The sequence below is a fragment of the Poecilia mexicana genome, unplaced genomic scaffold (assembly GCF_051168715.1).
Source record: "Poecilia mexicana isolate PSO_F unplaced genomic scaffold, ASM5116871v1 scaffold_19, whole genome shotgun sequence".
Lineage (NCBI taxonomy): Eukaryota > Metazoa > Chordata > Actinopteri > Cyprinodontiformes > Poeciliidae > Poecilia > Poecilia mexicana.
Genome location: NW_028263388.1, coordinates 24878462 through 25014069, shown reverse-complemented (window position 1 = coordinate 25014069; position 135608 = coordinate 24878462). Strand labels below are relative to the sequence as shown.

Sequence of the window (135608 nt, the reverse complement as noted above, 5' to 3'; positions counted from 1 at the left end):
GCGGCCATCTTGGAGCGGTACACCCCTCCACTCACCGTTACGTGTTTAGCAGCACAATGACGTATCAGCGGATTTAATTGATCATAACACGCTTTTTTTGTTACTGGAAACCATATTCAAACATCTATCAAAGCAACATTTATAAACAATTGTATTATTTAAGTATGTTTTTAATACGTAGTTCATCATATTTGAATATGCTTAGTGGCTATAACGATAGAATAGGAATGGAATATTCTGATACTGATGTATGATGAGCATATTACAAAGCACACAGTCGTTCATAATTTATTTAATAAATTATTTAGTAATATCAATACATATTATAACTACACAAACACAAATAAATAAATAATGATTAATACTGAATAATATATATTGGATACATGTTTATATATATATATATATATATATATATATATATATATATATATATATATGTTTTTCACCGACGAGTTCTACCTTCAGAGTGATTCATCCGCTGAGATACGAAGCTGAAGTTGGTTTCCATTTCTAGCTTCCAATAGCTAAAGGGCGATTCCACTTAATTTTTCACTACCTTCCGTATCTTTAATCGACTCTAGTTTAAAAACTACTACACCTAGAGACTTGAAACTTGGACTGGATTATTCTCCGCTTCAAGCTGAATGAATACCATGTTTGGGATTTGTGAAACTTCAATAAAGTTTGATTATCACCATTTTTTGCATCTCTTTCATACTAGAACTGCTCTAATTAAAAAACAACACCTAGACACTTGTACTAAAATATTCTGCTCTAACAGCAGAATATTTATAACCATGTTTGGGATTTGTGAAACTTTTATCTGATTTGTGAAAACTCAGTAAAGTTTGATTTTCACCATTTTTTGACATCTGGATCACACTATAACTGCTCTAATTAAAAATAGACGACTCATAGACTCTTCAGACTTGGACAAGATTATTCTGCTCTAACAGCAGAATATTTAGAACCATGATTGTGATTTGTGAAACTTTTATGTGATTTGTGAAACTTCACTAAAGATCAGATTACTATTCATACATGTTCCATGCGGTTTTTTTCAAATTCAATTATAATTCAAAACCACTTTAATGAACCACTTTAACCACTTTAACCAATGGGAAATTAAATGTTGTTGTAACTAATTAATTCTTCAACGAGTTATTGTCGATCATGCTGGCTGTTGGAAGGAAAGAACCTTTGCAGGGGTCTGTTAAGTGAAGTGAAGTTTCACAAATCAGAAAAGAGCTTCACAAATCCCAAACATGGTTGTAAATATTCTGTTCTTAGCTGAGAATAATCCAGTTGAGGTTTGGCGAGTCTAGCTGTCGTAGTTTTGGAAATAGAGCAGTTCTCGTGTGACCAAGATAAAAAAAGTGGTGAAATCACCCTTTTTTAAAGTTTCACAAATCAGAAAAAAGTTTCACAAATACTAAACATGGTTTTAAATATCCAGCTTGAAGAGGAGAATAATTTGGTACAGGTTTGAAGAGAGTTTTTTTAATTAGAGCAGTTCTAGTGTGATCCAGATGCCAAAAAATGGTGAAAATTGAACTTTATTGAGTTTTCAAAAATCAGAAAAAGGTTTCACAAATCCCAAACACGGTTTTAAATATTCTGCTATTAGAGCAGAATAATCTAGTCCAGGTTTGAAGTGTCTAGGTATAGTAGATTTTAAACTACAGTCGATTAATGATGCGGAAGGTAGTGAAAAATTAAGTGGAATCGCCCTTTAGCTATTGGAAGCTAGAAATGGAAACCAACTTCAGCGAGCGACGTAAACGTCATACGCTGTGACGTCAGCTCCAAAGCTCTATTGAGATCCTAGCAGTGTCTGAACTGGTAACTTATTTACATATTGTAAATAAATCATATGTGGGGATTTATTGACCACAGCTTCATTTTTATAATACTATCATGAAAAATAACAGTACCGTCTTTGTGCTGACAAGAAAACAACCTGCTGAATAATATTAATCAATCACTAATCATTTTTGTCTAGATTAATGTCAAGTTGGCAAAACAAAGACATTTTCAAAAATGTCAACTTTGTATTAAAAGTGTCATGATTTACCGAATGATGCTTTATGACAACATTCATAAATATTCATGAAGGCTTATTCATGTTTATGACGGTGTCATGTCAGTCTTATTCACCCGCCTTCAAATAAAGTGTTATCGGCTGGGTTTATGTAGCATTTGATTTTTAACAAAATATTTATAGCTGTATTTCATAAAAATAATCATTGACTTTCGGCTTTTATTTTGAATTATGTTGGTCCTGTTTACAACTATGATTTTCATGTTCAAAAGCATTTTTTATGTCCCATCTTATAGTATAATAACTGAACAAAATTGTTTATTTGACTTCAAAGATTAGAGTGAAGACTGCTTTACATTTAATTTATATGTTGAAAATTTGTATAGTAAAATGCAATAAATTAGTTGTGATGTACAGAAGATAAACATTAGCAAACTCAAGAATATGTTGAGTTCTTAATATATAATAGTAAAGGTTAGTTATAAAAACTAGATGACATGTCAATTTATGGTCTTATACTTTCAAACCAAGTGTTTTGTGTTCTACAACTACATTTCCTGTGGACTTAGAATTAAATTTTGTTGAAAAATTATGTTGAGAATATATTAAATACATTAACTTTAATAAATTTATATAATTAACATATGGTATAGAATACAGACTTCAATGGTTTGGAGGACAAAAGTATTTGGAAAAGTCCAAGGTTTTTTTTAAAAAAAAGTTTGTGAATAAATCACAAAAGACAGAGTAAATAGAGAGAGAATTTCAGTTTTGGGTTAACAAAATATTGGTAAATTTGACATAAAAACTGTTAAATTATGGAAAATATTTTGATGGAAATTCTGAAAAAAAGTATATAAAAATACAGTAAATGTCCTGGTAATTCTCTGCCAGGATATTTTCAGTATTTTTTACAGAATTTCCGTCAGAAGTTTCCCGTAATTTAACAATATTTTATTTCAATTTTTTCCATTAAAAAACAAGGAAATGTCCTGGTAATTTTCTGCCAATACATTTTCTCGTTTTTTACGGAATTTCAACAGAATTATTCCATAATTTAACAGTTTTTTCCCCCTTATTTTAAAATATACAAACTGTTAAATTATGGCCCACCACCACCACCACCACCACTTCAGGCGACATTTCCCATATTCTCAAACCCAAAGCTTGACATGTATGGGGCAACGTGACAGTTCATCTGACTGACTACATAAACTAAAAGCTGGATCATAGACATTTTTAATAAGCATATTTGTGAGCCTGCCTCTTTGTATTAAATTGAAATTAATTTTAGATTTTTGTATAACTTTTTTCAGGTTAACTTAGAAAGTGAGTTGTTAGTATTACAGGTTAGTTTTTAAACTACAAAAAAGTAGCTGTTAGGGAAGCTCAAAAATGAAAAATTGGACTGATATTGATATCCGATAGTAACACTGCTGTTATGCCAGATTTACCAGTACTTTATTTTGTCAATTTTTTATATGATTAACCGATTAAGTGTAAGAATAATCGATAGATTACGCTATTACTAAAATATTTGTTTACAATAGCCCTAATTATATAAATAAAATAGCATTTATAGGGGGATCGGGATCGGCCCCACCCTCTTTGACCCCTCACATCTACCTCTACATTGAGGGGGGCCTAGTGTACCATGAGAGGTACACTAGCCCCCCCTCAATGTCTCTCCTTTGCCCCCCTCCTTCTACAGCCAGACCTCCTCCCCCTTCTTGCAATACGCCGTCCGCCCCCCCCCACCACTCAACTCAACGGTACGCTAGATCGCCCCCCACCTCTTCGCCCCCCCCTCTACATTGAGGGGGGGCCTAGTGTACCTCTCATGGTACACTAGGCCCCCCTCAATGTCTCTCCTTCGTTCCCTCCTTCTTCGCTTCCCTCTAAGGATACGTCAGTCCCGCTCCTTCTCTCCTTCTTCTTCGAACCTCTTCTAGCCTTCCAGTCCGCCACCATTCCCTCGGCCTCCCATTCCGACTCTTCGGTACATCCTACCCACCTTGCTCTGACTGTAGCAATGGATGACTAAAGGTTTCCGGTATTCTCAGATTGAAAACTTGTACGCACTCTTAAGGCCATAATCATCCGCTCTGGTAGGTTGCGAAGTTCTGCTGAGGAAACGTATCCAGTTTTGACACTTCTGACACGGTGTCACTCTGTTGGTGAGAAAAATCCTGAAAACACCATTAGGCATTAAGACTCAGAGGTCTGTCGTGAGTCGGAGACAGGTCCTGCTCAGACATCTGTCCAGACTCGAGGCAGGTCCTGACTCTGAGACAGGTCCTAACTCTGAGACAGGTCCTGACTCTGAGACAGGTCCTGACTCTCAGACAGGTCCTGACTCTCAGACAGGTCCTGACTCTCAGACGGGTCCTGACTCTCAGACGGGTCCTGACTCTCAGACGGGTCCTGACTCTCAGACGGGTCCTGACTCTGAGACGGGTCCTGACTCTCAGACGGGTCCTGACTCTGAGACGGGTCCTGACTCTGAGACGGGTCCTGACTCTGAGGCGGGTCCTGACTCGGAGGCGGGTCCTGACTCGGAGGCGGGTCCTGACTCTGAGGCGGGTCCTGACTCGGAGGCGGGTCCTGACTCGGAGGCGGGTCCTGACTCGGAGACGGGTCCTGACTCTGAGACGGGTCCTGACTCGGAGACTGGTCCTGACTCGGAGACTGGTCCTGACTCGGAGGCGGGTCCTGACTCGGAGGCGGGTCCTGACTCGGAGGCGGGTCCTGACTCTGAGGCGGGTCCTGACTCGGAGGCGGGTCCTGACTCGGAGACGGGTCCTGACTCTGAGACGGGTCCTGACTCGGAGACTGGTCCTGACTCGGAGACTGGTCCTGACTCGGAGGCGGGTCCTGACTCTCAGACAGGTCCTGACTCTCAGACAGGTCCTGACTCTGAGACAGGTCCTGACTCTGAGACAGGTCCTGACTCTCAGACGGGTCCTGACTCTGAGACGGGTCCTGACTCTCAGACGGGTCCTGACTCTCAGACGGGTCCTGACTCTGAGACGGGTCCTGACTCTGAGGCGGGTCCTGACTCTGAGGCGGGTCCTGACTCAAAGGCGGGTCCTGACTCAAAGGCGGGTCCTGACTCGGAGGCGGGTCCTGACTCGGAGGCGGGTCCTGACTCGGAGGCGGGTCCTGACTCTGAGACGGGTCCTGACTCTGAGACGGGTCCTGACTCGGAGGCGGGTCCTGACTCGGAGACGGGTCCTGACTCTGAGACGGGTCCTGACTCGGAGACTGGTCCTGACTCGGAGACTGGTCCTGACTCGGAGGCGGGTCCTGACTCGGAGGCGGGTCCTGACTCGGAGACTGGTCCTGACTCTGAGACAGTTCCTGACTCGGACGCAGGTCCTGAGGCGGGTCCTGACTCGGAGACGGGTCCCGACTCTAAGACGGGCCCCGACTCTGAGACTGGTCCCGACTCGGAGGCGGGTCCCGACTCGGAGACTGGTCCCGACTCGGAGGCGGGTCCCGACTCGGAGACTGGTCCTGACTCGGAGACTGGTCCTGACTCTGAGGCGGGTCCTGACTCGGAGACGGGTCCTGACTCGATGACAGGTCCTGACTCTGAGGCGGGTCCTGACTCTGAGGCGGGTCCTGACTCGGACGTGGGTCCTGAGGCGGGTCCTGACTTGGAGACGGGTCCTGACTCGGAGACAAGTCCTGACTCGGAGATGGGTCCTGACTCGGAGACGTGTCCTGACTCGGAGACAGGTCCTGACTCGGTAACAAGTCCTGACACGGAGACGAGTCCTGTCTCAGAGGTCTGTCCTATCTCTGAAGCAGGTCCTGACTCTGAGATGGGTCCCGACTCTGAGATGGGACCTGACTCTGAAACGGGACCTGACTCTGAAACGGGACCTGACTCTGAAACGGGACCTGACTCTGAAACGGGACCTGACTCTGAGACGGCACCTGACTCGGAGACGGGACCTGACTCTGACTCTGAATCGGGACCTGACTCGGAGACGGGTCCTGTCTCAGAGGTCTGTCCTAACTCTGAAGCAGGTCCTGACTCTGAGATGGGTCCCGACTCTGAAACGGGATCTGACTCTGAGACGGGTCCTGACTCTGAGACGGGTCCTGACTCTGAGACGGGTCCTGACACTGAGGCAGGTCCTGACTTGGAGGCAGGTCCTGTCTCCGAGGTGTGTCCTGAATCGGAGACTGGTCCTGACTCGGAGACTGGTCCTGACTCGGAGGCGGGTCCTGACTCTCAGACAGGTCCTGACTCTCAGACAGGTCCTGACTCTCAGACAGGTCCTGACTCTGAGACAGGTCCTGACTCTCAGACGGGTCCTGACTCTGAGACGGGTCCTGACTCTCAGACGGGTCCTGACTCTCAGACGGGTCCTGACTCTGAGACGGGTCCTGACTCTGAGGCGGGTCCTGACTCTGAGGCGGGTCCTGACTCAAAGGCGGGTCCTGACTCAAAGGCGGGTCCTGACTCGGAGGCGGGTCCTGACTCGGAGGCGGGTCCTGACTCGGAGGCGGGTCCTGACTCTGAGACGGGTCCTGACTCTGAGACGGGTCCTGACTCGGAGGCGGGTCCTGACTCGGAGACGGGTCCTGACTCTGAGACGGGTCCTGACTCGGAGACTGGTCCTGACTCGGAGACTGGTCCTGACTCGGAGGCGGGTCCTGACTCGGAGGCGGGTCCTGACTCGGAGACTGGTCCTGACTCTGAGACAGTTCCTGACTCGGACGCAGGTCCTGAGGCGGGTCCTGACTCGGAGACGGGTCCCGACTCTAAGACGGGCCCCGACTCTGAGACTGGTCCCGACTCGGAGGCGGGTCCCGACTCGGAGACTGGTCCCGACTCGGAGGCGGGTCCCGACTCGGAGACTGGTCCTGACTCGGAGACTGGTCCTGACTCTGAGGCGGGTCCTGACTCGGAGACGGGTCCTGACTCGATGACAGGTCCTGACTCTGAGGCGGGTCCTGACTCTGAGGCGGGTCCTGACTCGGACGTGGGTCCTGAGGCGGGTCCTGACTTGGAGACGGGTCCTGACTCGGAGACAAGTCCTGACTCGGAGATGGGTCCTGACTCGGAGACGTGTCCTGACTCGGAGACAGGTCCTGACTCGGTAACAAGTCCTGACACGGAGACGAGTCCTGTCTCAGAGGTCTGTCCTATCTCTGAAGCAGGTCCTGACTCTGAGATGGGTCCCGACTCTGAGATGGGACCTGACTCTGAAACGGGACCTGACTCTGAAACGGGACCTGACTCTGAAACGGGACCTGACTCTGAAACGGGACCTGACTCTGAGACGGCACCTGACTCGGAGACGGGACCTGACTCTGACTCTGAATCGGGACCTGACTCGGAGACGGGTCCTGTCTCAGAGGTCTGTCCTAACTCTGAAGCAGGTCCTGACTCTGAGATGGGTCCCGACTCTGAAACGGGATCTGACTCTGAGACGGGTCCTGACTCTGAGACGGGTCCTGACTCTGAGACGGGTCCTGACACTGAGGCAGGTCCTGACTTGGAGGCAGGTCCTGTCTCCGAGGTGTGTCCTGAATCGGAGACCGGTCCTGACTCCTCCGAGTCAGTACCGATCTCTGGGTTGACCAATTTTACAGGCCCAGCCAAGCGTGGACCAAACTCAACGTTTGGTTCACTCTTGGCGGGTTCTTGCCTCTCCTCTTCGTCAGAATCGTCTCCACCACACGCAACCTTTTTGATGAGCCCCCATGCCTTTTGTAGAAAGGTGTCTCGGAGATTGATAATCCGCGGTCGTGCCAGGGTTCTTTTGAAGCACTCTACAACCTTGTGAATCACAATTGGGTTGTCGCTTTTGATCATTTTGAAAAGCAGTTCCCGAACCACATCTTCATTGCCACAGAGAAGTTGCAAGATATCTCTGCAAACTTTTTTTTCCATTTTCTCGAAAAACACAAAATCGATGTCTTTGACTTCTTTCCAGAGTTCTGGAGCAAGCTTTCTCTGGACCGGTTCGGTGTCCTTCTGTTTGTAAGCCCCATAGCTAGATCTGTTACTGGACTTGTAAATCAATCTCCATAGGATCTTTTGCACCATGACTCTCCTTTCGTCTTCTGTTCCTCTCCTGAAGCCCATCCTGTTTGCGTCCCTCAAAAATTGTTCTGGGTCCATGGTTGCCTGAGTATAGTCTTCACTCAGGCAGTTTTCATCTGCGTGCAAGTCCTCTGTAGGAAAAAACGTCTTTCGGATCTTTGTTTTTGTGGACGTTAACATCTTCTTTGGACGAATAGGATTCTCCAGGTGCTTTTTGCATTTCTCCACAATGACCTCGTGTCCTTCTGGGTAGTCTAGCAGTGCGATTAAATGCAGTCCACTGGCAAAGTGGAATGCATCTCTCGCGACACTTTGGAAAATCCTTTCAGCGAGCTCTCCTGATAACTCAGAGAGTACGTCCACATTTATTTCTCCAGTTTTTCTCAATAGCAAAATCAAAATTTTGCTGTGTTGCTCCTCAAACGTGGGTCGGACAAGATGCAGAGTTGGTTCATCTGCAACCTTCTCAATGACCTCCCACAGAAGTTCGCTGAGAAACTTCCTCTTCTTATAATCTGGGCTTCTTTGGCCAGGATGGACTTTGTTGGAGAATGTCTTTTTGACTTTTGTCCAAAAAGAGTCCTTAGGCCTCACATCCATTTGCCTCTGTGGATTTTCGTCAGTCATCTTTATTACGCTGAGCTAAAACGTCCAAATGAATCTTGTGTTGGCTGATTTGTGGGAACTGTTCAGAGAATTAACTGATCAGTTGGTGATGTCATGGACTCTATGACATCATAAAGTCATCCTCAGAAGGGCCTCATGACACAGACATCATTTGAAGTCATGCTGATGACATCATTGTCAGAAGCATGGCAACTGTTGCTAAGGGTAAAAATAGCAGGCAGTGAGCATGGGCTATGAAAAAAAAATTAATCTGTGTGCACTAAATGCATTATTCCCACAAGTCTGAACTGGCAGTGATGTGCGCAGCTTAACAGGAGGAGTCAGGGAACCATTGGACCCTCCACTTTACCGCCCTACCCATTTTTATTTGTTATTTGGGTTCCATCTCCTAACAGGCATAGAGCAAAGTGTCAATGGAACCACAACACGACCTGGTGGGCCGGTCTATCAGTCTTGTGATGCCCACTGGTGTGTGCCCACAAAAGTGAAAAAAAGAGCATACATTTCTTTAAATGTTTATGGGGTTATGATAAGAAGATATTTTATTTGTTAACAGGGGTTAAAGATGATGGGTGCAGTAACGGTGTTTCACCAGTAGGTGGTGTATTGGGACTCTGACCTGCCTGCTCTGCCGTTTCTCATAAGCTGAGAGAAATTGGAATAACACAAACTGCGTCTCCCGTGTGCTCATTTACTTGAGGTGAGAATAACCCTAAAGTTTATTTTAACTAAGCACTTTTATTATTTGGTACTGTTCGAGGATTGTTTAAGGAAATGTAAAGTGTTAAAACATATTATACGAGTTTTGTTGTGTTTCGGAGCCAGCAGCGGCTAGAGGAAGTAGCCAACAGGCCATGATGCTAGTTGGTTAGCACACACTGTAGCGGTGGGAAAGAGCGGGCTACTAGGTGCAACCATAGACATTAATACAGGGGTCCCCAAACTTTTTCCTGTGAGGGCCACATAACTTTTCCTTTCTCTGCTGGGGGCCGGAGTCAGTTTGTAACAGAAAAAGTGTGACGTTTGCAGGAGTGCCTAAAATGTAAAAATGTATTGTTTTCCAGAAAGCACAATCAAATAACCCTCTCTGGGTTCTTCACAGAAAAAATCCAGGAAATAAATAATAACACTATTAATGAAATAAATACCGTATTTTCCGGGCTATAAGCCTCAGACATCTCTGCTGCTCCAGGTTTTCCACAGCGATGCAGCAGCAGCAGAGGGGGGCGGACACCCAAAGTTTGAGTCATAACAGGTCAATTGAATATCACATTTATTAGGGTTGAAAATAAAAAGTTGCCAAGTTTAGATTTAACTGAACTGATTACGGTAGTAACAGTAAAAGTGCTGATCCTTCGTGTTGCTACTAGCATGGGCTAAATGAAAATGGGGCTTTGTTCTTCATCTTTAGATCTCAACGGCAGCTTGCATCCATTATTGTTGCACTACTGCCATCTATTGGATCCTAATATCTATGCCTCAAATTCTCATAATGATCCCAGTATTATAAAAAAAACCCTGAAAAATCTTCTTTTTCCCCTCAATGCGATTTAACTGATCAACATTCTCAAATTTCAATTCCCAATTAAAACCTAATTCCGTTTTAATGGGCGCTTTCTTCTTTTATTTCCAATTTTGACTTCCTATGATTCACTTCTTGCTAAAGAGCCCCCTGGTGGTTGAAGAAACCACCAACGTAGTTTGGGGACCACTGCCTTAAACTCACAGAGCAACCTCACTGATATGCAGCACTGTTCAAAATGTTTTTATAAAATATATATTGGTATGTAGAGATCACAGAGGACTGAAAAGTGATTTTTGGGGATAATGTGCTGAGCTGGAGCAAATAAATCCGGTGGAAATCATCAAAATGTTTTTGTTCTTGTCATGTTTAAATGCACATTTTAAATTCAGGTAAAGATGATACGAGTAAAAATCTAAATGCAGTGTTTGAAAAAATTAAATAATAATAAAGGTAATTTATTAGGAAAATGTAACCAGAAATAACTGGCTTATGGAATATTTTTGCTCATTATTTTTCTTCTTTAAAGATTTATTTTTAATTCAGTCCCACCTTGCACAGCCTGCTTAAGGAAAAGCCAAATCATCCATCCATTTTCTTACACCCGTGTCCCTTAGGGGGGTCAAGAGGGTTGCTAGTGCCAATCTCCAGCTAACGTTCAGGGTGAGAGGCGGACAGGTCGCCAGTCTGCCGCAGGGCAGCACAGAGACACACAACCATGCACACACACACCTAGGGACAATTTAGACAGGCCAATAACTTGACAGTCATGTTTTTGGTCTGTGGGAGGAAACCAGAGTACCCAGAGAAAACCCACACATGCACAGGGAGAACATGCAAAGTCCACGCAGAAAGACCCGGGCTGGGAATTGAACCCAGAACCTTCTTGCTGCAAGGCAGCAGCTCTACCAACTGTGCCACTGTGCAGCCTGGAAAAGCCAAACCAATCAAATTTAAATCTGGGCTTCAACTAGGCCACTTCAAATACTTTTTTTTTCTGCCAATCAATATCAGACCATCTAATGTGCTTTTGATCAAGTGAGTGTTTGAATTTCTACATTATGTTAGATTTATGCCAGATGTAACGAGATGCACACCTTTTATTCAGAACTCAGACGAACGGATTTAAGTTTTAAAGTCGTTTTATTTGAGATTATTAAGCATCACATATCAGAACTTTTCTTTGTCACCACATGATTCCCCAGAACAAACGTCCTCTTCACAAAGCCCAAGTTTGGTCATTCTTGGAGAAAGAATAAAGAATAATGAGAGGGAGGCAGAGGAGGTGGAGGAGGACACTCGTATGTTTTCCAAAAAAAGTAAAAATAATAAACAGAATAAAAACTATTCTCTACTCCTAATCTCCCACAAACACACTCACATCCAAACATGTGAGTACAGAACACTGTGAACCTGAAAACTGAAAATTTGTGAGTAAGAGACATAAAGAAAACCAGGTACAAATGTTTCCATGTGGCTCTAAGAGCATCAAGCCAACACTGTTGGGCCCTTCCCAAAAAGCTTTGGGAACGGCCTAGCCAAAGTACAGTTTCTTTTTACATCCCCTAAACATGGCTATGTAAACTTTTTAGATTATCAAGTGAAGATTCTTTTGTTAACTTATAAAGTTTTAAGTGGGTTAGCCCCTCCCCTTATCTTCGGGACCTTTTAAGTTTCCGGTCTGTGTCCAGAACTTTATGATCACATAATCAGTTATTACTGACAGTTCCTCGGACTCGACTTAAGAGGAAAGGAGATCGAGCTTTTTCTGTTGCTGCTCCTGTTTTATGGAATAACTTACCTTTCCAGATTAGATCTGCCCACAGCCTGGATCATTTTAAATCACTTCTTAAAACTCATTTTTACAAAATGGTGATTATCGAACTTTTTTGAGTTTTCACAAATCAGGAAAATGTTTCACAAATCGCAAACATGGTTATAAATATTCTGCTGTTAGAGCAGAATAATCTAGTACAAGTTTCAAGTGTCTAGGTGTTGTAGTTTTTTAATTAGAGCAGTTCTAGTATGAAAGAGATGCCAAAAATGGTGAAAATCTAACTTTATTGAGTTTTCACAAATCAGGAAAAGGTTTCACAAATCCCAAACAAGGTTTTAAATATTCAGCTTGAAGAAGAGAATAATCCAGTCCAAGTTTCAAGTGTCTAGGTGTAGTAGTTTTTAAACTAGAGTTGATTAAAGATGCGGAACGTAGTGAAAAATTAAGTGGAATCGCCCTTTAGCTATTGGAAGCTAGAATCGGAAACCAACTTCAGCTTCGTAGCTGAGATTGAGTCCAAAATCCGATGTGAGATCCATCCGTGCTGCAGTGAATCCGTCTCTCTTTATAGATATCTCCCTCTTCTTCCTCACACCGTGTCTTTAGGAAACTTTCAAAACAAAAACGGAAGATTTGGGATGTATCTTACTAGTGAAAGAATTACATATAAATAATAGTCTTTACCACCTGTGTAAACTTTGCTGGTGAATGTTATAGCACATAATATAAGTTTTATAATATGTGTTATATTGTTTCATTTCTAATATAGGCCCTTGTGTCAGATAATCTAAGTCAATGTTAGAGAATAACTAGAAAATTCCGCAGAAATTTTAAGGGGCCTGCCAAGTATGCCCTCCGCTTTTACCCCAGCGTTTCAAATTCACCGTGAAAAATAGATATATGCATGTCTGACATACTTATCCCTCCACTAGAACACAGTAACTGTAAATATTGTCAGGTATATTAAGACAATATAAGTCACCATTGAAAAGCAGGGTATAAACCCAAAGTCAGTGAAATTCAATCCGAGACCGACGACTATAAGATTCGCACATGGTGATCTCACTCATGGTCCAAAATAAAAAACATGAAGAAAGTTGTTAATAGTTAATTTCTAAAAACAATTTCAATTTTCATAGTAAAGATTTTAATTTACACTCAAAAATTCAGACAAGTAATAATTTTATGTAAGCAAAACATGAATAGTCACAGGAAATTTGTATTCTTCCCACAATGCATTGTGAGATCTGATTCAGCGCTGTGGGAATACTCACTGCCTCTGTCTAGGGCCCGTTGCTATGGTAATTAATGATCTGCACCTGGGCTGGCACTCTCTTTCAGACAGGCTGGTTTCTATACTTGTGAGACACTTAACGTCGGTCTACAGGACCCTGACAAAAAACCATAAGCCCTAGGAAAATTTTGAAAACATTTTACAGGAGCAGGCATGTGTATCTATGTCATGACCAAGTTTGACATCAATAGGCCTCTATTTGTGCCTGTGAGGGGGAGTTAAAAAGAGTTTAGGAGTCTGACCTCCACTGTCCTGTGTGTGTGTTTCAGAGAGAAATCTTAGTGATGCTGCGAGTTCCTCAGATTAAAGTTTTTTCGTTTTTTTTTATTTATGTCCTCATTTTTACACAGAATCCCACTAAAAGTAATAGCTCCCTACTCGGCATCGAGCCGCACGATTTGATACCACTTTTGTGGGGGTACACGCAGCGGTACGAGCCGCATTAACGGTAATGGAAGAAAAATAAAGATATAAATAAATAAAGAGACATTCTATTGGGTGTAGAACAATAGGTGCCTGCCATGCAATGCATGGAGGCAGTGACTGACCTGCTTCGCAGGTCAGTCACTGCCTCCATGCATTGCTTATGGCAGGCCCCAATTAATTTTTTTAGATTTACGGAATCTCAGTTAGCCTTCATAGCGGGGCTGAACCCGTATTACACCAAGCACTGTAGCTAATATTAGCTGGTATCTCATCGGTGGACATAAATACAGTAAAGTAATATTCTAATCACAATACACAATAATATGTCCATCTTACTTGTGAAATGTTGTCTGTGGAGCCCTCACATCAATAATCCTATATCCGAACAACAATAACCCTCAGTGCTGAGGCATCTTCTGCTGTTTTGATTGAGCAAAGTAGGAGGGTATACCGCTCCAAGATGGCCGCCGTATTTCCTGCGCCGGAGCGGCCAATGCGGGGTCTACTCTTATATTATGTCCTTATATTATGTCTATGGCTGCTAGCATTTAGCATTCGTCGGCTACTCTTAGGCGGAAGTGAGATCTTTGTGCGACATTAATCATCACCCGGCTGGAACGCGGTGCGCTAAATAGTGAAACATAATTTAACGAAGATTAATTGTTATAGTCCTAATTCTGACCCAGCGAGTCACAAAACTTAACTGAAAGATTTAAAGTCCAAGCACCCAGGGCTCTTTATTTTCCTGAGATGTGTGGAACTCTACTAATGGTTTATTGCAGCCATGCTTAGCATCAACATCTAACGAAATTACACGTTGCGTAGTGATTTGCTCCAAACAAGAAGATGGAAACTTGCCTAATGTACGTTTTCTTTTCTTTGTTTTATTATTTTGGCAACATTTTTAAGTTTGCTCAAAATGTACAGGACCATGGATGAAAATAGCTAACGTTAACTGGAACGTTGTTGCGTCGGGCGTGACGTCAAGCCCAGCTGGATTCTTATGGTGCCCAAAGTCGCACCATAAGAATCCAAACTGGTTTTGGTATGTGGATATTTTTTTTTTATCAAAGATGACTTGATTTTTGCTTAAAAATTGAAGATAATACATTTAAATTCATACAATCCTTTTTTGTGGACAAAAATTAACTTTTTAAAATAACGAATAATCAATCATATTAAGTGACTGGCAAAGAGTATGAGAAAATGAACCCTTTTTGCATGCTTTAATATTTAATTGTTGTTATCAGAAATCAGAAATAACAAAAGAAAAAAATTGATAGAACAAGAACTTATAATAAATTGAAAATTTAAATGCAAATGTATTTATTTATTTTTAATTCTCTGAAGTCATGCTGAGAAATACCTATTTTATTCTGTCCAGAGTTTTATTTGGTCTAGTTTGATTTTCTTTTGCTATTGAAATTAATAGAAACAAAATCTCCAATATAGAGAAATAAAAATATGTAATAAAGACCTCGAGGAAGACGTAATTTTGAAACCTTCTTATACCGTGACTGTAGGAGACGCTGTATTTTCTGTACATCTCAAAGTTGTCACTATTTTTTCACCTCAAAGCAAACATAGATGGACAAGATGTTTAAGGAGTTAGAATAAAGGTAAATACTTTAAAAAGAGAAAATACTGAAAATACTCACTTCTACCACATCAGAACAGTTAGTGAACATATTTCAGTGTAATAATTTGATCTTTAATATAAAAAAAACACATAGGGAAATTCTTAGTTCCCTTATCTCATGCATCTTTATTTTTATTGCTTTTTCCTTCTTTATTTACATTTTTCTAAATCAGATTTGTCCTTCAGAGTTGTTCAGCGGTTTTATATGGTTGCAGCTTGGACTTCAGGAAAATTTGCCAACAATAAAACACATGGAAGCATTTTGTAAAGCAGACCTTCACAGGGAGTACTTTTTAAAAATGTTAATCCTGTGGTTGAAATCAATACCTCCTTGTGTGCTTATTGTCATTTGCTAGGAGAAAAACAAATCTAACTGGATGGCACCTTTAATCACAAAGCTCCCTCACTCTAACCCTTTGTTTTATTGTGTCCAGTACCGGCAGTATGTCATGCAGGACCTGTAACCCGCAGCAATTAAAGTTTAATGGGTGTTAGACTTCGTTTCATTATCCAAGCAGCTGAAATCTTCCTAATCCTTTGAACCCCCCTGGTTCAAACAACCTGGGTGACACCGGCATTAGCAGAGGTAATCCAGACTGTCTACAGTTTCACATGATACATTTTATCTTGAGAGAACTTATTTTGCATTGATGTGTAAAGAATCAGTAGAAAACCCAAACGAGTCTCCATGCAGTCTCCATTACAGATGGGAAAAGCAGAGTGTCACTTTGAAAAGGTTTGTGTTTATTCAGATTATCATGTCCTGAATGACACCACTTCTAATCTGCCTCACTTGCTTTTGCTTCTCCTTTTTAAATCTCTGTCTGGTCGTTGGAAAGCAGACAGATGTTGGAGCCCTGGATAAGGGAAGGTCATTTTATTTATATAGCACATTTTTAGCAACAAGGCAATTCAATGTGCTTCACATGAATTAGAGAAAACAACAAAAGAAAAAAAAGCAAAAGAAAAACAAAAAGTACTCCATAATTTATAAACTAACAGGAGTTTCTCTGCATAAACTAATAGAAAAGAAAAGTAAAAAGTATAAAACAACATATTAGTTCCCCATGTTTAATAAGAATAAGTAGTTAGTAATTTATAGTATTTTTCTCTATTTGGATTCTTGTTCTGATAAAACTAGATGTTGGTTCTTCATGTTTGATTCTATACTTTCTAAGTTTGTTCCAGTTTTGTAAACTAACAGGAGTTTTTCTCTGATGTTAAAAGTTTAGTGTTAAATGTTGATGTAAGGTCATGAGTAGTTTCTCTAGATAAACTAATAGGAGTTTCTCTAGATTCTAAGTTTGTTCTAATTATATATAGTTATTTTACAGCTGGAAACCATTGTCCAGGCCACATAAAGATGGCTACAAAGTCGGCCTTCTGTCACTTGAAGAACATTTCCAGGATTAAAGGACTAAATGTCCCAACATTCATAGTTGAGTTATTCTTTTTAGGAAGTCTTCACAGATATTCCTAAAAAGTCAAACCTCCAGCTGCAGCTGATCCAGAATGCTGCTGCTGGCCTTCTGACTAAAACTAGGAAAATAGAGCACATCACATAGTTTTGCATAGGACTAAATGTCCCAAAATGCTTTTGATTAATAATAATTGGAACCTCAATAATTCAATCTTTATTCCAACTTTTCTTTTGTCCATTATATCATTCAAATTAACTATTTTTCTCTGATTTTTTGTTTTCTTTATGTAAAGCACTTTGATTTGCAGTGTTGCTGAAATTAACTATACATATAAATTTGCCTTAATATTGCATGTGTAGTAGATCCAGCCTCACACGATGCAAACAAATGTATTACCAGTAGATGGCGCTACATATCCATCGTCTGAAATGTGGGTGGCCCAAATACACTTACAAGCAATAAAAAGCTTTAAAAAAGAAAACCAAACAAAACTTTTACAATATGAGATTGCAATTAAATCCACATGTTTTAATAAAATATTTTTTCACAGAGTCTGAATTAATATAATATTTGTCAATAAGAGGGACGGAGGTCATACCCGGATATCCTTGTTAAAACATCAACATGGGAAATGGAGTTTCGCCATTTTCCCATTCTTCAATCCACGTTACGTCGAGGAACGTGACGTAGTTCAACACATCTAAAATGCGTTCCTTGATTGTTTATCGACGCTTGCGTCACGTAACCGCAAAGTTACGTAATTTACGTACGTCCGAGTCCGTATTTGCTCCGTAGAGATTCCCCCTTCCTTCCTGGGCTGATTGAGGTAAACCTACGCGGTCGCATCATTATCGCTAATACCTGACGGAGTGGAAATAAACGCAAACATTTTACGTGCCTGACCGAAACCTGTGAGGTATGAGGCGGCCGCGGGGCGCGCGCAGCTGAAACCCGGAAGGGTTAAAGTGACCGAATTACCAGCAGGAGAGGAACTTAAGGTCTCCATGGCTGTGAAAAGTTAACGAAGAAACGACTGAGAAAACAGGAATTGTTCGTCCCTGTCCGACTCCAGGTAAGAATAAACGATACTTGAGAGGAGTTCAGGAAGTAAACGGCTGTGGAGGAGTATCGGTAATGTCGGCTAAATGACTGAAAAGAGTCTTTGTTTACAGTGTCCCCCCGGTGTCTTCGTCTCAGTAGGATTGGACACTTTATAGCAGCTCTCTGTAGCTGAGGTTGGTGGTTGTCTTACAGCTCTACAGTTTGTTCACTAATAAAATCAGTTTACAGCCCTGTACCAGAGGGACGAATCGGTCCACAAGTTCCTCCGAGCAAAATTGGATAACATTGTTATTATATGAAAAAATGTATTAAATGATTAATGGGGCTTTGAAGCTTTAGTGCCGTTGAGCTTCAGTATGTTTCTGTTTTGGGGTCAATGTCATAGAAGTGCATTTATTTACCTCTACATTTACTCGTCTTTACCTCACTTTCACTCTCACTGTAGTCATATTGAACAAATTAGAATGTTATTGAAAAGTTCATGTAATACAGTGAAACACATTTTTATAAATTTATTACAGATTGTTTAGAGGTTATTTTCAAGATTTAATTAATTCAAGTCCTGCGTGTTTATGGCTTTCAAAACTGATTAATGGTTTTTAACTTCAGCATTTCTTGATGTTTTGTGTAACATAAGGTTGATATTTCAATTTTAGCAGTTCATTTATTCACCTGGACAGTTACTTTCTCTTTAAATGTCTATCCATGAGCTCGCTGCTTTGGTAATGGAGTCCACTTTTATTTATTTTTGTTAATGTATATAGCAGTATGATAAATGAAAACAAATTCAATAATTTTCACTTACATAATTTATCGTTTTTCTCTTTTTCTACCAAAAAATGGGTGATAAAAGTCTTCAGTCTGGTGATTTGGTCTCAACTAGCTCTTATTTTGAAGGACAGTTTTGTTTACAGAAATTTCATAATTCATTTTATTTGTTGTTTCTGGTTTGTTTATTTATTTTGCATATTTAAAAAGTCTTCCAGTTCCAGTGTTAAATGTTCATCAGAATTTAAAGTTTATTGATCTGTAAGAATGTATTATTACTTGAAAATAGTCTCAAAACAACAATATTATTGTTTCTGGGACAATTTGTCATCCAGCAAAATTTGGCCTATGTATTACAGTATGTATTTTACTACTAAACGTGTGTTGGTATGTGTGGAAGCTCATGCATGTTGTGTTTTGTGTAACTCGGTTTGGTAGATAAGATCTGAATGACTTGGTGAAACTAAACGAAGTATCTTGATTTTTAAGAAAAATCTGAATTACTCATATTAATGCTTCAATAACAATTATTCAACATGCTGGATTTTGAAAAACTGTATTTCTATCAAATTTATAACTGTTTCTGTGAACAGTTGATATATGAATTTAATTGTATAGATGTAAACTGAAAGTAGATAATCCCGTTGTTGTAAAATAAATAATAAATTAGGCTTGATTAGTTTTGCAGCGGATGTGAGGCGGGCGTTTTAATGTCTTTGTACTGCTTGAATGGAGGCCTGCTGGGAAGATAAGGGGAAAAAGAGTCCTGGGTCACTCAGGATATTTGGGTGAAAAAATCTGCAATGTACCATGAAATCAGCTCACATCCTCGCTTCCCGTCCCTCTGAGAACCGACATGAAACCCGACCGCTCCCTCTGGCACCGGCGGTGTCAGCTGCTGCATCTCCGGCTCTTCCAGGGGGACAGGTGCTTCTCAGACAGGTGCATCCCTGTAACAAAGGGCTGCTTCACTTTGCTTCATTTTTTAAATTTTTTCCTTCCTGCCACGTTTAACGGCACAAACTGTGCAAGCAGCTGATTTAGTAATGGAAGTATTTTTGAATTCTGCTGATTGTGAGTGTGCTTGAGAATTTTCTTTCAACCAAATACTGTTGCATAAGTTGTGTCGTTTGTTAGAGGAATCGAAAGGATTTGCCTGCAGCGATACTCATCGCGTTACAACCTGTTCTTAATTTCTTAGTTTTATTTATTTACTCTTCAGTCATTTTTTAACCATTACTTACACTAGTCAATAAAGGCAAAAAACACAAAAAAAACTCAAGATCAAACTTGTACAGAAATACTAGTTTGGTTAATCATAGACTGAAAAATGTGTATCTTCAGTTTGTTATCCATAAAGTATCATCAAAATCAAAGCAGAATAATGTTTTCTGTATATTTTTCTAAAATGTATCTCCAAGGAATCCCAACTGATTACATTAAAGAAAACATTGTATTCTTTCAGCAAATGATTCCCTCTAATTTAAGTAAAATAGTTTTTAACATTCATAATGACCTTTAGTTTTTTTTTAATCTTTCTCTATTAACTTGTAGCTACTTTAATTTTGAACCACTTTTGTATAAAACTTAAAATGAGTTAATTATGTGCTCTGATCACAGTCAACACTGTTCTCAACTCTTTAGATTATTCATTGTATTTCTCCATAAGTAAGCTTGTTCTCTAGGATTCCCAGCAGAAGTTTTAGGCCAGACAAACCAGTTTGAGTCGATGATTCAGCAGTTTGTACAGGCGATTCTCCTGCAGCACCTATTTATGCAAATGAGCAGCACTGGTTACTCATTTGTAGGCTACAAAGATTCATAGGAAAGCGTGTGGTTTGGTGAGTTCTTGTGATATGAATGTGGCCGTGCATTATGTGCTCGATTTGCTGTTGAGCGCCGCGTTTGTCGAACAAATGAGGCCAAGGAAGACACTTGAAGTGGGAGAGAGCGGACAGGAGGAAAAGTTTGACGGCTTCTCTCAGTAATGTGCAGCGACAGTTGAGCAGTGATGAGTGTCTGCACGGTCCTGCGTTTAACCCTTCGCTGCACCTCCCACCGCTGAGGCACAGCCGGCCCAAAGCAGAAGCAAACTAAGCCGCTGCTCGTTTAATGAGCTGCAAAGTTGAAATAATGACATTAGGAATGTAAGTTATCGATTATATTATTGATCATGCAGTAATTTTCTTAAAAACCAGAATTTTCTCTTGTTTTAAGACGGTTGACCATCTCTCCATATGATCTTTTATAATATGTTGAATTTAAACAAAAAAAAAAAAACAATAAAAATGTAACATTAGTTTGTGTCAGCTGTTTTCAATAGTGACTGGATAAACAGAAAATTGTGCTTTTCTCATGTTATTGAACTTTGACCTATTTATAAAATATAACAAATCAGGAACCGCCTAAAATACTAAGTAGAAAAATAAAAGATGAAAAGAATAAAACGAACATGTTCTTATAAAAAGTCTGTCCGCCCAGAAGAGATCTACTCTATAAAAAAAAAAGTAAAAATCTACATTTGTTTAAAAAAATGCAGATTTTTTCAAATCTATTTTTAAAAAGTAGATGTACATTTAAAAAAAAATGTACTGTTTTAAAAATATATATATTATAAAAATATAAATGTTATATAGAAATATTTTAATATTTTTTTAAATTATATGTATTTTAATTTTATTTTATCTCTATTTATTTGTTTATTTTTTGGTCTTATATTGACCCAGGCATAAAGTCAAAGGGAAAAAAAACTTGTCTGGACTTTATTATTATTATTATTTATATATATTTTAATCTACTTCATCAGAATATCTTCTTTGCTGTCAGATAAGTGGGATTATCAAAGTAAGCTGTTTTTACTCGGGCAGTGATGAAGGAAGTCTTGGTTTTTTGCGAAGCCCTGCAGCAGAACCAGCAGCTGAAGCTCCATGCATGATGAGCAGCTGAAGAGACAACAACCCTGATGAGCTGCAGACAAACCGCATTACGCTTTTCTTCCTTATTATTAGCTGGAAGCACTTTATGAAGTTGGACTTTTACTTCTTGTCTGTCACATTTTTAATAAGTCTTTACCTAAAGTGCAGACCTCTGACAGGCGATAAAATCACTTTCCCTTCATCCAGTTTTATCTGCATTTATCTGTGGATGCACTGAAATGAAAAATTGGGTCAATATTGTTCTTGTGGCCAAGAACCAATATTTATTGATATTTTTCACAAAATTTTTGACAGCATGAAAAAAACAATAAACAGACAACCACACTCACAAGTCTGAACCACAAACAACAGGACTGAAATAAAATATCAGGTTTTAATATCGACTAAGTTTTACAAATCAATCTGATATATAAAAAGAAGGTTGTTATCGAACAATATTGATATATAATCAATCCCTATTTAACTGATTTCAATATAAATTAAATTATTAAATTCAAATAATTTGTAAGTTGTATACAATTATTACAGCTCCCACTAGAAAACAACATTTTTGTTTAAATTTCCTTTTTGTAGTTACATAGATTTTTATGGGAAATTTATTTTAAAAAAATCTTAAATTCACATATCTAAACTTAAAGCCTTAAAATGTCTTAATGAAATTACTAAACCTTTAAATGCGCTATTCACAGGTCTTAAATTTTTTGTGGCAGGAATATTTAGTCTCGTATGTAACACTAAAGTATCTTGCGAGACTTTAGTGTTATGTGAAAGAATCACATAACAACCAGCGGTTACATCTAAGCTAACTTCAGTTATCAAACCATACTCTCCATTTATTTTTTATGCATGTTTCTGTTATGCAAGTCTTAAATTTAATTCATAATGGTCTTTAAAGTATTAAATTTGAGTGTTTAAAAGTGCATTAATGCTACTGTCTTATACTGTCACAAATATAAAAAAATAACTTTAAAAAAAATAAAAAGTACACACTGCAGTTTCAAGGGTCAAACAAAAACATTTATAAATAAACCATGAAGTTTAACACAATTTAACAGAGGTTGTTGTTGCAGCGATGAGTGAAACTGGAATTGGTTCCCCTGATCAGATTCTGCCCAAGGCCCCGTTCAGGTCCGGACCGGCTCTGAGGTGCAGCCTGTTTTTCCTGGGAAGTGGGAATCTTTGTTGCGGACAACTTGTGTCTGGAAGCCACCACTCTGGGACCCCATTCACATCAGGCTCTGGCTCGGCGTTCAGCTTTTATTTAAATCTCTTGAACGCAGCCCCGCAGCTTTTCTCTGCTGGCAAAGGCTAGTGCGCATGCGCTCTGCTGACACTCCAGTAATCCGCTGGAGGAGATTGCATCCTAGTCCACTGCGCTCAGGCTGCTACCAGTGAGGGAGAATTAAAAATGATGGAGGAAATGTGGAATTGGAGAAAGGCAGGCTAAGATGTTCGGATGTTATTATGGGACGGAGCGGAGTTTCGCGATGAGTAACCGGGACGGGAACGAGGATGAATCCGAATCTAAGACAGCAAGGCTCGGCTTGCGAATATGAGAAACCCGCAGACAGGAATGAAGCCGGCAGAAGATAAGAGGTTTTCTCTGGGATCTGTATATCTATGGTACGTGGACGCAGGCGCAGAGCGGAAAGCCAGCAACACTGCTGTTAATTATCAGGCTAAAGTGGACCGGCGCGCTGCTTTCCTGATCACCTAATTACTGGTCGATACGTTGTCTTCTGCCCCATCATCCCTACATCCAACTGCACACGGTGAAGTTTGTCCTCCGTGACAGTTTCTCCGTAAAGACTCGCGGCTCCGTCAGCCGCTGCGCCTCGTAGAGATGACGGGCAGACGGGTCCAGATCAATCCGAGCCAGCCTGCAGGAACTGGACCGGCCGGCTGCGGGATCAGACAGAAATTAAGCTGCGTCTCTCAGACAGAAACACCAGGATCAAATCCCCGCTGTTGAGCTGGCAGAGGACCGCAGCGTGACACCCAGCACCCACTCCAGCCCAACCTCTCGGGCAATTTGTTGGATAACTCTTGAGGTGTAAAGAACTTTTTGACTCCCTGATTTATTTTAACCCCAGAAGGAATCCCCACTTTAAATATTTGTGACATTACATGTTCTCCTTCAGAGAAATGCAGCTGATATGTTCCTTTTAAATCTCCATAACAGCTGTTCCTCTGCCGGGATGACTGAAAGGGGAGACTGGGATATTTGCATACTTGTTGTTTTGCCAAAACCCCTCCCTTGAAATCCAGTGCATTAATTTCCTCCAGCTTCCCTTGTAAATAATTCTTCAGGCTACTTTCACTTCTAACTTTCAGTCGCTTGAAATGCATGTCGTGTTAAAACTCAACAAACAGATTTATGTACCTAAATATTTCAGGTGTTTAACGCTGATTTTCTGAGCATGTCTCATAGAGAAGACAGGAAGCGCTTCCAAGGACTTATCATACTCTTTGTACAAGATTTGCTGCAGAATGTTGCAAGCCTAAAAGATGCGAGGAGAGAATTGCAAGGCTTTGCATCAGAAAAACTAAATTTCAACCGCTGGAATCAGTAAAAATGCTCCCACTATTCAGAACTTTTCGCATGAACTCCGGGAAGTGCAGCCGGCTTTGGATCGTCTACCTGCAGATCACCAACATTTGTGAGCAGCCTGTTTGTACCTGAGCCGAGGGGGATATCTGTGCTGTGTTTGAGGACATCGGTGTGCTCCACCTGCTTCAGATCTGGATCCCTCGTCAACTTCTGTGTTGCAGGGAAAACAGAAGCGAACAGGTATCAGGAAGAAAGGGGGGTCTATTTTACCTAAATCTGTGGAGATGGGGAGCTCGGCCTCGTCTCTCGCTGCAGAGACCGAGTCGGACCATGGCTTTGGCAGCACCTCATACCCGTCGACACCCCCTGTGGGCTGGCTCAGGAACAGCCACAGCAGTCCGGTCTGGGGAACCACCTTCATCACACGGCAGCACCAACAGCCTGTTCCGCACCGAGAGCGCAGGTAAGAACTAGAAAAAAACCCAGAAAATTGCATAATTTGAGTTTGCGAAAATACATTTCCATAATTTATCTCAGGATTTGGAATTTTTTTGCGCAAAGATGAGGTGGTTTTTGAGCCACATTGACCCTTTGCAGCTACGTCACTCAGTCGTTCGAGGCGCCATGATGGACGTCAGAAGTGAGGGACGGGAGAATTGAACAGAGCGACTGAGATTGTTTTTCCAAGTTGTTTTTGCCAGTTTATTCATGGCTTCTACTTGTTCGAGTCAAGATAATTTGTCTGTGAACGTGACTCACCTGGTTGGGGCTCCAACAGAAGTTGGAAACAGCTAGCTTAGAAACCGACCCATGACTGTTGATCTAATTACCGACTTTGCCTGAATTCACACCACATTGTTTATATCACTACGTCATAAACAGAGTTTCCCTTTACACATGAAAACGTACAAAAGACGAGATGCTAACCAGATTTTTCCATACATGCTAGGCTACATGACGGTGCGTCATTGTCTCCATGGTTACCAATGGTTAGACACGTACCTTCTCTAAAATGCAATATTTGATGTTTTTCTAATCATGCTTACTTATAAAGTGTATGAACATTAATCTAATTACCTTGTAAAAAGTTTTCGCTGCAAATCCGGGATTACACCGAGGGCTGACAGTCATTATGACTGACCGCTGTTATCCATGCCGCAGTATCTTTCCTCAATAAAATTTATAAAAGAAAATGACAAGTTTGGTTTTTATTCTTGTCTGTCTGTGCATCCTATGACCATTTTAAAGTGAAATCAACTACATAGAAGCGATATTAGGTTACAGATGTCTGTTTTTAGACTGGTTAGAAGCATATTGGTTGTTTTGTGGGCGGATATCTGGAGGGCATTGACGAATCACGTGATCAACAGTCGAAAATGACGAGGAAGACAACAGGAAGTAGTAGTAGGATGACTGTTTTATTTGTTGTTTATTTATTCATTTATCTTTTTCCCTTTTCAGACAAAGTGCAGCAGAGCGCTCACAGCATCACACAGTTCATAAAAAGTTGTTATTCTAACATGTTGAATCCAGCTCTTCTGTAAAATCCCAAGTCTTGTCACTCCAATGCCTAAACAAGACGCAGACATGTCCTCTGATAGCTGGTAGATGATAAACGCTAGCACCATGATTGAGTTGTGAATATATCTTATTGAACTGTGTACATCTGTCGCTGCCAGGATTTCTAATGACACGAACAACCTTATTCTCATGATTTTAAGTTCTTAATTAATGCAAAGACTGCAGTCAGTTTTCTCAACATTATATAGACAAAGATTTGCACACATTTCTACTAGAAAGGCATCTATTGAGTGCACTCTGGCCCAACTGGGTCTGCTAGAGATGCAAAGAATATGAACTTCTTGGACACATTATGGTGCAAAGTGGAATATTTTGACTCCTCCATTCATTTGAAAAATACTTTCTGACCAAAGCCTCTGAGTGAAGGATTCAGTAACTCCCCTTGCCATGGATCCCTCCCACTGGTTCACCAGAGCTTATCTAATCAAAGCCTTCATTTTGATGTTTGGCCATGATGCACCCAAAATCTGGCTAAGCCGGATTAATGAAAGCAAAATCCCACCTCCTTCTACAGCTCAGCTAGATGATGTTCGCAACGATTTAGGAGGTTTTTAGAAGATTGCCTGTGCAGATAGACCTAACCTCTTAGAGCTCAATAAAAACAATGTACAACAAACCAGGACTAATTTGAAATGATTTTGATGATAGTCTTTTTGCCTGACTTTTTGGGCTGCTTTAATGCAGTTTTTCTACTGTTGGTAGTTAAAGTATGAATGGCCATTGGCGACACGTCCATCTGTAAATAATCCTGTCCACGTTTGACCACTGGCTTTAATCTACGTTTGTCCTGATGCTGAGAAACGGTAGCAGTGTTTCCAGAAACTTTTTAAATCTCATTAGAAAAGATTGGTGGTACTAGTTTTCTAGAAAATTTCTCAGACTAATGGCAAAATTTCAGTTTTTAGCGAAAATTTACTATTTTTTTCTATCTACAATGGCCCTGATACACGTAGCAGAAATCCCTCACGTTTTGGATCTACAGTAAATATTATTTGATTGATATTAGGTCGTTGTTTTTCAGTCTACAATTTTGACCCACATGGCAAAAAGTTGGGACACCCCTGATATACAGGAACCCTTAACACAATGCCGCCCTGGGTGGTAGCCATTCTTTAAGGACCACCACTATAAGTACATTATGGAAAAGACGTAATATTCATGTATATTCACAATCAAATGAACCTGCTGTGTCATCTGTGCTGTGGTTAAAAGTTTCAAACTTTTTCTACGAACAAACTCAGCAGCTGATTGACTGGCCGATGCGTCTTTAAGGAGCCACACTATTTGTTGGAGAGACGTTGCGTTCCGATTGACTGGATTTCTGAGTTTTACTGCATTAAAAGATTTGCTGTTTCAACAAGAAGCAGCGTATGGCAGTAATCCGCCGTTCCAGTCGCTGCTTCCTGAATCCCAGTCAACATACTGAAAGAAAGCTTTGACTGTGCAGCTCGCAGCTCAAACGGCACTTTGGACTCATTTTCCTCCAAGAGGTGCTGGAGGAAAATGAGATCTTCTCGACCACCCTCACAGAGATTTGTTTAGAAGCGTTTCCTGTTTTTTATTTATTATTTCGTTTGCTTTTTTTGGTCCCGTCTCCCAGAACGAGAGCAGGCAGTTTATATCGACCGCCTGAAGTGTATTGAAGTTGTTGCTGAGTCACTCAGGGCATCATGGTCTGGTTGTTAGTTATTGATTTTCAGAGAGCCCGATCACATTTCCCCACAATGGATGTCATTATTTATTCAGCATCCGTCTCCAGTTGGGCTTTCATCTTTCCTGATTCCTGCTGTCAATGCTTGCCTTGTGGGTTGCTCTACATTTAACAGTAAAGGCCGTCCTGTCGTGGTCGAGAAGATTTTTTGAAAAAATCCATCCAGACAGGTCTTGTTGTATTTGCTCGGAGTTTAAGCTCAGATCCATCAACCACAGCTTGATTTATGAATGAAACGGATGCTCCTGTCGTCAGACTGGCTTTGCATCACTCAATCAAGGTCTTTTTTCTGTTTGCCAGACTCCACTTCCTGTCAGCAGTCAGACTGCACTCTGAATCCGCTCAGCACATCAATGTGTACATGTACATTAAGCATGTTTGGAAAATCAAGCATTTGTGACCCTTGGAGTCATTTTCTGTGGCCCCCAATACAAATTTGGCCCACCCATCACAGGTTTTTATTTTTAAAGTTTTTAAAAAGGATAAAATTATTACCGACATAATACACATAGCAGTGGCGCAGTTGGTAGAGCTGTTGCCTTGCAGCAAGAAGGTCCTGGGTTCGATTCTGCACGGAGTTTGCATGTTCTCCCTGTGTATGGTGGGTTTTCTCCGGGTACTCCGGCTTCCTCCCACAGTCCAAAAACATGACTGTCAGGTTAATTTGTTTCTCCCTGAGTGTGAGTGTGTGTGTGCATGGTTGTGTGTCTCTGTTGCCCTGCGACAGACTGACGACCTGTCCAGGTGACCCCGCCCTTCGCCCAGAACGTTAGCTGGAGAGGAACCAGCAACCCTCCCAAAAATGGATGGATGGATAATTTTCTTACAAAAGAAAATGTTAAGTATAACACAAAGTATTTGTCTTTTCATAACCATTTTTTTATAAGTAGAATCACATCTTTGTAGAAACCTTTACTGAAAAGTAAATTCTTTATTAAACTCGATGAAATGTAGCATTTTGAATGGAAGTGACTCAAAACTTTTTCTTATTATAACAGGATAACTTTGAAAACTAGATTAAATTTCTTTTAATTTTAAGCTACTTTTCTACAAAAAAATTTGATTTTATTGTAATCTTTCCAAAGTTTTGCAGAAAGTTTGTACACCCGTGTCTTACAGGGACACCCAGCCATGCATCATGTACAGTGTTGGATGCAGTAGCGCTGTGTTTTCTGCTGTCGCCCCACTTTGCCTCGCTCGCGTTCACACACCGCTGTGTGATCCTAACCACGTTAGGCAAGCTTTGCTGAGCTGTGACAGAGCATGAAATATAGAAACAACAGAACACTACGAGCCGGCTTATTTTCAGCTGCTCTCTTCCAGTTTCTTCTCTAATAAATTGTTCCATAAAACATTTTCTCTCTCAACTTTTTTTCCTCTTATGCTTTTCCAACCCTAGATTGCATTGGCTGTCTAGTCCTTGGGGTGTTTTTCATATTGTGATTTTTTTTTGGGGTGGAGGGAGTGTTTACTCCTGAGGAAAGCCAACTTATTACACAGAGCTGCAGTGTTTCTTAGCTTTGACTCGTGTTTTAATTGAAGCGCCACAGTGTAGTTCTGCACATTGTTCCAGGAACAATGCTGCTTTGATTCACTTTACTTCAGCAACTACCAGCTAGCGTCTTTCACTGCCGATGTCCTTGAAGCTCTGGAGTCTTTCCGGAGCCGATCCTCGATGGCTGCTCTGTCCCGGTGTGATGAATGTCGCCGTTTATCGCTGCTCCATCCGCCGGCTCTCCTCCGTTTAATTGGATTGAAACCGGTCCACTTGGGCTCAACAAGCGTGGTCACTGGCGAAATTATTTCAGCACATCCTCCTTTGCAATTGCCTGGCTGATGAAGACGGGTTCTGGTCGGGACGGCCCGGTCGTCTCCAGAATAGATTTGGCAAGCAGCAGTTGTCTTACAGTGTGGTTGTATTTGGAAAACAGAGCAGCTATGCAGCGTGAAACAGAAAAAACTAGCCTGTTGGCGCTGCCTCTGACATGATTCCAGATTTCCCCATCCTTGTTGCCATGGAAATCTGTAGCATATGCTCAGTAACCTAATTCCATCAGGCCCCAGACAAGACCGCACTTGGCAAACCTGGCAGTCTGAGGCAAAAAGCGGAAACTGCTGGCAACCCGCACATCTGCAGACGCTGGTTTGTCAAAGTTACTGCAAACTTTTACTTAGGCGGTCCGGTTGAGTCCGGATAGCTTGTTTCAAACCCTGTTTACTGCTCTGTGTTTAGGGGTCATCTGCTCATCAGCAGTAAATAAATCTTTACTTTGTGTCGATGTGAGAGGCATCTGTCTGGCTGATGGTAGTTTTCTGTCAGACTCCTCAGATTCAAAAGCCTCCAGGAACTTTATATTATTAGAGCCGCAGTGGACGACAACGCTGTCATCCTCTTCCTCGTCTCTGGCTGCGTTGCTGCTTCTTGCTGCTAACGCCAGCTGAAGCCCGGTCAGACAGCTTCCTCTGTTTAAAGATTCAAACGTCTAAAGCTGTCTCCACCGCTGACAGATTCACATATCAAAAATGAGCTCTGCTCCTGAAATATTCACTGAGGGCAAAGCCAGGGGTCAGACGCTTCACACTCTCTCTTAACAGGACGCCATTTATTTCCTTTTCCAGGCTCCTAGTTAAAGTAAAGCAACTTATTTATTGCTCTTAGTTGTTAATGCCTAATATCACAAAGCCTGATATTAGCTGGTGTAATATGGAGTGGAAGCAACAGTGCGGATGGCCGGCATCAAGATATTTTAAGGCCTGCCCGGCCCCCACTTATTGCTGTACACAACCAGTGTAATTCTAGAAAATCCCATAAAGATGACCTCAAATGGAGCCGCGACTCCTCTGCATCCAGAGGCGTTTGCTGAACAGCGAGGAAATAGGTCAGCTGCGCTAGCGTGACTTTGACAACCTTAACATGTTCATGTGCTGTGTAATTCGGTGTGTTTACGTCCATTTAACACTAAAATAAGGCGACACACACACCTGCTGTCTGACACGTAACCATTTATCACCTAACATGTAATCGCAAAATAAACATAAAGCTTGAAAACGCCGTAGCTAACCGAATGTTTACGTTGCGTTGTTCTTTGTGAGGGAAACGTCTGCATGTTTTTTTTTTTTGTGCTGACGTTCCTGATAGATAATAATAATAATCTGTACCGTTTCGTTCGGTTAGCGCAGCGCTGTCGTAAGTCGGTTGCCATGGCAACCATTGTGTGCGTGTGCGCGCGCACACATTGAGAAAACAGAAAAATACGAGTCAGTTTCGAGTTGTCGATCGCCTGTTTTTCACCCTTATTTTTCCTCTTTGTTGTGGTCCAATGCAGCTGGTGTAATTTAAAAAAATAAAAATAGAAAAACAAAAGCTGGATTTATTTCCTTATTTGATGACATCAGTCATCAAATAAGATAGAATATTTCACAAAGTATTCATAACGGAGTGCCTCATCTTCAGGATTACAGGTTCTGAGCTGTGATCCAAATTTTTATCCATTTTTATTTAGAACAGAAAATATAAATTGCATCCTGCATACTAAATATTTGGAAAGCTGCTGAATTTACTGGGTGTTTGTTTTATTTTGGGCTAAATTCTGTACATCAATAACAATAAACGTTAATATAAAACCAGTTATGTTATTTGTGAATAATGAGAATCTCATGCTAGCCTTTACATTTTCCTGTTAAATAATCTGATATCATCCTAGCAAAATAAAATGAGCATTCTCTGGGAGTAAGTGGCTCCTGCAGCATCCTGTTCCTCTTTTAATGTTCTATTTTGGTAACAGAGAAATGCTTGTTCAGTTTTCTGCAGCCGTCTTGGTGCGTAGCGTCAACCGTGGTTATGGAGGACTTTGCCTAAAGCTACTCCTCCTTCAAAAGAGCTCTTGTAACGTTGGACTTTTCATCCCGCTGTCCCTGCACCATTAAATTCTTTCTCCGAGGTTTGTCTGCTCATCACGTTATTAAAGCTTCCCCAGTTATCTTTGGGCGTCCCTTGTGACTAAGGCGTCACTGTCATCAATCCTTTTGTATCACATCACCAAGTTTCAGTGTGTCATTATAGGAGCTCTTTGTCTGCTGCTTAAGTCTTGGCTCTAGACTCTTCCTGCAGATAAGCAGCAGTTAGTGGCTCCTTTCCCAACTTTTTTATTATTTTTGCATATCATTCTGGACCTTTAGCGGCTGATTAATGACTCATATCAGCCCGTAACTTATTACCTGCAGGATTGGAAAGATGCCTTGGAAGGTAAAGCTCATTTCTGTGACCCATACAGTCCGGATCCTCTTAAAGAGACGGATCGATGTTTGGTAGGAGTAAATTATTAAAGGAAAAGGTTGCCCCCAGACAGGCTTCATGCATTAAAAGGCGCTACAATAAATCTTTACACAGCAAAAGTATTCATACCCTTTGTTTTATCGTACTGCAGCCACAAACTCTAATGTGTTTAATTAGCTCTGCATTGCAAAGTAGAAGGAAAATAATATGTTTTTACATCTTTTTTTTACTTTTTACAAGTAATAAAAGCTGTGATCTCTTTTATCATGATCTCTTTTATCATGCTGTAGGTTTAGCGTAAGCTCCAACCATCTTCCCACCAACTGTGACCCACTTCCTCGTCCCTGTTGAAGAAAAGCTTCCCCCCAGCATGGCGCTGCTGCCCCGTTTTTTCTCTGGTTATGGTGTGAGTTGGGTAACATGCAGTGCTTTTTCACATTCTGCATGTAGGGCAAAATGATCAGCTACAGTCTTCCTTCTGTTTGTTCCCTACTGCGTTGCCACAAAAGTCAGAGAACAGTCAACAGATGTTCCCGCCTGGCCTACGGATCAGTGCAACTCTTCCAGAGTTACTGTGGACCTTTTGGCTTCTCTTCTGATTGTTTCTTCAACCTGTCGGCTGGGATGGACGACCATGTGTGGTGCTATAAGATTTTCATGTGTTGAACCTTTTGTGACATGTTCAAAGCTCGGCATGTTGTTTCAGGACTTTTAGGTTGATACTTGGTTTTGTTCGGGGCTAATGCTGCGTTCACACCAAACGCGTTTCGCACATCAAAAACGTGTCCGATGCTTCAAGTTGGACTTGTGCGCACTTTGAAGTCAGACGCATTTTGCTCTAGATCTGCGTCAAAATCAATGTAGACTCGTGTTGGGACAAGCTGTTGTTTCCTGTTGTCGGTCTATTTGTACAATGATGCATAAAATTGAGAGGGTGACACCAAAATAAATACATAAATACATAGTATTTATGTATTTACTACATAAATACTATGTATTTATGTAGTAAATACATAGTATTATGTATTTACTACATAATACAAAATATTATGTAGTAAAAGCTTCTGAAATTATAACGGAGCCTCAGATGTCTTTGCTGAGACAAAAAATGTTCAGAAATGTTTCTGTTGAACAAACAACGGTGGCAGCTGATAACGGCCTGACGTACGTTGGAGCTGTTTCTCCCTCTCCTGGTTTCTTTGAACAAGGTGGATGAAATATTGAGAGAATTTAGGTTTTATTTACTGAAATCAACAGAATGTTACATTTTCAGCTTCTGCGATTCACTTCACACTGCACCCTGGCAAACTAACCAAACCTTTTGAAAAACCTTTTCCCCTCCTCGCCTGTGGGGGCGCTGCACCAAGAACACCTGAAGGAAGCGACATGAAAATCTCTGAAGAAGACACTTCCTTCTTCACAAAATGCTAACAAAAATGGCATCAGATTTTAGCAGTTGTAGGATTTCTTTTTTGGTAAAAGACCACGAGCCATTTCTCTCGCTCCTGCTGGACCAGCAGGCTTGGTTTGAGCTGTATTTACCCAGAATGCCTTGCACCATAGTCATAAAGTCATAAATGCTTCAGAAAGGAGCTTTGTGTTCATTTACAAGAAGTGGATTTTATATTCACCGTCTGTCCTAAAGAAACATTAACCTCTGAGTTTCGCTTCATTTCCCCAATAACAAAACAAAAAAACTTAACAAAGAGCTGCCTATGGAAAGTAATTTTGCAGATTAGTATATTCATCAATTATTATTCCAGTCCTCATTCTTCATTTAAAGTCACTTTTACCCATTTTCTGCTCAGTTGTGCTCCTTGTAGCCTCAGTATGTGTACCAATTAAGTTTCGTTTTTAATTTAAAGTTCTTTACTTTTCAACTGAAATGAACCTTTAGTGGAACAACAAGCTGAAATAACGAGGCCGTCTGAAAACGATGGCTAAAACACCTGCAGCTGATTAAAAATCCCCACTCTGCATTCCGATCACTTGCAGCTGTAAAACAGGTGATTAGGTCACATCTGGAGACATTTCCTCTAAATGAACTCAGCAGTTTTGAACTCATCCGGTCTGAGCTCCATGTAAGGGCTGAGTAATCCCTCTTAAGCTGTTTTTTAAAAACTGGTAGCAAATCAGGACAATTACAGGTAACAAGACTGTAACATAGCCTCCTCCTTTTATTTAGGCTTAAAACGATTTATTTAAATAATACCACAAATCTGTTATAACTATGACGTATTTTCCAGACTACAAGTCGATTTTTTTCAGAGTTTTACTGGCTATAATCAGGTGTGACTGATATATATTAATATATAATATATTAATTAATACATACTGTTTGACTTGAGTAAACCAGGGGTGTCCAAAGTGTGGCCTGGGGGCCATTTGTGGCCCTTGGAGTAGTTTTGTGTGGCCTTGGGTGCAGTTTACAAATGGTTTAAATGGAGTTGATGTAGATGCAGACAAAACATTTTTGGATGAGATTTTTAATGAGTAATTTATATCACAAATAGAACATTTTAGATACAAAAGTGTTTTCTTTTTTCCATTTTAATGCCATATTAGTGACTTTTTACTCAAAAACAGACCCAGTCACACCCAGTACTTAAAGGTTGTGAAACCCAGTTCGCATTTTTGTTGTAGGGAATAAACTTCAATTTGATGCTGAAGTTTTTGTATTTATTTCTTATTTTGTGTAAAACTCTTCTGTTTGATTTGTTTGCTGCCTTGTTCCACACTGGGTCAAATGTTCGTTCTTTCCCTCGGATCCTGATTGCAGACTTCCTGAGGTCCAGTAGGGTCCAGTCCTGCACGGGTCAGCGCTGTTCTACAAGCGCTGACAGGCCCTCCTCATTATTAGGCCATAGCTTTTTATGATGATGCACTCACCAGTCTGCTTTTATTCACCTTTTACTTTGCGGTTTGTCTTGTAATTTATCGCGCTCTGCAGAATGCGGCTTTTAGCTCGAGGGAAACGTTCCAAGTTCTATTCGTACAAACATGAAGTCACAGTTTGTTGGTGATTGCTGCCAAGTTAGTTTCTTTTTTTTTTTCCAAAGACAAAAAAAATGTCTCAGTCTCAGCAGCATCTGTGTGCAGATTGAAGAAATTCAAATTATATTTGCATGAATATTCGCCTGCTGTTTAACAGACGAAGAGAATATAACGAGGTGGATTTTTAGACTGGATGAATCCCAGAGTTTTGGTTGCTTTGCTCCTTCATTTTAGTATTTTGTACCCGACTTGTTTGGAGCCATCTTCCATGGAAGGCTACCAGCCATTCATCAGTTTGTACCTCCTCTAAAATCTGACTTTAAAGTGATTTTATGTAACTATTACTAGTTTTTTGTGAGAAAATGTAAATCCAGAACTCCAATAATAATAATTATCTGCCTGTAGGATGCTGATGGTTATTTAACTCTCACTTTTCACAGGAGTTAAAAAGCCTTGATAAATATCAGAAACAGTTTATGGAAATGCAGTGAAATATGAACACAGAGCAGCTTTGGCAGTCACAGAGGTTAAGAACCGCACAGTTGCTTGTGAATAGCTAAAATCTGTGAATTCAAATGTTTATTGAAAAGCTTTCATTCAGACAAGCATTTATGTCGGCATTTATAAACTCTTATTAAAGAAAAATTACAAGCAATTAATTACAGATCTTAAGACAGAGATGAGACAAAAAAGCTGCCCCACGCTAATAAAAATGCTAATGGCTGCATATTTTTATAGAAGCTCCTGGGTGTTCAGCCAATCAGCACCAACAAAAATACATGATTTTCCTGGATTGGCTGCTTTGCAAACTCCAGCCAATAGCATGTCGAGTAGCATTGCACTTTTATTTTTTTTAAAATACTTTACATATGTTGTACTTTTGAAAATAATACACAGTTAAATAAATACATAGTGAAGAGTTTAAATCATGTTTTTATAGTAATTAATCTCCATATTATATTACAGTCCTGAACTACCAAACAAAATAAACATAATCACATTGGTTTGTTAAAAGGGCAGTAATTACTTTATAAATAAATTGGTAACACTTTATTTGATGAGACTGACATGACGCTGTCATAAAAATGACATAATAACCTGACATAAACATGAAGGAGTCTTTATGATTCCTTCACAGCTGTCATGAAATATTCGATGAATAATGACACTTTTAATGCAAAGTTGCACTAAAACTTGCATTAAAAATGTCATTATTTACCGAATGACAGTTCATGACGACAGTCAAACATTCATGAAGACTCTGATGTTCATGACAGGTCGTCAGTCTTATACACACCTCTTCAAATAAAGTGTTAACAAAAAATTATTTAGAGCCAGGTGAACCTCATCTATCATCACACAGCTGAAGATACTTTCTTTTACCCCTTCCTGTGTCAAGATTCACCTCTCAACAACTAAAAAAGTTATATTTAGTTATATTTGTTTTGTTCATTAGGTACAGGTCACAGCATTTAATAAAAACAGATTAGCCTTGTCTCCATGAACTACAAAAAAATAAAAAATTTTTGTGTATGGAGGAGAGGAACTCTGCCCCCTCTGTCCAGGAACGGTACTGCACTTTTCCCACAGTCCCGAGGCTCGGAGCCAGCCTTGGAATGGCTCTTCTAATGACTGTCGCACAAAGGCCAAATGTCTCGCAGTGAAGCTGGACAAAGCTGGCAGGAGTCGGCTGACTCGGTCTCTCGGCAGAGTTCAAAAAGTAGAACCAGTCAGCGATTACCATCAGCAGTTTTTGAGTTCGCTCTCCTCTGGCATCAGCAGCTTCCTCAGAGACATTTCACCCACTTTTCTCCCAAACTTTCATAAGTTTTCTCATTTCCACGAACAGCTTAAGCTCATGCCCTTTAAAATGATCTGCTGGATCTCAGAGCGTCTGGCGCTGTGTGAAGCTTTGAAATGAACTCTCCAGGCATGACACCGCTCCTTAAGTGAATTTAGAGCAGGAGCAGAAGCTGTGGCGAACTGTTCGGTGCAGAAATATTAGGTTTGTCAGGGCGAGGTTGGCCTTTTCCGCCTCCCTCTCTGGGCTGAGACATCTGGCCACCTGCCCGGGTTGCAACACCGAGGAACCGATGAGCTGAAGTGAGCACTTTTAGTTCGAGCCTCTCCACTTAGCACACAGCCAAGGACAAAAGGTGTATGCGTGTGTGTGTGCGCGTGTGTGTGTACACACTGCTGTAAGGACGTTAGTGGAGCATGAACAATGAAAACATTCCTTTACAGTAAGTGTGGTCCAGGGATCACAGGCTGAGGTGGCCCATCCTTTACAACAGCCACATACATCCGAATAGATTACAAAGTCAATTCAAAAGGTGAAACTAATTGATTAATTACCCAAAGACTGATATATTCCATTCATTCCTGATTATTTCTTACAGGTTATTACTGTTCCTCAGAAAAATACACTTACAAAGAACCATTTTTAGTTTTAATTCAGGAATATACAGGAATATGATTATAGGGAAGGCAGATTTCCATTTAAGTCTTCTGGAGAGAAATGTTGAGAGCACAAATGTAGGTCCTCCGGAAGTTTTGTTCACTTCCGACCCGCTTCGCTCTTTTTTTCTTATCGTGTGGGAAGGGATCCAGATTCACTTCACTGTTTCTTTTTATCTTTTAAATTACAGGCAACAGTGGCACAGTGTGGCATTATCTAAAACGTTAGTTTGCTTCTTACTAGACATACGCATGTTTGACGTGTCAAATCAAGCGTTAACCGCAGCAGATTGTTGCTAAAGAAGCTGGGTGTTCACACAAGCTGCATTTCCATTGACCAATAGAAATGACCAAAACTGTAATTCCAATTGCGCAAATTGGAATTACAAAAATAAAAAATAAATTTGTTTAATGAAAACACAACCGTTTCAAAAGAAAAACTCAAATTTTTCCATAAAACGTTTTTGCATATTGATATGGTTTTTCAGCCGTATCAAAATTAGTGTACTTTGTAAAACTATTTTTTCCTTTCTTTTTTTTTTTGCAAAACACTTTTTTTGCATCGCAGAGGTCATGTGATCAACAACTAGATGTTACTACTGGCGGAAATGACGAAGAAGACGACAGGAAGTGATAGGAGGATGATGGTGTGCCATGTTCCTGAATGACTTATTGGGTGGACAAACTTATTCACGTGATTTTTAATTACATTTTTTTAAAATAATGCAATTGCGAAATAGTTCTCGACAAAGTTTTGCTCACATTTGTAATGAAAAGACAGCAACCATGCTGCTGTGAAAGTAAAGTACCTTATGTACACATCACATCTAATATTTCTTTATTAATTTTTTTTATTTAATATATTTTAGTATCCTGGGAAGCATAATTTTCAGTTTTATGTAATAATAAGCAACAATAATAACAAAAATAAGCATTTATAGCTGACAGATCTGGGTTTGTGTAATTTCCCTTTGGGATCAGTAAAAAAATGTTTTAATTGAATTTGATGTATCTATGGAGGGATTATCAGTCAAAGTCACACAGAAAGCAAACAAGAATAATTTTGTTCTTATTTATCCACTCACTGCATGTGACACTTTTGGGTCATTAAGACGTTTCTCATTCACAAATGTCAATTTGGTACTATAGCTTATTTCACTACAACTGTGATAAACAGTTGTAGGACGCTGACAACATTCTGGCTAACGTTTAATGAGGGTAACTATGGCAACCAGTGACAGTTTAAGCTCAAGTTGCGTGTGCATCCGCTTTGTTTACAAACTGCTCTCATTTCTAAGTGTAAACCTTTTCCAGGAGGTTTCAGAGTGCGTCCTTGTGGGTCACGCAATAATTTGGAGGTGCCTTTGATTGACCCAGTTATTAAAAAGCGTGTGAGCCAGATTGGTGTGATTAAAAGCCGTGAGATCAGCTGCAGGCAGAAGCAGCGGCGTTGCTCCATGAAGAAGAAGCGGATCGTTTGCCTTGAGTCGGTCTCTGCGTGGAGACGCTGTGACTTTGCTCTCTCTCTTGCTGGAGATGAAAGCGGCCTGACAGTTGTGGAAACGGCCACAGGGTAGAAGCTGTCATCATCAGACATGAGGTGGCGACGCTTTGTGCTGCTGCTGCTGCTGTCGTCATGGCTGTTTGGCCCGTCAGACAGCCAAACACGGTGTGAACGTGTGTCTTCATAGTTAGCATGGAGGTGCTGCTTTAGTCAACCATGTGTTGGTGAACCGCTGAGGATCCATACAGTGGATCTGGAGGAAAGAGTCACAAAACATGTTGACTTTATTTATTATTTTGATTTTTGATACTTTGACCAAAGCAACAATGTAAAATAAACACCTCATAACTATTTATTGTAGTCGATTTCAAGAACATGTTTTTGTTGTGTTGCAAATATGTAACTAAATCATTCGAGGCGCCATGATGGACCCCGGAAGTGAGGAAAGGGAGTACTGAACAGAGCGACTGAAATTGTTTTCTAAAGTTGTTTTTACCAGTTTCTTCATGACTTCTACTTGTTCGAGTTCAGATAATTTGTCTGTGAACGTAACACACCTGATTGGGGCTCATAGACAACGGGATTTACAAAAGTTGGAAACAGCTAGCTTAGAAACCGACTCGTTCCTCCTCCCTCCTGACGTGTTGATCAGATTACTGACTTTACCTGAATTCACACCACATGATTTATATCACTGTCATAAACAGCGTTTGCCTTTACACCGGAGCAGCATTAGAAACGTACAAAAGACGAGATGCTAACCAGTTTTTTTTCCCATACATGCTAGGCTACATGACGGTGCGGCACTGTCTCCATGGTTACCAATAGCTAGACGCACCTTCTCCATAACGCGATAGTTGATATATTTCTATGGTAACACTTTATTTGAAGGGGGGTGAATAAGACTGTCATGACACTGTCATAAACATGTCATAACACCTGTCATGAACATGAATAAGCCTTCATGAATATTTATGACTGTTGTCATAAAGCGTCATTCGGTAAATTATGACACTTTTAATACAAAGTTGACATTATTCAAAATGTCTTTATTATGACAACTTGACATTAACCAAGAAATCATTACTGATGTAAATTTGTTATAAAAGTATTACTGATTGGACTTTAAAAATTAGGTAACTTTATGTTATTAAAGGTAAAGTTTAAACAGTAATGATTTATTGGTTAATGTCAAGTTGTCATAACAGACATTTTGAATAATGTCAACTTTGTATTAAAAGTGTCATAATTTACTGAATGACACTTTATGACCACAGTCATAAATATTCATGAAGGTTTATTCATGTTCATGACGGGTGTTATGACATGTTTATGACAGTGTCATGACAGTCTTATTCACCCCCCTTCAAATAAAGTGTTACCATTTCTATTCATAGTTACTTATAAAGTACATGAACGTTAATCTTCTTGCCTTGTAAAAAGTGTTTTCTACAAATCCGCGATTTGATAGTCATTGTGATTAACAGCTGCTGTCCTGACTAAAAGTTATCAAATGAAATGACGAGCTTGGTTTCTATCCTTCTCTGTTTGTGCAGCCGGCCACGCAGCATCCTTTTTTTTTAAAAGTGAAATCAACTAAATAGAAGCGATATTAGGTTACCGATGTCTTTTTAATGGAAATTGGCTGATTACACCACTAATAATAATAAATTTCTTTGGTAAAGTATTTCAGATCATTACTATTCTAAACCAGTCTATTGTGGACCTTTGTAAAGGTTCAATCCCACTTACTGCTACAGTATTTATGTAAAACAAATGATTATTAGACAATTTACTAACTTAATTTTAAAATTACTCTTGGATTATTGGGTTATTTTTAATATGTGTATAAACTTTACATAATGATACAAAAGCCTTTTTGGATACGAGGCAAAATGTTGATTTTTATTTTGTTTCAGTAATAAAGGATAGAGTGGAGCAAAGATGAATATTGTGGAAATAAATGAATGTGTTTCTTGAATAGTATGTATATGTTGGTTTCCCCTGATGTCTTGATCTTGGATTGATTTTCTTCCTAAAACATAACAAAGAGCTGCTACATTTGAGCCCATCCTCCAGCTCCTGTCAGTTTGGGATGCAACATTGCTCCCCTGGGACCGACGTGAAAAGCAGTGCAGCATCCTCACTTTTAGCACCTCATGCTCTACTTTGGGTAAATTCCCATATTACCGTCTCTGAGTTGCTGTTCACACATGAGCGGCCTGAGTGACAGTGGCATTTATGAGCTTTTTTCCGACTGCAGACCCGTCCGTTCCCTGGAGGCTGGGATGTTTTTTTGAACTGCACTCCCGCTGAGTTGAAAGTATCCAGCTGTGCGGCTCGGCCTCCAAAAGGCCCGGCTCCACCCGCCGTCGATGAGCCAGATTGACTGGACTGCAGAGTGAACCGCGCACTGCAAAAACACAAAGTCTTACCGAGTACCTGTGGTCTAATTTCTGGTGAAAATATCTTAGTGCACTTGAAATAAGACAAAACTAACTCATAAGGAACCTTTCAGCAAAATACAGGAGCTTGTTTTAGTCAATAACTCTAATATTGATGAAAAGATACTTCAATAATAACCAGATGCGGGTCGAGTACCCAAAAATTATACTCTAGTAAGAGTAGAGATACTTCACAATAAAATTACTCAAGTAAAAGTAAAAGGTATTGAGTACTGATCAAAATATCAATCATTTAATTAAAAATTACATCATCAGAGGGACCAAAATATAAAGTTATGTGGAAATTCTGGTATTTTAAGAACCAAAATGACAATAATTCATAGACTAACAAAAAATAACAAAATCAGCTAAAATAAAATGTTTCCATTTCAGTTTCTCTCAATAAAAAAAGTTAAGAAACTTTAACAATAACTGCTGTGTGTGTCTGGTGAATGTTTGGTTACTCGAGTAAATGTGAATAAATGTGACTAGTTGTTACCTAATTCTGTGTATAACATGGAAAATCAGGTGATATTTTGTGTTTTTAGCAGTGTACATACCAGTCGGTCCAGCATCATTGTTATCCGAATTAACAGTTTCTGGCTTTAACAACGTATTCCTCCCCAGTTGGATGTTTAGATGTTTATAGTGGTTTTCTCATCAGTTGAAAACCACTGAGGGCCTGAAAGTGACATGACCTGAAGCGGATCTTTCTGTTAGCTTTCGCTGAGCAGAGAGAGAGTGTTAATATTAAGTGGAAGAGATCCTGTGTGTTTTTCCTATTCTAATAAGTGCCAGTCAGTGAGACTCGGGCATTTCTGCTCTAACATTCAGAGGCAGGCAGCGTTTCTCTGCTCTCCTCCCCTCTGGTCCTCCTCTCCGTGTGCTGTCTCTCTGCCTCTAATCAGGTGGCCATTGTATATGGATTTACTGCCCTCTGCGCCCCCAGGAGGGAGATTTGATTTTTTTTTCCCCCCTCTGCACTGGCTAATCTTTGCCTCTCCTATCCTGTTTTGCGTTTCTAATTTCATCTCCACTCCTCCTGCAGTTTCCCTTTTCCTGAAGATGATCAACCTCAGTTCCTGGAAGGATGAATTTATTCCCTGGTTTTCAGATATATTCCTACAAACATTTTCTCTCTTTACTCTTCATCTCCTTTCGTTAGACTGATATCAGATAATATCAGTTAGATAACTTAGATAAATGATAATTGTATCATTTATAATTTGTGTTTAAAATCCCACAAAGCTGTCTGTATTGTTGGTACAGTAATTCACCCGTTTCACCCCCTAGTGGTCCGCGAGGTACTGCATGTAAACAACTGTTTACTGGTCGTGACGTTAGCTCAAACTGTGACGCTACAGTTAGCTTACCAAAGGATTGTGTTTAAAAACATCAGTGGAAAATGGCTTATGACCGGGTCACTAAAAGGAAAGCCTACCGGTGGAAAGTTTCTGAGGATGATTTGCAGAGCTTTTGCTTTTGAGCACTACGATACATAGCATGTTCACATGCTGCGCCCCACGCTGACTAACTGCATCTTAACAGCTAAAATAAAATGATTTATGTTGGGCTATCTACTGGCTGAAATAAAATGCCCTAAAATGTCAGTAGTGAAACACAACACTTTTAGTAAAACACTTGTTTGATTTCCATGTGTTTTCTATGATTGGAAAGCTTAGAATCCATACTGTAAATAACCCAAAGTGCCCTGTTGTTGTTGAAGTGTTCTTGGTTTTATTGTGGCCAGTCACATTTACAAAACATCGCCACTCTTCACATTCAGACATTGAATTCAGACCAAAGACATTGACTTAAGAAACTAATATTTTTAATATATTAAGATGTTGTGCTACTGTGGGGGCCGTTTCAAGTTAGGTGGTTTATGAGTTTTCCTCAGCCTGAAAACGTTTGACGAACACTGCCCTAAAGGATACGCTAAAGTGGGTATACGATAAAAATATTACTTGAATACTTTAACAAGGTGCTTCATCTGGTTAAACTGTACTTCACCATATTTAGTTTTGTCAAATACTTTTTTATTTTCATGAAAAAGGTTCTAACAGAGTGTTTTTCTTTGTTTTGCAGCCATTCCCACTCTCCTGGTTCCATGGCTGCAGCAGTGCGAAGCAGCGAGTGGTCATGTGGACGCTGCACCTTCCTGAACGCAGGCGCTGCGCCCCGCTGCTCCATCTGCGAGGCGCCGCGCCAGAAACCCGATCTGAACCAGATCCTGCGGCTAAGCAGTACCGAGGAGCAACGCTGGGCCTGCCCACGCTGTACGCTCAACAACCCACAGGGATCCGGAGCCTGCTCGGTCTGTGGCTTTGGCCCATCGTCCGCCACCAACACCCCACCTACCACAACCATAGCCGTCACTGCCAATGGCCTCCCATCTGCTCCAACTGAGCCCCCGACACCCGCAGTCACCCCCACGGTGCTACTTGAGCCCAATGGACAGCAACCGGTCAAAGAGGACGTGTTGCGCCGCTCGGAGAGCAATGGAGAAGTGAGTGGCCATGAAGGGCAGAACCCCGGTTGGGCTTGTGCCCGGTGCACGCTCCACAACACCCCAGTGGCTTTATCATGCTCAGCCTGTGGTGGACCCAGAAAGCTGTCTCTGCCTAAAATCCCCCCAGAGGCGCTGGTAGTACCTGAAGTACGTACGCCTGTCGTCGGGTTCCCCGTTCACCCAGCACCGTCGGCACCTTTAGTCATCGACCTCACAGACGAGTCCAACACCCCCACTCCGTCTGATCCTCAAGAATCTCCCCAAGTTTCGTCACAGGGTCTCTCTTCGCCTTATCCAACATTCCCCTCCCTCCAGAACAATCCCGTGCCCCGCAGCCGGAGAGAAGTTCCCCCACCAGGCCGCCCGCAAAACCAAGGGACCAACAGTCCCAGCCCCACCTCCCCGTCCACGGCAGTCGTGCCCCCGCAGCCCGGCCCGCAGCGGCCAGCCAAACCCAAACACGCACAACCCCAAGAACCTTTGTACCCCAGCAAGCGCCTCAGCATCTTGGAAGAAGAAGACCCTCAGCACCACCCTCTGACTCCGGCTAACCCCACCTGGAAGTGCCCTAGCTGCTCTTTGCCCAACGCTGTTAGCTCAGCCAAGTGTGAGGGCTGCCGATCGTCAAGGGCCGGCGCTGACCTCATCGACCTTGTAGGCTGTGAAACGGTACGATTTACCCCAGCTAGCCCATCCAGTCCGGACTTTAGCACCTGGGCATGCTCCAAGTGCACCCTGCGGAATCCCACCGGCACACCCAAGTGCTCAGCTTGTGGTTCTTCCAAACTGCACGGCTTTCAGGAGCAGCAGACCCCTCTGACCCGCTGCTGTCCACATTGCGGCTCTGCTTCTTGCTCTTGTCCGCCCTCCTCCACCCCGTCGGGTCATAAAGCACGTAAACAGGCCCGGGTCTTCCCTTCCGCTGCCGGCGCTTCCTCCGGTTCGTCGGCCTCCACCTCGTCTGGCCTCCAGGAGAAAGCAGGACAGTGGAGCTGCCCTGCATGCACGCTTCTCAATGACGTCAAGGCCAAGAACTGTGCAGCGTGCCACACAGCGCAGCAGTACCTCACCCTGCGCAAGGTGGTGAAGCCCCTGAAGAGGAGGGAGAGCATGCATGTGGAGGCTCGTCGACGGAACGACGAGGGAGAAGCCAAGGAGCTCTGGGAGAACATCGTCAGCTTCTGCAGAGAGGTAAGAGGGGCTTTAAACGTGACCTATTCTGCTTCCTTAAACAGGTTAGGATCAGTCTGCAGGCTGTATAAAACATGATCATTATGCTTCTTGCACAAAGTAATTTATAGATAATGAGATTTTAGTCTGTCAGTTCTGCCTCTTTTGAGCTCCTTTCAGAGAGAGGCGTCACTTTAAATCCAAATAAGCTGCTGGCCACGCCCCCCCAACTCAACGTTTTACAGATGCGCAATTATTCAAACGTACATCTTTGAAAAACAAAAGTGGAGTCTTCTGCACAACCAGTAAGAATGTAGCAAGTGGTTTCTGGGTGGTAAGTCAACAACAAAGTACTCGTCTTTTCCAGCAGCCATTGTACCAGTGCATAACCAGCTAACCATACATGCTGGAGTTGCTAGGCAATGCGCAGGACTTTGTTGGGGTTGCTAGGTAACAGAAGAGAAGAAGGTTTTTGATATGGCTTGTTTTCCAGACACCAGTAACTTATTGCCAAAATTCAGCTTGGTGGGTTTTTTAAGCACTGAGGCTGGATTTAGAAGCAGTAGAAACCCAAATAGATTAAATAAAACATGCAAAATAAAGTGAAGGACATTAACCGATATTAGACCAACGTGGTTTGTTGTTCCTCAGCCAGAGAATCAGAACGGGTCATTTTCACGTTAATAAAATGTCACTTAAAAATGATAAAACTGATTTACATAAATCACGCTATTGATCTCATCATCTCTGCAGTCATATGTCTTAATACTGCCGGCCTAATTTAGAAACACTGTCTGTAAACAACAGCTGGTGTTTGCAGACACTCTTTACGTTGCCGACTAGCACTGCTTCAAGCCTGATCTATAAAAACCAGCGAGTGGCATTAAAATAGTCGACAGTGTCAGTAAACCTGAACATTGCTGTTAAAATGCTGCAGCTCTTTTCGTGGAGTTAATTAAAACTGAGCGTTCCTGTTATTCTGATGCTAACTTGATTTTTCTCAGGGTTTTGGTGGCTCTGCCTCGGATCAGGTGAATTCTGAGTTTAAAGCGACGCTCATGATTGAAATGTTGGCTCGTCTTCTCAGAACCTCGTCTGGGTCGGGGTGAAAGTCGTTCTTTATCTCCTGTGTGAAGAATTCTGGAAAACTATGGGGATGTGGAGGAATACGGAAAAGACAGTTTAATGTTCCAGCTTTCCTGTCCTCCTGTCCGTCCGTTCATTCAAGGATTCAGGGAATTTTATCCGTCCATCAGTTTAGTATCTTTTCAGCCAAGCGTTATCCATCAGTCTCCCCCAAAAGTTAAAGAGCAACTTTCTCTTTTGCAGTAAAATTGGATCTTTTTACTTTAAATCTGTCAGTTTTCCCATGAAAAACGTTTGAGGCCTTTTCCTGAAAGCTCAGGTCTGCCATGATGAATTTTAAATCCTGTGTCTGTAAGCGCTCCGTTTTACCGAACCTCTCCCTGAAACTGAACAAGCCCGGGCCTTGGATCTGTTGCATTTTCACTTTGGTCTCAGATACGGGCCAGATAAGACGGATTCAAAGCTCGTCTCTTCTCACTTACGCTGGTGTGTGTTGGCGTCAGAGCTGCTGCGCGGGATCAAGTAACGGCTCAGAGGAACTAAAGTCATCAAGTTCAACTCGACTGCATTAACCCAGAACTGCTCCTGCCAACAACCTTCTTCTCTTCTGGTTGATCTAAACGGATCATTTTCCTACAAAAATCTAAATCAGTTTTATTGGGTTTTTTGTTGTTTATTAATTGCATGTCACATAAAATATATGTTAAAAACGCGTTATTACCAACATGATAGTGGAAAAGATAAAACTTAATTCTTAAAAAGTAAATTCTGGTTGTTCAGCTTAGGGACTAAAACATTCTTTAAAAGTATTTTCTTAAACTTTGAGACCCTTTATGTCTTAAAAATGTGTAGATAAAAACTTCTATGCTTTTTGAAAGGTTTGTGAAATCAAAAGCAATAATTTTACCAAAATTGTTGAAATATCAAATACGTTAACTTGCCACGTCTCTAATTTACGGTAAAATTCTGACAAACACAGAAGAAACTTTTATGTTTGAAAGTTTTGAGCAATCAAAAGCAATAACGTTGCCAAAATTGTTGATTTAAAAAAATATATATGTATTTTTTTTTTCAGGAAATATCTGCAGTCGCACTATAAAAAAAGTCCCTAATTTATGATAAAAAATTTTCAACCTCAGAATTTTAACAAATTTTACCGTAAATTAGAGACATTTACTGAACGGATATTACCATAAAAATTTTACCGAGTGTAAAATCCATACTGTAAATTTATTCGTATAAATACGGATTTTACCATACGATAAAATACGTTAAATTCTGGTAACTACAGATATCATCTGGGTTTTGCCTTAAATTTGAGACTTTTTTTCTTTTTTTACAGTGTATGGCAGGTCTTCCCAAAAATGCTTTAGTGGTGGTTTGAGTGTTTTCACTTGTTTCAGAATGTAATTGAAGTAGAATAATCAGACGTCTGTTTTACGGTGGAACTGCTTTCGCTCTTGTATCTCTTCATTCTTTCTTTTAGTGGAGCTCAAGTTCGTTTTTTTTTAAATAACAGAATGAAACAAATGGTACATAATACATATTCATAAATCTTTGTGAAACCAAAACAATGATTGATTCTGTGCTTTTTACTCCTCTTTAATGGTGAAAAAGTAAAGATATCTCTAAGCGGTGCAGAAATCATATTTATAAGCAGCGCATACTTCATGTGCTCTTGGAGTCTCTGAGCACATTTCCCTTAAATTAGCTCTCCATGTCGCTGTGGTTCTGCTTCTGATCCCTCTCAATCTCTCAATCCTAATAGCTTCTGTGATTCTCTGTTTCCCTTTGATTTATTCGCCACATTTATAGTATCAGCAGCTGAAAGCTAAATGAGCTGCGCATTCGGAGAGCTTTTATATCCACAGGTTCTTCATTCTGATGCATTTGTCTCTAATACGTACCAGCAGACCCATCATTAAGGAGGGAAAATAAGTCTTTGTTATCTAAATGTACAGAGCCAGTCAGAAGTTTACATACCCTCATAATTAGCTTTAATGTCTCGTTAAATTCAGGCTTTTGAAGTGAGGATGAAATGTCTCTAAATCCACACAGACTCCAAATTATACCTGCAGGCTTGGGTATATTCATAAACAACAATTAATATTAGATCAATCCAAAGAAAGAAATCTCATTGTTGTAATTATGATGCATGTCAATGTGGAACTCGGTAGAGCTCTTTTAAACTGGTCGGTATTCACACCAGCCCCGCTCAGTCCGCTTTACTCCAACTCAAGTTTGTTTGTCTGCTGTTGGTCTCAACTAAAACATTTTGTTTACATTTTATTTGTTCTTGTTTATTTTTATTTTGGATATTTAAAATCTTTTTTGGCTCCAGTGTTAAATGTTCATTATCATTTTAAGGTTCCTGATCTTAGCATATGTTGTCATTATTATTATATTATTGAAAATAGTCTGAAAACAACAATATTATCGTTTATCGCGATAACGTCTTGGATAATTTGTTGTTTTCTGTAATGTTCATAGATCAAACCACGTTGAGCTCCTTTGTTCAGTTTCCAGCGCCTGATTGGTCCGATTCCCTGCAACAGCTGTTTGGAGACACAAAGCCGCCTTCCCTAGCAACTCTGGGCTCGGATGTGGCAACCTTTATGTTCCCGCTTTGTGCGACCCGGCTTCAAGCTCAGGTCTGCCGAGCAGAACCTTTGATGAGCCTTTATTAGGTTGTCATGGATATGTGGCGGAGCCTGTCGGAGGGGTCCGTTTAAAACCCGATCGTCAGGACCGCTCACTCTGGAGCTAATGAGACAAATCTGATTAAACGTGAGGAAATGCCGACGCCGCAGAGCTCCGATTCAGGTGGCAGGGTTTGACTGAGGGTGTGTGGCCCGTTAACACGCCAGCATTGCACCAATCGTCCCGTGTTTACAGTGAAGCATGAAGTGAGCTTCTGGATGCATTATTAATGGCTTCTTTGAAAGTCACAGGGCACGGCTGTGTAAGCGTGGGAGGCAGCTTGACTCAGTAGGGAGGAAGGAGATTGCATATTCTCCTCTCGCTGCCTAATTTGAGTCTTTTCTCTCCTGGACTCATATTTTAACTCTCTTTAGCTTCTCTGGGCTCCTCAGTGATTTCTCATCTCCTTCCCTTCATGTCCCATCATATCTGTCCCCACATATGTTTTATTCTCCTTTTTGCTGCTAATATCTCAAAATATTATACTCCATCCACTCAGCTGTGTTTCCCACAATGTGTGTGCTAACGCTAAGGTGAACACGGGGCAGAAACCTACATTTAGCAGCAGAACAAGATGGGAGAGGAAGTGAATTTAATCACTATCAGCATAATTTCCTGCAGGTTTTTTTTATATATACAAGGGCGTAAACAGGACAAGATTATTTACACTCCTTAAACTTTTTCATACTAAAGCTCAATGTATTTTTTACTGAAATTTTATGTGCTAAAACAAAAACAAAAGGATTTTAGAGAACAGGAAACGTCTTGAAGACCAAGAAGACAAGAAATGGTAGTCTGATCACTTCAATTGGAGAAATGTTGCCAGATTTAAAAACTTGAAGTGGTGCTTGTAGTCCCAGTTACCAGCAGAGTGCAGATTTACCCTGCGGATCATCATCATTTGACATTTGATTAAACATAGATGAGTTCAGTTCCTGTCCATGTGAGGAAGTTGGGATTCACCTGGTGTGCTTGACGCCACAGCAGGTGAATCGTTCAGAATTTGATTTTATTGTTTATATGCAGTTATTCTCTCAGTGGGGTTTGTCTCTGCAGAACAGGTTACATGTATTCATTCTTGTTTTAAAAATTGATGGGATTGACAGGATTTTTTTGACATCAACAGTCAAAATGTGCAGAATGAAGCATCTCCGTGTGTAAAAAATGTCCTATTCAAAGTCCAGAACTAAATAAAAAAGCAATATACTTTCACTGCACTGAGAAGTATTGCTGGTGTAAACATTCGTCTTCCTAATCCGTCTGATTGAAGGTACTAAAACTAAAACCAGAAGAAAACCTCAGCAGAGGAAGTTTAATCCAGATAAAAGCTTTCTGTTTCCCTTTTTTACACGTTGGCGCTGCTGCATGTACGGATCTACAGCGGATGTTTCAGCCTGCGTGATTGTTTTTCTTGCCTTTTATTGGATCAAGCAGATGGTGTTGTTGTTGAAATGTAAGTACAGGCTATTGCGGGCTTTGGCCATATTACACCGAGCAGCAAAGCCCAACAGCAGAGTCATGTCATAAAAAATATTCTCTTCTCACCTGAGGCCCATTAGTCTCTGCTGGTCGTTGGATTTCAACTTTCTGTGATTGATTTAGTTTTATTTTTTTCTTCTGAGAGCGCTCGATGCCAGCGCTCCAGAGGGTGTCGGCTCAGAAGTAAACACCGCTTGTAAACTGTGAAATATTTCAAGGCTTTTTCTTAGCGATCAACAGAAATATGCTCCAGATTTTCTGCTTCTTTTTTTTTTTTTGCCGCCCTTTTCTCCAGCTGGTTGTTGAAGTTCTGACTAACCGCAGTGACACATTCCCCCCGTTCTGCTCGTGCCAGCCTGTTCCCGGACAGTTCTGTCTGAATAAGGACTCCGCTGTGAAATCCCGTCCTATAGCCTCGTCTTTGTCTGCAGATTTAAGATATCATTGAGTCTCATGCAGATATTTGGTAGCGAGCTTTCCTCCCTACAGAGTCGCTGGTCCGCCTGCCAGCTCTGTGTCGTCTGGGAGACGACGGGAACGCAGCAGGTTTTCCCTGCGCAGCGTTGAATTCGCTGATTCCAGTCGGAGGTCTTAACATGCTGGCACCGGTTCAGGGATTGAGTCAGAGACGGTGCGGCCATGTTTACTTGGCAAAGACTCATCCATGCTAATAGATGTCTCATCCTGACAACATGTGCAAATAAAAGAAAATAAATTGCTCTTTTTTGTGGTTTATTTTTATTTTTGTCCCTTATTGCTGGAATTAAAGCGGCAGTACCATGTTCTAAAGTTATTCACTCATCTAAAACATACTTGGAGTGTTCCTTTGATTTATTCACACGTTTGAGAAATCCTTTAATCTCACATAGCAACCAGTCAGCTGTGCAAAATGCACTGTTGGACCTAGCCCCGCCTTCGAGGCGTAGCTTCTCCCCCTCTCAGCTCCTTCAGACTAGCCAGGAGCAATTAGCAAACGCCTGGTGGAACTGAGCATCATTATAGGAGCTGCTTCTCAATGAGACCCGATTTCAAGGCGTTAAAGTAGGAAGTAATTTTATTTTAAGTCATATAAAATTAAAATTTTAAGAAGACATATCTTCATGAGGTTGTCTTGGTAAGGCAGAGTATCTTCAGTCAGAGGCTTCTTCAGATTCGCTGTAATACAGACTGCTACAGGAGATCTTTCCTGCCAACAGCGGCTACAATAACTCTGTGAAGAATCTGAAATAATGAACTACAACAGCATTTAATTTCCCTTTGGGATTAACAAAGTGTTTTTGAATTGAATATTTGATAAATACAGCACTTTTTTAACAACTGAAGGTATAATAGTTACTTGATTATGGTATAAAATTCCTGGAAAATCCATAATACTGCCCCTTTAAAATTGCAGACAGGTCAGTGGTGTTTGCCCTGCAGAGGGTTCAGATTTAAGCCTGCGACCTCCTCATCCTGTAAGCCATATGGGACGGTCGAGGTGGAGCGGATGCATCGGTGTGACTCCGTCTGGGAACCGATGCTGCATCAAGGCTGCAGAATAGGATTGTGGGGGATGGTTAGCAATCAATTCGCTTCACTGTGAGCCACCAGTTGTGCCTTGCAACACAACAGGCTCACTCCTTCCACAGCGATAGGAAACAGAAAACGTTTTGCTGTGTGCTCTCTGCGGCGCGCTCAGATCAGCAGATACTGCCGATTTGGATGTCTTTATATGCCAACTCATCCATGTATGCAAAACAGAGGCAGCATGAATTAAGTGGAAGTATTAAATGTTTTAAAGAGGAAGCAGTTTGAACGTTTCTTCTTTATTCATCGGACACAGATAAGATGACACCTGGAAGAGACTTTTATGGATTTTCTACTAACATAATACGCTTAAATTGAGATAACAGCATAAATAAATGAAAATGGATGAAATGATGCTTACATGACTTTAAATTTATTTCTGTTTTTACATCCCAGCTACTGTGGAGTTTAATTTACAGGAGGAAATATTAGTTATCCCGCGACGTTAGGGCTGGACGATATGGACTTAAAGTTTTATAGCCATCTTTTGTGGTGCTGTTGTGATGAATTAAAGAGATTATAATAGCTATTCATTACTATTTTTAGCTAACTGTTTGGTTGTGACTGCATGGACAGAAATTATGGCCCCACAATCACAGATGTATCACTCTTGAAAAACATTTCTTTTTATAATATGTTTTTAGGACACCACTCCGATAAAGAAGTGGGATTTGTATCACTAAAATGCTCATATTTTAAAAATGACTGATAATTATTGATATATTTTTATTGAACAAACAGTGAAAAATTTAAAAAAAATAACAAACCCAACACTTCAAGGAATTTTATACTTCATTAGTTAGATTTTATCATGAAAACAATAAATCAGAATTTATTACAATAAATGATAACAATAAACGATACGATAAATGCCCACCCTGATTGTTAAATAGTTTTTGCTGTTTGTCTCTCTTTGCATCATGATGAATCTGAAAATCATCTTTCGACCCTCGACTTGACGTCCCGTGACCCCCTGGGGCATGCCGCCCCCTACTTTGGGAACCCTTGTTCTAATAAGTCTAAAGCTGATATTGTTAAAATAGTTCCTGCAATGTTAGCTACTAATATGATTCTAAAACAAATCCTGAAAGAAAAGAAATGAGATGCAGATGCAGAGTACCGTTTTCATGCTTTTTAGATGTTTGCCAAGCTTTGAGCGAATCCTCTCCAACGTCTGCCGTCTCTTTCTCTCCCTTGTGTTTTTCCAGAACTCTGTGAACTTTGTGGATGACAGTTTCCCCCCAGGACCTCGCTCTGTGGGCTTCCCCGAGGGCGACAGCGTCCAGCAGCGGATCAAAAAGTGGCTGCGTCCCCACGAGATCAACTGCAGCAACTTTAAAGACAGAGGTGTGAAATGGTCCGTCTTTCGCACCCCGCGGCCCTCCGACATCCTCCAAGGGCTCCTCGGGAACTGCTGGTGAGAATCCGGAAATGCATCCAAAACGCACACATTCCCAACAAATCTGCATCTGAAAACTGTCTGAAATTAGAAATAAAAGGTTTAGGAGAAGACAAAAGAGGCACCCAAACTAAGTGAAGGAAGTAAAATAGTAAAACTGAAGAAAATAAAACAAAATGAAGAGTAGAACTGTGGCTGGACAGATTCACCGGACGCACTGCAAAAACACTAAATCTTACCAAGTGTTTCAGACTAGTTTCTAGTGCAAATATCTTAGTACACTTGAATTAAGACAAAACTAATGTACATGCAACTTTTTAGCAAGATTTAGTGGCTTGTCTTAAGTAAGTAACTCCTTAATAGTGGTCAAAAAGTTCTAGTTCCACTGGCGCCGTTACCTAGCAACGCCAGCCCAGCCGTTACCTAGCAACCGAGTTCTAATTCCACTGGCAGATTATTTCATTCATAATAAGACATTTTCCCACATTGTAAGTTAACTTAGCTGCCAACTTTTTAATCAACATTAAGGATTTGTTTACTTAAAACAAACTCTTATATCTTGCTGAAGACTTTCCGGTACTTGTAAGTAATTTTCTTATTCCAAGCGTACTAAGATATTTGGACTAGAAATTAGACCAAAATTACTTTGGTTAACTTACAAGTAACTTTTCGTCAATATATAGGAGCTTTTTTTAAGTCAATAATTCTTGAATATTGAGGAAAAAGTACTACTTCCAATTATAAGAAGACATTTAAATTGTAAGTAATCTGTCCATTAAAAGTGTCAAATTTGGATTATTTGTTATATAATGACACTTTTAATGCAAAGTTGACACTTTGAGTGGATTTTTAATTCAACTTTCAATGCAACATTGCATTAAAAGTGTCATTATTTACCAAATAACACTTGATGAGAACAGTCATAAACATTTATGAAGACTCCTTCATGTTCGTCACAGGGGTTATGTCATGTTTATGATAATAAACTAATACAAATAAAGTGTTATTTTTGTGAGTTAGTTTCATCTTATTTCAAGTGTACTAAGATATTTCCACAGATTTTGTGTTTTTGCAGTGCAGAGAGATTATTGGGGCACATCCTTTATCTGCGTGCCCTTCAGAGGGCCTGCTGAGTGTTGCCATCTTCCATCTTCCTCCACACACATAAAGGAACAGTTAAATGTCCAAATCCAACTTTCCACTTCATCACCAGGACACAGGTTATCAAACATCGCCCTCTCCAGAGGCAAATCGGTTCTGTCGCGACAGGATGTAACCCCGATTCTCACGGTCGAGGGAACTACTGAGCGCTCCTCACCTTCGTCCTTGGAAATGGTCGCAGCTGAACTTCACAATAACATCATCCACAGGCTGCAGACGTTTTTACTCTGACCAGCTAAAGACAAACTCGTTTAGAGCCGGAAATGTTGCATAACCCTCTCTGAAAAGACAACTTGATAAATATCTACCAGATGGAAAAGTGAACACTTTGATTTATTTTTTTAATGTTTTAAAACATTTACAAAAAATGTTTTAAAACATTACAAAATTGATAAATATTTTTTAAATGAGATGTTTCCAACGTATTACGAACATAAAATATCACTGATGCTTGTATCATTTTGTTGTGGAAATTTAATGCAGTTTATTCCATAAAAAAAGCTAAAATCTGCATTTATCTGTTGGTTCTGCACTTTTTTAGCCAAATTAAGAGCCATTGTGGAAGGCGGCACACAGAAACCCTTTTTGCTGCTAAACTGAATAAATCAACAATAGATTTATTTGGAATAGGCCTTTTCCCTAAAATAAGCATTTTGGCCATTTTGTTATTTATTAGCTATGTTTATCATAGCTAATAAATAAATAAATAAATTGGCCAGTGTAAGCCAGTGCCTTATACTGGCTAACTATGTTTATCATACTGACTGCGCATGCTACCGACTGCATTTAGGCTAACGCTAACATTTTGATTCATTTTAGCTTTACTCTGATGTTTGCAGACTTAATGATGTAAGTCCATGTTAGTCAGCATGCTTGTGATTCTCCACATGCTATCGATTACATTTTAGCTTACTTTAGCATTGATGCTAATTTTTAGCATAAGAACACTGGGTTCCCACCGACGGGCAGGCCCCGTTTAAATTTCGTCAGAAATGTTCTAGTTGTTTTTAATCTGTTATTCAGGCTCTTCTTCCATCAGATTGGTGCAAACTGCTCTTCTACTGGGAACCTCCGGTTATTCATGGAACGTCTTTAGAAATCTGAATGTGGATGCTAACATTAGCATTTTGGACATGTTTAGCATTGAGATTATATTTAGGCTTGAATAGCTGTGCTAACAGGCTAACTCCTTTTAGCACTTTTGAACACAACAGTAGTTGTTTCCAGCATCCAATTATATCATTTTTGGGGGTTTTTGGAGCAGAAAAATGGCTTTGTCGTCCATAGATGTTGTTGCGGATGTCACATGTGCGTCAGATTTATGGGTGTAAAAGAAACACAAGAATTCAAAGGTTCCAACTCTGGACTTTTGTTTAAAAAAAGAAAAAAAAAAAACTATTTATTGCTTTAAAATTTTTAGTGTTATTGATTAATCGTAATTGTAGCGTTAAAGTCCTGGTCGTAGTTTACTTGCTCCTGCTTTGCTTCATTCACAGGCTGCTTCAGTAGACCAAACCGCACTACTCTGGCTTTGTCATTTGTAAACTCGGTTTGGAAAATCAAAATACTGTTTGCATAGAAGTTGGCAGTGAATCAGATGCATACAAGACTAATTAGATTTGCTCATTGACTCAAAGCTTCCTCTCTGTTTTTTGTTTCTTCTGCATTTTTCTCTTTGAAATAAATTCCTCGGAAGTCATGTTGTCCCCTCTCACCCCCCCAAACTTAGAAGAATTACCATTTTCAGATGGATCTGGGTTTTTGATGAACTCATTTCTCGTGCATGCTAATGAGGAGTTGAGTCTCTGCTGCATGGCAAATTAGCAGTAAAGGGGAGTTAACCAGAAGGCGTGCAGGCCTGACTCTCAGAATGCAATTGATTTCTGAATGAGGAGAAATTATGCAGAAAGATTCATAACTGCTCAAGGTACAACTGTGGAAAATATTTTAATGCAATGATTATGGTTTAATGGCTGCTTCTTCCTGTTGTTTCCACATCCATCCGTCAGTCACAATCTGCTCTTCCCCTCCGTCCTCCATGTTGCCGTTTCATTTTATTTTATGCTCCAGGTGACTGACGGCTCTTTGTGTTTCCAGGTTCCTGAGCGCGTTGGCAGTGCTGGCGGAGCGGCCGGAGCTGGTGGAGAGAGTCATGATCACCAGAACCATCTGCCCGGAGGGCGCCTACCAGGTCCGGCTCTGCAAAGACGGGACATGGACCACGGTGCTGGTGGACGACATGCTGCCCTGCGACGATTACGGATACCTCCTCTTTTCACAGGTCAGGACCTCAACGGAGGGATGGATCCATTTTCAATTATTAGAACAAAGCAAAGAGTACAGTTCCTAGCAAAAGTGGGATTTTTTCTTCACATTTTACCACTAAAAACATTTATGCAATAGATTATCATAAAGTACTTCATAATTGTTTATAATGTGTATATTTTTAAAACTTTTTTTCAACATTTTAGTTCAAAAGTAAATTGTGAAACATGGTAGTGGCAGCATGATGCTGTTTTGATGCGTTTTTTCAGCAGGGACTTTAAATCTCATCCGAGTTGATTGAAAAATGTAACCTGTTAAAAGCTGCATCAAGTAAGATGTGTTAAAATGGCCTACTTAAAGTCCCGATCTAAAACCAGTTACAAATCTGTGACAGAAATAAAATAAAAAAAAAGTGGTTTAAATATGATCTCCATCCAATCAGACTGAGCTTAAGAAAAAAAAACTATATATATACTGGATATACTATATAAATATTTAGAGCATTTAATTTTTTAAAATGATTTTATAAAGATAAAGCCTCCTAAGAAGTGGAGCATTAATGTTTATAGTGACTCAGATCCATTTTATATAAAATTATTCTTTGAATATCAGCATACTAAATTAGAAGTCCGCTGGATTCCTTAAACAGTTAGCATACCTTCCAGCTAAATCAAAGTTTGTTTTTAATGATTGCATCATAAAAAACGTTTAAGAAATTCTTTGCAAAAGCCCCTGCATCACCTGGGGGAGCCCTGCAGAAACCAGAGTATTTATCTGTGGTGCTGAGATCAAACCAGCTCATTATTTCACTTTTATCACAAGCGAAGCTCCAAGGACCCCTCAGCAGCAACGGCTAATTAATCAGCAATGACTCTGCAAATAAAAAGTTATGGAGTATGGAAGTAGTTAATAACATACAACATACCTGCTGGAGGAAACTGTTCATCTCCACAGCAGGTGAACAACATTCCTTATCGAGATGTTATCTTGTAGAAACTGTGTTTGCACAATCAGGCACAACAAGGAAATTCCTTCGCCATGGCGACAGAGTATGTAGGGAGTGGTACCTTTTATCTGCATATCGTTTTCATAAACCTTTGTACATGTCATTCATTGACAGATTGCCTGACTGGAATTAAAAAATTCCACGAAAACAGAGATAACAGTCACTCTGTTTCCTCCTGATTTCCCTCCAGGCTCAGAGGAAGCAGCTCTGGGTGGCTCTGATCGAGAAGGCCCTGGCCAAACTCCACGGGTCCTACTTCGCCCTGCAGGCGGGGCGCGCCATCGAGGGCCTGGCCACTCTGACCGGGGCGCCCTGCGACTCCCTCATGCTCCAGGTCAGCTCCACTAATCCCCGAGAGGAACCCATCGACACCGACCTGATCTGGGCCAAGATGCTGAGCTCCAAGGAGGCTGGGTGAGAGCTGGGCGGGGCTACTGACCGCACAGGAAGTAGTTCATGACGCTAATTAAGATCCAGGGTTCCTGCAGGTGCTGGAAAACCTCAGAAATGCTTTTCAATTGGGCGACAGAAGACATTACTTCAAAGTATCGACCCTTAACACATGACGTCACGTTCTCCAGAACTCCGCCCACTGGATGGAGTCAAAACAACCAATGAGCTCCTTTAAAGTCTAAAACCAGAGATCTGTAACATAATATCGCTTCTATTTAGTTGATTTCACTGTAAAATGGTCATAGGATGCTGTGACAGACTAGGATGTAAACCAAACTTTTCATTTTATTTCATAACTATTAATGAAGAAAAATTTATAGCAGCTGTTAATAATGACTGTTGGCATACTATGTCTTTAACAGTTAAAATTTTACTTGTAATGTCTCCTTTCCTCCTCATAAAAATATTTAAAAAAATAACAATAATAATGACTGTTAAATCGCGTATTTGCAGCAAACACTTTTTACAAGGTAAGAAGATTAATGTTCATGTACTTTATAAGTTTGATTAGAAAGATATCATTGCATTATGGAGAAGGTGCGTTAACTATTAGTAACCATGGAGACAGTGTCGCACCTTCATGTAGCCTAGCATGTATGGGAAAAAGTGGTTAGCATCTCGTCTTTTGGACGTCTTTAAGTTTTCTCCGGTGTAAAGGGAAACGCTGCTTATGACATAGTGATATAAATCATGTGGTGTGAATTCAGGCAGAGTAATTTGATAAACGCGTCAGGAGGAGGAGGTACGGGTCGGTTTCTAAGCTAGCTGTTTCCAGCCTTTGTAAATCCCGCCGTCTATGAGCCCCGACCAGGTGAGTTACGTTCAGAGACAAATTATCTGAACTCGAACAAGAAAAAGCCAAGAATAAACTGGCAAAAACAACTTTGGAAAACAGTTTCAGTCGCTCTGTTCAGTACTGTCGTCCTTCACTTCCGGCGTCCATCATGGCGCCTCCAATGATTTAGTGACGTTGCTGCAAAGGGTCAGTAGAGGGATTATTAGTCAAAGTCACGTTGCGTCATCCGCCGTTCTACTGCGCATGTTTCCTTCAGAAGGCAGGCAAGAATATTTTATTCCATCTAATTAAATTATTTACAATCAGGCTAATAATTCAGAGATTTTTTTGTAACTTTCTTGTTCAATAAATTCAAACAAAAGCCGCTCGTCCAGTTGGACGTTCCATGAAAAGGACAATCTGAGTCCACTGAATTATTGGCAGCAGTATTTTATTCCACCTAGGAAGAAAAAATAGTTGAATAGAGAATCGCTGGGATGGAAAACGGAGACAGTACACAGTTAGCTGCATCAGTAACTCTATCAAGGGCTCTGTCCATGAAAGAGACAAGGTTAAATACATAATTATTGGGGCATCTGGGTCCTCTGTGGCTGAAGAACAGAGAGAACATGGAGTTACTGGCAGCAATAACTCATCTGATGGCTCCTTCCAGGAAGGTGACACGTCCAGGCGCAGAAACATCACAGCAGGCGAGAAAACAACTCGCTACTGTCAACAATACCAGCAAATAATAGATAAATGTACAGATAGAGAGGAGTAGGAGCAACTCTAACTACAACCTAGTCTGTCTGCTGGGAACTTGTTCACCTGATAACTGAAAGATCTGCCTCCTGTTTTATTTTAACTCTTAAGAACTGGGAAGCCTAAAAAAATATATTTTACATAATATCCCCCATTTTAATAGCTATAGCTGAAAGTCATCTGCATTAACAATAAAGATTTGTTCAGTGTTGACTAGTAAGTTTACATAATTTTCACAAAAAGAGTGATCCCGACAACCGAGCCCTGAGGAACGCCAGATGAACAGACTGGTATTAGTGAATAAACCAGCCGATCCCTGCAGAATTATCGAACTGGACCAGTTTTGCATTTTTCAAAACGAGATAAAACTTTTTAGCTTAACAGTTTGGATGCTCTAATAGAAACACACTGGGGCGATAAATCATGGTTGTATAAAATCAATATTCTGTTGTTTTCCGGTTTAAGCCTGTAATAATTAGCATTCAGCTAAGATCGGATCAAAGGATGTGACTGCATGTGTTTTTATTTGTTAGGTTTCTAATGGGAGCTTCGTGTGGAGGCGGGAACATGAAGGTGGACGACGCCGTTTATGAGTCCTTGGGTCTGAGGCCCAGACACGCCTACTCCATTCTGGATGTTCGAGACGTTCAGGGTTACAGGTAAAACCCCTCTGACTGCGCGGCGCGTCTTCATCCTTTGTTCTCCTTCTGTTGTTTTTCCACCACTTATTCACTGAATGGTGTGAAATGTGTTGCTTTCTCTTTGAAAATCCTTCTTCTGTTACTCGTGGACAAATGAGCTAAAGACTTGATCAGCCTTGAAAACAGATGCACATCACTTCACATTAATCATTGCGATCATTGGTGAATAGTTCATCACAAAATGAAAGCCTCTTCTGTCTCGAAAGAAGCTTAAAGTGCCAAAAATTATCACATTTAATCTGCTCAAGTGCCACATGTGGTCACTTCAATTTACTCTGAAAATAAAAGACTGAACAGCAAATCGTTTTGGTTTCAGGTCATTGAGGAAATTACAAAGACGTTTCAGAATTGATTGAATCTCCATTTGCTGATTCTCCATTTTGGGTTTTTATGATGTTTCTTAGTGAGGCGGTGGAACTAAAGGTGCATTCACACCAATTTTGTTTAGTCCGCTTTAATCCAAAGCTGGTCTGTTTGCCTAGAAAGTCCAGTTCGTTTTGGGAGGTGTGAATAATCGAACACTGATGTGGACCAAAAAACCCACAAACCGAGGTATTGGTTCGGTTGAAATGAACTGTGGTGCGGTTCAAATTCGTATGTGAACACAAAGTGAACTGGAGAGTGCTCTGATCTAAAGCACAATGCATTCTGGGTAAATGCAACCAAAACAAACATGCAAGTCTAACGCTAGCGGGAGAAATGGCTCCTGGATTTTTACCAAACACAAAAGAGAAATCCTACGACTGCTAAAATCCATTTGTCTTCGTTTGGTGAAGAAGGAAGTTGTCGGATTTCATGTTGTTTCCTTCAGTGGTTTTTAGCGCCCCCACAGGCGAGGAGGGGAACAGGTTTTCCAATTGGTTTAGTTGGTTTGTCTCATTTCGGAGTGAAAGCAAACCTCAGCAGATGAAAATGTAACAACTGTCAGTTACAGTCCATAATCGAACCGAGTCTATCAGGTGTGAAAAGAAGCTAATGAAGCTGTTTTGCAGGTTGCTGCGGCTGCGTAACCCCTGGGGTCGCTTCTCCTGGAACGGCAGCTGGTCGGACGAGTGGCCGGACTGGCCGCAGCACCTCCGGCACGAACTGATGGCTCACGGCAGCAGCGAGGGCGTCTTCTGGATGGAGTACACCGACTTCATAAAGTAAGAATGATTCTACATAAAGACACCCTGCTGTAATTTTGTTATTGTTGTTTTCCAGGATTAAACTTACACTAACTGGGTGGTGAAGTATAAGCTTCCACTAAAGTTTTATGTAGTTAATGTGTTTAAAGCTTCACTCTGCTTTCTCTGTTTTGGTTGAAGACATCAAAAGTGGCACAAAAAAAGCATCAAAGTCTTTAAAAATGCTTCAGTTTTCAATTGGGTATCTTCAAGGTTTTGAAAGTGCTTGATTTTTGTATAAAGTCCTTGAAAGTGTTGGGTTTTAAAACTGCACAGTTTTGTAATAAAATGAAATATAACATTTGGAAATTACTTCCAAATTTAGACATTTGGAAGTAATTTCTAAATTTAGAAGCCTAAATTTGGAAATTATCTATTGTTGAAAAGATATTTTCATAAACCAAATTTAAAAATTACCCATTTTTTTCTCAGACTGAAGTTAAATCAGACAATTTTTTCCCTGTTTTAGGTTAATTAGAATTAACAAAATTATTTTATGACATACAATTTTGTTGGCCAAATACTATCATAAGACATTATTATTAACAGTAATAAATTATATCATATAATAGTGAATAGAAACTGTCTTCTTGAGTTCATTTGTATTGTTTTTATTTGGAAAAGTTTGAAAACTGACCTTTAAATGTTTGAAAATGCCTGAATTTTACCGTGGGAACAGCGTAAAAACTTTGAGTGCAGGTAATAAACATCGAAATAAAATCACAGATTTATTCAAATTGACCTCTTGTGATGTCACAAGAGGCTTAAGGAAGCTTGTTCTTGGGAACATAGATTTTATTTTTACTGGTTTTGTTTTACAACTGTATTATGACACAAATGGAAAACCTGACCTTGACATGTTTACAGCTGGCTTTAAACGCTCATCTGTCTGGAACGGTTTGAAGAGCAGTGTCAACTTTAACCTTGACTTAATGTTCCTGGTGTCTTAATGAGCCATTTCTGCCAAACAAAACTCATTTAAAACTCAGCTGTCACATGACTCAGTGCAAAAATAGACAACTTATATAGACAATAGACAACTACGCTGCAGATACCTTTCCTTAGGACAGATGCAAAGATAAATCTATCTGTCACAGAATATCCACATTGTCTCCTACGAGTTAACCTGTTCAGAAACTCTGACCGCTGCCCCCTAGTGGCTCCCAGGAGTCACTGCATCCTGTTGAACCGATACTACATCAGGATTCAGGTTTGTGCAGTGAGCCATCATTTCTGTGGTATTTAAGTCACTCTGAGAACTGTGTTTTCTCTCTTCATAAAAGCTGAGTCAGTGTGTGTGTGTGTGTGTGTGTGTGTGTGCGTGTGTGCGAGACTGCTAATGCATCCCTAACCCACTTCTTCTTCTTGTGTTTACACAAACACTGTGCGGTCATAAAGGCAGTAATTCCCAGCAGCAGCAGCCGTCCCTTAGCGCTGAGGCCCGTAACAGCTGATGTCAAACAGATTCTTATTAGAAAAACATCTGCGTTGCTTTATGATGACGTGATGGCAGACATTTAAAAATCTCTGCAGAATTAATTTCCCAGCTGGTTTTCACACCAAGCAACATTGTTTTGGTGGATTTTTAGAACATTGTGTTCACTGAAAGTCATTACACTCACACACACACACACACACACACACACACACACACACACACTGGGATGTTATTGTATGATTTCGATGGTTGCCTTGGTTGCAGCCAGAGGCTTAGATTTGTCATGCCTCTCAGTGATTGTGAAATCTTTTCCGTATTGAAGTTAATCCGGTCTTTTAGTCGGATGAAACATTAAGTATCAGATTGCGTTTTTGTTTTTTTTGTCTGGTTGATCATGTGAGTCTGAATCTCTTCTTCCCATAAAGTTGACCATCTTGTTCCTGTTTGTCATAAAGCACCAGATGTAAAAAGCATTTATTCCCCTTCAGACTCTCGTTTTTCACGTTTCCACCTTAAAATTTGTTACATTTTATTGGGATTTTGTCAGAAACTAAAACACACTCATGCATATTTCTGAATTTGAATTTGCCCTTCTTTCTTTCTTTCTTTCTTTCTTTCTTTCTTTCTTTCTTTCTTTCTTTGTTTCTTTCTTTGTTTCTTCCTTCCTTCCTTCCTTCCTTCCTTCCTTCCTTCCTTCCTTCCTTCCTTCCTTCCTTCCTTCCTTCCTTCCTTCCTTCCTTCCTTCCTTCCTTCCTTCCTTCCTTCCTTCCTTCCTTCCTTCCTTCCTTCCTTCCTTCCTTTTTTTGTTTCTTTGTTTCTTTGTTTCTTTCTTTCTTTTTTTCTTTCTTTCTTTGTTTCTTTGTTTCTTCCTTCCTTTCTTTCTTTCTTTCTTTCTTTCTTTCTTTCTTTCTTTTTTCTTTGTTTCTTTGTTTCTTTCTTTATTTCGTTCTTTCTTTCTTTCTTTCTTTCTTTCTCCCTTTCTCCCTTTCTCCCTAACTCACTCCAGCTGAGTAGTTTAAGGCAAAGGGGTCCAAAGTGCGGTCCGGGGGCCACCTGTGGCCCTTGGGCTGATTTTGTGCGGCCCCAAACTGGAATTTAAAAAATGACACAAATTTGTCGAAAAATTAAAATTTTCAAAAAATTTATTTTGAAAATTTTAAAAAGTTTTCTACAAAATTTCTGAGTTTTTGGCAGAAATTTACTCCTTTTTCTATCTACACTTTTAAAAATCCCTTTTAAGTTTTTAGTCTACAATAAATACCAGGTGACTTTATTTGCTTGATTTTAGGTTATTTTTTGGTCCACGGCGACTTTAGAGTCTAAAATTTTGGCCCAAATGACAGAAAGTTTGGACACCCCTGGTTGAAGGGAGAAAGAAGAAACAATCATGAGTCTGTTTCTTTTTCACACGTTGAGTCCACCGCGGCTGTTTCGAAACGTTTCGGTCCAGACGAGAATGGCGTCGCCCCCGTTTGGTTCTGCTCCACATCCCTCCCGACAGACAGACCTGCTGCCTGCATCTGTTTTGACACTTTTGTCTCGGAAACTGTAAGAGCTTGTCATCTTGATGAGCAATTTGGCTCCACTGATGAGCATCAGGTGGACAGATACAGTTGATGTTGATCAGCGCTGGGATCCTGAAACCCAAAGGAGGCGATAAAACTGAAATGGAAAGAGAAACCCAGAAATGTTTGTCTGCAGATCAAGATTTAAAAGGAGATTGGAAAAACACAAGAATGTTAGAAAGGCAACTCATGATTATTTTAGTTCGATTCTGATTATTCTGACGATTAATCAATTAAAGATGAAAAATTGGTCAATTACTAATTTTCCAAACACGACTTTGTTTTTCTTGTCTTCTCCAGATACTTTGACTCAGTCGACATCTGTAAGATCCACTCCGACTGGCAGGAAGTGCGTCTCCAGGGCTGCTTCCCCAGCAAAGCCAGCGGCCCGGTCACCGTCACCGCCCTCACCGTGTTGGAGCGCACCGCCCTGGAGTTCGCTCTCTTCCAGGAGGGAAGCAGGTAACCTCACCCCCATCATCAACCCGTCCACCTCACCTGAGCTCCGTCTGACTCCGCCCCCTGCTGCTTCGTCTCCAGGCGCTCGGACACGGCCGACAGCCACCTGCTGGACCTCTGCATCATGGTGTTCCGCGCTTCGTTCGGCAGCGGCAACAAGCTGACCCTGGGCCGCCTGTTGGCCCACAGCAAGCGGGCCGTCAAGAAGTTCGTGGGCTGCGACGTGATGCTGGAGCCGGGGGAGTACGCCGTCGTCTGCTGCGCCTTCAACCATTGGCAGATGAACGTGAGCGGGACGGGAGCTCCGCCCACGCCCAGTAAGACTTCCTGCCACGATATTAAATTCTGATAAATTGTCCTGGAAGTTATCGTGATAAATGACAATATTGTTCAACCAAGAACACGTTCTTTCAATAAACTTTAAATTCTGATGAACATTTAACACTGGAAGACATTTTAAATATCCAAACTAAATAAACGAAACAGAATCATGATCACTGCAAAAACACAAAATCTTAATTTTTATCCAGTTTCAAGTGTAGATATCTTATTACACTTAAGAAATCGCAGTATTGCAACCCTGCTTTCCTTCCTTCCTTCCTTCCTTTCCTTTTTCCTTCCTTCCTCCTGACCTCATATTGTACTCCAATATTTCCTAATGAACCTAGAGAGCAGCTCTCTCTCTCTGGTTTGGTTTCTGTTGTCTGTCCGTCCTGATGAAGCCGTAACCGCGGCGCGTTGTTCTGTCCGTGTCCACAGTCTCCAGTCCCACCAGTGGGGCGGCCCGCCGGCCCAACCACGACTTCCCCGGCTACATCCTGGCCATCTACAGCTCCCGCCAGGTGATGGTGGAGCAGGTGGAGGCCACGCCCACCACGCTGGCCGACGCCATCATCCTGCTCACAGAGAACAAAGGAGAACGACACGAGGTGAGACTCACCTCACCGACCCAAATAAAGAGAACATTTCTGTCTTTATCTGGTTGGAGAAGCTTTGACCTTCACCCTTCTCCATTTTGGTTTTAATTTGACCTTCACTGAACATAAGTTAGCAGTATGTCTCCTCTGGTTTGTTGCTTCAGTAAATTCAAACCATGGGTTTTTAAAACATGCTGGCTCTTTAATTTAAATGAGTTGATGTAGATGTAAAAATGTAAACATTGTGTTAGCAAGGCGTTATCAGTTTCTGCTCCTACGTGTTTTGCTAGCTTGACTGAATTCCTGTTAGGCACATTTCTCTCTCAAGAGTGTCGCTAAACTTGTTGGATCAGTTTCAACATGAAGACAAGTTCTCCTGATTCATGCAAATAGTTATTTTGGAATGTTAATCCATAGAAGACTGGATACATTTGTAAAAAAATGTTCCTCACTTTGTTTCCTTCCCTCCTTCTTATGTATCAGGTTATTTTTTGTCATTTTAAAGGCCACTCTAACACAGAAACTTCTTTCTCTCGTGAACAAATCTGTTTCGAGTGGCGTGTTTTGTTTTTTTAAGATGTTTTAAGCTTCTCAACTCTTCTGAACTGTTTTTCTTTTAAAAAATAACCCTGGGTTCAGCTCCCAGCAGCACTCTGTAGCTACTACCCGAGCAGCAGCTTTTTAACATCGTATAAAGATATGAGTTCTTAGCCTGCTGTAAATAATTCAGGATGCTTTTTGTGAAGAACTAAGTTCTTTTGTTACAGAGATGATTTCTTGGAAGAGAAATGTTGTTAATGAGTAATCTGATTAGAGATGGCAGCTGCACAGTTGAACACTATTTAATCAGTTTTTTAAGATGTATAATTCACTTAAAAAGTGTAACTCCAAGGTCTTTTTTTAAACACATTAATATGAAGAATTTGATGTTTGCTTAAAAATCCTCTTTGAAACACAAAGTTTTGAAGCCTATCTTGCATCAGTGACAAATTCTTTGTTCAGCCTCCACCTAACCTAGCGTGCGATGCATTCTCAGGGTCGTGAGGGCATGACCTGCTACTACCTGACCCATGGATGGGCGGGGCTTATCGTGGTGGTGGAGAACCGCCACCCCAAGTACTACCTCCACGTTTCCTGTGACTGCACCGACAGCTTCAATGTGGTTTCCACGCGCGGCAGCCTCAAGACCATCGACAGCGTTCCACCTTTACACAGGTACACACACACACACATACACATTTTTATGAAATATGAGGACTAAAGGCAAACATAGGACAAATGGGTACATGCCTCTCCAAAGGGTCTAAGGCCTGAGAATCAAATGGTTTTCATGCCATCCTTCCAGGAAAACATTAATGTGTTACACACACAAGTTTTTATTTCTGCCCATATAATGAGCTTTAGTAACTACATTTATACCCAGTGGTGTCCAAACTTTTTGCCATGACAAAATTGTTCAGTTGAAAGCACCTGAGGTTCTAATAAAAAGTAATTGAAAATTTACTTTTTGTGATTTTTGTTTTATTTTATTAATAATAAACTAAAGTAGAATTTTAAATTGCTGTAGAATCAAAACGTAAAGGTTTTGCCTGTTCACTTTTGTGTTGTCATAAGACTGGCTCACAGTTTCTGATTTTTTTTTTGGGACGGATTACTTTGTGTTTGAGTAAAAGTAGGTTCATGTTTGTAGTCTTGGTTACGCCATATCAAAGACAAATGCAGAAATGATGTTTGTTGATTTGGAATAATTTTCTTTTTGACATTTTGATCCATAAAATACCAAAATTTCCACTTAACTTTACATTTAGGTCCATCTGACTATGTAATTTTTAAATATGAAATAATTGACAATTTGATAAGTTACTCAGTACTTGAGTAGACTAATTAGTGCGACTCTTGCTGGAGTATAATTTCTGCGTCTTCTGCCCAACTCTGCTTACAAGTAACCGTTCAGTAAGATATGAGTTTGTTTAAAGCAGTGTTTCTCAACCCTGGTCCTCACCTCGTCCCTGTCCTGCATGTTTTAGGTTTTTCCCTTCTGCCACACACCTGAATTGTATCTCTGGGTGATTAACAGGCTCCTGCAGTACTTGATGGTCATGCAATCATTTGAATCAGCTGTTCTGGAATAGAGGCACATCTAAAACATGCAGAGCAGGGGGGCGGTGAGGACCAGGGTTTAGAAACACTGGTTTAAAGGCAATACCTTAAAATTGATAAAAGCAGATTATTTCACTTGTAACATGTTTCACATTATGTTATTATGCCGTCATGTCGGTCATTTTAATTACACAGCATACATTTCACAATAAAGTTGGAAAAGTTTACAATTATTAATCAAACTTCAATTTTTATTACACAAACGTTGCTACATATTCATTTCCTCTATAAGTTATAGAGTAAATAACATTATAAATATGCAGATAAATCATTCAATATGAAGAAATAATTACTTAAATTTCAGAGAGTCACCAACTACATTTGTAACTCCTTTGTAAGCTGTAGCTTAAGCTGAAGGATGTTGAAGATACTTGGACGATATGAGTTATGACAGCTAAAATTCAATATTGTTTGGTTTTTATATTTGTTTTATATTTTATATTTGTCTTATTATTTTTACAAAACTTAATTTTATTTTCTATTTTATCATTGATCCACCTGTAATGTTGTGTTTGTTGTGAGACACTTTGGTCAGTTGAAGCTGTTGTAATTGTGCTATAGAAATAAACTTTGACTTTGACTTGATTTATTTTCCCCCTGGGACAAATAAAGGCTTTTTGAATCTGAACTGACTTCAGATTCACTGACTTCATGTTAAACTGGCAGTTTAACATGAATATGTATGGTGTTTATACCCATTATGTAAGGAGTAAGTAGAACAAATGTTGCAGCAGTGCTTGTATAAACATGTTGGCCCCGTGGGGTTACAGCTCTGCTCTTCATAATCTTCCTCTGGCTGGATTCAGCTGTTAATGCGTTCAGGTTTCACATTATTAGGTTCTCCAGCATTTAATGTCTCATGCAGCCGTACAGACACGCTCCAGTCCACATTAATGCAAATTAAACACTGGATATATTTAAAAACTGTTCACTTTTGTAAGGACTGGATCATTTTATTTCCAGTTGTTTTGTCTTGAAATAATTTTAATTTGGTCTTTTCAAGGTTTGGAAAATCTTTGATTTCTGTTTGATTTTCTTGAAAGTCCTTGATGTTCAAACTCCGCATTTTTCTCATGAAGTCTAAATCTATCATTTGATTAAATGCCTAAATTTGGAAAACCTTTACAGATGAAACCAGATATTTTCATAACCCTACATAATTTTTCTCACTCTCTGAAGTTAAATCAAACTAAAGAACTCCATTATATTTCATCTAGAAACCTGTATGAAGCTCATATTTAAAGCGCTGCTCTCTTTCTCCCCCTGCAGGCAGGTGCTGGTGGTACTCTCCCAGTTGGAGGGAAACGCAGGGTTCTCCATCACCCATCGCCTCGCCCACCGGAAGGCGGTGCAGGCCTCCCTGGGCGACTGGACTCCCACCAAGGCCACCCACAGCCCCCACCTCACCCCTGACATTGACGGGCTGCACAGGCCCAGGCCTCTATGACCCCTGCCCTCTCCACCCCCCACCCATAGACTTTAACCCAACAACCTGTCGGACCACTGAAAAAAAATCAAGCAATGGTAGAAAAGAGCTGTGGGGAGCCATGAGTTGCAGAGGAAGGCGAGTTTTCTGGTTTTGGAAGTGCATATGAATGTGAAGTCTACAGAGCGTTTACTGGATCTCCAGATTTTGTTTTTTTTAGCCATGTGGAAGTGCCATGTTGGGATGAGAAGATGGGAGATGGGCCTCGTCAGGATCTAGACCAAGACACCATGGGAAGCTAGCTTCAAGCTAAACTACTGAGCCATGGGCCCGCCCACACGTCGTCCTCAACAGGATGCTCACCAGTCCTCAGTGTGGTACATTATGAGCCAAACCCGCTGAGTTTACAGCATAATTAATGTTTCTTTTATATTTAGTCTTACTTCTTTTGTAGCCTGACCTTCACCGCCTTTTCCATTAAGGTTGCAGATGAAGCCATTACTCACCCAGTGCAGTCTGTCCCCACTCAGAGTAGCTCAGGACCAAACTTTGTTTCTGTCATCATGTAAATGTTTAGTAGCAGGCTGTCAGAAAGCTGGATTTAGTGTCCGTCTTTTTTCTCTGCTGTGATTCTGGGACCTTCCGTCTTTTAAAAATGCTGAATAAGGAAGGAAATCTCTTCTTGGATTAGACAACACACACATCCTTTCTGATAGAATTTCCTCCTGAAAGGAATAGTTCAGAGTTTTTAAAGTGGGTTTTAAATATCTCTTGGTGTTTTCCTGGATCTGCATGGTAAATCTGATGGCTAAAAACCAAAATGGACGTCTGCCATTATAAACCTCTCCGGGTCTTCAAAAACGCATCATAAACGTTGTTTTTTTACACCTTTAAATCCTCATTACTGCACAGAATCCTATAATTATTCGCACAGGAAATCGATGTTGGAGGTGGTGCGTCACCAATAGTCTTCCTGTGTGAAACTCATTCTGAGAACAAAAAGTGAAGCAAATGAATTAAACAGCTTTAACATCTATAAAAGCTCAGATCAAAATGTATTGTTGAATCTTTGCACTGCAAAAACACAATCTCACCGTTTTTTGTTTTTTTTCTAGTTTCTAGTGCAAATATCTTAGTACACTTGCAATACGACAAAACTAACTTACAAGGACATTTTCAACAAGATAAAGCAGCTTGGTTTAAGTCAGTAATGCATTATGATTGATTAAAAAAGTACTAGGTCCAGTTGCATCACCATCTGGTTGTAAACAATCTATTTTCATTCCCACTAGAGGTGCAGAAAAAAGCGATTCTCTAGAGATATGAGAATTGTAATTCCTAGTCCTGAAAATTCTGAATTGATTCAAAATGCTATTTTAATCTGCTTAAATTTGTGTAAAATTATATTGTGAATATTTGATATTTTTTATTTAAGAAAAAGCCAAGCAGCTAAGCTAAAAGCTGGTAATTACTGATGAAATTTGATGCAGTATGAAACCTTTTAAAGTTTTACATAAATGTGTTTACACTGTCTTTTCCTCATCAGTCACAAAACTTAAACAGAACCTCTTGAATAGAAACATTGGTTTCTGAATTAAAAATTGTTTCTGAATCAAATTGTGACCCAAAAATTGAAATCACACCAAATTGTTAGCACTGAAAGATTTGCATCTCTAATTGCCACCCTGTTTCACTCAGGAACAGTGTTGGTGACGCACCGCCTCCAGCTTCCATTTCCTGTGTAAATCATTGCAGATGTGATGGCAACTAAAGGTTAATCATAGCATCATAAAATGCTATGACGTTCTGGATTTGGGTGTGTGATATAGAAGTCTGCTTTGGTCTTTGTTAGCCTCAGATGTTTATGCTAAATAAAGAAGCCATGAATTATGTCTGCAGGTGGAAAATCCTGGACTATCCCTTTAAGAGATCCATTTGTATCTTTGCTTATAAACTTCTTGTGTACGAGGTAACGTCTCGTTTTAAAATCATGTTGCACTCGAGGTGAAGGTCAGCTTTTATCCATTGTTTGTCAAAATGTCACTTTAAGTTTTAGTGTAGCTGGAGAGCACTGAGGAGCTCCACCTCCCACTAGGGGGCGCTCTAACGGAACTGCAGGGACTTCTCAGGCATCTTCTGGGCCGTTCTCCGACAGGAAGTCAGCAACACGACGTTTGGAGACGCCAAACAAAAAAAACCCAGAGCTGTTTTCATTCCTGCTGTATTCTCACATCTGCAGTCAAAGCCATCACTCCTCCTGATTGCGTCCCCATCGCTGTGGCAACACAGCAGCTTCATCAGAGAAACGGGACAGATGAATGCGGTACTAAAGTCACAGAGAAGAACGGCAGACTTTTAATTAAGTTTTTGTCTTACATTTACTTTGTGTAATGGAGGAAACACTTGAAAGCTGATGAGCAAATTTCCTGATGCGTTCATAATGAGTGATTAGTTGTTGTACGATTGGGCGCTCAAACTTTAAATCCTTAACATATTTACTGAGATGAAGAAGAATTTGTTGTCGTCTTTATGGTTTCGGGGTTTTTTCCTCGTCTTTCATCTTTCTGTCTGTCGGGTTTGGGACTGTTTGAGTTGTGCAGCTGTGAGCTTACTGTCTAATTTATTCACACAAGTGATTTGCAGGCATGTTTTCCAATGAATGCTGTTGATTAGCTGAGCTCATGATGGGATGAAGTTTGGTTTAGATTGAAAAGACATGAACGAACACTGCAAAGACAAGGCACCTCAAACTTTTAATGTCATCAGATTCACTCTTCTTTTATGTCCTCTTCTTTTTCCGTCATCTTCTGTTGAGTTGTCTTGGAGGCGCCCCCTGCTGGTGAAAAGAAGTGGTTGGTCCAGCCAACTTAATGCCTTTTCTCTCCTCATTTCTTCCTCCTTGTAAATTGTACAGACTGCAAAATTACAAAACTTGACATATTTGGAAAATAATAAGAGAAAAAAATGAGCTGATCCTTTTAAACTTGTAAAAACTTTACAGTATAATAATAGAGCTGAACAGAAAAATAACCTGATGAAAAAAAAACAAATGCTGACGAATGATATATATTTTAGTGATTTATTCTTTTTTTCAGGGGGAGTGGGTTGAATTATGAACAGCTGTATAAATCTGTATGTTTAATTTTCAATCTCAGGTTCCGATGGACCAAATAAAAAAATTTTTGTAATTAAAAACGAGTGTTGGCAGTGATGTTTTACAGATATATAAACTGAACGTCTGTTCAACGACACAGGATGTGTCTTTAATAAATGAGAATCTACTTGTTGCTCCAAAGTGAAATATGGTGGTGGCATAATCATACTATGGGCCTACTTCATCTGGATCTACACTTTCTGTCAACACTGCAAAAAATACAAATCTTACTAAGTATCTTTGTCCAGTTTAGTGAAAATGTCTTAATACACTGGAAATAAGACAAAACTGACTTGTAAGTAACTTTTCAGCAAAATATGGGAGCTTGTTTGTTGTAAGTAAATGATTCCTTAATGTTGAATTTATGCTAGTTTCACTGGCAGATTATTTCACTTATAGTGAGACATTTCCCCATGTTATGTGTAAACATTAAGAAATGATTTACAGTTTAATAATATAACTTCTTATCATATTAATAAAAAACATTGCACTAGAAACTAGACAAAATTCTTGCTAAAATGTGTTTTTTGCAGTGAAGAAGAGTTGCATGAACTTTTGTAATTACCAGTTAGTTTTAACCCCAAATCTTCAGGTATCTGCTAGAAAGGAGAGATTTTATTCTATTTTATTTACTAGAATCACACATTAAAAACATCAAAAATCAACAAATATGATGTAACTAGTAGAAAATTAAAGTTTATATAATTCAATCTTGAGTCAGAACGTCTTCTATGCAACACAAATCTGGAACAAAAATGCTCCAACAAAACAATCTGCCTGTTTGTGTTACAAAAGACGAGATGCTAACCAGTTTTCTTCAAACATGCTAGGCTACATGACGAGGCGGGATTGTCTCCATGGTTACCAATAAAACAATATTTGGTAATTATACACACTGAAAAAGTTTATGAACGCCAATCTTCTTACCTTGCAAAAAGTGTTCGCTGCAAATCCGCGATGACATCAAGGCTGACAGTCATCATGATTAATGACTGTCCATCGCTGCCGTACCTTTCCTCATTAAAAGTTATAAAATAAAATGACAAGTTTGGTTTACATCCTTGTCTGTTTATGCAGTCGACTGCATAGCATCATGTGGCCATTTTTAAAGTGAAATCAACTAAATAGAAGCGATATTAGGCTACCGGCTGCCGGATTTTAGACTAGCTTTGGTTGTCTTGGTCCGTCATTGCCGAGTTATGACGTCACGTGCTGCGTTCACACTGCAGCCCGAAGTGACCCAATTCCATTTTTATTTATTTATTTGGCTTAGTGCGACCTTTATCTGATCTTTCTATGACAGTCTAAATGACATAAGTCGATTTTTTTTTCAAATGCGATCCAGGCCACTTGGATATGATCTGTGTGACATGAATCCTAACGGCCTGGTCCTGAACGTCATTGATACGACAAACGTCACTATTTTGCGTCTTGACTCACACAGACGGGAATAAAAACAACCATGGGGGACAATAATGAGGATGATTGTTAATGTTCTGGCTCCGATCGGACAACAACTTCTAAACCACAAGTTAAGCTCCACCGCTAGCATCCATGTTTACTTCCGCAAACACTGAGCTCCACTTCTTTTTTACAGCGGTTGGGAAAACATTGAGAGCGCTCTCTATGTGTGACGTTATTGCGCACTCTACTGCGCATGTGGGACATTTTTAGGTCGTTTGCAGTTCACACTGGAGATCACATACAAATCGCATTTGGAATTGTGAATGACCACGGCAAAAAAAATAAAAAAAATAAAAAAATCGTATTTCACCAAAAATTGGAATTGGGTCACTTCCGGCTGCAGTGTGAACGTAGCCTACATCATCTGTTTTCTCTTTGGACTTCCAGGAATGTTTTCCAGATAGGTCTGAGTACTTCTTTCTATCTTTGTCTCTCTCTCTCTCTTCTTTGTCTCCCACCTTCATCCAAAGCAACCCCTCCTCCTCCTCCTCCTCTTCCTCTCTTCAACATAGCAGACACCCCCTTGACCTCAGATGACTGCAGAGCTGTAGCCCACCCTTCTCCCACTCCTGGTGGGTAAAGTCTTCCAGACCCCTGCAGACACACACCAGCAGGACTTCCCTTTCTTCTGCAGACTGCACCAACGTCAGCCGGACTCACCTGGAAGGATCTCGGCTCGTCGTGAGCAGAAGGTTTGACGCCTTACAGCTCTCTGTCTGCTTTCTGTCGCCCATCCTTCATGTTAACAGGCTGGAACTGACAGGTCAGGGTGAGAATGTGATAATGCAGCAAGCAGCTTGTCAAACGAAGGGATCTGTGTCCTGAGAGGAATAACTGGTCGGTTTCTTCTCAAATATCCACTGGTTTAAAGTTTTTTCTTATGACTCATGGGACTTGCACTAGAAAAACACAAAATCTTACCAAGTATTTTTGGTCTAAGTAATTACTTAATATTGATGTTAAAGTACCAGTTTTCACACTAAATGTCTTCCACTGGCAGAACCTTTTCATCAATATTATTGACTTAAAAGAAGCTCCCATATTTTGCTGAAAAGTAACTTTTAAGTTAGTTTTGTCTTATTTCAAATGTACTTGGATACTTCCATGAAAATACTTGATAAGATTTTGTGTTTTTGCAGTGAAAATAGTTTTAATTGTTGCTTTTATTGGTAATTCTAATTTAATTTCACCAAATCTTAATGCTTCTCTGGATTTCTTGGATGGACGATCTCTGCCACGGACACAGTGACCGCATGTCAAAAAATACAACTGGAAGTGATTCATTTGGACGGTGATGGTTTTCTATCCTCAGCATCATGAAACCTGAGAGGAGATGGCAGAAGGTGGGGCTGCTTTTAAAAAATATGAGCACAAGGTTTCAGACATGCAGAGATTAAATGTGTGTGCCTTGGAAATCTCTGCAGGCTGAGTTTATTAATAGATGTTTTTCTGCTTGGCTGAAATCTTATACTTGGTAATATAAGAAACAATCAGAAAACAGGCATTTTAATGTGCATTTTAATGTGCAGAATACAGGAATCACATACAGGACTCCACCTAATCAGGAGTAGGTGGAGTAGAGAGCATAAACTTTCAACTTTTGACATTATCACTCCAAATAATTGTAATGTATTTTATTTGAAAATCCTGAATAAATGTCATCTGGTGGTTTACTTTCAGAATGCCAGTAAATAGAATCTCTCTGACATGAAACAGGCTAAAAGATCTCAGAAAAAATTCACGACTACATGAGAAACAACATTTTTTCTTTTTTTAGAGGAAAAATAGGAAATGTGAGCTTGCAGAGCATGCAGCTGGAACTACAGAATCATACGTGAGATATCTGTAGATATGGAGGCTTTTCCCCTGAATCTGAATGAAAACATTCAGAGCTTTAAACTCTTTAAAAAGCCATTTTGACCTTCCACAATTCATAATTTATTACTGCCTCCATAATTAGATCAGAGGTCGACGACTGGAGGGCCGACTGCAACTCCCTCCCAACTTTACGACCTTTCAGGCGACTTTAAGGGATGGAGAACATGTGGAAGTCACGCAGTGAAGCTGTCGTCTAAACCAGAAACCAAATAAACCAAATAATTATTTCACATTATGCAACAAAAACAAACTGTCCTCACCAGTTAAAGAGCCACATTTCTCTGTTATTTCACTCACAATATGAAGTTAAAATAACGACTTATTTCACTGTAGAATAATTTAAATTCTTGTTTCAAATCACATGAACCAAATTTCTGATCTGATGATGAGTTTTATGAAACATCTGAATGAATTCAGCTCAGAAACATTTAGTGTGAACAGATCAACGTAACACACTTCCATCTCAGGAGACAGAAACACGCCGCTAAGCATTCTGGGAAATAGTTCCCACTCCTGTCTTTTTCTTCTTTCAGTTTTTTAAGTGTTAACCTAAAAACTCTAATATTCAACTCTTAATAAAAAGTTAACAGAACTTACTGCTGTAAGTTCATCTTTCACAAACTCACAATTTATTTCTCTTAAAGAAAAGAAGACAGTAGACACAACTAAATGCGGCTCAGATGTTTTACAGTGTGGATCCAGTCAAATTATTTATTATTTATTGTTTAATAAAGTTTGTTTCAGCAGAGTTTCTTCCTGGAGCGTTCTCACATCTTTCACAGTAGAACCCAGTTAGAGGCTGAGGAAGGACAGCAGGACAGTAACCCTAAAAATAAAACTGATCATTTTCATCCCCAGTGGGCCCAACATGGCAACCCAGACACCAACGCTCCCACAGTCCTTCTCTCCTGGGACAGACAGCGTCTTCTCTGACCAGTCCGGCTTCTTTTCTCTCGACTCCAATGTTCCTGGACTCTCTAAGGTGATTCTCAACCAGCTCAGCATGAAGGACTTTGGAGAATACAGGTAAACCCTGAGAGGAAGCGACTCCACTATCTCATTTTACTTCGTCTTCATTTCATTACACAACCACAAAATCTCACCAAATATTTTTGGTCCAGTTTCTACTGGACCTTCCAGTTATATTTTTTGACATGCAGTCACTGCCTGTGTGTCTGGCAGAGATCGTCCATCCAAGAAATCCAGAGAAACATTAAGATTTGGTGAAATCATCAAGAATCACCAATAAGAACAATATTTAAAACTATATTCGCTGCAAAAATGCAAAATTTTACTAAGTATTTCAGTGCAAATATCTCAGTACACTTGAGATCAGACAAAACTAACTTACAAGTAACTTTTCAGCAAGAGATAGGAGCTTGTTTTAAATAAATAATTCATATCGGTGAAAAGGTTCTAGTTCCACTGGCAGATTATTTCACTTATAACAATACATTTTCCCAAGTTATAATTGAAATAATCTGCCAGTGGAACCAGAACTGGGTTGCTAGGTGACGGGCTGGGCTTGGCTGGGGTTGCTAGGTAACAGTGCCAGTGGAACTACAACTTTTTCACCAATATTAAGGAATTATTAACTTGAAACAAACTCCTATGTTTTAGTGAAGAGTTACTAGTAAGTTAGTTTTGTCTGATCTCAAGTTTAACTGAGATATTTGCACTGAAAACTAGACAAAAACTTGGTATAATTGAGTTTTTCTTTGCAGTGTAGGAGACGATAATTGTCTGATTTTCATCAGGGCCGCTGTGGGGGGAAAGACTAAAGGACTCCGGTTCCGCAACTACAAGGAGATGTTCCAGAAGATGGAGGAAACCTTCAAGTTCTGCGCCAGCTGCAACAAACTCCCGGAGCGTCTCGCTGAGGGACAGACCCTGAAGCGCTGCGTGAAGTGAGTGCAAAGCCCTGAATGTCATCGCAGGGTAGGATGTTGTTGTGTTGCAGCCCAATAGCTGTCATGTGTGAAGTACTACCAGCTGCCGTTGCATCAGCTGCACAGTGATAAGCCAGCAAACGCTGCAGAGGTGGACAGTGGCCAGGTGCAAATATAGCAAAGTTCCCGGACTGATTCATCTGTCTGCCATTCTGCACTCAGAGGAGCTGAATGCATTTTAAATATCACATCATTTGGGTGAAGGTGGAAAGAACAGAAAGTAAACATGATGGACGACTGTCTGTCAGTGCCTCAGGGTGATTGTGTCTCATTTCTGTCTCTTCTCTGATACATATTGGAGTTTCAGCTGCACTCGACTCGCATTAAACTTAATGTTAGCTGAAGCCATTTAGAGAAGCATCGATGGTTCAGGAGGAACTATAAAAGCTGCTGTGTGGAGCCGTCAGTTCCTCTGGGGTCAGACCTGCGACCCACAAGCCAACAGTTCACATCTCTGACTCTTTTTTTCTATATTTAGAACCAAGAAAATGACTAAACAGGCTTTCAGTCTGCAACAGAGTCTCTTTTCTGTTACCTTCATCATCCTTTAGCTGCAAAGAGAGGAGAGGAGCAGCAATACGGCAACATAGTTTTACTCTAGTAACTGTCCAAGGAATTACTTTAGCGTATAAAAATATATTTGGTAAAAAGTTTACTCCAGTACTGAGTGAATGATCAAATTATCAATCATTTAATATTTAAAAATTACATCAACAGACAGACCAAATTATAAAGTAGAGTGGAAATTTAGGTATTTTAAGGATAAAAATGACAGTAATTCATACAAGTAACAAAAAATAACCAAAAAAATCCAAATCAGTTTCTTTGAATAAAACAACTTATGAAACTTTAACAGAAACTACAGTTGTGTGTGTCTGGTGAATTTCTTGTTTTTCATTCAGTGGGTAGAAAATCCAGAAATTTTACTCAAGGAAGAGTCAAAATACTTCAAAATAAAATTAGCCAAGTTGAAGTAAAAAGTACAGCGTAGTAAAAATACTCCTAAAAGTAATTTTTTCCAAAACAGTTGCTCAAGTACATTTGAGTAAATGTAACTAGTTACTCCCCAACTCTGGCTACGAGTTGTCCTCCTATGAACGAGTAAAGACGAATATGAGAAAAAGATATGCTTCCTTAACCAGGTCTATAAAATCCTGCTGTGATAAACAGATTTCAGTTCAGTTTCAGTTCTGCCTGTTTTGAGCTGTTTTAGGGCCTCTGTCTCTTTAATAAGCCCCTGCTGGCCACGCCCCCCAACCACGTCAAAATGGCTGCAATCAGATGTGCAATTATTCAACGTACATCTTTAAAAAGCTTTAGGAGAAGTTAGGAGTGTTTCCTGGTTTTTGTTGGTTGTTGTCGCCTCAGGTGTTTGAATGTGTACTACTGCACCAAGGACTGTCAGAAAAAGGACTGGCCTCATCACAAGAAGGTCTGCAAAATCCTGCGATTGGTGGCCATTGACCGGTTGGTGGAGTGGCTGATGTTCACTGGTAACAACTATATTGAATACAGTAACATTTTAAATCATTTGTAAATATTTTTGTACAGTGGACCCTCCTGAATAGCTGAGATCTGCAGAAGTTTTGTTTGTGAACACCAGGCCACATACACCCAGATCTGCAGCTGAATGTGGTGAGCAGAGCTGCGCCCCACGCTGACTGACTGCATCTTAACACCTAAAACAAAATCATGTTGAACCAGCTACTATTTGAAAGAAAACTTTTGTTTTTGCCAAAGCAACTGAAGTTTATTCTAAATTACAACTAGCCCTGAAACCTTATTAGTGAACAAAACTCTTTTAGTAAAGAACTTTTTTGATTTCCATGTGTTTTCTATATTTGGAAAGCTTAGAGTCCATGCTGCAGATAACTCATGGCTTTATTTCTCTATGGAACTTTGTGCTCTTTCCATAGAGCACAACTTTTCCATTGTGCTCTATGGAAAAGTTCATAATTAGTCAATTTTTTGGTAAATACTGGAGCCACTTTCCATAGAAAAATCTATGAACAGGTGAATCAGCAAGTAGTCGGGGGTCCACTGTGTTTTCTTCTTTCTGCTACTTCACACCAAGTAACAAACCATCAGGATCAACTCAGACCACAAAATCTGTCATAAATCATCCCGTCTTTCCTTCCAGGAGATCTTCCGTTCCCAACTGAGAAATGGTCCAAAGCACCTGCCGATGTGAAAGGTTGGGACGACTGGCTTCCTATGCAGGAGGGCCTCACCCAAAGTCTGGACAGAGTCCTGTCCAGCGCCAACATGGCCGCTCTGTGGAAGAACGCCGGCAGGACCCGGCCAGAGGATGACAACCTGAGACAGTCCATATGGAGGATTCAGAGCGAGTTCCTATCTCGGGTTCTGACCGTTGGAAGGGCGATTCAGCAGTTTGGGCTGGATCCGTACCTGAAGCCTCTCACCGTTCACATCGTAGGGGCCTCCCACAGTGAGACTATGGGAGCCAGGCTGACTGACTACGACGAGCTGAGCCACATGTTTCCTGGACACCAGGGCATTGAGATAGTGATGGTGGGACCCGAGGTGGTGGACGGCCGCATTGTGAGACCTCCGCTCAGAGCATTTGGCCCCAAGCACAAGGTGTACATCAGTGCCTATAAGGGCCTCTACCATCAGTTCTGGGAGGATGTGGTGGAGAAAGGGGAGGCAGCCAGGCCAGACGTTGTGGTCGGATTCCACCCAGGTATGCACTTAAATTTATCTACCAAACAGAAACAAGGACGTTTGTTGGAGTTGTTAACAATCTGAGAGAAGGTTTGGGAGGCCTAGTAACCATGAGAGCCTGGCGACACACTCCAGCTTATTCTGGGGAATCCCAAAAGTGTTCCCAAGCCATGATGGATAAACAGTTCTTCTAGAAAGCTCTGAGTCTGCCTTGTTGTTTTCTCCCAGTGGGACGAACCCAAACAAACCCAAAGGGAGACACACAGGAGCCATATCAGCTAAGTTAGCAGTGGCTCTACTCTAAGAAGGGATCTTAGTGTGTATTCACACCAGTCCTGTTCAGTCCTCTTTAATCAAACTCTGGTTTTTTGCCTAGAGAGTCTGTTTCTGCAGAGGTGTGAATGCACAATTAAACTCTAAAAACCTCTGATCTGCCTTAAACCATCGGTCTCTGTTCGGTTGAAGTGAACTCTGCTGTGGTTACAGTGCATAAATGAACTGGAAGCTGCTCCAAAAGTAGGAAGTATACTAGTGCAGTGCATTCTGGGTAACTGCAACTAAAACAAACTCCAGAGTCTGATAGAGAAATGGCTCCTGGTCTTCAGCCAACAACAAACAAGAAATCCTTCAACCACTAAAATCTGACGCCTCTCCATTTTTATTTACGTTTCGTGAAGAAGGAAGTTGTGCTCAGTTCTTCAGAAGTTTTTGGGTCGTTTCCTTCAGTAGTTCTTGGTGCAGCGCCACCACAGGTGAAGGGGGGAACTGGGTTTTTTTCAAAGTGCAGCGAAAACAAAACTTAGCAGCTGAAAATGTAACAAATGTTGCAACTTTGATCCCCAATCGAATGGAGTGCAAACACCTTCAGGGTAAGTGGTTTATTTCTACCACTTGTATCCATGAGGCAGGATGAATATCAGAGCTCAGACAGTAAAGTAAGAGATTTGTGTTTTGATCCAGGTCATCTCCATAACAAGAAACCGGAGCAGTGCTGGTTACACCGTAGATGATCCCCCAGACTCCTGCTGGCCAAAAAGTTGAAATGTGAGGTTCCCATACCAGGACTTCCTGTCCATAACTGTGTGTTGAGAACCTTTCCAAGAACACCACAGAGTCTGAGGAAGACATTAAACCCAACGGTTTTTAAATCGGTCTATAAAGATGTTCAAAAGACTAGAGGTCTGGTTAGAAACTGTCAGCCATCTTGATTTCCCTTTGGTCCTTCTTGCATCATTCTTTACTTGAAGTAGACAGAAGCATTGAAAAACGTTTAGCTAACTGGACGTGACCTATTCATTAGGCTCCTGGAGGGGATTCAGATGATTTATGGCAGCAGCTGGGGGAGAGTTTGGCTGGCAGTCACCAGACTCAACATATAAAATAAATGGCCCTTCAGCTATGGGAGGCTTTTGGGGCCGACTGTGTGGGTAGTGTAGTCGTCTTGCAGTCGTCAGAGGTTCGATTCCAGCTTCCTCCTGCCGCGTGTCGATGTGCCTCTGGGTCCTTAACCCCGAACTGCCCACCGATCTGCGTATAAATGTGTGAGACTTTGTGAGTGTGAATGGGTGAATGTGACTCTGGTGTAAAGCACTTTGTGTCAAAATGACTGGAAAAACGCTAAATAAGTTCAGTCCATTCACCATTTTGGGTCATCAGGTTATCCACAGCAGGTTCAAAGGTCATGTTGCTGGTCAGTTTGATGGACTGTCAGACTCATCCTCATAATATTACAAAAATAATCTCCTACAAGAATAAAGTCTAGATAATAGAAGAATAAAGTAATAATATTACAACTTTTTTATTGAAATATTTTGACTTTATTCTTGCAGATTTCGATTTTATTCTCATATGACTTTGTTTTTGTAATTTTATGACTTACTCTTGTAATTTTGTAACTTTATTCTCAACATTATTATTATATTATGACTTTGTTTTCATAATTTTATTACTTCAGTTTCAAAATATTATGACTTTATTCTCATATTATTTTGACTTTAATCTCATAAGATTCCGACTTTATTGTTGTAATTTTCTGACTTTATTCTTTAAATATGACATTATTTTTGTATTTTGACTTTATTCTCACAATATTCTGATTTCATTTTTGTAATTTTACAATTTTATTCTCATAATTGTATTACTTTATTCTTGAAATATTATGACTTTATTCTCATATTATTTTGACTTTATTCTCATAAAATGTCTTTATTTTATGAGAAAATGACTGAAGAAAAACGGATCCATTGGAGGAAAACTGGACAGTGAATGTTGTGTAATTCTGCCTCCACAGAACCTCAGTGACACATAAAATGCTCTTTATTCTCCACAAAACAAAAGAAAAATCTGTTATTATTACCAGCATTGCCATCGACCATATGGCTGAAGCTCTCAGAGGCGCCAGGCAGAGCTCCCAGTCACTAACAGCCTCTCTGTCACCTTATCTCCCTGATATCTAAACCTCTAAACACTTAATCGCTGTTTAATTTTTCAGAATGACTAGAAGTGTAGCCTCTGGCATCGTAATACCTCGGTGTGCATTATTCACGTCCAAATCCCCCGGCCCGTGAAACCATCTGTGTTTCGGTACCAGCTCCTCGCCTCCCTCCGTACCTGCTCCTCTCTCCTTGACAACATGGTAACACGAGACTTTATTTCTCTCTGTTGTGGAATCTCGCCCGCCTGTTGTTCATTTGTTGTTTGTCTCTAAGAAGGACGTTTGAGCTGATGGATTTGCGGCCGTGGAGTTCGGTAATCTGGTTGAAGGGCAAAGTTTTTATCGCTCTGCATCCTGCGGCTTGAAAAACATGCAGCTGGTGCAAACCAGATTCTGGAGGACTTGACATCTGTTATTATCCCACAGGATTATAAACCCAACCCATCGTGATTCTGCCACAGTGAACCGTCTTCGGGACGTTTTTCATGTCTTTGTGAAGTTGGTAAATAACATCAGCTTGTTCTGAATGGACCTGACTCGATAACAGATGTTATCATGATAAACGATAATATTGTTGTTTTGAGATCATCTTCAAGCAAGAGCAAATTCTTACAGATCAATAAACTTTAAATGCTGATGAACATTTAACACTGGAACTGGAGGACTTTTTAAATATCCAAAATTAATAAACAAAACAGAAACAACAAATAAAATGAATCATGGCGTCTCTGTAAACAAAACTGCCCTTCAAAGTAAGAGCTGGTTGAGTCCAAATCACCAAACTGAAGACTTTTATCACCCAGTTTTTGGTAGAAAAGAAAAAAAAAAGATTGATTATGCAAGTTTGTTTTAATTTATCATGCAATTAATTGATTTATTGATTATTGTGACAGGTCTAGTTCTGAGAAAACCTAATTTAGGAAATCCACCGAATATTTTGGGGGAAGTGCTGCTGCCCTTTAATTGTTTTGTGTTAAAGCTAATGTAACAAACATTTATTAAAAAATATATTTTCTAAATATTTGTTGAAGCTGTCTCCATGTTGTGTCTGTTTGGTATGAGATAGATAATCTGGAGGAAAAAAATCAAACTCCCCTGCCTTCTCCAAGTGCCAGCTACAAACAACCAATCAGAGCCAGGAGGCGGGTCTTAGCGCTGTCAATCACCCTTTGTGTGGTGCTCATCATTTCCCTTAAAGATGTTTGAACCAGAAATCCACCAGTCAGACCTGCAGTTTCATAACTTTTAAATTGAAAGAAGTTGATTTTGTTATTTTATACGTAAGAGATGTTCTTCTAAATTAATATTTCTGGGGGTTTTTGTTGTTCTTTTCATTATAATTATTTTTTACATTTTTGTTTTACCTCAGGTTTCCATGCCAACCAGGGTTTGGTCCAGGGCTGGCTGCCCTCCCTCCTGCTGCTCAGAGACTACAACATCCCGTCTTTCTTCACCATGTTCAGGTAAATCCTGTTTCTGGATCTTTTTCCATAAATCTTACGTCATGAGAGTCTGATTTCCTTCTCTAAGCAGCTGATCCTGACCCAGCTGAGTCCAGCACCTGTTTTCAGGAGATGTTTTGTTTTCCAGTGACACGGAGCTCCAGTATTCCCTGCAGATCCTGCTGGAGCTGGAGATGCACATCAGAGATAGCGGGCCCAATCCGTTCAGCTCCCAGAAACCGGAGCAGGTCCAGGCCTGTCCCAACAAACCGCCGGTCTACTGCAACTCCCACTGCGTCTGCTTCCAGGGCCTCCTGCCTCAGGACCACCTCCAGGGGTCACCTTATGATGAGGTCTGAGGTCTGATGAGGTCCTAACCAATGTTAGGAAGAAAATTATGACTTTGTTCTATATTATCATGGTTTCATTCTCATAATACTCATTATTCTTGCATGAGTCATTGTACAACTTTATCCTTGTATATTATGACTTTATTCTCTAAATATTATGACTTTATTCTTACATTTTTTTTGACTTTATTCTTGTAATTTTCTGACTTTATTCTCTTATTATTTTAACTTTATTCTCATATGATTTTATCCGTATGATATTATCACTTTAATCTCACATTATTATAACTTATAACTTTATTTCCATAATCTTATGATTTTATTTTTGTAATATGATCACTTTATTCTCATTATTTTAACTTCATTCTCACATTACTATGACTTTATTGTTATGTATTTATGACTATTCTGGTAATAATATAATATCATAGTTTCATGTATTTATTTTTTCTGAGTATGACCCTAACACTCTGAATGTGGGAGACATATTGTCTCAACCTGATTTTTCTCCTCATGCTTTAACTAAAGAGTCAGAGTAAAGAAATCCCGTACAGCTGATGTGAGCAGCAGTTCCCCCTCTGCTGGCAGCCTGCGGTACTGCAGCTACTGGAGCTCATTGCTCCTCCTTCATCATGAGGCCTAAATTATTTCTGTCATCGCTCGATGGCTTCCTGTGATTCGCTCTGCGGTTACAACAATAACTAATCTTACAACAGCTGCGTGAAAATGGATCATATATTAATATACCTTCATCTGAAAGGGTCAATTTACAATCAGTTCACAGGTTTGGTCATCTCCACTAATGCACCTTTCATTATTTGGTCCTTTCTTAACTGCAGCTGTTTTATTCTTTATTGCTGACGAACTTTGAATTGCAGATGTAACTACACTCTTCCAGCCAAATGATATTTTCAGTGTTTTAAGTTTTAAATGAAATGAAATGGAAAACTTGAAATGTGAAAGTGGAAAATAAAGTTTCTTTGTTCCCTGAGATAATGTCTGTGGTGACTGTGCACTGTAAAAGTCACTTTTACCTGATTACAGGTTAGTCATTTTTCTACTGAGCCTGCAGTGACATTTTTAGGAGATTAACATAAAATAACTTGCTGTAAGCACTGACATTGGTAACATACCTGAACTTATTTTGTGTTTATATAATTTACTCATTTTAAATTGTATCCTTTAAAAAACACAATTTCCTCCTAACTTTTTGCATTCGTCTGCCTAATTAAATCATTTTAATAAATTAAATCAGACGTTATAATTATACAGTGACTTTAATTTGTTTGGATGTTTTTACAGCTCAACTGTAGCTCAAATTCAGCATCTTTTTTGAAATGCATTAGAAGTTGCTCCTGTGGTTTAATGTTAGCTAAAACCAGCTGACCAGCCTCATTCTGGTGCCTTTTGTGATGTCATCAACCCAAACACACACAAAGCAGAACTGAGTTTCTTTTCTTTAGTGCTTTTTAATGTTGAATTCTTTGAAATCTTGCAGTGGATTTTGTTTTATTCTCAGCATTGTTTTATTATTGTGGGGAAGATATGTACAACTGAATGTTATCTTTAATTTTTTTTTTTTTTTGTTTGCTTAAAGTGAGTTTTTCCATGAGATTCAATTGATATTGAAATCGTTTCAGTTGGTTGTTGCTGTTGTTTCTGTTTATTATTATTATTATTAGTTTTATTTTATTTAGTTATTGTTTTTCTCTTGTTTTGATCTGTTTTAAACCGTAGAGCACTTTGGTATAAAAAATAACATTTGGCTTTAACTAGCAATACTGCCCTCTAGTGGAGAGAGAGAGTAAAGGCAGGAAAAGTTCATAGATCTGGTTTGAAACTTAAGACTTCTGCAATGTTTTTTTATTCTTACACAAATGAAGGTTGTTGTTGTTTAATGGTAAGGAAGTTTTCTGCAAGATAAATTAGTGATCTGGTCGTGTTCATATCTTCTCTGTCAGACGGAGGGTTTTTGTTCTCATGCAGTCTGGAACTGTCTGGCGCTGTCAGACGTTTCCAGAAGCCTGGCAGCAGGTGTTGCATCTGCAGGCAGCTCATATATCAGCCCAGCAGGAGAAGCGGCTGTTTTACACCATTAGCAGCTTCAAAATGACGGAGACTCAGAGGTAAGAGGAGCGTTTCGGCCGTTTTTCTTCCTCTGCTCCGTGTTTGCTTTATCGTTAAAATGACTGATTGCATGGAGCAACATTTAAATGTGACCTGTTGGTAGGTCGCTAAACCCTGCAGCAGAGTTTGGGTCTCTGATTTAGTTGATATTCGGATCGTCATTCTGAACCTGCAGCATTTAAGCAACCTTCACATCATAGATACAGCGTATGAGCTTTTTCTAGAAAGTCTCTGAGATTAATCTCAAAATGTCTCAGGTTTTCTTTCTCTCTCTCTTTTTTTTTTTTTTTTTTTTTTAGCAAATTTTCTACCTGTGAAACTCAGACATTTTCTTGATTTGACTTTATTCTCGCATGTCTTGATTTTTTTCTACAGCATTTCTGAGGTTAATGTCAAAATTGCTAAGTTTTTTTTCCAAGCAATTTTTTAATTTTCCAAGCTAAGAAATTTCCTCGTTTTTTTCTAGAAGATTTCTGAGATTAATCTCAACAGTTCTGTGTTAGTACATTTTTTACTTTTTAAACTCAAATGTCCAATTTAAATGTAAAATTTTCTAACTCAGAAATGTCCTTGTTTTCACCCCCTCGAAAATTTGTTTTAGACATTTTCTGAGTTTTTTTTTTCTATTTGTTTTTCAAAATTTCTGAGATTGATGTCAAAAAATAGATTTTTTTCTATGAAAATTTTGACTTTTCAAGCTCAGAAATTTCCTTATTTTTTCTTAGGAAATTTCTGAGATTAATATAAAAATGTCAGATTTTTTCTAATAGAAAAATTTTAATTTTTCAAAGCTCATAAATTAGCGCATTTTCTAGAAAATTACTGTGATTAACCTTACATTTTCTGATTTTTTTCTAGAAAATTTTCCACTTTTGAATATCAAAATTGACTAATTTTTTTCTGTTGAATACTTTTGAAGCTCAGAAATTTATTTATTTTTTCTAGGAAATTTCTGAGATTAATCTAAAAATGTTATGAGATTTTTGGCAGAAATTTACTCCCTTTTTCTGTCACAGAAAATTAAGGCCCTAAATATTCACACACCATTTGTGCCTGGGAGCCTTTAAAGCCTTATCTTGGTTTATTCACCAGTTTGTTTGTTTTTTTGTTCCTTTATTCTCTTAGTTTTGTTTTTGTTTTCTCCAGGACCGTCCAGCAGGCCTCAGGTAAATCTCTGGCCTTCCACTCACAGAAGGAAATGTTTGAGAAACTGGAGGAATCTTTTAAAATCTGCGCGTTCTGTGAGAAACGGCCTGAACAGCTTTCAGAGTCACAGAGTTTGAAGCGCTGCGCCAGGTAAAATTATAACCCAGATTATATCTGAACAAACGAGGAAATCCGTCCCAGTGAATGAGAACGTCAGGTTAAAGTCACATTATTGGTAATTCAATTAAAAAATCAAATGTATTTTATAGATTCGTTCATACTAAAGGATTCATCCTGTATGTTGGATCTTGAAGCTCCAACCCTTGAAATAGCTTCACTTCATAGTTTAGTAAGTAAAAGCAAAGGAAGTTCCCAGTTTTGCAGATGGACCCAGCCAGGTTTTTTTTTTTTAATAATTTATTAATTTTTTTTATACTAAAACTTTTGTAATTTTGCTTTAATTTACTTCACCTGCATCAATTTCTGGACAGCTAATGTCCACAGGTGGATTTGCTTTATTTGTAGCTTTACCCCAAATTATGTCATGTTCCTTCCCCATTTCCTGCTAAACTGCAGCAGCTATTGTGATGCTTAAACTTCTGATGGAGTGTTATCTTTATCTTAGTGCCAGAATCATTTAAATAGAATTTCAAACATTTTATTTTAAACATATACTTCAGAAATCACTGTGGGGAATATGAGGAAGAAATAAATCCCTGAACTACATCACTCTATGTGTAATAAATCTATTTAATACGTACATTTGGTGGTATTTTAATTCACTGAGCTGCGTCTTTGTGTCCTTTTGTCCATTATTCCCTTTCCAGGTGTCTAAATGTTTATTACTGCTGTAAAGACTGTCAGAGGGAGGATTGGTCCAAACACAAGAAGTTCTGCCCCCAACTGCGTTTAGCTGCGATTGACAGAGTTGTTGAATGGCTTCTGTTCAAAGGTAATAAATAGTTTGTGACAAAAAATATCTCTTCCAGTTAGCTAACCTTGTAAAAACCAGACGCTTGTTCTTTGCTATTAGCGGCTAATGCTAACTCTGTATTTTTAAGTGTGGACTGAACGGCTCTGTTTCCACTTCTAAAACTACTGTTCTGAAACGGCGCAGAAAACCAACATGATCGTTTACGACTTCTTCTGTTCGCTGATTGGCCTGGTTGAAACTCTGCTGGAGGAATCCAAGTGAATGGGAGAAAGCCCAGACTGTGCTGTGAAGCAGGAATTGCACTGAAAGGCAATGACACAATCATATATTAGGGCCGGAGTAGAGAGAAAAAATAGTAAATTTCCACCAATAAACTCAGAAAGTTTGAGTTTAATCTCAGAAATTTTATTTTATTTTATTTTTTTTAAAAAGCAGGGATTTCTGAGTATCAAAAGTTAAAAATGTTCATTTTTAAAACTGAGTTTTTCTAGCAAACTTTTTACTTTTAAAACTCAGAAATTTTCTTGTTTTTCTAGAAAATCTTTGTAGAAAATTTTTGAGAATAATTTCAAAATTCAATTCCATCCTGACCTCATGGCGGTTCTGACCTCATTACGGTTCTCAGTCCATCCTGACCTCATGGCGGTTCTGACCTCATTACGGTTCTCAGTCCATCCTGACCTCATGGCGGTTCTGACCTCATTACGGTTCTCAGTCCATCCTGGGCTCATGGCGGTTCTGACCTCATTACGGTTCTCAGTCCATCCTGACCTCATGGCGGTTCTGACCTCATTACGGTTCTCAGTCCATCCTGACCTCATGGCGGTTCTGACCTCATTACGGTTCTCAGTCCATCCTGACCTCATGGCGGTTCTGACCTCATTACGGTTCTCAGTCCATCCTGACCTCATGGCGGTTCTGACCTCATTACGGTTCTCAGTCCATCCTGGGCTCATGGCGGTTCTGACCTCAATGCGGTGCTGACCTCATGGCGGTTCTGACCTCATGGCGGTTCTCAGTCCATCCTGGCCTCATGGCGGTGCTGACCTCATGGCGGTTCTGACCTCATTGCGGTTCTCAGTCCATCCTGGCCTCATGGCGGTTCTGACCTCATTACGGTTCTCAGTCCATCCTGGCCTCATGGCGGTTCTGACCTCATGGCGGTTCTGACCTCATGGCGGTTCTGACCTCATGGCGGTTCTCCTCTTGTCCCCCAGGCGACCTTCCGTTCCCCACACAGAAGTGGTCAAAGCCGGGGTCGGAGGTGAAAACCTGGGACGACTGGCTCTCCATGCAGGGCGACCTCTCATCCCGCCTCGACGCCATCGTCAGTGGAGCCAACATGAAGGATTTATGGGCCGACGCCGGCCGGCCCCGACCTGGGGATGATGACCTGAAGCAGTCGCTCTGGAGGGTCTGCAGCGAGTTCTTCTCCAGGCCCCTGACCGTGGCCCTGGGCCTCAGGCTGTTCGGCCTCAGCCCGGCCTCCCAGCCGCTCACCGTCCACCTGGTGGGGGCGGGGCCCGGCGAGACGCTGGCGGCCAAGCTGAGCGACTACGACGAGCTGAACCACGTGTTCCCTGGACACCAGGGCATCGAGGTGGTCATGGTGGGGCCCGAGGTGGCGGACGGCCCCATCCTGAGGCCCCCTCTCCGAGCCTTCGGCCCCAAGCAGAGGGTCTACGTCAGCGCCTACCGGGGCCTCTACCACCACTTCTGGGAGGAGCTGGTGGAGAAGGAGGAGGCGGCCAAACCGGACCTGGTGGTCGGTTTTAATCCAGGTCAGAACCACGGAGTCATCGGGACCAGAACCATAATAAACTCATCAAGATCAACCAGGTGTCAAACTCAAGGCCCGGGGGCCAAATCTGGCCCGCCGTAGCTTTTTATGTGGCCCTTTAGACTCCAGATTACATCATCAAGTCCCTCCAGGTTTTCAGAAATCCACAAAATTAACAAAAATCAACAAATTCCCACATTTTTTCTGATTGAAAATCTTTACAAGTATTTCTAAAGTGGAAACAGAATCTGTGATCTTAATTGCAAAAAATAAACAAAAACAAAACCAACGGAGGGACTGATCAATGATTATTTAATTTTGAGAAACATTTATTGAATGCTGAAACAAACAGCTATTTATTAATATTTTAACATTTTAATGGGTTTCATTACTACATTCTGACCCAACCGGCCCTTTAAGAACATTCAGATTTTTGATTTGGCCCAAAATGAAAATGATAATATTGATGTTTTAGAACATTTTTCAGTAATATAATGGTATAATAATTTCAAGAAAACATTTTCAGACATAAACTTAAAATTTTAATGAACATTAAACACTGGAAGGGGAAGACATTTGAAATCTCCAAAATAAATAAAGGAAACAACAAATAAACAAATAAAATGAATTATGAACTAAACTGTCCTTAAGATCACTTAGTTGAGACCAAATCACCAGACAGGAGACTTTTATCATCCAATTAGTGGTAAAAATGGAAAGAAATGAGAAAAATACTAAACTTTGCAAATGGAAATTATTGAATTTGTTTCAATTTATCATCCAATTAATCGATTAATTACTTATTGTGACAATCCTCAGTAAGGGAAGCTGCTTTATACGTTGGAACATAAATAGAAGGAGTTTTCATAAATACAGTCTGAGTTTTCATAATCATTTTTAGTTTTTTTTTTTAAATAGTGTTTAAAAAATAACTTGTTTTCCCCAGATATCCATCTGCAGTGGATTAGGCCTAAAATATCTGATTAAATAATTTACAGTAATGCAAATTATTTAAGCATTTTTACATAAAACGTGAAAATAAATTTGTTTAGAAATGAGAGTAATTATTTGACTCTATATTTCCAGGTTTTGATGCCAGTCAGGGTCTGGACCAGGGCTGGCTGCCAACCCTTCTGCTCCTCCGCGATTATGAGATTCCCTCCATGTTCACCTCGCTGACGTAAGTTCCACTCATTTGGAGCCATAAACACCAGAATTTGATCCAGAAATCAGATGCAGCTAGATAAATATGTAATAAATTCAGGGGTGTCCAAAGTGTGGTCCGGGGGCCATTTGTGGCCCTCTGAACAATTCTGGGCCCAAATTCACATTATATGCAGTTTTGGTTCCTACAGAAGTCTTTATTACAATTCAAAAAGTAGTCTATGCCATTTAGGAACAATAAATAAATAAATCATCAGTAAAAAGGTCACATCCACCCAGCGGCAAAAAAATGTTCTAAATAAAATTCCTCAGTAAAGCACGAAGAGTTGGCATGACAAATAATCTTACTTAATAAAATAATGCGAAGATAAAAGAAAATAAATGCATTTTGTCAAGCCGCACTTTCTAGATTTTGATTTGCAAAGAGATGTTAAAAACTAAGCATCATTTTGTTTCTACTTGTTAGAAAGTTGAGGGTGTGTGAATACTTTTGTCCCAGCTGCTGGTCTGTCGTCTCTCTGCAGTGAGACAGATATGACCTACAGTCTGCAAATCCTGCTGGAGCTGGAGATGGACCTGAAGGGCAGTGGAGCCAACCCGTTTGCCTCCCTGAAGCCAGAGGTCGTCGGGTCGACGCCCAACAAGCCTCCTGTCTTCTGCAACTCGCACTACTTCAGCTTCCAGGGTTTACTGGCGACGGCGGAGCTGGAGGAGCCAGAGTCGACCTGAAGGGGGCGCCGGTGGAAAACGTTTGTCATTTCATTTTTATAAATAAAGGGTTATTATGTTATAATCGTAACCGGACTTTTAATAACTGAAACACTCGAAGGGTTTATAACTTTTAAACAAGGAGCTTCAGGAGTTAAGAAATTTGCATCTATTATCTCAGTTTTGTTGCATTCAAATGAGGCTCAGTAAGATTTGAATATAATGAGTCTGTGAAATGCGGCTGAGTTCACTGCAAAAACACAAAGACTCACCAAGTATTTTAATCTGTGCAAATATTTTAATTCGCTTTAAATACGACAAAACTAACTTAAAAGTAACTTTTCATCTAGATATACAAGCCTGTTGTAAGTAAATAATTCCTTAATATTGACAAAAAAAGAATTAGTTCTACCGGTGCTGTTACCTAGCAACCTCAGCCATGTCCAGCGTTACCTAGCAACCAAGTTCTAGTTCCACTGGCAGATTATTTCACTTATAATATGGGAAAAATGTCATAAATTCAATAATCTGCCATTGGAACTAATTCTTTTTCACCAATATTAAGGAATTATCAACCTAAACAAGCTTTTATTTCCTCTTCTTCACTGCAAAAACCAAACCTTACCAAGTATTTTTGGTCTAGTTTGTAGTGCAAAAACATTCAAATCAAATGTCAGTAAGACATAGGATCCTGTTTTAAGTCAGTGATTCTTTATTATTGATTAAAAAAAATGGTTCCACTGGCAGATTATTTCACAAATAACATGGGAAAAAAAATGTCTTGTTATAAATGAAATAATCTGCCAGTGGAAATAGAACTGGGTTGCTAGGCAACGGCTGGGGTTGCTAGGTAACAGCACCAGTGGAACCAGAACTTTTCATCAGTATTAAGGAGTTATTTACTTAAAATAAGCCTCTACATCTAGCTTAGAAAGTTATTGAAATGTTAGTTTTGTCTTATTTGAAGTGAACTAAGATATTTGCACCAGAAACTAAACCAAAAATACCTGACAGTCACATAAAATTATTCTCTAGCCAAACTTCACAGCTGTTTTTGTCTTCATTCACCAAGTGATGGAGTCCAGGACAGTGAAGTCACAGCTGAACTTTTCTACAGTGACTTAATGGACAGAACCAGGTCTACAATGTAAAGGATGAGGTTCAAAGCGCTTCCCACCGTGACGGCATTCATGTCTGCGTAGGAACATTTGATGCAGGTGTAAGGGTTGTGCCTGTAGCGTCTGTAGCCAAACACGGTCCAGAGGATGACAGCCAGCAGGTACAGCACCACCGCCACCAAGTTGGACACAAACTCCACCAGGTTCAGCCTGAACACCAGCAGACACTGCAGAAGCTTCAGCAGGTTGAGGACGATGATGGCCGCGGTGACCAGGAGGCAAACTCCAAAGATAATGGCGCACAGTATCATCCCGAAAGGTTTGTAGAACCACTCCCCTCTCACAAAATGGTCGACGGCGGCGGTGAGGATCATGCAGGCGACAAATGCCTCCGATATGCGGAGGGTTCCTCTCAGGCTGGACATGTAACCGCTGCCGAACGCCGTCTTCTGCTTGATGACGTCGACCAGAAAGCACACCGTGGCGACCAGCGAGAAGACGAAGCACAGGATGTTCCCAATGCAGGTGAGGCAGACAAAAACGGCGGCGAAGGCCACCGTGGCGGAGACCACGGAGATGCAGCACACGGCTGTCAGGCCCAGGGTCAGGTCGGCCCAGTTGGGGAGGAAGGCCGCCAGCAGGATGTGCCAGCCTCTGCTCTCCACCACAAGCAGCACCAAGGGGACGACGATGCACAACACCCAGACGAACTCACACCAAACGCCCCAGGGGGCGACCATCCTGCCTCTGAACAGGACGACGGCCAGAGCCAGAGCGCTGGATATCATCTCCACCAGGCGAATAATCCCCTGGAAGCCGGAGAACGGGCCACACATGCTGCCGGGTTTGGGTTTCTAGGTCCTGGAGGTTCTGAGGAAGAAGCTGCGTTTGCTCCAGAACTGAAGGATGAACCGTCGTAATGAAACTCCTCTCACTCCAGCACAGCGGTGCGATCTGCTTTGTATTCAAATGTCTGAGTTGGTGCTCAGTTTGCACATGAAAATGATCAAACGGACCTGAACTGTAGTTGGAACGAAGCAAAATGGGACCAACTGTAACTTCAGATCAGAGTTTCTCAAACAGGTTCGGGCCGAGGATCATTTTAACAAACACTCACTTTAACACAACATCTTAATTTACACAACCTGAATGAAAGTTTTAGTCTCTTAACTGACTTATTATCATGAACAGTTCATCTCAGGGCATTTTGAGTAACTTTCATATTGTGAAACTTGTGGTTTCTAAGCTTTCCAATGATGTCAAACACATGGAAATAAAGCTGTTTCTCACTACCAACTGTTGTGTGCATTAATAACATTTAGACCTATTTGTAATTTAGAAGCACATTTAAAGAAAAAAAGATTAATTTTGCCACGGCAGAAACAAAAATTATCTTCTGCAATGTTAAATATAAAAATATACACCCATGTATTTATCTATTGTATTTAATTAATTTAATCATTTTTATTAAATAAAAAAATAATAGTTGTTGAGGTGCAACCAGAGCATCATAAGGAAGCAAAGTCATTATCCCCAAGCTTTGCAAACTGTCAGCTGCAATTAAAATAAACATTTGCCTTAAAAAAATGGAAAGAAGAAAAGGAGTGGGAACTATTTCCCAGAATGCTTAGCGGTGTGTTTTTGTATCCTGAGATGGAAGTGTGTTACATTGATCTGTTCACACTAAGTGCTAACCTAAAAACTCTGTTTATTCAACTCTGACAAAATTAATAAAAAGTTAACACAACTTACTACTGCAAGTTTATCTTTCACAAACTCACACATTTAGCTTCAAAATCTAAAACTCTCAATTTATTTGACTTGCAGAGCAGAAGACAGCAGACCCAACTAAATGCAGCTCAAATGTTTTACAGTGTGGACATAAGTTGCAGAGACATGCAGTATTCACCTTATTTATGCTGGAATTACAACACAGCATCTTTGGAAATATTATTAAAAAGAACAGTGGAGCTTTTCTGTACATTCAGGTCAAATGTCTTTGACACTATAAAAAAAATCGTAATATTTATGTTCGCTTAAAGTCACAGATGCCGAGAAGAGTAAAAATCAGGTCCAATGAAAAGAGGATGAGATTCACATAAGTAAAAAATGCAACCATGAACTGAATGGCCCAAATACAAAAGCTGGGGGGACAGTCGCTGGGCCGTGGATTGTGTCTGAACATGAAAATGGGCCACATGATGGCTGTGAATATGTACAGCACGACTGAGATCACCAGGAAAACAAAGACAAACCTGTCCAGGTTAAAGGGCAAACATTTCTTCAGCTTTTTTAAGATGTTGGTGGCGATGATGAGAGGCAGGATGGGGAAGGGGATGATGTACGCGATGACACAGAAGATCAGTGCTGGCTTGTCTCTGTAACCGGTGAGAGACACAAAGATCATGCAGCTCACGAAGGCCTCCAGAACCTTCCAGAACCCGGGAAGAGCTGCCAGGTAGCTCCCTTTCTTCTTGTCCAGGAACTTGTCCTTCACCACTTCCAGGACGTAGAGGAAGCCACACAGGAAGGCGAACACGCTCACTATCCAGCCGTAGAGGCATTTCAGGCAGGCGTAGAAGTTGGCGTAAGTTATGGCGACGGAGACGGTCATGAGAGAGGAGGACATGGCCATCCCTGTGGTGAAGTCCCCCCAGTCCATGCAGAACATGTTGAGGACTACATCGAGCCCGAACATCTCGATGACGGAGATGATGAGGGTCATGATGGGGCAGAAGGCCCAGGTGAACATGGCGTAGATCCAGTAGGTATGGCTGCTCCCTCCTCTGAACATTCCCAGGACGAAGGTGACCAGACACAGAACGATCTGAGCCATGTGGAGCCCGCCTCGCCCGGACATCAAGCTGGACGGATTAAACACCGCCTTGGACAGCGTGTCCTTAACATCGTCAATAACGCCCATCTTTCTAAGTGTCAGAGAAATGACTTGGTCCTCTCAGGTTGGCTGACGGATAACTTCTCCCTGCAGGGTTTCCTCTCCAGCTCTACTTTCCATGTAGTTGCTTTGGTTTGCATAACATTCATGGAGCAGACTGTGAATAATGAGACTTATCTGCTGCAGCTGATAGGAACACGTCGCCCTAATCATTAAAGCACAACATTTAAAATTACTGGAAGAGTAAAACTGATGTCTTTATACGTTAGGTTTGTATTAAATGTTTTTTTTTCTTCAACAGAAGTTACATGCTTCCTAATCCAAGCTTTAACTGTTATTAACCACCAATACAATGTTATATTCTATTGTGGAGTGCAAAGTAGAGATCCACAGAACTGAAAATTTGGGCTGATATCAATATCCGATATTACCGTTAAGGCCGATTACCGATAGGTATTTACTGATATATTGTTTCCTAACTTATCAATACCATGAAAACCACCACTGAAACCCCAAAACCCTAAATCCTGAGCTGCGTCACTGTCACATGACCAACCACCACCATATAATAACTTTTTTTATTGAATGTTAATTTTATGTGTTGGAATGTTGTGTTTTTGTGAAACAACATCAAACTAATTGTTTTTATGTTATTTTATGATATCTAATAAGTAAAGAAGAGGAATAAGGCCACTGAGAGAAAAAAAATGAGTATTTCTTCATAGTTTTGATAAAATTTTGAGAAAATGATTTTTCACAATGGCCTTAATCCTCTTCCGTATGTGAGGTTACACATTTTTTATATACAAAAAATTTAATTAATAATAATAATTACGATTCCCCAATACCTACAATTATTTATTGATTTTTAGTCGGGCCGTGATCTTTTCATGCGTTTCCGGGGAAGGTAAATAGGAAGCACAAGCGGAAGTTGTTGTCAGTTTGGCTCTGCTAGCATTAGCCACTGTGAAATATGTGTACTTTGCAGCTTTTGAGTGAGTAAACGTTTAAAAATAACTCTGGAGGAGGCCGTCGCTTTGTTAGAGCTTTATCTGGTTGTAATGGTCATCTCCTTTTCCTGGGCTATTTATTTTATATTCGTGTCGAAGCCTTTGGTTGGGAAGACTTAGCTAGCCCGGAGGTTACCAGGATGGCTCGATGACAGCCGAGGGGTCTGGCTGTACACCGGGGAACAGGCTGTGAGCTCTGGGAGCGGAGAGATGGACTTCTCCAAGTTCCTGGATGATGATTTCGATGTGAAGGACTGGGTGAACGGCGCCTTCAAGATGGTGCAGAAGGAGGCTCCGGGGAAAGCGGACACTCATGCAGCAACTCTGGTGATGAAGCTGCAGCTCTTCATCCAGGAGGTCAACAATGCTATCGAGGGTCAGTAACCAGAAAACAGAACATATTCAGATATTATAACCAAACAGCAGTGCCTCAGTAAATGTCTTCACTGGCTTTAAACTAGCCGGATGTCTAACAGGCCTAGCAGGATTTGCTCAAGTCATGGCTGGATTATTATAGTTTCTATTGAACTTTGACAAATGAAATAAAAGTGTAACAAACTTTAAATATTCTGAAATTAGAGTAGAATCATCTAGTGCAGGTTAAAAGAGTCCAGATGTTGTATTTTTGGTATTTAATCTGGTCCAGATGCATAAAAAGAGCTAAAATCACCCTTTAATAAAGTCTCATCAATCAAATAAAAGTTTCACAAATAATAATCTGAGTTTGCATGAGTAATTTAGTCCAGTTTTGAAGTGTTTGGGCATTGCTGTTTTTAAGCTTAAGTTGTTGAAGTGTGGGTCAGATGTGAGTAAGATGCTGAAATTGCCCTTTATTGAAGCCTCACAGATCAAATGAAGGTTTTTCTAATCACATATTTGGTTTTAAGTATCTGAGAATGAGTGTAGAATAGCTATGAAATGTTTTAAGTTTTGTAGTTTTTAACCTACAGCAGATTAAAGATGCTCAGGTTAGTAAAAAATTAGATGGAATTGCCCTTTACTTCTGATTCTGGAAATGGCTAATCTTCAGCTTCATCACTGCCCTTGGACTAGATTTGCTAGAAAATAGGAACTTGTAATATTACTTATTATTATTATTATGGTTGGAATTATACTGAAACTAATGCTAACGTTGTGTCAGACTGTGTCAGTGGTTTTAACACCCAGTTAGGTTTATTGTTGTGTATGTTAATGACTCGGCGGCTGGCTGTTTCTGTGTGCAGAGAGCAGTAATCAGGCGCTGCAGAACATGCCCCGGGTTCTGCGGGACGTGGAGGCGCTGAAGCAGGAGGCGTCCTTCCTGAAGGAGCAGATGGTCCTCGTCAAGGAGGACATAAAGAAGTTTGAGCAGGACACCGTGCAATCCATGCAGGTGTGTGGCAGCTGCTTTAGAAGAAGGCACATGGCAAGCAGAACATAAAGTTGTTTTGAATAAACGATGTGGATCTCACACCCACCAGGTCCTGGTGGAGATAGATCAGGTGAAGAGTCGGATGCAGCTGGCCGCTGAGGCTCTGCAGGAGGCGGATAAATGGAGCACCCTGAGCGCAGACATTGAGGAAACCTTCAAAACTCAGGTGAAAAACCCACTTCTGAATGCTGCTTTCACTTCATCATATGGAGCTTTATGTGATTAGATCCTTTTTGTAAATAACAAATGAGAAATGTATGTAATTAGTGTGTCTTTGTAATACTCTATGTGTAAAACTGAAGGTCCAGGGGCCAAATCTGCTTTTATGTGGCCCTTTAGACTCCAGAGGGACACACAAATAAAACCTTCAAAGTGACAGTTGTGCTTAAATATTGTTTCATCAATCAAATTAAAGCAGTTTTTATCTGTATTCTGCCAAATTACATCAACCCTGCAATTTTTCACAGAAATTCATGCAAAATCTTTTGATTTTTCCATGAATTTTTGCACTAATGCATAATTATGAGTTTATTCTAATTTTATTTATTTATTTTTTTTGCACAAATGGTCAAAAACTTTGGGTTGTTGTGATGCTAACTTCCATCTGCAGAGGGCAATATTTCTTGTACTCCACTGCTGCCTCAGCTTCACTTACAGTCAGATGATAAATACGGCAAGTACTAAAAAGTGACGTTTACTGTCATACATAGGTGGAAATATTGCAAAATTCCTTGCAGATATTTCTAAATTATCACCAGAAAAGCACAAAAACAATTGCAAAATCCTGAAAAATGTGAAAAAATGTTCAATATTTAATTTTAAGAAACACTTATTGGATGCAGAGGCAGCTATTAATTTGTTCATTTTATCAGCTGTATATTAATATCAGTTCATGTGTTGTATCAAAGCATCCTGACTCACTCGGTCATGTCCTGTGCTGTCGTTATGCTTCTAGTCTTATCAGACTCGTGTGTTTTCAGGACCTGGAAGTCATTTCATCCAAGCTGACCAGCATGCAGAACAGCCTGGCCATGCTGGTGGACACACCGGACTACTCTGAGAAGTGCGTCCACCTGGAGGCGCTGAAGAACCGCCTGGAGGCCATGGCCAGTCCTCAGATAGTAGCAACCTTCAACTCCATGTCTCTAGGTAACGATCCAGCTCCACCTCCTTCCGTCCTCCCCACCGCAGCATCAACGACACTCACCTGCTCTTCTCCCTGCAGGTCAGGCCAAGGTGTTTGTTAAAGTCTTCACAGAGATCGACAGAATGCCCCAGCTTCTGGCGTACTACTATAAATGTCACAAGGTATGTTGTCCAGCTCAGGACTGGGCGTGATTTATCAGGTTACTAAAACAGGTTTAAGTCAAGTAATCTGACTCATTAGTCAGGTTTAGTAACCTGATTTATCAAGTTACTACATCACACCAAGGAATAGGGATGCAAGTTAATGATTAACGAATTAAGGTCAAGTTGATCTTATTGGCTTGATTGATTGATAATTGGCCATTTTCTTTAAAATCTGAGTTTTCTCTTGTATCAAGAAGGCCGGCTGTCTTCACGTAGCAAAGGGATAGATACACTTTTCATAATATGCGGAATAAAAAAAACATCATCAAATTTTAAAAAATGTGTTGAATTTTAGCATTATCAGCTGTACTAGATACTTATTGAATAAACATTAATAAACTTAGATATATTTATAAAATATAACAAAAAACAAGAACCTCTTAGATGGCTGAATATAAAAATAAAATATGTAAATTAATACTTAGTTTCCTGTGAACAAACACATGTTAATACGTTAGTACTGTCTGTAGCTTTGCTCTCTAAGGAAAGTTAAAATTCGCTCCATGAAGTGCATGAATTCATGTCAGCCCTGCTTATTGCCATCAGATTTTTTTCTCATCACGTTACTACCCCTCCGCTTTGCTGACGTCACATCCTCACCTTCGTAGCACAACACAAATCTTTGAATGAGAAGCTAACGTTACTCCTCCATGTTGCTCGGCTGAATGAGCGCTATTAAGATGAAACTTAAGACTTAAGCGGCGTTCGTACGAACACCTGGGTTCGTACGAACGCCGCCTGGACGGCGACTCGTCAATATAAGTGTTTATATTTAAAAACAGGAGCGCATAAAGTGCTTTTTACATCTAGTAACGGGCTCTATTTGAACCGTTTCTCTTACATGGTCGCCATGTTGTACCAACTGGCTCGCTTAAGGAAGACCAGCGGCGCCCTCTGCTGGATGGCGGCTAAACTACACCATTAAATAAAGGGAAAAGAGGACGTTTTTAGTTGATCGATTTGAACTCATTATAATCTAATAAACCATTAATGGACATTTTATTGTAAGTGAATTAATTGTTTGCATCTGTCAGGTTAATAAACACATGATCCATGTGGAATATTGTCTGATTTGCTGTCTGCAGGGCCAGTTGGTGAGCATATGGCAGGATCTCTCTCAGAGCGAGCTCAGCCTGAATCAGCAGCTGTCTGAGTTTTACGACACGTTGCTCTCCACTTGGCACGCGCAGGTGCAGTGGAGCAGCCAGGTGAGACCTGCTGCAGCACCAGGATGATTGGTTTGGACTGAGTGATGATTGGTGCTAAACTGTGTGATGCTAAACCGCACCAGGTGTTTAAGAACCCGTACGAAGTGGTGACGGTTCTGCTGATCCAGACGCTGGGGGCCATGGTGCCGTCCATCCCCGTGTGTCTGAGCAGCGCCATGGAGCGGGCCGCCCAGGAGCAGCGCCTGGACTGCCTGCTGGAGCTCCACCAAACCACCTCCACCTTCGGCCACAGCCTGGAGGCGGCCATGCTCCCACACCTGGGTTCGTACGAACGCTGCCTGGACGGCGACATTCTCTCATGTCACGGCCACAAGCTGCAATTTTTGTCGGTTTTATTTTATGCCATGTGATAAATTGAGGAAAAGTAGCTCATAATTGTGAAATGGAGGAAAAATTAAACATCGGTTTCATAATTTGGTTTTTTAAAATCTCAAAAGTGTGGCAGGCACACGTATTCAGCCCCACAAAACACATGAGTTTGATTTCATCTTAAATTTATATACCAAGACAAGAATATTTTATTTTTAATTAAACATTTAGTTAGATAAAACATAATCACTGGTTATTATAATGGCCTATTTAAAGTCTGGTCTGAGAATCTATGAAAAGACTTGAGAAGTGTTGCAATCCGACTGAACGCATTTCCAAAGATGAACGGCTCAGAATCTGAATATTTTATAAACTTCTGGGAGCTGAATACAAATTCATTCCACACTTTTTATATTTTTAGTTATAAAATATTTAAAATTTTGCTCTATTTTGCCCATTCCTAAATCAATTAAAGCATGATAAAATGAAACAAGCTCAATAATTTCCATTTGCATAATTTATAATTGTTCTCTTTTCTCTATTTCTACCAAAAACTGGATGAGAAAAATGGTCAGTCTGGTGTTTTGGTCTCAATATCCTTTTTTTGAAGGACAGTTTAGTTTACATTTCATTTTGTTGTTTTGTTTATTTTGGATATTTAAAGTGTCTTCCAGTTCCTTTGTTAAATGTTTGTCAGAATTAAAAGTTTATTGATCTCTGAGAATGTGTTCTTATGTTATTATGTCATTAATTTTTATATTGAATCACCTGAAAACAATTTATTATGAAAATATTTTCAAAACATCAGCACTATTGTTTTACTGCAAAACTTCTGGGACGTTTTATCATGCAGTAACATTTATTATTTTGACAGGTTCCATTAAAATCTGAGTAAAATAAAATTGAGGTTGACGGACGGTAAGTGAAAGTGTTGTGGATATTTTGTTCCAGGTGAGAATAACCTGCTGAAGGTGAACGAACTGGTCTGCGCGCTCTACGACCCGTACAAGTCCTACCAGCTGCAGTACGGCGAGCTGGAAGAGGCCTTCCTCCTCATCCAGATCAGCGCCGTTCCTCTGGTCAGACCGCCGCTCAGCCACAGAACCACCAGATAACCAGCCGTCTCTCTGTAACGCTCAGGGCTCTGTGTGTGGTGCTCAGGAACACGGGGAGGTGATCGACTGCGTGGAGGAGCTGAGCCACTCTGTGGGGAAGTTGTTTGGGCTGGCGAGCGGCGCCGTGGAGCGCTGCGTCCGCCTCACCGATGGGCTCGCCGTGTGCGGCCTGCTCAGAGCTCTCAAAGCCCTGTTCACCAAGTAAAGATGCTTTTCTCATTTCCAGCTTCAGTTAGGGCTGGGCGATCAATCTATTTGATCAGTTAATCAAATGTTTAGTTTTTGAAAATGTAAGTTTTGGAAAATCTGTTATTTTTTTCCACCTACACAGTCGTCGGGTCCAAGGTGATGTCAGCACGACCAGGGCGGCCATCTTGTTTGTCATGCTTGTTATACAGCTTCTGTTTGTTTACACTTTGAATTATATGATAAAATATTACAGTTAAACTACATTATTTTCTATTAGAAGTCATAATATTACATGAAAATAGTTGTAGGAACACAGGAATAAAGTCGTATTGTAATATTACCATGAAGATTAAAGTAGTAATCTTATTGAACACGAACAAAAACAAAGACAAAAAAATTACAGAAAATAATTATTATTTTTATTATCTTATTAAAACAACTTTACTCTCATAATATTAAGACGTTTTAGTAAAATTGCGATTTTATTGTGCTAATATTTTGACTTTTAATGTTCTCGTAATTAAACTACATTCTTTGCAGACTGGCCTTAATAAAAGCCGCTTTTTGAGAATGTTTTCCATCATTTGAAATGTCTTTCTTAGAAAAGAAAGCAAGAAGAAAATCAATTAAAATCGAACCTGGTGTGAAAAAATCAGAGATTTTGTTTTTAAGCCATGTCGCCTAGCTCTAATTTAAATTTATATCAGACATATTCCTTGGAATAACCCTATTATTCCTTTGAAACTCAGGTATGTGTCAGACTTCTCTACAACGCTCCAGTCGATCAGGAAGAAATGCAGACTTGAGGAGACACCAAGTTCCTCTGCTTTCCAGGAGGACTGGACCTCCTTCCAGAACTCAGTCCGGTGAGTTTGCTTTTAAAACAAAGTTCATCCAAATGGGGATGAAAACGATTGATTGATTTACTTGTCGATTAATTGTTTATTCTATTAAAATTAGCTTAAATCAATAATAATATCCACTTAAGCCTCCTTTCAATGTTGTAGTTTGGCCTCCACACAGCAGAGGGCGCCGCTGGTCAATATTGAATCAAAGATGGCGGTGCGAAATCAAAACGGGAAAGAGAAACGGTCCAAATAGGGTCTGGTTTGGGATGTAAAGTCCACTTTATGTTGTTTGGTTTGAAACATGAACCCTGGATAAACTCTTTAATAGCTGCGTGTGACGGAGCGACGTCAGAAATGTCTGACGTGCTACGAGTTGACGGAAAAGCGGAGGGCAAACAGAAAAATAAAGCAAGGTTGATTTATTTATTTATTTTGGTAACAGACAGAATTTCTGTATGTTCATTGTGTTTCACATATTTAAATATTTTTTATTTTTCTGGTCAGCAGCCGATTCCTGTTTTGTTATATTTTATAAATGTAAGTTTATTGATTAGAGGAAATGAAAATTTTCTGTTTATTCAGTCAGTATTTAACACAGCTAAAAATGATGTTAAAATTTAATTATGTTTATTTAAATTCAGCATTCAGCAACAAAATGGCCGCTCATCAGTTAGTCGATCGATGAGATGAAGTTTAGATTAACTCACTAATCGGTAACTTGCACGGGTTTCACAGGATCATCGCCACATGTGGAGAATTGCTGCGACAGTGCGGAGCTTTTGAGCAGCAGCTGTCAAACAAGTGAGAAACGTTCTTCCTGTCATCTGTTTTTATTTAGTTTCTCAAATCGAACCCAGTTTCAGTTTTTAAGAGTAAAAAAATAATAAAAAATGCTGCTTATGATCACTGCAGGATCCTGGGCACAGCGGGTAAGTACTTATCGGAGTCTTACAGCCCACGCAGCCTGGCCGGCATCCAGGAGGCCAGCTCCACTGACAGGAAAAACGCCACTAAAAACCCCTGGCAGGAGTACAACTACCTCCAGAGGGGCAATGTGGCCGAATACAACAACCTGATGGAGATCCTGTTCTCGCTGAAGGTAGGACGCAGGTTGTAGTCGGCACTGAGCGTCTTGCTGCTGATCTTCTGGTAAATAATGACGTGGTGTTGCAGGAAAAAGGGACGGGGAACTCCAGCCTGCTGGCTGAGCCCAGATCAGCTCTGACCAGGCTCAACCAGCAGGCCAACCAGCTGGCCTTCGACTCCGTCTTCCTGCAGATCAAACACCAGCTCTGCCTCGTCTCCAAGATGGAGGTGAGTACGTGTCGGGCTCCCACATGATTTGATTTCAGGTGTTATTGGGTATAATTTTAGCTAGATTTACTTTGGAGTGCTGGGTGTCCTGTTTCTTTAAGTCTGGCCTCCTGTTGCTCTGGTTTAGAGTCAGGACGCTTCTGCTATTGGAGAGAGCTACACTGAAGACCTGCCTACGTTCAGCCTGTCACCACAGGAGTATATCACAAACGTAAGATTATGTCTTCATTTAAAACTGTCTGTGATTCAAAGTTGATTTAATTTCAAAGGGGATTCAAGGAAAAATGAAGTTTATCACATTACAACTTGTCCTGTCATGATAACAGATTTTGCTGGATGATGAATTATTCCAGAAGTTATCGCAATAAATTTCCATAAATAAGCTAAAAAAAAAGTATGAGATTAATCTCAGACATTTTCTAGCAAAAACAAGGAAATGTGAGTTTGAAAAGTGAAAAAACTCTGAAATTTTCTAGGAAATTTTAAAAAGTGGGAAATTTTTTCACTTTTTTTTATAGAAACTTTCAGAGTTTTGTGGCTGAAATTTACTCCGTTTTTCCGCCTGTGTGTTTCTCTGTTTGGGCTGTAATACGTCGTTATACATGAGGAATTGATTGATGTAATGTAGCAGCTTTGATTTGATGGATGAAATAATATTTTAGTGCAAAACTCGATTGGAACACTGGAGCCTAGATGGACGCGTATAAAGGCTGTTTTTGTTTATCCGGCTCAAGCGACTCTCTCTCCTCTCCAGATTGGACAGTACCTCATGTCTCTGCCTCTCCACCTGGAGCCCTTTGTGACCCAGGAGGACCCGGCACTAGAGATGGCCTTACATGCTGGGAAGCTGCCGTTCCCTCCGGAGCAGGGTACGTCACCTCTTCCTCATTTTAGTCTGCTGAATTTATACTGCTCCATTTCTGCATGACGAGATGGTCACATCAGATCTTCATCACTTTATCAAAGCTTTTCTCTTAATAAAACGTTTTTCTTGCAATTTCATGACTTTCTTCTGGTAATATAACGACGTTAGTCTCACAATTTAAAAAAAGAAATCTCAGTTTACGTTCAGAGACTAAGTGGATGCGTGTCAGGAGCGCGGTGCGTTAAAGCATTTAAACGTTTTGAGCGTTCAACACTGGAGTTCAAAAATCTGAACTTTTGTCTCTGGATGCAGAGGATCAACCAATCAGAGGCTCTGCTATGTAACGCAGTGGCCTGTAGGTGGTGTCCTGCCAGGACATGCAGGTTAGCAGGCCATCAAACTGGGCTCTGGTGAGACGGCGACCTTTGTCGGCGCCCAGTTAGCTTGTCAAACTCACAACATCTCTGAATTATCTGGTAAATTCAAACACGCGCCTGACAGCAGCATTTTGTTGATTTCAGTAAATAAAACCTCGATACTCTCAGTATTAGATCCTCCATTGTTGAAAGCAACCAGAAGAGGAATAAAAGGCGAGAGGCTCCAACGCGTTATCAGCTGCCACCGTAGTTTGTTCAATAGAAACGGAACATAAAATGTTCAGCAAAGACATCTGAGCCTCTGTTACGACTGCAGAATCTTTCACTACATAATGATTTGGTTCCACTCTCTCAATTTTATGCATCATTGTACGAACAGGCCGGGTACGGAAGACAGCGGCTCATCGCAAGGCGAGTCTAGAGCGATTTTGACGCAGGTCTTGAGGAAAATGTGAAGCGTCTGACTTCAAAGTGCAAACACGTCCAACTCGAAGCGTCGGAGGCGTTTTATGTGTGAAACTCGTTGGGTGTGAACGCAGCATCGTACTCCACCGCAGGTCTTCAGTACTAACAGAAACTTTCCCCTTGTTGTCTCAGGCGATGACCTTCCTGAGTTGGACAACACAGCTGACTACTGGCTGGGCTCCATCGCCAGGGCAACCATGCAGACCTACTGCGACGCCATCTTGCTCATCCCCCGTCTCTCCCCTCACTCCACCAAACAGCTGGCCACAGATATCGGTACGGAGACCGGGAAACGCCTCCAGGTTCTGTTGGTTCTGTCGTTGTGTGTGGAATCATTTGGGTTTGTCTCCCTCAGAGTATCTGAGCAACGTGATGGACGCTCTGGGCCTGCAGCCGTCCCGCACGCTGCAGCACATCGTCACGCTGCTGAGAGCCAAACCTGAAGACTACCGGCAGACGGCCAAGCTGCTGCCGCGCCGCCTGGCGTCCAGCCTGGCCGCGCTGCGCGCCATCGACTACTAGCCGCTCTGACGGACTCCCCCCGCTGGAAGAGATGTGAATGACGGCTGTTTTACATGTTAGCTTCTGTGATTGGGTCTTTGCTGTCATCATTCTTTGTGTTTTGCAGCATTTTGGGTTTTTGTTCATTTTGGAGCAGAAGAAACTGAAATCAGAATGTTTTCGACATTCTTTCCCAAGTTTTACCGGTAAATCTGCCTTCAGTTTAAGCCAAAATCTGATATTTATATATTCATATTTTGCCTAATTTATGCATCTGTAAGAGAGTAAATTCTCTGTGATCCATATATCTAATTAACTATTCCATACTGATAATTGATCTGGGGGATGAAGATATTCAGAGGAGGTATTTCTGTTGTTTTTTTTATTAAATCAGTCTCATGTTTTGCTAAAACATAATTAGAGTATATATTTCTGTTTTGCTTGGGCTGACTCATGATTGTCTCTATTTTGGATAGCAAGGGTCTTTTGTATTGTGAAAATCTGTATTATAAAAATCGGATGACACTATAATGAAGCCTTGATGTTTGTTTTTACAAGCTTAATGTAAACTTTGCTCTGTTTCAATGTTTTTATAACTGTTGGAAAATGTGTGTACAGAGCTGGAAAAAAGTTTCTGCCTACCTGGGTTCATGTAAAAATATTCTCCACTTTAAGTCACAGATTCACTTTGATTAAACTTTATTTCATTTTAATATTTTTAGTTCCAGTTCCCCATCTGAGCATCTAAGTCTAAACCTCTGCAGGCCTAAATTAAGGTCAAAGTTCAGAATACAAGAATAAAACAAACTGCACTGCAATTAAATATCAAAAATAATAAAACTGCTAATCTCAAAAATAACTGTTTTATAGAAGATCTCTGCAGAGGGAAAACTCACATCAGTTTCTTTTCTCATTTAGAGCAGATGCATTTAAAGTTTATCCAAAATGTATTTTTCAAAGTTGTTAAATTTGTATGAATATTTCATAATTTACTGTTTATTTGAGTGAAGTAATTCCACAAAGCATCAACCTTCAAATTACTGTTACTTTTTTATTTTCACTTTAAATAATCACTAAAGTATCTTGGGGTTTACATAACTTTTAGGAAAAGTTACTTTAGTTACTCTGTACTTTTAACTTTTATTTTACTAATTTTATTATGAATTATCGATAATCTTGAGTTAAATTTCTGGACACTCTACCAATTCCCTGAATGAAAAACATTTTTAACTAAAAAACGCACCAAACACACATTTATATTGCAGTGATACTTCGTGTTTGTTCACAATCTTTGTAGTTTTATTTTCTGTCTGTAGAAAAATCACTAAAACTACCAAAACCTCTTAAGTTACATTGGAAAAAATTATGTGGAAAAGTATATCTTATGTTTGAGTTTATTATTTTGTAATTATATTTGTTTATCTGTATGTTTTTATATATAATTTTGTCTTTAAAATATCAACATTTGCGCATAACTTTCTATTTTTGTCGGGAATGACATCAGTTTTATAATCAGATGTTATGATATTGATCAATACTCAAACAGCATTTTTACAAAATACTGTCGTTTTTACTTTTACTTGAGTTAATATATGTTGCAGTAGTGCTACTCTTAGTAGATATAATCTTTTATAATTGAGATAATTATGAGGTACTGTGTTATAATGAGTTTACTCAATAATTGTGACTTTGCGGTTCAATAATTACAAATTATTCTTATAATTATAAATACCTTCCTATAATGATCATACATTATACTGCTTTGTGATCGCGGTGGCCTTTATAATAAAATGAGTAAAAGATGCTTCGTGTTTATCCCGGATGTTCTGCTGAGCGGGTCCAGATGTTCGGATGTTCTCCCTCTGGAAGCATCTGGCTGCTGCTCGGCTCTGTCCGGGAGGATGGAGCATCATCCGCATCACATGCTGCTGGACCTGCTCTCCTCCAACATGGACCAGTGTTTGGGCCTGACGTCAGCCGTTACCGCCCTGCCCGCCCGCAGTATCTCTGCCTACAAACTGATGATGGAGACGGGGAGCAGCGGCCTCGCAATGGAGCCCATCCGGAGGCGGAAATAAGGCGCATTCAACCGAAGATCAACACTGGACGGACGGAAAGAGGGGGGACAACTTTCGGATGGGGACAAGGCCGATAATCTCCACTCCTGGCCCGGGAAGCGATGCCTCTCCGCGGTCAGTCGCCAGGGAGCGGCGGGCTGTGTCGCTCCGGTCCGGGGCTTCCCTAGTTTGGCAGAGCGCCTGTGATTGGAGCGCTGTGGAGGTAATTTAGGGTAAATGTTTCCTAAACCATAATTTTAAAAAAGAAAAACACACATAATGGACCTGAATCCGGAGGAAACAGTCCACCTTTAACAGGGTGGAGCTGCGGGTTAATAAATGATGAGGCATTCCGCTCGGCTCTCTAATTGAGGCTGCTGTAGATGTTTATGTCCGACAGGAACTCCAGCGGTCCGATGTTGTGCCTCAACAATGGCACAGGTGCTTGTTTACCAGCTGGAGATGCTGACGGCTGCTTTCAGCCCCGGCTTTAACACCAAATACCCCGACTGTTGGCTGTTTATGCGATCCGACGCGCCGCTGCTGCCAGTGGGCTGATTCGGGTCTCATCGGGTTCTCCAGAACTGCGGGGCCTTTATGTTTCTGTGAAATATGCCCGGGCCTCGTCCAGAACAAAGTGATGGAGAGCAGATGTGAGCGCACAGCGGGGAAACCTTTCTGCAACTAAGGCGCAGCAGCAGGAGAGCCATCATGTCCAAAGCGGTCAGCAGCAAGGAGAAGAAATCCTTCAGCAAGAAGCTGTTCCGGAGGAGCTCGGTCCGATCCGTGGGGAGCTTCATGAACAGAGTCCTCCGGACCCTGTCCACGCTCTCCCACTTCGGAACCGACGAGCAGGCCGCCGACGACGAGAAGGACGAGGCGGCTTTGATACCGAGCACCACCGGAGGCTCCGTCCCGTCCGACGACAGCGACTGCGGGGGGTTCCCCTTCGGGGACAAGGTGCCCGGTGTCGCCGGGCTCAAGAACCACGGTAACACCTGCTTCATGAACGCCATCCTGCAGTGCCTGAGCAACACGGAGCTGTTCGCGGAGTACCTGGCTCTGGAGCAGTTCCGGGGGGGAGAGGCGAGCAGCGGCAGCAGCGAGAAGGCGAAGCCCAACGGGGCGCCGCTGGTCCAGAAGAAGGGGAGCAGCCAGCCGCAGGAGGCGGGAGAGGTGACGGAGCAGCTGTCCGGGCTGGTCCGGGCTCTCTGGACCTTCGAGTACACACCGCAGCACAGCAGGGACTTCAAGGTAAACTTTGGGGGAAATACAGGGGCGTTTCCAGAAAGTTTTAAAAGGGTTGTTCTGATAATAGTAGCAAAATATCCTCAAAAGTTTCCAAACAAATTTTTGTTTAAGTATCAGAATACTTTTCAAGTATTACCAAGAATTATCCTAGAAGAAGATTTAGATTTGGGGTAATTTTCCTGTTATAAGAACATAAACACAGCACTGTAAAACATTTAATGGTGGTTTAACTTGAAAATGAAAGTCCACCTGCTGCCCTGAAAATGCAAATTAAGTCAACAAGAAAATAGTTTTGGTTTTAACTCATAAATTAAAGTTCATGAAGTTGATTTAACAACAGGAGACAAGTTGTCTGAACATTGTTTTTAAGTTAATTAATCTTAAATTGTGAGTTTTAACTTAATGCTGCAATTTAAACCAAATAATTATTTCACAAAATGCAAGAAAAAAAAACTGTCCTCACCCAAAGAGCCACATTTCTCTGTTATTTTACTCACAATATCAAGTTATAATAACTTATTTTACTGTAGAATAATTTAAATTCTTGTTTCAAATCACATGAACCAAATTTCTGACCTGATGATGAATTTTATGAAACATCTGAATGAATTCAGCTCAGAAACATTTAGTGTGAACAGGACATTATCCTCAAACGTTGCAAACTTCAGCTGCAGTAAAATAATTTTAATTCTAAGCTCTAAGTTTTAGACCAGGTCTCCTGATCACAATAAAACAGGTCTAAATCACAGCCACAAATAAATGACTCAGTTGACTCTTATAAATTATGACTGTTTTAAACAATGGGTGTCCAAATTATTTGCCAGTTGGGTCAAAATTTTTGTAATCTTTTTAAAATAGTAATACAAAAGTAATTTTGTTAATTCAATTTTGTTTTTCCTACAAAAACTAAACATGTAATATTTTAATGAACAGAAGGACTGAAGGTGTTCAGTTTCCTAAATATTTGGGGTTGAAAATCTTGCAGTTGTGCAACAAGAGCTGGAATCGTGTCCTTCTCTCTTGCCATATTTAGCCATGAGTTTCATGAACAGATGTGTCAAAATCTGCCTTTAAATTATAATTCATTGAATGTTTGTGGTTCTACTAGCAGTGACACTAAAAGTCTGGTTAATAAAAGTGGAATAATTTGTTTTGAACCTAAAAAGTTTTAATTTGTTGGCAAAAGTCTTACCTGTCAAAATCAAAATCATGTCAAGGGCCGTAATTGGCCCTCCTACCGAATTTTTTGACACCCCATTGTTTAGATCTAGCTTTAATTAATTAAAAACTATTAAACACCAATTTTAGTAATTTTACTTTGCAACACAAATTAACAGAGTTCTTCTGAGCAGCAGCGTTTAAAGTTGGTTTAAAGTGTTTTATAGTGTTTTATTTGGGTCTTTATTTAGGATTCAAGCTGGAGAACTTGAACACTTTTCTCTTAAAAATCTAAAACTCTCCTCTTCATTTTTAAACCAAAAAGCCCAAAAAGCTGCAGGACTAAAGTTATTTCCAGAATCTTGCAGCTTTATTGCAGGTAAAACATGTCCAACAACACAATAACAGTCAATCTAAAAGAGTGATGCATTTGCTTTATAAAGGCCACATCTTTTCTCCAGCCGTGTCCCTGAGCCGCAGTTACATTCACTCTAAAACCACATTTCAGAAATGAAAACTTTGCCTCTCACACACATAAAAGCCTGCTCATCATGGGAATATTCCTTTCAGGCCTGCAGCCTATTTTCTTTCAAAAGCCCAAAAAAGCTCAGAAGAAAAGCTAAACTGAAAAGGGTCATTGAGCATCAGCTTTACTCTTGACAGTCTGACTATTTTTGGACCTTTTTTCCTATTTTTTCTACCTTGGTTGCCAGTCAGGATATAAACAGCCTGATTGGATATAGATCATTATTGTTAAAGGCAGAAGCACTGAATATGTAGAGCCAAATGGAAAATGAGGCTGAATTCTTAGTCAGATTAGCAGGATTTGTATTTTTAGGTTCTCATTTTTTGGTATTTTTGATTTTCTGTACTTCAAGTTTGTGTTACGCCTCAAACCAGAACCGGTTCTCTACTGTCCTGCAACTTTTCAATCCATATCAGCTCTGAAAGCGACTGAATCACATCTATTTCATGTCAGTTTGTCATTCAACACTCATTGGATTCAGATGTGTTCCAGTAGCAACGCAAAACCACAACATTTTCCCAAGTGTTTTTAACTAATTTCTAGTGCAAAAACTTTGTACACTTGAAATAAGACGAACTAACTTAACAAATAACTTTTCCACGAGAAATATGAGCTTCTTTTAAGTCAACAATTCCTTAATATTAATTAGTTCTAGTTCCGCTGGCGCTGTTACCTAGCAACCATAGCCAAGCCCAGCCCGTTACCTAGCAACCCTAGCCAAGCCCTGCCTGTTACCTAGCAACCTTAGCCAAGCCCAGCCCGTTACCTAGCAACCCTAGCCAAGCCTAGCCTGTTACCTAGCAACCCTAGCCAAGCCCAGCCCGTTACCTAGCAACCCAGTTCTAGTTCGACTGGCACATTATTCTACTCATAACATGGGAATGCTGTGTTATAAAATGTGTTAAAATCTGCCAGTGGAACTGGCACTAGATCCCATAAAGTCACTATTACATTTAAAGCTACGGCTAATTCTCATGAATCCTCATCTGAAATTGATTAAGTTATATATATTTTTTCTTTGCAGACCTTTTCCTCAGCGCCAGGTTCAGTGGAGGAGCCACAGAAGTAAACCTGCCCTCTCCTGCTGAGGCTCTTAGTTATTTGTTTTTACCTCAAAAGTAAATAGGTTCATGCAGAGAAGAGCTTTACAAACACATTCAGTGTTGCTTCTCCAATATTTGACATTTGATTGGCAAGAAAGAAAAAAGAGTAGAGGTGACCAGACTGTTGTTTAGTTTCTAATTAAAATATCTTAGGACACTTGAAATAAGACAAAGCGGTAACATTATGCTCTGCATATGACATGACTCTGTCATGAACATGAAGGAGTCTTCATAAATGTTTATGACTGAAACTTTTAATGCAAAGTTGAACTGAAAGTTGAATTAAAAGTCCATTAGACGTGTCATCTTGGCATTATTCGATAACTAAAGGCACTTTTACTGCAAAGCTGCATTAAAACTTGCATTTATTTGAATGACACAACAATCAGCAAAAGTGTTACCGACAAAACTAACTTACAAATAACTATTCAGAAAACATGGGAGCTTGTTTTAAGTCAATAATTCTTTAAATAGATTTTTTTAAAGTACTAGCTCCACAGGCACATTATTTCACTTATTTTTTAACATCTACTTCACCTCATAACAGGGGAAAATGTCTTGTTACAAGTGAAATAATCTCCCAGTGTAACTAGAACCTTTTTTTATTATCATTGAGTTATTGACCTAAAACTCCCTCCTGTATTTTGTTTAAATGTTACCAGTACGTCAGTTTTGTTCTAACTCAGGTAGAGCAGAAATGCGTGGTAAGGTTTTGTGTTTTTGCAGTGTGAAGCTTCAGCTCGTTGTCGTTTCATTAAAAGGTTTTTCTGGAGCTCTGCTGACCTTTGAGGTCGTGCTGATTGCCGCCCCGGTCAGACTCGCTGAATATTTTATGATGGCACAATGTCAAAGGAGCCCAGCGGGTCGCAGAGCAGGAAACCAGCCTGTGTAAACGCCGGGTTGTTTCTCTTCCTGCCGCCTGCAGAACGTCGTGTCGAAGAGCGCCCTGCAGTTCAGAGGGAACTCCCAACACGACGCGCAGGAGTTCCTCCTCTGGCTGCTGGACCGAGTCCACGAAGACCTCAACCAGATCATCCACCCGGACAGCAGACCCCCCCGGAAGGTGAGCGCGCTTTCAGGCTGCATGTGATGCTGCAGAATCAGCAGAGGAATTAGGGTTAACGTGTTCTGCGCTGTGTCAGCCTCCAGTAGAGGAAGAAGCGGTTCCTGAAGGATCTCCGCTGCCAGCGCCTGGATCTTTTGTTCAGGAACTGTTTCAGGCTCAATACAGGTGAAATCCTCACTTCTTACTGTTTATTAAACCTTTATGCCCCAAGTTTCAAATCTCCACCAGGATATTTTTGCTTATTTTAGTTGTACGATGTTCTTTAAATGTCTTGTGAGTAAATTTGCTTGTTTCAATATCCAGGAAGTTTAGCAATTTACCGTCTATTAAAAGAGTGTTTCATCAGAGTAAACCGAAGAAAACCATAACAACCCAACATCGGCTGTGCAACGTCTCCCCTTTCAGAAACGGTTTGAATTTTTCAGCTCGCGCAAAGTGTTTCAGAGTTCTGTAAAAATGTGTCGTTGGTGGCATCTTTCAGCTGATGAGGGTTAAACATCGCTCTGCTCAAAGGAAGATATAAAAAAAAAAACTAAATCTCCAGCATATTACTAAGGCAGCATTATTAGCCTGGCGGGCCACCAGGTTTACTTGTCCCCCACCAGGCTAAGCATTGTTCTTCTTTTGCATCTTTAATGATTTCTACGTTTTACGAACACAGCCCACAGGAAAACATGTTTTATTTAGTCCACTTCTGTATTTTATTTGTTGTTGATGTTTTCTTTCCAAAATTTCCTGTCAACTTAACATTTTTTGACACAAAAACATGATGGGCAGCTGGTGAACTGCCAGATTGGGACGCCAACAACTTCAATAAGATAACTAAACCATTTGTTTCATAGAAATTATTTACAAGATAAAATGGAAAATACGGTGGTGAAATGGGTTATTAATGCTATTTTTCAGATACAGAGGGGACAAAAGGTGTAAACATATTTATTTGTAAAAAACTTCAGCTAATTGTGACGGTTCCGGTGAAGCTGACCGGATCTGTTCTGGTTCTCCTGTGTGACTCTTCAGGTCTTCGCTGACTTGTCCTCACTGCCAGAAACAGAGCAACACGTTCGATCCTTTCCTCTGCATCTCACTGCCAATCCCAGTACCTCACACCCGGTAAGGAAACGCTGCAGCTGGACCTGGATCGAGACAGAACCAGGCCGGTTCTGATCCTGAACCCAGTTCTACGGAAGAGGAGGAGGGCCACTAAACCCCTGATATTTTAATCTCTAAGAATAAAGTCAGATTTTTTTTCTAAAATAGTCAGATGTCAAAAAGAAACAATTTTGAATTTGGAGATTAAGGTCTTTTTTTCCCCCTAATAAAAATCTTGATTTTAAGATTTAAGTCAAAATTCTAAAATTAATGTCAAGCCAGAGTTTTTGTCTTGTTTTTCTAAATAGAAATCTATTTTTCTTCAGTAGGCTGAATCCTTTTCTGTAAAATAAATTTTCTTCCATAAAATTCAGGGCAGGGAAAAGCTACATTCAGACGAAGCATCAGCTTATGACTCCAATCGTCTGCCGTGTCCTGCAGGCCTCTGTACGTGACGGTGGTGTACCAAGGGAAGTGTTCTCACTGCATGCGGGTCGGGGTGGCCGTGCCGCTGTCAGGCACCGTGTCCAGACTGCGGCAAGCTGTGGCTCAGGAGACCAAGATCCCCGCCCAACAGGTACAGGCCACTTTATTCTGCCAAAAATAAGAGGATTTCAGAAATATGTGCTGCTGAAAGCGTGACGTTAGAGGAATGAGGATTAGATGTTATTATTAGACGTCCGGTGGTGTTTGATGTGTTATTAGTGCCTGCGCCTCTTCAGCCCACACGCTGTTTGTGTCTCCTGTCGCCGGGCAGATCGTCCTCACTGAGATGTACTTCGATGGCTTTCACCGCTCCTTCTGCGACGACGACGAAGACCTGGAGATCATTCAGGAGAGCGACTCCATCTTCGCTTTCGAGACGCCTGAGCTGTTCAGGCCGGAGCAGATCCGGTCCAAACGGGGCGGGACCACATCAGGTGCATTCCTCCAAATGCAAAAAGTATTCACACTAAAGCTGCAGCTAACGATTCATCGATTAATTTGACAAAAAACACTTAAGCTAACCTTATGCAACTTTAGAAATACATTTGAAAATGGAAGTAAAACATTCAGTGTCTTTTTTAAATAAGAAGATAAACATTTATTTTGTCTACATTTGACCAACATTATTTTAACATCAACATGTAAAAAGTTTGACCCTTCCTGCATTAATACAGTGTTTATAAGTTTTTACATTAATTGATTAATAAAAGGTGCTTAAAACTAAATTTTTTAACTTCAGATTTTGAACCAAGTGAAGCTGAAACTGCCACTTGTAGAGTTTTAGGTAGATTACGTTTCCATATAAAGAAGTTTTTATTTTTATCTTAAGTACAGAATTATTTTGTGTACAGTTTGGCTTCATCACGGCTCTGTGTGTTGTTGTTGCAGCTAATTGGCCTTTTTCAGTCTGAATACTTCAGTTAACGATTAATCGATGACTGAAGTTGTTGACAATTATTTCACTACTCACGATCAATCCGATTAATCGTTTCAACCATGGGCGTAGGTTTGGGTAGGGACGGTAGGGACATGTCCCGACCAATATTCACGGGATATGAAAAAGTCCCGACCAATTTTTGCCATATTGGCTCAAAGAACGTGGATCTACGATCTTTGATTAGCAGCAACAGGCGGTGCGCGGAACGGAAGCTTCTTAGTTTGACATTTATTATGAGCCTCCGAGACCGTGTCGGAACGGTGCTGTCGGGGGGTGGGGGGAGGGGGAGTCAGTTGAATCGTCGGACGTTCTTTGATTAGCTGCAAAAGGCGGCGGCTAGCTGGGCACACGCGTCTCCTTCTGAGTCTCCGAGACCATGTCGCCACCAAAAAAGAAAAGGACAGACATTAGAAGTTATTTCGCTACGTCGGCTGTAAGTACAGTGAGTGGACCCATAAGTTAGATATCTATCACGCAACGCATTTGTTGTAAAGTCCGGTGTTTAGTAAGGTCAGCACTGAATGTGAGGTAGAATAGGTCTGTTAATTATGTAATATTTTTTCACATAGGAAGTAAAGTGTTCTTGAACTGATCTGCTGAGTATGACTGTATCTGGTTGTATACACAAGATGTATGATATGGTTGGGGGGAGGGGGTTATTAAGCCAATGTGGTTTCCCCCCCCTTTTCAAAAATGTTCGGTGCTCTTGGGCATTTCCATTTCACTGTGCTGCCGGGGGGTGGGGGGGTGTCAAGGTCCCCACCAAAACTTAGACCGAACCTACGCCCTTGGTTTCAACCTTGAATTTGATCACATTTTGGGATTTTATGTGACAAAGTGGTGTGTAGTTCTGAAGGAATGTGAGGTTAACATAAATCTGAAAAGTGTGGCGTACATTTTTACTCTTCCAGAGCCAATACTTCTTATAATCACAAGTCTTCCCAGGTCTCTACCAGCTTTTTACATCTAGACATTGACATTTATGCTTCTGCTTCTTTGCAAATTAGCTCTGATTGGGTCTGAACTTTGACTAGGCCATTCTGACATATGATTTACTTTTGATCTTTGCAATGTTCTTCAGCCTTGAAGCCCCAGACTGATGTATATTCAGAGCAAAATGTCTATATGTGTATATATACAAAAATAGTGCACAGCTATATTTTATAGTATTTTAAATATAAATTTGAGTACAGCAGCGATGAGCTGATGATGCCACTGCCATGAACAAACTGTTATTTTTGCTTAAAATGTTTAACTTTTAATGTAATAATCAGTTTTTTTGCTCAATCCTAGCTGAAGAGCATTGTTTTATACCTACTTTTATGCTAAAGTGTTTAAAAACATACCAAAAATGTCAAATCAGAAACCTCATGACCCCCCAAATAATAAACCTTTACATTTGTAGCTTTACTGTAATGAAATGTGAAAAGAAAAAGGAGAAATTAGAGATGGAGCTGTTGGGGGAAATATTTTTTACAGTGCAGATTGTCGTGTGCTGCTTTCAGGGAGCCCACATGCAAACCTCAATCAGAACAACCTGAAGTACGGGACGGACAACAACAGGATCTCGGGCCAGATCCCAGAGCCCAGCACGCCGCCTCAGAGCCCCAACAAGAACAGCGGCCAGGCGGAGAAGATCGTGCTGCTGGTGTGCAACCGGGCCTGCGCCGGACAGCAGGGGCGCAGGTCCTGCACCCGTCACCTCTGGGTCAAAGCTTCAGCCAATAAGCTCCAAGCTTTCTAAACCTCGTTGTTCTCATGATGCCTGCAGGTTTGGGAATCCCTTTATCCTCTACTTGGAGCGCACAGTGACGTGGGACACACTGCAGACAGAGATTCTGGAGAAGATGCGGCATCTTTTGCGTCCCGGCGCCATCGTTCAGGTAAATCCCTTTAAATATGAAATGTTTGTTTGTGCTGCTTTAATGTTGCAGTTCCTTTGACTTCCTGCAGGTGGGGCCCTTCACGTTGCGTGTGGTGGGAGTGGTGGGAATCACATACCTACTGCCTCAGGAGGAGCAGCCGCTCTGCCATCCCTCTGTGGAGAGGTAATACCATCCACCACCACAGGGGGGCAGTAGTGGATTAAATAGTTCATAACTGGGAAAAGATTAAGACAGGATCCACTGATTTTAACCTTTATGGTGCATGGATTTGATTTAAAACACAAAAAGTAAAAGAATAAACACAAATTAAAAGGAGCAAAACTTTCAGTGAAACAGGAAATAACTGTTGATCGAAACGACCACAAAAGATTAAAATCAGTCAAATCTGACTTCCTGGATGGAAATAAAACAAAGGATGGCGAGAGAAATGTTACACAGCACTGGAAATTCAAAAAACACTTGAAAAACAAAACTTTTAATTCTGTTCTGTCATTTTTAATTACGTTGGTTCCCTGGGGTATAATACATTTACAAATACACAGCTATTTTCATGTGTTATATGTTTTCTCCCTTCTTGGAGACTGGATAACAGAAATGGATCTATAACTTTATATTTGTATGTCACAGAAACCCGTACATAATAAATTACTATATAAACATCTGTAGATACTTTCAAAAATAAACCTTCTGTGTGTTTTATAGGAATTGTTTGCGATGTCATCCACAGATTTCTCTCCAAAAAACAATTTCTTAATCCCTTGTAAACAAAAAAAAACAAAAAAACAACAACAAACAAACTGAATATAACCCAGAAAACCTGTTTATCCCACTAATTAATGCATATGAAGCTTGCAGTATGCTGCCATCTAGTGGGCACATTAATCTCCAGTCATGCCTAAATTTGGTTATTTTCTTACTACTTAAATTTATACAAGATGTATTTATAAAGTTCAAATTAACAATCTCTAATTGTGAATAGAATAGAATAAAATAATCATTTTATTCGCCTCAGATGTGTCAGCAGCAGAATAAAGTCCATAAAGAAAGCAAACCAACGTAGCAGAAATAAAAAGTCAATGATTGCAAGTGGATTTAGGCAGTAAGTGGTGAATTATTGTGTGATTTTCACTGCTTTTAGAAAGAAAAAATGAAATTTCCCTCCATTTTTTAGCATGAGTTAAAGCTACTGTACGGAAGCATTTTACTGCCAGAGTGGGGAAATAAATACAAGAGCAGCATCTCGTTAACATTTTAACGAGATGCTGCTCCAGTATTTATTTCCCCACTCTGGCAGTTAAACGCTTTTCTACTTCTGTAATAAAACATGAATGTATTTATTTTTTTTTTAGCAGGGGAGGATACAGTATTAACATGAAAACTATTTTCCAACAGGGCTTTCAAGTCCTGCGGCCCAGGAGGTCCACCTCATGTCAAGATTGTTGTCGAATGGGACAAGGAGACAAAAGACTAGTAAGTGCCAAACACACTCCTCATTAAGCAGCGAGCAGATGTGTGTGTGTGTGTGTGTGTGTGTGTGAGGCGCCACGTCTCCTGTGTGACTCTGCTGTGCCACGCCCGCAGTCTGTTCAAGAGGACGGAGGACGAGTACATCCCGGATGCGGAGAGCGTGCGTCAGGTGAAGGAGCAGCATCTGCAGCCGCAGACCTGTTCGCTGGCCCAGTGCTTACAGCTGTACACCAAAGAGGAGCAGGTAGGCCGGGCCGACCCGGTTCACCGCCGGGCCGGAACCGATGAGTACAGACAGCGCCTCTCAAACCTATTCTTAGCCATTGAACTTTTCCACGTTTTGTCACGTTGCTTTAAACGTGTTTATTGGGATTTTATGTAAAAAAGCAGCACAAAGTAGGAGACATTTGGGAAAATGAAAGAAAAAGGAATTTTTTTTTTAATTACAAATTAGTGTTGAATGGGAATGTAACCCATCATTCATCATGGACGGTTCTCCTGCCCATCACAGGACACACACACACACACACACACATACAGTCATGTTTTCATATCTTGTGGAGACAAACCCATTAACAGCATTTCCCCTCATGGGGCCCAAGGAAATGTCCCCACAATGAGCAATGGTCCCCAAAACCCCGTACCGCAAACAGAAAGAGATCCCCACGAAGAAATAAAAACCTGGTTCTCTCACACACACACACACACACACACACACACACACCCACATACACACACACACACACACACACACACAATTCTTAAGGATATTTTAATCAATCAAGCAATCAGTGAGAGAAATTAAGGAAGACTGGATTAAAATGAGTCTTCACATTTACCGTTTTGTCAAAACAGACCAAACCAAAAACATGATTGAAGGAAAATGTTTGATGGTTTTAAAATATTTTGAAAATCAATCAAGTTTATCTGTAAAACACATTTCAATAACAAGACATTTCAAAGTGCTTCACATCCTAAGAACACAAAGAAACACTAAATTTTTCCAAATTCCATCATTTACACAATTTATTTTGGTTCAAAAGCAACTCTGACCAGGTGGGTTTTTAGACTAGATTTAAGGAACACAGTGTTTCGGCTTTTTTCAGTTTTCTGGAAGATTGTTCCAGAAAACATAGAAAGGTCTACATAGAAGCTGAAAGCTGCTTCTCCATGTTTGGTTCTGGTTCTGGATGCAGAGCAGAACCAGAACCAGAATCAGAAGACCTGAGAGGTCTGGAAGGTTTCAGAGAGATAATTTTGCATAATAAACTAATGCGCTATCATGGACTTTTAGCCAGTCCAGACTTGAATGAATGGGATTTAAACAGGTGCTGTAAGAACAATTCAATGCTAACAGGGAGCTTTACTCCAAATCAACTGAAGTTTATCAGAGTCTTTTTGTGTTCATGTGAGATATTTCCTAAATATTTTCCTGACCTCCAGCTCGCCCCGGATGATGCGTGGAGATGTCCCCACTGCAAGCAGCTCCAGCAGGGCAGCATCAAGCTGAGTCTGTGGACGCTGCCAGACATCCTCATCCTTCACCTCAAGCGCTTCAGACAGGTACACACATCTCTGGATGACAGATTGATTTCCCTTCCAGTACCAATATCTGAGATTTAGTATCAGCTGATGCCAATCCGATACATGAAAACAGTAATGTTTCTTTTTTAAACACGGGCGTAAATGTGCTGAATTGCATATTTATTTGCCATTTCTTCGCCAGTGCAGCACACTTTACACCAACAGCTTCACAAGCTTGGTGAAACGTCAAAACAACTTTAATTTGTTCAGTCAGTTCAATTAGGGGTAGAACAGCCAATGGAAAAGAAATAATAAAGAAACTGACAAAAACTAAGTTGACTCACGTAGTCAAAAATGTAAGAAAAAAAATAAACTGACAAATTTTCTTTCAAATGGTTCAGAAAGTATAGTTAGGAATTCTGAATAATAATAAAATAATAATAAAGCATGACGTTGAATCAGAGCAAAAAGCACAGAATTAGATTAAATAGATCAACAAATCAAGTTTATTTGTATAGCACATTTCAACATGGTATTTACATCATAAAAAAAAAACAATTGGAACTACATTTTTTCAGGTTTTGTCATAACATGTCAAAATGTTGATTAATGTTCCATTAATAATGTCTCAGCAGTAACTAACCAGCTGGGATTTTAGTACAGAGTTAAAAGAACTCAGTGTTTCGACTGTTTTGCAGTTTTCTGGAAGTTTGTTCCAGATTTGAGATGCATAGAAGCTGAATGCTGCTTCTCCCTGTTGGGTTCTGGTTCTGGATACAACAGTAGATAAGCAAGCCATTCAGTGATTTATAAACTAACATCAGTACTTTAAAGTTTGTTCTCGGAGCTGCAGGGAGCCGGTGTAGATCAAAATCAGGACCGATACAGATATTAATATCAGAACAGACAAAGGCTCAGCCCAACATAGATATACACAGTTAAGACAGGGTGCAACACAAGTATGTACATATGCATACATTCATGGATCATCTATCACAATGCTGTTTAGTATGGATGCAACAGTAGAATTTGTGAAACGGAGATAAGGATCCAAATACGTGAAAATTGGCCCTTTGAAGAGAGCAGGTGAATTATTCCAAAGGACGAGTTTGTCCAAGATGTTATGGAAGGAGGTTTATCTCTGATCCATCACAAAAAGATGTTCTTACAGGCAGCATAGGAGAGAATAACCTGCAAGGACCAGGACTAAATCTGCTGTCCCTGCATCCTAACGAGAGTCAAGGAAACTCCAAATATGTCGCTCAGATCTTTCAGGACGTCCGACTAACACATCGGAATCAATGAATATATGAACCCGGTGCTGACTTGCATTCAACACAGTTAATTGTTTAAAATATTGTTCATATTTGTGTCTGTCAGGACGGGGATCGGCGCGTGAAGATGCAGAACATGGTGAAGTTCCCTCTCACAGGCATGGACATGGCGCCACACATGGTGAAGAGGAGCCAGAGCAGCTGGAGTCTCCCGTCCCACTGGTCGCCATGGAGACGGCCCTACGGCATGGGCCGGGACCCCGAGGACTACCTGTACGACCTGTACGCCGTGTGCAACCATCACGGCACCATGCAGGGGGGGCACTACACAGGTAGGCGTGGCCGGGTCGCAGCAATGGCTCCGGTGACTCCATTTTGTCTAAAACATTTTCCTCCTTTGTGACTTGCAGCTTACTGTAAGAACTCCATCGACGGCCAGTGGTATTGCTTCGACGACAGCGACGTTCATCCCATTTCTGAAGACGATGTGTGCAAACAGACGGGTTACATCCTGTTTTATCAAAGACGAGCTACCATCCCGTCCTGGTCTGCCAACAGCTCAGTTGGAGGTAACCTGTACTAAGATCTCGTTCCATCAGGCGAGGCTGAGACTTTCTGATATAAATACCGAACTGACTGAATGAAACAGGCTCTGCTGCACAGCTATATCAATGCAACTGCATTCAAAATCCTGACAAAAACACGTGGAAGCACAACTAAGTCAGCTGTTTTTAGGGCTGAATCGTGATCAATCGATTACTGAAATAAACTAATTTAGCCAAGAGGTAATTGTTGAAACTGGAGCATGGAGACTCATAAAAAAGGACATTTGCTAAAACAACAACACAGTCAGAGCAGTAATTACACCAAAGTTGTTTAAAAAAATAAAACACTTCTGCATTAAAAATAAAAACAACATTGTCTTTAAATATGTCCTACTCAAAACTCCTCAAAGTGGCAGAATTTTAGTATCAACCAGTTCAAATTCTGTAAAAAAAAAATTATATTTTGCTACCCAATTATTAAATCCATCCATCCATCCTCCCATCCATCCATCCATCCATCCTCTAGCACCCTTGTCCCTCTGTGGGGTCGGGAGGTGCTGCTGTCTCTCCAGCTAACGTTCTGGGCGAGAGGCGGGGTCGCCTGGACAGGTCACCAGTCTGTTACAGGGCAACAGTTATTAAATGATTAATCCAAATAATAACAGGTTATCTCTACACTGTATGGTACAAGCAGAAATTGCTCAACTTTTAACATAAGATGTTTTTTTAGCTACAATTGATCAAGTGTTCTCTAAATTGTTATTGCATTTTAGGCAATAAAATATTTTCTTATTTTAAAAAGTAATTTAATTACTTAATTTGCTTTTCATGCACTTGTAATGTTGCATAAAAATTCTTAAGTGGTTAAATGAAAAACTTGTAGAACGTGCCAATTGTTTTTATCCGCCAGTAATTGATTGGAGAAATTATTATAAATAATTGCTATTTGCAAACAAAACAAACCATCATCCTTTTAAGAACTTCCTGTTGTCGTCTTTGTGGTTTTTAGCAGTAGTAACAGCCAGTTGTTGATCACATGACCAGTATGACGCAAAAAAAGAAAAAGTTTCCATTGCAGTTTTGCGAAATACATCTAATTTGATACGCCAAAAAAGTGTTTTCAAAACCGTCATGTTTCCATTGAGCTAATTTATTCTCGTAATTTCAATTTGTTCAATTTTATGGTTAATGGAAACTTTTGAAAATTCGAAGAAAATCCAGATTTTACATGTTATTTTTTGTTATTTGGTTTTATTCGCCCTCTGCTTTGACCTTCAGGTTCCACCAGCTCCTCTCTGTGTGAGCACTGGATCAGTCGGCTGATGGGAAGCCGTCCTCCCAGCCAGGCCTCGTCTGGTTCCTCAAGACGCACCTCTCTGGCGTCTCTGTCCGAGTCTGCCGAGTTCGCCGGGGAACGGAGCGAGGACGACGGTGAGGAGCCCAGTCTTTCTCTGGACACACCTCTGTTGCTTCTGAGCATTGTGTCTCTATAAACCAAAATTTGATGGTTGTGTTTTCACCATGCAGGCCTTTCAACCCGACCAGCCGTCAGAGGCATGCAGAGGCAAACGTTCTCGTCACGATCGTCTATTGCCAGCCCTCTAGTTCTGAGTGAAAATGGCACAAAGCCATCCTGGTCTCACTCAGCCAAGCTCCAGCTCCGCTCCAACTCTCCCTCACGCTTCTCCCTGGAGTCCCATTCCTCTCCGACTCTGGAGCGGATCGGAGAGGTGGTTGATATCCAGCCGACATCCCCGAGTTTCACCAGTTCACCTAAGCCAGAGAAAATGCCAGGAGGGAAGTCGGCCCTCGCTGCATTGGACACCAATGTGGGAACTAAGAGGCTAATAGAGCAGGGGCGCTTCAAGTCTGTGGTACAGGCAGAGCAGAGGAGCTTGAACCCAACAGGGGAAAACAACAACACGGGGCAGGTCAGTCCTCGACATGGAATAGCCCCAAAGGATGTGAAGCAAAGAAACGGGAGTGCAGAAAGTGTTGGCATCAAAAGGACCTCAGGCAAGACTGGGCTGGACGGTGAAAGAAGTCCCAGGAAACGGCCTCCCACTTCCTCAACGTCCTCCAGCTCCCTTTCCCCTGCGTCTCCAGCCATCGACAAGTCGCCGTCTCGAACGCAGTCCAAGAGTGCAGCATCCGCCTCGAACACCAAGGACAAAAGCTCTGTGCCGCCTAAATCAAGCAAGGGAGGTTCCTCAAGAACAGCAACGCCTTCCAAGAAAACATCTTCCCAAACCACAGAGTCATTACATCCTGACGCGCAGCAGAGGAAGAGCGGCTCTCCGCAGACCTCTCAGCCCCAGAAGAGGGCGTCAAACAGAGAGGGGAGCGAGAAAAACTCAGCTGGGGAAAGGACTAGAGCAGCAGACAGGAGCGCTAGTCGGGAGTCTTCGCGGGCGAGCGCCGTGTCGGATCGGAAGGTCAGCCATGGGGGGGCTTCCTCCAGGCTGACTGCGGCGAGTCGAGTTGAAGGCAGGTCAGGTAGAGCTGTGGAGGAGAGGCCAGCGGGCCGGAGCTCCAGCAGCAGCTCCTCTATGACCAGTCTCCGATCCTCAAGTGTTGGGGTTTCCTCCACCAGTTCAGCTCCGTCATCAAGGGGACCCAGAGGGACCAGCAAGACAGAGGACAAAGGTCTGTCCTTCTTCAAAACCGCTCTGAGGCCCAAGGAGAACCGCAAACCAGGCGAGAGCGGGAAATCGGATGCAAAAGCAATCCCAGAAGAAAGTGGCGGGGACACAACCCAGCGTGCGGCGAGCAAGAAAGTTCAGAATGCGGGTTCAGAACTGCACAGTTCAGCCAAAGATAAGGAATCCTCTAAAGTATCCGGTGCAGCTAAAAACTCTCTGCTGCCCTCTGCAAAATCCAAGCTCCCCGAAGCACAAACCCCGTCTCTAGCTGCCACGAAGGACCCAGCGAAGAAAGAACCGGCTAAAAAGACACTGCAGTCCAGGAAGATCCCAATCAATTCCTCACAAACTAGCCAGAAGTCCAAGTGATTCTTTAAAAGTCTGATAAGAGTCTTTCTGGTGCAGCTTTGAGGAGTTTTCCTTTCCTTGCCCTCCGACAAACATCTTTTAAAACCTTTCAGCGCTCACTGAATACCAGCTGCCGTAGAGGACGCGTACCTGAAAATTTATTTAGGAATGGATTTTAAACTAAAGCACTTTGTATGGATTGCATTGATTTTAAATAATATTATAGTGTATTGTAAATACGCATGGACATGTATGGAAATGATTGCCTTGTTCTGTCTGTAGCACTGCTGGGAGAGGAACGTCTCAGTCGGAGCTGAAAGTGAAAAGTGACTTTGCACACAATGGAAAGCAGACACAACTGAGATATGTTCGCCACCAAAGGAGGTTTACGGAGATTCTCAACATGCTGATGCAGTGAATAATTTTCTGAAATCACTTTGTACTGCTCTCCTTCAGTACCGAGAGCCATACGTCAACAACAAACATCAGTGCCTCAGATAATCAGTAGAAATATTTACCCAAAACCGTTTAACTTGCAGAAATTTGTAATTGAATATATTGATACTAAGCACTGAACCTGTAATTTTAAGTAAAAAAAAACACATCTAAGCCTATTTAACCTGATCTACTGTTTACATATGCTCTTTGGTGTAGAAACTCTGCAGCAGCCTTTAATCTGCATTTTATTTTCCCGTCCAGCCAAAAATCGTTGAGAGGCTAAGAGGCGTCACCGACGTTGACCAATCAGAAAGCTGGGTTTGCAGCTTCGTTTACAGGTAGTAACCTGTAAGTAGGGCTGGGCGATACAGCTTAAAATACCCCAAATTTTTCATTCCAGATACAATTTTAATACATTCTTTTCTCACTTTAAAAGACAGAAAACATTTTCATAAAGTGGCTTTTATTTCAGTCGTCCTTTCTATGGGTTGTATGACGGCAAATTAGAGCCAGGCTATGAGAATTTTTGCTTAATTATGAGAATATGCAGGAATTTTTGTTTAATTACAAAAGCACAGTCATAATATTAACAGTATAAAGAAACAATTTTACTAGAAAAACATCTTAAAAATGAGGAACAAAGTTGTTAAAGAAGGAAAAAAGCTTATATTTTTGTGTTGGAGTTCTCATAAAATTACAATATTGTAATATTATGACTTTATCCTGGTAATGAAAAAAGAAAAACTAAATCTTAGCCTGACCATTATATTTCGTCGTAGACTTGACCTGAATTCAAAGTTCAAATAAATAGAAGTCGTCAAACAAAATGGCTGCTAACATTACTCTTAACTATGGATTCCCAAGGAAGGGATTGGTGGGAGAAAAAAAAAACAGATTTTCCAAAAATGAAATCTTCTAAAAACCTAAAATCTGATGAATGTATCCATCGCCCAGCTCTACCCGTTTCCGCTCAGCCATCTCATCTGTTGCCACCTCTGCTGGCTGCTGAAACTGACCTGAGATGCCCATGATTGTCATGAGCATCCGCCTCTTCAAACTGCCAGACATCTCCGAACATTCCTCTCAGATCAACACAGGGTTAATGTGAAGAACAACAACAAAAAATCAACACCATCTCACGCGACAGAACAACACATCCAAAGACAGCCGGGATGTCTCTGCTGGACGCCATAACTGTACATAGAGCGAGCGCTGTGGTGTGTTTTAGTCAGCACATCCTGTCTTCATCACAGCTTGTGCACATTTTTAGCTTGAGAGTAGCTCAGCACCACCATGTTAACAGAGGCAGAGAAGAGTTCATAGTTCTCCAAGTGTATGGCAGTTGTTGCATGATATATTGCTTATGCATGCACCCAACTATGCAAGCAGATTCACTGAGTATGTAGAAGTGCTACTCCTGGATGTGTATTTTACTTTGTAAATGTAGAGTTCTCAGAGAGCATGTGAAGGCATCCTCTATTAAAGCTTTGTTTGCACATTCCTTCAAAGTAAAACACGTTTTGTATGAATGATAAGTATTGCTCATTCGCCCTCTCAAAGTAAATCGGCTCACATGCAAATGAATCTCCTCTCTACTGTATTCATTTGTGTCACATTTTGTCCCTCACTGCTGCACTTCTTTTTTTTTTACTGCCTTCAACATGAGTTGAGCAACAAAAACATGCAGCCGGCTCTACTGTCTGCTTTCATGTTTCATAGTTTGGAGCTTTTTTATTTCACCTGATCGACTTCGACAGGCCGGGAATACTTAAGACAAGCACTTTACCAAGCTGCCTTCAGCTTTTGTCCGAGGGTAAAAAATTGGTGTGCAATATTTATAGCATAGTTCTAATTTTTTTTTTTTTACTAAAGCAACCATTTGACCATTTGGGTCAGAAAAATAAAAGATGGGTATCTTAACATAAATTTTCAGTAACTTTATGTTTGTTAACATTTACTGTCTGCATATTTCAAAAGTTTAAACAAAAACATCATGAATGTTTCCTTGGAAAAAGCCTGAGTAAACATTATATATATATATATATATATATATATATATATATATACACATACACCTTCTTTTTTTGAAGAAAGAAGGTAAGAAAAAAGTATATATACCTTTTTTTCAAAACATTCATGGTGTTTTTTCAAGTGGAGTTCTGTTAATTTAACAATTTTGTTAACTTAGTTTAACATACACAATTGTCCATTATTGTAGGGGAATAAAGCAATAGAAAACTTTTTAATTTTGTTTTATCTGTTGCTCATGCACCCCTCTTTCCAATGCAGCCCTGGGCAACTGCCCACTTAGTTCATGTCAAGAACTCCCATGCTAGTTGTTAAACATTTTTAGCAGTAAACAGCAATCAAGCTAGCTACCTGTTAAGCTAGTGACCTGCCTAGCAGTTCAGACTAAGTCCTAAACCCTAAATTTTACAGCTACATGAATTCCCTAAGTATTATTTTCTGACCCAAATTATGTCCTAAAATGTGAGAAACAGAACAAAGAAAAGAAAAACAAAACTTTCAGAGGAAATTCATATCTTAAAAAATGCAAATAAATCCTTGCAAATTGGTTTTCACAGGATATTCAGCCACCTTGAAGGATCTCCTACCTCTGGATTTTAATAACAGTTCATGCAAACTGTACTTTAGATTAAATGGTTAAAGGTCTACAAGTATTTATGTGAAAGACTGTGTCGGTTTGTGGTTCATTATGAGAAATATTTAAGCACAGCAAATAGCTAAAATCCACAAATATGTGAGACTCCCTCTAAAAACATTTACAACTGCCTTTTTTAATAATTTGAACAGCAAATATAGCTTAATATGCATTAACATACATAGTGGAGACAGTTTGAGCACAACCGCAGAACCACAGGCGGCGTTCTGCTCTTGGATAAACAGCCAATCAGCATCAGGGGCAACAATGCAGTGTTCAGTTAAATGTCAGTGAAAGGTTTTGAGATTTGAGTTGGTTTAGGAAGGTAGGAAGGATTCTGTTTGGAGAATCAAGCTGGTAATTTATTCAACTTTCTGCTCGAAACAGATTCAGTCATTTTCAAACAACTCCAGTCTCAAAAAAACTCTTGAGATGAGACTGGCTGTCACATGGAACCTCTTAACTTTTATTTTATTTAATCCAGCTTGATCAGAGAACTTCCTGCTATATTTAAGACACTGACTGCTCATAGCAACACCACAGAACCCCACTTCTACACATAGACACTGGTATCTTGACAATATTTGCTTAGCTTTTCTTCAGCAGGTAAAAGTCTGGAATTGAATTTTTATAAAGTTAAGGAGGGTTTATTTCAGCTGACCAAACAGGGAGATGAAAAACGGCTTCAAATTGATTTTGGGGACTAAATCAGGACGGTTATCCTGAGTGCCTGGCGGCTGCAGGGTGCTAACGTTGTGGCTACATGCAGTAGACATTATTATAGACTTATGTCTGTCACAAAAACTTTGAATCCTTTTCAATGCTGGTCATTTCAAAACTTTGCAATTGTAGTTATTCTGTTCCCAACTTTTTGTTGGTGATGTTTTTTACCGGCTTGAATTTGTACCTGTCAGTAGAACTGCCAGCAAGAAGTCACTTTTGATTATGTCAGGTTTAATAATCTGCCACATTTTTTAGAGTGAACTGATCCAAATGGGTACCAGAACAACAATAAATGAGAATATTGCATAATATTGTTTTTGGGAAAAATAATATACCATGAAATGTAATTCTATGTAAGATCTAAGTATTTTTGTGATTGCTTAATTTACTTAGTGACAAAAAAGTAACTGATACCCACACAGGTACTAAGTGAAAGTTGCATAGGCAGGAAACTGACCTGAAGTTGAGCTTTTTTATGTTGGAATAATAAGAAAACTGTCTAAATGTTTGGAAGCATTATCTTTTTACACAAACGCATGCATTCTTACATTGATTTTTACATTTCTATCCATAACATGTCTTCCTTTTCATGGAGTTTTAGTGGTTGCAGTGATTTATTAATGTAATACAATTGTGTAACATAAAACCTGGCAATTAAATATAATTTTTGTGACTTGCAGGACTTCTTGGTGGTTTATTCAGCATATTATTTCCACACTTCTCATTGCATCCTCTTGGTGGTGCCTGGTTCTTGACTGGGTGTCCAAAGAAACCAAAAACTATTAGTTTAAAGACAAATAAAGAAAATCTGGACGTCTTGTTGCTTCTCATAAATGGCCTTTAGGTTGAACCTACTGGATGGTTATTTATTGTGCCGCCAGATCTAATGCTGTCACAAAAGCAGATGATGTGTTATTAAACTACAGCACCATCATTTATTTAGAGCTGATTCAATTGTGGTGTTATTAGTTTGGCCCAAGGCTGAGAGCGTTAAGAGTTAATGTCGCCTGTTTGTCTTTGTATGCTTGTAATTTGGTGGAACCGTCGTCGGTTTCAAATCTCACTCCCTCACCTCTCAGTCAGAAAAGTGATGAGAATTTAAAAACCGCCCTTGGTGTGAAAAGGGCTGCAATACGCTCCTTTAACACGTAATGGCACGCTGTTGAGCTTTATAAAGAAAAATGTGAGGCTCCTCCTCAAACAACATACATGTTTGGTTTTAATTTGAAAATCCAGAGACTGCAACCTGGCAGCACGTAGCTCTGAAAGCCAGCCAGCCTCCTCCGGTGTTGAAATCAATAATCATTTGCCAATTGTATCAGTTCCAAGAGAGCATCATTAGGAAGACCTCTGAGGAGACTTCAGCAACTGCTTTCAATATTTAACACACAAAGCCTGACATTACTCTTCTTGACTCCTGAATAAAGCATCCAACTTGCTGAATGAGTTTACATGCCAGATTAATGTGCTCGATGCGGCGTAGAAAAACAATCTAATTGTATTGATTGGTCCAATTTTGGTCTCCCTTGGGGCCAAATTCAATCCTTGATGCTGAGGCAACTTCTCCAGCTGAGGACAGAAGAAAAGCAAGATCTTCCTTTTCATCTCTGCTTGGATGGATCAGAGCGTTTACAGAGTGAAGGTGACACAAAGACTAGTAACTCAGCAACAACTGAACCTTAATATTCATGTTGGGGAAAACTGAATCATTAAAATTGATAGCTCACTGCAATGCTGCTAAAAATATTTGCCCCTCCTTTCTTTCCCTGTTTTTGGTGACTAGCTGTGTTTGCATTACAAATGTGTGGAAAAACTTAGTCAATATTCCACTAACGTAAAAATAAATAAATACAATTTTGCAATTCTGGTGTTTGCATTAAATAAGAGACGCAATTAAAATTTACACAATAAGTCATTAAAAACATGCAGCGCCATCCTTCAACCACTTCTTGTCGCCGTCTTCTTTGAGGTTTCCACCAGTAGTAACATCAAGTTGTGACTCGTGTGATCAGAAAAGTGTTTCTGTTAGTTTTGCCAAATAAATCAATTTCAATATGGTGAAAAAAACTCATCCTAGCACCAAAACGTTTTATGGAAAATGAGTTTTTACAAAATTAACATGTTTTCGTTAAGCAAATTTATTTTCAAAATGTCAAAATCCGCAATTATATGCTAAATAAAAATGCAGCTACTTACTCCTACTACTTCTTGGAAATTCATAGAAGAAAAACAAAACTGGAAGCATTTGTTACGTTTTTTACAATGAAATTATTCAAACCGTTTGAAAAACCTGTTCCCCTCCTCACCTGTGGTGGCGCTGCACCAAGAACCACTGAAGGAAATGACAGAAAACCTCGGAAGATGACACAAAAGATATTCATGCAATGTTGCTTGTTTGATGTCAAAATTTAAGTGTGGGCATTTAATCTAGGGCATTTAAAGCCTCAAGGATTTCAATTCTATATATTTTTCTTCAAGCACACATGAAAGAAAGTCAACAGCAGATTTTGAATAAAAATCAAAAGGCATATTGCAGTAGGTAGACTAAACACTTAGATTTTATGGTTCAGTTTAAATTTTATTACCAAGTTTAAAAAGCTTGAGAAATTTAGCACTTCACAACTTTGAATAATTTTTGCTAATTGCTTTTCTGCTGCAGGCAACTAGAGATCCGGTTCAAACCAACTTAGATTAAACTACAAATTAATCTGCCCTCATTCAAATGACAGCGAATTTACATCACAAATAGATTTAATTTAGAGATAATCATAATTACATCACATTTTAGACACAGAAAACCTAAAAATCCTAAAACTGTGAAACCAGATATATCAATCATTTTTTTCACTGTTCTTCAAAACAGAAATACATTTGACACACAAAAACCCCCTGCTGGAACCAAAGACTGTCTAAAACAGAAAGAAACTTACCAACCATGATGTTATCAATGCAAATTTAACAACCGAGTCGATTGTTTTCAGCAGCAGGACTTCATCTTTATGCAGAATCTTGACTTTAAGGCAGGGGTGTCAAACTCCAGTCCTCAAGGGCCGCTGTCCTGCAACTTTTAGATGTGCCTCTGCTGCACCACACCTGAAAAGAATAATTAGGCCATTAGCAAGGCTCAGGAGAACCGATCTACACAGGGAAGAGGTAATTAAGCCATTTCATTCCACTGTTTTTTACCTATGGCACATCTAAACACTGCAGGACAGCGGCCCTTGAGGACTGGAGTTTGACACCCCTGCTTTAAGGAAATAAACAATAGAAAACTGGGAAATAACAACATGGTTAATTTCACAGCAAAGACAGATAGTTCCCTTAAGGCAACAGCAGGTGATGTTTGTGGGCATAAAGTTGTAAATATGTTGTTTTACTATGATTCTAACTTTTTATGCATCATTGGTTTGCACAAACAGCCTGTTAATATAGAAGGACCTGCTAATAAAAACACGTATTGACCCTTTGCAGCTACGTCACTAAATCATTCGAGGCGCCATGATGGTCGTCAGAAGTGAGGGACACTGAACAGAGCGACTGAAACTGTTTTCCAAAGTTGTTTTTGCCACTTTATCCGTGGCTTCTGGTTCCACTCGAGCTAATTTGTCTCTGAACGTAACTCAACTGGTTGGGGCTCATAAACGGCGGGATTTACAAAAGTTGGAAACAGCTAGCTTAGAAACCGACCCGTACCTCCTCCCTCCTGATGTGTTGATCAAATTACCAACTTTACCTGAATTCCCACCACATGATTTATATCATTATGTCAGCGTTTCCCCTTACACCGGTGAAGCATTTAGGCGTACAAAAAGCAATGCTAACCAGTTTTTTTTTTCATACATGCTAGGCTACATGACGGGCACTGTCTCCATGGTTACCAATGGTTAAACGCATATCTTCTCCATAATGAAACACAGATATCTAATTTCTAATCATACTTACTTATAAAGAACATGAACGTTAATCTTCTTATCTTGTAAAAAGTGTTCGCTGCAAATCCGCGGTTACACCAGGAGCTGACGGTCAATAGCTGCTGCTATCCATCGCCATAAAATGACAATCTGGTTTCTATCCTTGTCTTCTTCCGCTGCCGACCGCGCAGCATCCTGTGACCATTTTCAAAGTAAAATCAACTGACTAAAAGCGATATTAGACTACAGCTGTATGTTTTTTTGACAGGCTTTACAGGGGCGCTTTGGTTGTTTTGACGTCCGTCGTGGCGGAGTGGGCGGGGCTTTGAGTGTGACGTCACGCGTATAAGCATGCATTAGCATGTAAGCTAACAGCTCTCTTTCTCATCGGTTCTTGAATTTCTTTGAATTGGGGAACAATGATGTGTTGCCTTTTGAGATTTAAGCTTCCTTCATAGTCACACAGGTTTGATTTCTTGAATCTACAATTTTGGTATTAGTCCTGGGTGGGGCTATTGAAACTGAAATAAAATAAAACAAATAAAAATAAAAATGTAGGTGTGATTTAAGCAGAATTAACTGTGGACCTTTTCATTCCAGGTCTGGTTGGTTTGAATCGATCCCCCCCCCAATAAATGAAATTATTTGGAAAATGCTTGGCTTTGTATTCACTCAGATTATGTTTTTCACTTAGTAGAATTTGGTTGATGATCAAAAACATTTAAGTGTGCCAGAAAACAAAACCAAAATAATGAAATAAAAAAATAAACAAATACTTTATCTCTTCATCAGCAGGCATCTTTATTGAACCACAAACACTGAAAAACTTGATTCAGTCTTTGTGAATCAAGTAAACTGACCAGGCTTCTTTTTTTATTTAAATCACCTTATTAATTCATTATAATAGCATAAATATTTAACTTGCTGTGTGTAATTAAATGGATTCTCAGTGTAAGAAGTTTTTTTTTTCCCCCCGGTAAGTCAAAAAACAATTCTCTTGTTGGACGATTGAGTCTGTCAATTATTTCTCTCCTCT

The 135608-nt window shown here is 40.3% G+C and overlaps 7 protein-coding genes across 9 annotated transcripts; 5 read left to right on the top strand and 2 right to left on the bottom strand.

Moving 5' to 3' along the window:
- The first annotated feature begins 17485 nt into the window (after positions 1–17485).
- Positions 17486–72459, top strand: capn15 (calpain 15). 2 transcript variants are annotated; one of them, XM_088016293.1, is made up of 13 exons: positions 17486–17886; positions 17987–24594; positions 43187–44801; positions 52820–53028; positions 56269–56452; positions 57633–57856; positions 59966–60091; positions 61126–61278; positions 64603–64764; positions 64843–65078; positions 65521–65690; positions 66715–66893; positions 69108–72459. In XM_088016293.1, the coding sequence occupies exons 2-13, from the start codon at positions 24416–24418 to the stop codon at positions 69283–69285; spliced, it is 3615 nt and encodes a 1204-aa protein (XP_087872419.1). In that variant the 5' UTR covers positions 17486–17886; positions 17987–24415; the 3' UTR covers positions 69286–72459. The 2 variants fall into 2 exon arrangements, with proteins under 2 accessions (XP_087872419.1, XP_014844202.2); XM_014988716.2 differs by lacking the exon at positions 17987–24594 and having other exon boundaries at positions 17488–17886.
- A 4157-nt stretch (positions 72460–76616) lies between these two features.
- LOC106918735 (putative protein MSS51 homolog, mitochondrial) lies at positions 76617–85616 on the top strand. The gene is made up of 6 exons (XM_014988719.2): positions 76617–76786; positions 77518–77667; positions 79078–79202; positions 79850–80413; positions 84198–84291; positions 84419–85616. Exons 1-6 carry the CDS (start codon positions 76629–76631, stop codon positions 84627–84629), a joined length of 1302 nt encoding a protein of 433 aa, XP_014844205.2. The 5' UTR covers positions 76617–76628; the 3' UTR covers positions 84630–85616.
- A 294-nt stretch (positions 85617–85910) lies between these two features.
- On the top strand, positions 85911–92570 carry LOC106918736 (putative protein MSS51 homolog, mitochondrial). Its single transcript, XM_014988721.2, has 6 exons — positions 85911–86746; positions 87894–88043; positions 88721–88845; positions 90045–90608; positions 91694–91787; positions 92296–92570. The coding sequence occupies exons 1-6, from the start codon at positions 86601–86603 to the stop codon at positions 92498–92500; spliced, it is 1284 nt and encodes a 427-aa protein (XP_014844207.2). The 5' UTR covers positions 85911–86600; the 3' UTR covers positions 92501–92570.
- A 923-nt stretch (positions 92571–93493) lies between these two features.
- Positions 93494–94433, bottom strand: LOC106918737 (myeloid-associated differentiation marker homolog). Its single transcript, XM_014988722.2, has one exon. It carries the CDS (start codon positions 94431–94433, stop codon positions 93591–93593), a length of 843 nt encoding a protein of 280 aa, XP_014844208.2. The 3' UTR covers positions 93494–93590.
- Positions 94434–95387: 954 nt separating this feature from the next.
- Positions 95388–96562, bottom strand: LOC106918730 (myeloid-associated differentiation marker-like protein 2). The gene has a single exon (XM_088000936.1). It carries the CDS (start codon positions 96518–96520, stop codon positions 95624–95626), a length of 897 nt encoding a protein of 298 aa, XP_087857062.1. The 5' UTR covers positions 96521–96562; the 3' UTR covers positions 95388–95623.
- Positions 96563–97397: 835 nt separating this feature from the next.
- On the top strand, positions 97398–108189 carry cog7 (component of oligomeric golgi complex 7). Of its 2 annotated transcripts, XM_088016527.1 has the most exons (18): positions 97429–97488; positions 97603–97879; positions 98727–98875; positions 98964–99080; positions 99895–100063; positions 100140–100222; positions 101350–101472; positions 101556–101754; positions 102754–102881; positions 102964–103118; positions 103856–103972; positions 104690–104755; positions 104867–105053; positions 105128–105268; positions 105396–105479; positions 106023–106137; positions 107108–107251; positions 107331–108189. In XM_088016527.1, the coding sequence occupies exons 2-18, from the start codon at positions 97714–97716 to the stop codon at positions 107495–107497; spliced, it is 2310 nt and encodes a 769-aa protein (XP_087872653.1). In that variant the 5' UTR covers positions 97429–97488; positions 97603–97713; the 3' UTR covers positions 107498–108189. The 2 variants fall into 2 exon arrangements, with proteins under 2 accessions (XP_014844210.1, XP_087872653.1); XM_014988724.2 differs by having other exon boundaries at positions 97398–97879.
- Positions 108190–109891: 1702 nt separating this feature from the next.
- LOC106918739 (ubiquitin carboxyl-terminal hydrolase 31) lies at positions 109892–127452 on the top strand. Its single transcript, XM_088016612.1, has 16 exons — positions 109892–110787; positions 114497–114653; positions 114721–114802; positions 115658–115750; positions 116171–116306; positions 116487–116649; positions 118658–118838; positions 118924–119035; positions 119106–119200; positions 120431–120508; positions 120620–120749; positions 121949–122068; positions 123410–123635; positions 123714–123872; positions 125127–125279; positions 125376–127452. Exons 1-16 carry the CDS (start codon positions 110245–110247, stop codon positions 126857–126859), a joined length of 3912 nt encoding a protein of 1303 aa, XP_087872738.1. The 5' UTR covers positions 109892–110244; the 3' UTR covers positions 126860–127452.
- Positions 127453–135608: the final 8156 nt, after the last annotated feature.

Excerpts from the sequence above, each read along its gene's own strand:
- capn15 (XM_088016293.1), top strand. The coding sequence starts at position 24,416 with ATGGGGAGCTCGGCCTCGTCTCTCGCTGCAGAGACCGAGTCGGACCAT. Across the intron at positions 56,453-57,632 it reads GATACCTCCTCTTTTCACAG|GCTCAGAGGAAGCAGCTCTG; the intron begins GTCAGGACCTCA and ends ATTTCCCTCCAG. Across the intron at positions 57,857-59,965 it reads CTGAGCTCCAAGGAGGCTGG|GTTTCTAATGGGAGCTTCGT; the intron begins GTGAGAGCTGGG and ends TTTATTTGTTAG.
- LOC106918735 (XM_014988719.2), top strand. The coding sequence starts at position 76,629 with ATGGCAACCCAGACACCAACGCTCCCACAGTCCTTCTCTCCTGGGACA. Across the intron at positions 79,203-79,849 it reads GGAGTGGCTGATGTTCACTG|GAGATCTTCCGTTCCCAACT; the intron begins GTAACAACTATA and ends CTTTCCTTCCAG. Across the intron at positions 80,414-84,197 it reads TGTGGTCGGATTCCACCCAG|GTTTCCATGCCAACCAGGGT; the intron begins GTATGCACTTAA and ends GTTTTACCTCAG.
- LOC106918736 (XM_014988721.2), top strand. The coding sequence starts at position 86,601 with ATGCAGTCTGGAACTGTCTGGCGCTGTCAGACGTTTCCAGAAGCCTGG. Across the intron at positions 86,747-87,893 it reads AAAATGACGGAGACTCAGAG|GACCGTCCAGCAGGCCTCAG; the intron begins GTAAGAGGAGCG and ends TGTTTTCTCCAG. Across the intron at positions 88,846-90,044 it reads TGAATGGCTTCTGTTCAAAG|GCGACCTTCCGTTCCCCACA; the intron begins GTAATAAATAGT and ends CTTGTCCCCCAG.
- LOC106918737 (XM_014988722.2), bottom strand. The coding sequence starts at position 94,433 with ATGTGTGGCCCGTTCTCCGGCTTCCAGGGGATTATTCGCCTGGTGGAG.
- LOC106918730 (XM_088000936.1), bottom strand. The coding sequence starts at position 96,520 with ATGGGCGTTATTGACGATGTTAAGGACACGCTGTCCAAGGCGGTGTTT.
- cog7 (XM_014988724.2), top strand. The coding sequence starts at position 97,714 with ATGGACTTCTCCAAGTTCCTGGATGATGATTTCGATGTGAAGGACTGG. Across the intron at positions 100,223-101,349 it reads ACTACTATAAATGTCACAAG|GGCCAGTTGGTGAGCATATG; the intron begins GTATGTTGTCCA and ends TGCTGTCTGCAG. Across the intron at positions 106,138-107,107 it reads GCCGTTCCCTCCGGAGCAGG|GCGATGACCTTCCTGAGTTG; the intron begins GTACGTCACCTC and ends TTGTTGTCTCAG.
- LOC106918739 (XM_088016612.1), top strand. The coding sequence starts at position 110,245 with ATGTCCAAAGCGGTCAGCAGCAAGGAGAAGAAATCCTTCAGCAAGAAG. Across the intron at positions 114,654-114,720 it reads GGTGAGCGCGCTTTCAGGCT|TAGAGGAAGAAGCGGTTCCT; the intron begins GCATGTGATGCT and ends GTCAGCCTCCAG. Across the intron at positions 118,839-118,923 it reads GCCGGACAGCAGGGGCGCAG|GTTTGGGAATCCCTTTATCC; the intron begins GTCCTGCACCCG and ends TGATGCCTGCAG.